This window comes from Elephas maximus, chromosome 1, assembly GCF_024166365.1.
Source record: "Elephas maximus indicus isolate mEleMax1 chromosome 1, mEleMax1 primary haplotype, whole genome shotgun sequence".
Taxonomy (NCBI): Eukaryota; Metazoa; Chordata; class Mammalia; order Proboscidea; family Elephantidae; genus Elephas; species Elephas maximus.
Genome location: NC_064819.1, coordinates 43,576,937 through 43,694,922, shown reverse-complemented (window position 1 = coordinate 43,694,922; position 117,986 = coordinate 43,576,937). Strand labels below are relative to the sequence as shown.

General features: G+C 40.5%; 1 protein-coding gene across 7 annotated transcripts; it reads right to left on the bottom strand.

The window, feature by feature from the left end:
• Positions 1–835: 835 nt before the first annotated feature.
• Positions 836–70,541, bottom strand: RIPK1 (receptor interacting serine/threonine kinase 1). Of its 7 annotated transcripts, XM_049873903.1 has the most exons (13): positions 70,261–70,541; positions 69,479–69,672; positions 68,964–69,039; positions 68,139–68,272; positions 63,072–63,178; positions 51,181–51,318; positions 45,136–45,364; positions 43,222–43,371; positions 19,704–19,780; positions 9,814–9,904; positions 7,818–8,390; positions 5,712–5,864; positions 836–3,321 (listed from the first exon to the last, which is right to left on the bottom strand). In XM_049873903.1, exons 6-13 carry the CDS (start codon positions 51,262–51,264, stop codon positions 3,035–3,037), a joined length of 1,644 nt encoding a protein of 547 aa, XP_049729860.1. In that variant the 5' UTR covers positions 51,265–51,318; positions 63,072–63,178; positions 68,139–68,272; positions 68,964–69,039; positions 69,479–69,672; positions 70,261–70,541; the 3' UTR covers positions 836–3,034. The 7 variants fall into 7 exon arrangements, with proteins under 7 accessions (XP_049729860.1, XP_049730013.1, XP_049729937.1 ...); XM_049874056.1 differs by lacking the exons at positions 68,964–69,039; positions 69,479–69,672; XM_049873980.1 differs by lacking the exons at positions 68,139–68,272; positions 70,261–70,541 and having other exon boundaries at positions 69,479–70,250.
• Positions 70,542–117,986: the final 47,445 nt, after the last annotated feature.

The window sequence follows — 117,986 nt, the reverse complement described above, 5'->3', positions numbered from 1 at the left end:
CTTCTTCCTTACTTTCTAGCCTATGCCTTCTTGCTGCATTGGTTTCTGCCCAAAAATAGTTTTTTTTTTTTTTTTTGTGGTGCTTGGGCCACATATTCAAAGTCCTTGGAGACAGATCTGGCTTTCTTTAGCCAGTGTTCAGAGAGTAGGGGGAGGAAAGATATCTGAGCCATGTCTGAAGAACAGCAGTGCTAGAGCCTCTTGGGCAGCAAGTGGTCATCCTGAGGGCCAAAGTGCGCCTGTCTGGGAGCTTCTCTCTTCTCCGTCAGCTTCCACTCTTCTCACAGTAGCAGTGGGGTGAAAGGGGATTTTGTACAGGAAATGCCAGCGTAAGCAGTAGAGTCACCGGAGGAGAATCCCAAACTATTTCATTTATACAAACATACACGTTTCAGTGACCCCCAACAAGATGAACTGACATAGTGGCTGTAACAGTGGGCTCAAACATAGCCATGATTTTGAGGACAGTGCAGGACTGGGCAGTGTTTCACTCTGTTGTACACAGGGCCACTATGAGTCGGAACCGACCTGACAGCACCTAACAGCATGTTTGAGGAATAACATTTTATTTTAAAAAGTCCATTAAAAATCCTTTCATTTTTGCTACTTAACATTCATCTTTCAACCTCTTTGGAATTTAGAGAATTTAGAAAACCAGTAGGATGGAGGTACCAAGGATACATTTAGGGAAACAATCCAGGCCCTTGCAGCAAAGCCTGAGACCCTTCCCCCTTCAGTTTTCCTTTTGGCAAACATGATCTAATAATGTATGGCTGCTAAGAAGTGAGACTGGGTTTTGTGTGTTGAGTCGATTCCGACTTAAAGCCACATATAGAACAGAACAGAACTGCCCCGCAGGGTTTTCGAGGCTGAAATCTTCATAGCGGCAGATCACCAGGTCTTTTCTCCACAGAGTGGCTGGTGGGTTCAGGTAGCAGCTCAGCTCTTAATCACTGCACCTTCCCCCAAGGTCTTGTGTGGACAAGAGAAACAAGGCTTCACAGCAGTGTTCTCAACCTGAGCGACTGTGCCCTCCCAGGGAACATTCTGCATATTTGCAGAAACATTTTTGGAGCCCTGGTGGTACAGTGGTTAAGTGCTCGGCTGCTAATCAAAAGGTTGGCAGTTCGAATCCACCAGCCACTCCTTGGAAACCCTATGGGGCAGTTCTACTCTGTCCTATAAGGTTGCAGTCACTATGTGTCAGAGTCGACTCGATGGCATCAGGTATGTTTTTTTTTTTGAGACATTTTTATCCCAAGGGGGAAGGGGGATGGGAGGCCTACTGGCACCTGGTGGGTAGAGACCAGGAATGCTTCTAAAAGTCCTACAGTGCACAGGACTTCCCCCTCCCCCCTCCCCCCTCAGAATCATCTAGCCCCAAATGTCAGTAGTGCTGAGGCTCAGCAGCCCTGCTCTACAGCCACACCGAAGAGGTGTGTGTGCACTTGTCTGCTGAGCTGGAGGGGCTGCAGAATCAGAAGCACTAACAACACTGTTATCAACCCATGGCACACCGGATCCTTTCTGACAGACGGCAGGGCTTAGCATGACTGCACACCACTCTTGTTTAACCAAGTGCCAGCAGTGAGGCCGGAAGGCCGGTCGGATTCTGTGTTCTAGTGCCTCCATTCCCTCCAAGACTTCATGCGGGTTTTGAAAAGCTGCGTGCCAGAAGCACAATTTCCAGGCTCTGAAACTGTCCTCTTTTACGTCAGGGCACACAGGGAAAGTGAAAATCTTTCTCCAGTACACTGGGGTCAACTGAGGAGGCTGCTCCACAGTGACCAGCATGAGGCTCTAGTCCTACCCTGGAGCTAAGAGGCCAGTATTCCCTGCACACCTGTCCCCTCTTCAGGGCACACAGGCTGGGAAGCTGCACAAAGTACCAGAATGCTAGGGAAGAACTTAAAAAACGAATCAAGAGTTTTTGTAGTAGTTACAGTGAGTAATGGTTCCTCACAATTATCTGCGGACATTCTGATGCCTTTTTTTTTCTTTTGCCCCCCTTTTTTTTCCTCCTTCCTACTCCTTAAAATCCCCTTAATTTAAGGAGTGATTTGCATATAATTCTTGAAGCCTGTAGTCACAGATACTGGATTTACTTGATACTGAAGTTAACTATGTTTTTAAGATAAACTGGTTCTGATACAAAAAACCTACTTGGAGAGAACATAGAATTTCACTGTACTTTGGTTATGGCAAGAGCCTACGTGGAGAACAGAAAATAAGAAAGTTGATTTATTTTATATTCTCTGAATTTTTTTCTTGCTCAAACCAAACTCCAGGGAATGGAATGAATCGCATAATTGAAGGTTATGGCATAAACTAAAGGAAAATGATCTTCCTCAATTATCTGTTCTCTCCATTTCAAATTCCAATAAGGCTCCTTTTGTGATTGGTCTTACAGCATTAATTGGTCTTCCCGCTTACATTTTCCTGAAGGTAGGTTGTTTGCTACAGATTTCTTTTCCAATTCTCCAGGTATGAAATGCAGGAAATGAATTTTTACAGACCTAGAACCCATGTCAGTGAGGAAGGAATTCAGAACTCTCTGAGGCAGCATACTTTCCACTGGGTTATTCACCAAGTGTCTTAGGTTGGGTATTCTAAAGGAGCAAAATCAAGTGAAGCATATATATACATATAGCATATATGTATTTCGAGGAAATGGCTCACACAGTTATGGAGGCTGGCAAGTCCCAAATTCGTGGGTCAGGCATCAGGCTGGAGGCTTCTTCTGACTCGTGGGGCTCGGGGAGCTGGTGAATCCTAAAATCTGAAGGTCAGGCAGCAGGCTGCTTGCTCACTTCCCAAGAACTGGAGGTCAGAGGATGACAAATTGGATGCAGGCCACACGCCCAAGAAACTCCCATTACAACTGATGGGCTGCTCACATCAGGTCACAAAATGGAGAATGATTACATAGTATCTGCCAAACCACAGAGAATCGTGGCTTAGCCAGGTTGACACATAACCTTAACCATCACACCAAGTGAGGAGCTTGACTTTATGCTGTCAAACCCCCTTAGGGTTAGTTCTGGCTGACACGTATCAAATAGTTCAGAAGATCTGTTCGTGAACACTGGTAGAGTGCATATGCCAGCTTTCCCACTGTGGCCCCTTTACTGCCTTCCCTCATCAGCCACTTTTGGAGCATCTGGTAAACCTTCTCTTTTAGTCCATCTCGTTCATAGTCATGGTCAATTTCATCAATCTGGGGTTCAGTGAAGCCCAGCTTACGTGCACATTTTTTCCAGTGCCTTCCCAGATTTTCCCTTACTGGGTCCAGGTGTTTATCAGTCAGACTGGTGATATTATCTGCCAAATGGAAAAGAGAAGGCGTCAAACTATAACCCATCTGAAAATTCTAGCTTCTGGAACTGGTGAAAAAACTAAGCACAGTGAAGAGTAGCAGACAGTGAAAAAGATAACTTCTTAGTTATACAGTTGTTTGTTTATTCACTGGATTTGTTACTTCACATGCCTGCTAGCCCACATAGACCCTTTGTGTGAACTAGAACAGAGTGTTCCTTCCTCCCAGCAGATGCAGCCCTAAGCCACTGCTGATGGCACTGTGAACAAAGCCCCTACTCGGCTACTAGTTTGGGTGTTCTACACAACTTGAACCAGCAGCCCTGTTCCCTGTTTATGTTAGACTTCCCTGGATGTAAAGGAGAAATGTACTGTTTTTGTTCCTTTTGGGCATTTTCCACTTACATCTGACCAGAGTCAAAGCCACCCAAGTCCTGATCCCTTTACTTTCCTATGATTTAGTCAAGGAAATTCAGAGCATCACGATGCGTGTTTCCTTATGTTAATGACTCGCTGGGTAGCTATTAAGGTACTAGAATTGATAAATAAAGGTATATAAGGTTCTCTTGCAAGAAAACTGGTTATGACTTAATCCAAGTGTTTTAACAATTGGGGCTGTTAAATCTGACCATACATCATAGAATGTGGCTTTTTCAAGGGTGAAGTCTTAATGACAGTGTAACTTACAGATTCCTATAAAAAAAGGTAAACATGGCAGCTACAGAGTATACTATGTGCATTTATAACAGCTGTTTTATATACTGTAGTGTCAACATGAAAATTAAATGTTTTATTCTGTCAATTATAGTGCCCTTCTCTTGTCTTTCTCTGTACTCTTCAAGGTCTGTTTTGGGACACCCTCCACTTCCCACAACTGCTGTCCCTTCTTTCGCCTATAATCGTAACCTCTTTTTCTACTGGTCTCTTCCCCATAGCCTTTCATAAACATAACTAATAAAAAGAAACAAATAAAAGTATAAAAACAACCGCCACAAATAAACCATAGTCTTTGATCCTGATCCTACCTCAGTAAGCTGAATATAAAAAAAAGACTTTTTTTTTTTTTGCAACTCCCATCCTTTCATTTTCTGTCCCCGCCATTGGATGTCAGTGTTTAAAGAACCTGTTGGAATATTTGCCAAATTTTGTCAATACCTCTCTAAGAAAGGGACCCTGTGTTTCATCAGATTCTCAAAGGTGCCCTTGTCTCCTGCAAAGTTAGGAACCTCTGCACTAGGTATTTTAAATGCTACCCATAAAATGTGTTAGAATAGGGTTCGGCAAACTATGGCTGTGGCCAAATCTGCCTGTTTTTGTAAATAAAGCTTTACTGAAATACAACCATGCCTATTCATTTATATACTACTTTTGAGTAGTTGTGACAGAAACCTTAGGGCTCCCAAAGCCTAAAATATTTACTATCTGGCCCTTTACAGAAAATTTTGCCAATCCCTGGGTTAATCAGAAACCTGGGTTCTTAGAATTTCAAACTCTCATGTACTCCACACTTTCTAGTGCCTTGGAGGCTGATGAACCCCTGAAACTACTGCCCTGAGTTAATCTTTAAATCTTAAGCCAAAAATATCCCCTGAAGTCTTCTTAAAAAAAACCCAAACAATAGTTTAGCTTAACTAGTAAAGAATGTCTACCTTGAGCACTGTGCTCTTTCAAGATCAAACTAAATGGGATCAAGCTGACAGCAAATTAAAAGATAGGAGCCTTAGGGGACAGCGAGTTTATGTTAATGGGGGAGGAACAACTCAGCAAAGGAGGGTGAGAATGGTTGCACAACTCTAAGTATGTAATCAGTGTCACTGAATTGTAGATGTAGAAACAGCTGAATTGAGGTATGTTCTCCTGTGTATATTCTCAACAACAAAAAATTATTAAAAAACAGCCGGGTTCTTGAATCATACTGTTTTTGGACTCATGATTGCTTTTTGTAGGTTGTGCTTTGGTGTGAATGCTGTTGGCTTGTATAGTGGGACCCTATGGGAGACAGCCCTCTTGTTTTTATTACAGAGATGCTGTTGAAGGGATAGTCTTCTACTGCAGAATCCCCTGTGATGGGGATGTAAGGAAGCTACTTCTCCCAGATCTGAGTAGTAATATTGATGATGATAATAGTTTAATATTTTATAGAACTTACTATGTACCAGGCAGTGTTCTAAGCACTCTGTACATATTGACTCACTTAATTTTCACAACAAATGTATGAATCAGATACTGCTATCATCCTCATGGTAAATAAGGAAATTACAGAGATTTTTACAGAAGAAACATGGGACAACTATGTTTGGGAATAACCAGAGAAATCTGACAATTCCATGATAACCCCACTAATAAGTAAGACAGTTCAGGGTTGCTATACCATGGGTCTTTAAAGGGCATCTTACCAAAGATCTCTTGGTATTTCCACGCTGGCTCTTCTTTGAGGTTCGTGTTTGTGCTGTCCAGTGGTGGTACACTCATCCTGCCAACCTCCATGTAATTGTAGTTTCCAATCTGAATGCCAGTGCTATTGTAAATGCTGCATCTGAAAGACTCATCTAAGTAGAGAGAAACACAAGTGAGCACATCTAGATTGAAAACAAGAGAAAATACCACAGTAAAGGGCTTAAGGTAGATGCTGAAGTTAAATGATTTATCCTATACTACCCCTTGAAATGTTCTTTAAAATACGGCTGCTGCCAAGTCATTGATGAAGAAGACAACTAGGCTCAGCCACGCTTCCCATCAGGATCCCCTACTCAAATGTGTGGTTAGTGTCCTCCTTCACACAGTAAATCCAAGCTCTCACTTCACTACTCAAAGCTGGCCAGTTTTACCCAAATCTCTCTTTGACCTTTCTTTCACTATCTGCTTACTTTCTCCAATCTAGGCAGTTCCATCACACCAGGCTTCCCATTGACTCATTAGTCCCACTGACTCATTAATACAATGATCCTGTCTTTGCTCAAGCTGTTCCCTCCGCCTGGGCTGCCTTTCTCCCTATACCTACCTAGCTCAAATTCTGCCCTCTTCGAGCAGCCTCCGCTGTAATCGGAGATCTAGCACTCTGCCACATGCTGCCCTGGATCAGTTTGTACAGTTTACTTCTCTACCTGCGTATGAGTTCTCAAAGGACAGACACCATGTTCATTCATGTGTATACTCCTGACGGTCTTCTACAGCATAGGACTTGGTATATGGCACGTGTTCAATGATATGCATGCTAAATTGAAGTTGTCCAAGTTTACTCTTATTAAGAACATTTAGCAGGTCTTTGTATTAGAGAAGGTAGAACCCAGGTCTGAGGAGAGTGGTAAATGAAATTTAGCTCTAGGCTTCTCAGTCAGCGCCTAAACTGTTGCTATTGAGTCAATTCCAACTCACGGCTTGTCCTTAAAATAGGAAGTCCAGTTGGATCTGACAGTATGCACACTTCATTGCATTTTTTTCTAATGAGGCTATGGTAACTCTGGACTCTCTTTACAAAAAAATGTGAGAAATACACATGTGCACACACACAAGTATAAGGATTTAAGTTCCATGCGGGGATGGACTTGGGCTGTTTGTTCATTGTTGTATCGCCAGTGCCTAGAAAACTGCCTGGCATACAGAGCAAGTGCTTTAAACATTTTTATTGAATTAATCATGAATGAATAAAATATGGTAACATTAATGAAAAGTTTTATTCCCAGATACATCATAAATAGGACATTTCACTCCTATGATTATGTATGACTCAGATTCTGTTTGATGCCTAATTTAATATTTTGCATTCAATAGATCTTACAGTAAAATCTGTGGAAAAATATTCCAGAATGCTTCCATAGAAAGTTTTGGGGGAAATTGGCCTTTTAAAAGAAATGTGACTCAGCTCTGTGCTTTTATCTCTAACTAAGCTGTTTTCTGAATTGCCAGCACACAGTAAGGTCTCCCTGGCAGATGTCATTCTTGTAGTCAGGTGGTATTGGGAGGTATTATTTAATAACAATACTGGGTATTAACATCACTTCCACTGTCGTCAGTAACTACTATCAACTAACATTTACTTTTATCCTAGAGATAAGGGAATTGTAAGAAAAATTTTCATCACAAGCGGTAGTCTTTGGCCTATATAAGAAATAATATCCAAGACTTATTTTTCTACTTTCAGAACACAGCAAGCAAGACAAAAGAGTATAAGCAAATATCTTCCCATTCATCAGAGACTGGGCCCTGATGGAACTAGTGTGTTATTCTGGTTATAGTGGAAGACACCTACCAATTAAAGGATATATAACCCAATACTTGCCAGCAATTATGATGAATCCTAGACCCAAACTGAAATATGCCCAGGCCGGGTGGTCTGATGAAAAGCATTCCATGGGAACAAACCATTCCATGGCAGTAAGCTGCATCTGGCAGCTGAAGACTCTGAAAAACTTGCCATTTGTCCCCATCATATCAGCTAATGGCTGCTCTATCTTCAGAAAATAAAAAAAAAGTATGATTGTGACTGTTAAAGGCCTGTTTACCTATTGATGGGAAGCTGAATGGAATGGTTGGTGTGTTTCCCAGTAGGTTGGTCTCAGGCACCGGAGTCTTATGCAGGTTAGGCATATGACTAGGATTTGGCCCATACCAAGGTCTTGGACCTGCTATTCCTGGATCCAGGGTTCTTGCTCCCGAACCATGTGGACTGCTGCTATATAACCCACTGTTCCAGTATGGTAGTTGGGGTTGGCTGGTTAGCCCTGGTAGTTGTTGAAATACATCAACGTGACTGGTTGCACTGGGATAAGCAATGCCTTTTACTCCTGGGTTCTGAGTATTCTCATAAGGTCTCTGCTGTGCAAAGGGGTCATGGGAGACCCTTCGTTTCCTTTCCTCCTCTCTGTTATAAGCCACATTCTGTCTGGGTTGCCATTTTTCCTTCCTGTCCATACGGCTGCCAAAAAGATGGTAGTTGGCTTCGTCCTGGAGCTTACTCTGCAGGCTTGGCTGATTCTCCTCTTGCTGGTGCTCTGAGGAGGGACCAAACCAGGACTCTTCTACAGGACCCATTCTGAGCCCCTGTGAACTGTGCAATGAACTGGGCTGCTCTGTGGCTGGGAAAAAACGGTCAACACTGGAATGAGCTTCATGAAACATTAAAATGTAAAATAAAATCTGAACATCAGGAATCTGTACCTCAGAGCAATATACTGATAACCTTGAGAACAAAAAAAAGTGTTTACTAGATGGTCTTCTTCCTATGGGTTATACAGGTGATCAGTTAGAGCCCCCACCTGGCAGTGAGCGAGCACTGGGGAAATTACAACAAGCAACAGAAAAGCCGATGCTGTAGGGGTGACCAAGGAAGAAAGGCATTTATGTTGGATCAGAGAAGGTGCTTACCTCCTTGGTATGATTTGGGTTAGAAAAAATAAACAGCACTTTCCATGGGTTCTTTATTCTTTAAAAACCCCATAATGAGAACGTAAAACAGTGTGGCCGTGTAGAAAACATTTTGGTAGTTTCTCAAAAAGTTAAATATAAAATTACGATTATGACTCAGCCAATTCCACTCCAAAAGAATTGAAAGTAGGGACTCAAACAGAGACTTGTACACCAATGTTCACTGCAGCATTACCCACGATACCCAAAAGGTGGAAACAACCCAAGTGTCCACTAACAGATGAATGGATAAAAAACAAAACGTGCTACATACATACATTGGGATATTATTCAGCCATAAAGAGAAATGAAGTCCTGATATATGCCACAACATGCATGAATCTTAAAACATTATGTTGAGTGAGCTAAGTCAGACACAAAAGGAAATACTGTGTGATCCCACTTATATGAAATGTCTAGAATAGGCAGATTCATAGAGACCAAAGTTTATTAGTGGTCACAGGGGCTGCAAGAGGGGAAAACGGGGAATTACTGCTTAAGGGGTATTGAGTTTCTGGTTGGGTTAAGGACAAACTTATGGAAATGAACAGTAGTGATGGCTGTACAACGTAGTGAATATAATTCATGTCACTGAATTGTACACTTAAAAATGGTTAAAGTGGCAAACTTTTTGTTATATATATTTTACCACAATAAAATTTATTAAAAAAAAAAAAAAACCCTATGAGTGGGTTCCAGTTATTATCACTAATTGATGGATGAGGTTAATAAGAGGTCAAGTAGTTTGCCCTGGGTCAAACGGTGGCCTCAATATCCCTCTCTACTTGTACCCTGGAACCCGTCACCCCTGACCTCCTCAAGGTCTTTGCTCCCACATATGTCCCCTTCTTCCCCACCAGACTTTCTACCACTTTCTCCCCACCAGATACTTCAGGCCCCTTATGTCCAGGACACTCTGGATTTTAGTGAGCACAGTGTGACTTAGTATAAAATCCTCTAAGACAGGTGTTTGGAAACCCTGTTAAGTTTTATAGTTTTTTCCTTCCAATATGGTCTTGAATAGTATTTTAGAGAGTAAATGAATGAGCAAATGAATAGATGAATACACATATCTTAGATCACAGTGTAAGTTACCCGAGTTTGACCTGCTTGGAGGTACTGCTACACAGTCCGTTTGGAGAGACTGCATCTTCTTGATGATTACATTTTGGTCCAGATACTCATCCTATAATTAAGAGCACAAATACACACTTTAATAAACAGCAGAAAATAGTTTCAGAAAATGTTAAGAGAGGAATGAATCCTTTCAGAAGGTAGAATTTTAACACAGATGTTGTTGGGTGCTGTAGAGTCATGTAACAGAGTAGAACTGTCCCACAGGGTCTTCTAGGCTCTAATCTTTACAGGGGCAGATTGCCAGGTCTTTTTCCCATGGAGCCGCTGGGTGGGTTCAAACCACCAACCTTTCAGTTGGCAGCCAAGTGCTTAACCATTGCATCACCAGGGCTCCTACATAAATCTTACAAATAGTAAATATTTTTTAAAAATTAATATTTTGCTTTTTCTTATAAAATATTACTCATTATGGAAAATACAGCGAATAACTTTTAAAAACTCTACCCATAGTGCCTTCACCCAAAGATAAAATGTTAACATTTCTGTTTTTCTTTCTCCTAGTTAAATGTATTTGGTTCTTCACAGAGTGCCTGCTACATAGGTAAGTGGTCAAAAACATCTGCTGAATACAGTAATGACTGGGGAGAATGACAGGATATTAATTACGGTCATACTCTGCAGCATTCTCTATACTAAACATGGTATTTTCGTTAATTTTATAAAAGCAACTGTTTTCTGTTTTATTACACAACATAAGTAAATACAAATTCCTTTTAAAAGATTTTTAAAAAATGCAGAAATATACAGAGCAACACTCGACTGTTCCTTCCAACCCCATGCTCCTCCATTTCCCAGAACATACTGTGCATCATTTTTATTCTTTCTCTAGGCATTACATACATAATTCTGGGAATATACAAATACATGCTTTTTAACATGAAAAGGATCACACTCCAAATATTGTTTGGTGACTTCTATTTTCACTAACTAGTCTTGAAGATCTTTCTACATCATTTCATATTAGTCTACCTCTTTCTTTTAAATGGCTCTATAGTAGTCCCTGGGTGGTGCAAATGGTTAACACACTTGGCTGCTAACCCAAAGATTGGTGGTCCAGGTCTACCCACAGGTGCCTCAGAAGAAAGGCTTGCTGATTTACTTTAAAAAAATCAGCCACTGAAAACCCTATGGAGCACACTTTTACTCTGACACACACGGGGTCACCATGAGTTGGAATCGACTCAATGGGTTTTTTGGCTCGATGGCAACTGGTTTTTTAAATTTGGCCTGACATGGGATGACCCTGATGGGCAGCATTTGCTCTGAGCTCCCCTCCTACTGGGTTGCCAAAGCTCTTTGTCAGGCGTGACTGCAGTTTGACTTCCTCTCTGCTCAGTCCTGGTTCCTTGTACCTCAATCTCAACCTTGGTTTCTTCTTCTGGAGAGGCCAGCCTGTGGAAGACTGCACTTTTCTATCCGTTCATTTGATTACCCTTGCTCTAATGCTACATGACTTTCATCTCCTTCTTCAAAGTATTATTGACTACGGCAGCACAGTGAATTACTTAATATGGCCCTTCTAGCCATTATCTTTTTAGCTCCCACCAAATGACTGGTTAGGACTATGCAAATGAGGTGCTTGTGGCCCACCAAGGGGACTGGACAGCTGCTAATAATGTAAATAAGGTACACAGTGCCCCTGTGCAGGTGGGACCATGCAAATAATGTGTATGGAACCCTACCTAATAAGAGGACTGGTCAGAATTGCCATCCCACTAGGCTTAAAACAGCAGACAATCCCAGAGCAGAGGGGAACCTACTACCACCAAGAGCTAGGAGTGGAGCAGGTCCACTGGACCAAGGATCCCTGCACCAAGACCTCCTAGACCCATGAGACAGAGAGAGAAAGAGGCAGAGCTGTAACACAGAAGACAGGCGCAGCAGAGGTGGCAGAACCAGGGCAGAGAGGGAGAGGTATAACACGAGATTGCAAGGCATGGTAGCAGAGAAATGGTGACAGCTGATGGAGCAAGACAGCTGAGTGCCTTGGGGCCAACGCTTGCTGGTGGAGTGGAGTGGGGTGCCTCCAGGCACTTACTGGCAGAGCTAAAAGAGCTTTGTAACACTTGCCTGAGTAGGACAGAGGCCAGGCCAAAGTGCTGAGAAGCCAAGAGCCAGGAAGAGGCCTGGTGTAGCACAGCTGGGAAGAAGTTGTCCTGATCAAAGAACTGTATCCTGAGTGTTCCTGAGCCTGAACTGTAACCTATCACTTCCCTAATAAATCCCGTAATTTAGAGTATGGTCTGTGAGTTCTCTGTGGTCTGTGCAAAGAGCTGTCGAACCCAGCAGAAAAGGAAACAGTGCCACGGGAGGGACGGGTGGTGTCAGAATTGGTAAAAGGTTTGGAGGGTGGAAGCGTGTCTGATCTCAACCTCAAAGGAATCAGCCTTGGGCTGTTCCTGTCAATGGTGATTCTCTTTCCCTCGTGAAGTTAGAGGAGGTCAGACACTGTCCCCACACCATTTTTACAACTACTATGTATATTCTTTCTTTCACATAAACTTAGAAATCAGCTTGGTGAGTTCCATAAAGAATTGGGTTGGGATTTTAATTCTGATTGCATTCCATCTGTAAATTATATTGGGGAGAACCGGCAGCTTTGTGATATCAAGTCTTTCCATCCGCAAACATGTTTCACCATTTATTTAGAATTCTTTTCTGTCCTTCAGTATATATTCACCATGTTTGCCCATCCAGAAGATAGCTAGTATCTGACTGTGGTCTTCATTTGCATTTTCCTAGTTACTAATAAGTTCTGTACCTTTTTGTTTGTTTACTGGCCATTTGAATACTCTCTTTTATGAGTGCCCATTCAAATATTTCACTCATTTTTAACTGGACTGTCTTTTTCTTTTTGATTTGTAAGATTTCTCTAGAAGGTATGCACTCAAGCCCTCTATCAGCTACACGTGTGACAATTATGGTCTCCATTCTGTGGTTTATCTTTTTATTCTCTAAATGATTACTTTTGATGAACAAAAGTTCTTTGATTAATCAAACCTGTCAATTTTTACCATTACAATTAATACTTCTATGTCTTGTTTGAGAAACCATTCCCCACCCTGAGGTATCTTCCAATTGCTTTATACTTTGGTCTTTCACATTTATGTCAGTGATCAACCTGGAGTTTTCTTTTTATCCCCATATGGATACCCACTTGTCTTAGCAGCATTAATTGAAAAGACAATCATTTATTCACTGCTCTGCATTACCACCTCCGCCAAAATCAAGTTTCTATATAAGTGTGGGTCTGCTCAGGACTCTCAGTTCCAACCCAGTGGTCTCTGTCTGCCCTACACCAACACCTCTCTGTCCTACTTCATTCAGCTTTATAATAAGCCCTTCCTCGCCACTAGTTTTGTTCCAGAGTATCTCGTTTTCTTCTTTATCTTTCCATATGAATTTCAGAATGAGTTTGTCAAGTTCCAGTCCTCCACCCACTTGCCACAAAAAATAATTAACAGTTATGATTTCGGTTGTGATTCCACAGATTCTGTGTATCAATTTGGGAATGACTGACATCTTTACAAAATGTTGTTAGGTGATGTTGAGTCGATTCCGACTCATAGCGACCCTATGCACAGCAGAACAAAACACTGCCCGGTCCTGCGCCATCCTTACAATTGTTGTTATGCTTGAGCTCATTGCTGCAGCCACTGTCAATCCACCTCGTTGAGGGTCTTCCTCTTTTCCACTGACCCTGTACTTTGCCAAGCATGATGTCCTTCTCCAGGGACTGTACGTACATATGTAAGACACAGTGTCGCCATCCTTCCTTGTAAGGAATATTCTGGTTGTACTTCTTCTAAGACAGATTTTTTCGTTCTTTTGGCAGTCCATGGTATATTCAATATTCTTCGACAACACCACAATTCAAAGGCATCAATTCTTCGTAGGTCTTCCTTATTCACTGTCCAGCTTTCACATGCATATGATGCGACTGAAAATACCATAGCCTGAGTCAAGAGCACCTTACTCTTCAAGGTGACATCTTTGCTCTTCAATACTTTAAAGAGGCCTTTTGCAGCAGATTTACCCAATGCAATGCGTCTCCTGATTTCTTGACTGCTGCCTCCATGGCTGTTGATTGTGGATCCAAGTAAAATGAAATCCTTGAAAACTTCAATCTTTTCTCCATTTATCATGTTGTTGTTCACTGGTCCAGTTGTGAGGACTTTTGTTTTATGTTGAGGTGCAATCCATACTGAAGGCTCTGGTCTTTCACCTTCATTACTAAGTGCTTCAAGTCCTTTTCACTTTCAGCAAGCAAGGTTGTGTCACCTGCATAAAGCAGGTTCTTAATGAGTCTTCCTCCAATCTTGATGCCCTGTTCTTCTTCATATAGTCAGCTTCTTGGATTATTTGCTCAGCATATAGATTGAATAGGCATGGTGAAAGAATACAACCCTGACACACACCTTTCCTGACATTAAACCAATCTGTATCCCCTTGTTCTGTCTGAACAACTGCCTCTTGATCTATGTAAAGGTTCTTCCTGAGCACTTAATTGTGTTCTGGAATTCCCATTCTTCGAAATCTTATCCATAATTTGTTATGATCCATACAGTAGAATGCCTTTGCATACTCGATAAGCACAAGTAAACATCCTTCTGGTATTCTCTGCTTTCAGCCAGGATCCATCTGACATCAGCAATCCCTGGTTCCATGTCCTCTTCTGAAACCGGCCTGAATTTCTGGCAGTTCCCTGTCGATATACTGCTGCAGCCATTTTTGAATGATCTTCAGCAAAATTTTGCTTGCGAGTGATATTAATGATATTGTTTGATAATTTCCACATCCGGTTGGATCACCTATCTTGGGAATAGGCATAAGTATGGATCTCTCCCAGTCAGTTGGCCAGGAAGGTGTCTTGGCATAGACGAGTGAGCACCTCCAGCACTGCATCTGTTTGTTGAAACATCTCAATTGATATTCCATCAATTCCTGGAGCCTTGTTTTTCGCCAATGCCTTCAGAGCAGCTTGGACTTCTTCCTTCAGTACTATCGGTTCCTGATCATATGCCACCTCTTCAAATGGTTGAACATCGACTAATTCTTTTTGGTATAATGAATCTGTGTATTCCTTCCATCTTCTTTTGATGCCTCCTGCGTTGTTTAATATTTTCCCCGTAGAATCTTTCACTACTGCAACTCGAGGCTTGAATTTTTCCTTCATTTCTTTCAGCTTGAGAAATGCCGAGCGTCTTCTTCTCTTTTGGTTTTCCATCTCCAGCTCTTTGCACATGTCATTATAATACTTTACTTTGTCTTCTCGAGCCACCCTTTGAAATCTTCTATTCAGTTCTTTAACTTCATTAATTCTTCCTTTTGCTTTAGCTGCTTGACATTCTAGAGCAAGTTTCTGAGTCTCCTCTGACATCCATCTTGGTCTTTTCTTTCTTTCCTGTCTTTTCAATGACCTCTTGCTTTCTTCACGGTTGATGTCCTTAATGTCATTCCACAACTCGTCTGGTCTTCAGTCACTAGTGTTCAATGTGTCAAATACATTCTTCAGATGGTCTCTAAATTCAGGTGGGATATACTCAAGGTCATATTTTGGCTCTCGTGGACTTGCTCTGATTTTCTCCAGTTTCAGCGTGAACTTGCATATAAGCGATTGTTAGTCTGTTCCACAGTCAGCCCCTGGCCTTGTTCTGACTGATGATATTGAGCTTTTCCATCGTCTCTTTCCACAGATGTAGTCAATTTGATTTCTGCGTGTTTCATCTGGTGAGGTCCATGTGTATAGTCGCCGTTTATGTTGATTAAAGAAGGTATTTGCAATGAAGAAGTCGTTGGTCTTCCGAAATTCTATCATTTGGTCTCCGGCATTCTATCTGTCACCAAGGCCATATTTTCCAACTACTGATCCTTCTTCTTTGTTTCCACCTTTCACATTCCAATCACCAGTAATTATCACTGCATCTTGACTGCATGTTCGATCAATTTCAGACTGCAGCAGCTGATAAAAATCTTTTATTTCTTCATCTTTGGCCTTAGTGGTTGGTGGGTAAATATGAATAATAGTCGTATGAACTGGTCTTCCTTGTAGGAGTATGGATATTATCCTATCACTGACAGCATTTTACTTCAGGATAGATCTTGAAATGTTCTTTTTGATGATGAATACGGCACCATTCCTCCTCAAGTTGTCATTCCCAGCATAGTAGACTATATACCAGTCCATTTCAGCTCACTAATGCCTAGGATATCGATGTGTATGCATTCCATTTCATTTTTGACGATTTCCAGTTTTCCTAGATTCATACTTCATACATTCCAGGCTCCAATTATTAATGGATGTTTGCAGCTGTTTCTTCTCATTTTGAGTTGTGCCATATCAGCGAATGAAGGTCCCGACAGCTTTACTCCACCCACGTCATTAAGGTCGACTCTACTTTGAGGAGGCAGCTCTTCCCTAGTCACCTTTTGAATGCCTTCCAACCTGGTGGGCTCATCTTCCAGCACTGTATCAGACAATGTTCTGCTGCTATTCATAAGGTTTTCACTGGCTAATACTTTTCAAAAGTAGACTGTCAGGACCTTCCTCCTAGTCTGTCTTAGTCTGGAAGCTCAGCTGAAACCTGTCCTCCATGGGTGACCCTGCTGGTATCTGAATACCGGTGGCATAGCTTTCTGCATCACAGCAACACCCGAGCCCCCAAAGTACGACAAAGTGACAGACACATGGGAGTCTTTACAAAATTTTGTAAATTTTTTCTTTACAAAATAGTGACTACCAAACCATTTATTTCGTATGGTTTGTTCATTTAAGTCTTGTTTTATGTCTATCAATAAAGTTTTATTCTTTTCTCACAGTTACTATACATCTTTTGTTAGATTTATTCCTAGTAATTCATTTTTTTTTATGTTATTGTAAATGGTATCTTTTTAGAAAACTTATTTTCTAACTTTCTGGCAGATGCATAGAGATATAATTTTTTGTATATTGATTTTATAACCACTTAAACTCTATTATTGATTTAAAATACTCTTTTGAATTTTCTACATACATATCTTATCATTTATGAATGACGGTTCTGTTTCTTCCTTTCCAATCCTGTATTTCCTTCTTTCTCTTGCTCCACTGCAATAGCTAGGGCTTCCGGTACCATGCTGACCAGAAAGAGTGATGGTGAGCATCCTTGTCTTGTACCTTATCTCAAAGAGAAGCTGTTAACATTTCATCACTAAGTATGGTATCTGTTGTGGTTATTTTAAGAGATCTTTTAATCAGTTAAGGAAGTTCCCTCTATTCCTAGTTTGCCAGTATTTTTATCGTGAATAAGTGTGACATTTTATCAGCTGCTTTTCTGCGTCTATTGAAGATTATAGGATTTTTTCCCCTTTTTTAGGATAATGTAGTGAATTATGGTGACAGGTTTTCCTAAGATTTAAGTACCCTTGAATTCTTGGAATAAACTCAGCAGGGTCATGATGTGTTAACCTTTTTGTTCACTGATGAATTCAGTTTGTTTTTATATTATTTGGGATTTTCCAGCTGTATTATTGAGATTGGCCTATAATTTTCCTTCTTGTACCTTCTTTTTTAGGTTTGAGAATCAAGGTAATGTTAGTATTATAAAATGAGCTGGGAGAGTTCCTACTTCTCTGTTCTCTGAAAAAACTGTCTAAGATTGAGATGATTTATTCATTGGCTATTTGGTATAAATCACTGATGAAGCCATCTGGCTCTGGGATTTTTGATCACTGATTCAATCTCTAATAGTTACAGGAATATTCAGGTTTTCTATTTGAGTCCATTTTCGTAAATTTTACTTTTTTCTAGAAATTGGTCTATTTTATCTCATTTTAAAAATTAATTAGCAAAAAATTGTTCATAATATCCTCTTAATACCATTTTGATGTCTGCAGGAGCTGTAGTAATGCTTCCTCTCTCTTTTTCTTATCAGTCTTAATTAGTGAATCTTATTAGCCTTTTCAAAGAACCAACATTTGGCTTTTTTGATCCGGAATTAGTTTTCTCTATGTCACTAATTTATGCTCTTTTCCTTACTATTCACTTCTTTATATTTTCTCTAGGTTTATTTTGCTATTTTCTTAACATGAACACCTTGTTAATTGTTTTCAGCCTTTCTTCTTTTCTAATGTATACATTTAAGACTACACTACTAAGTACTCCTTTGCAAAGTGTATTCTAGAAGTTTTAATATGCAGTATTTTTGTTAGCATTCAATTAAAAATATATTCTAAATTCCATCATGTTTACTTTTTGATTCAAGGGGTTTTTAAAAGTAATTTCTTAACATCTAATCATATGGGGATTTTCTGGTTATCTTTTTGTTATTCTTTTCTAGCATATTTGAAATACAGTCAGAGATCATTCTCTCATTACAGAGAACATTTATGATTACAATCCTTTTAAACTGGTTGGGACATTTTATTTCTTAGTACATGGTCTATTTTTTAAAATAATCTGTGTGTTCTTAAAGAACATTTACAGGTAGGTATTCTGTAGTTATTAGGTGCAGTGTTTTATATATTTTCATTAGTTTCAATGTGTTAATCATGTTCTTCAAATTTTCTATATCCTTACTGATTTTTTGCCTGTTCTATCAATTTAAGAGAAACCTGCATTAAAATCTCCACCTCTTGTTGTGGATTTGTCTTTTTCTCCTTTAAAAAAAAATTTTCTTTTAATTAAAAAAGAAATTAGCATGGTAAAATATATATGTAACAAAAAGTTTTAACCTTTTTTAAGTGTATAATTAAGTGATATTAATTACAATAACCATGTTATACTATCATCACTATTATCTACTTTTTAAAGTTTTACATTATCCCAGCCAGAAAGTCTATACCCCTTCAATGTAACCAAGTTCTGTCAATTTTTGCTTTGTATATTTTAAGACCATGTTATCAAGTGCATATATATACTCAAAGTTGTTACTACCTTCTGTGAACTGACATGTTTTATCATTATAGAGTAATCCTGATTGTAGTAATGCTTTTTCCCTGATGTCTGTCTTGCCTCATGTCCCTTTGATTGTTTCCTTGCTTTGCATTGGGCACCTCTCTTTTATAGTATAGGATTTCCTCGAAAGTCTGATTTTAGTTGTTTTGTTTTTGTATTTTAAAAGCTCTGTGTGCCTGCCTGTTTTATTTACCTTAGTTTCCCTTTCGTGACTGTGTTGGCAGAAGAGTTATGGGCAGTACCTTACTTCCTGAGTGTGGATATGGGGAAGTCTGTTCCTCCAGGGGTTAGGTGGTACCCAGGATTTGACATACCTATCTGACACCAGATACCAAGCTTGCTGCTGCAGTCCGAGACAGATGTTGCTGCCATGTGTTGCTCAGGACAGGGCACTAGAGGCAGAAGCCAACCTTTCTAGCTGGCATAAATGTGGCTCCCACATGCCTCTCCCTGTCCGTGTTCCAGGTGACTATGCTGTTTCTTTCACACAAGAATACACTGACCCAAGACTTGCTCTCCTGGTTATTTTTTCCTTAGCATTATGTTTTGGGTTAATTTTTTTTTTTTTCTTTCTGTTATATGTCTTAGCAGATATAATTCTGTTGGCTTTCTATCTTTCAAGAATTTTCCCAAAATGGCTGATCCACCTGTGGTACTCTCCATTCTTTTCCTGTGATATTGTTCCTTTACTTTCACATTGCTTTATGTGTTTTCTTTCATTTCATAAGTTTTGATGGAGGAAAGGGTCCAGCATGCCAACTTGATATTTTCACAAAAATGCTAATTTTGTTTTATTTGTTTACCAGGCTAGCTCGCCTCAAAACTCAGTAACAAATTATGTTCCTTTGGTTTTCATGATTGATAATATATGTTTTGACACGTTAATATTTTCAGCATCTGCTATATTACCTACCTTTAAACTTTTCACATCCTCTTCCACATTTTTTTCTAATTGTTTTAAATAAAATGGCTTATAATTTTCTTCAATGCCTGTATTAAAAAAAAAATAGTACTTTGAGTTTTTTAAGTATTTCCTAAAATAAAATTAAAATATTAGTAAACTATTGTTCATGAATTTCTTACCTTATCTGGGTAAAGCAGTAAAACAAAAATTTCAACTCCAAATCACTGACTGTGATAAAGAAACTAACAAATCTAATAACTAGATAGAACAAGGGATAGATAATGCTGGAAACCAGCAACTCCTCCCAAATAGCACAGTTCCTCTGGCTGGTTCAGGACTATCTGATATGAGTTAATCTCTAAGTGAACAAGGATGGGTAGATTCAATTTATGATAGAATGGGTTACTCAGAATAAGGACCCAGTGTAAAGGGTTAGAGTTATTGGCATTAAAAGGAAAAAGCAACTTCTACTTCCAATAAGATGGAACAGATCTACTTTTTCTTATTATTCCCACAAATTACAACAAAACCCTAGATATCATATATTAAACAAACGTAAGAAAACTCTAAAAGATGGAGAGAAGAAGGTAGATTGGCCAGGGACTCAAGGACCTGGGGAAAAACATAGCAGCATGTTCTCTCGGGTTTTCTTTTTGCTTCATATATCCTAGACTTGAAGCTGAAGAAACGGGCAACACAGAAACACCAATCAAAAAAAAAAAAAAAAAAACTCACTGCTATCTAGTCGATTCTGACCATACCAAACCACAGAACTGCTCTGCAGGGTTTCCAAGAAGTGGCTGGTGGGTTTGAACTATGGATCTTTTGGTTAGCAGCCACGCTCTTAACCACTGTGCCATCAGGGCTCCAGGAACACCAATAGGCAGAGATAAAAAAAGAAACGAGAGAAAAAGAAAAAGCCCCAACAAAAGCCTGCTCTCTCTAGCCAAAGGACTAAGCCAGTGGCAGCCTATAAAGACAGAAAACCTTTAGACATTAATTACTCTACTCCAGCCAAACCACAGAAGAAACTGACTCCACCCTACCCACACCAGCAAAGGCTGCATAAATAGTAATGAGGTACCCCAAAACCCCCACTGGGGTGATGTCAAAGAAGGCCAAATAGGAAGCCAGGACTTTCATCTCTGCTAGCTGATAATGAGCCTCTTCACTCCTGCAGGGTCAGCAGTGACCATCATTAAGGGTAGCCTGGACTTTGTACCCCCTCACCTGGTAGTAATGAGGTATCCCTTCCCTTCCTCACTGGGAAGTTGTCAGTGGAGGCCTAATGGATAGTTAGTACTTTCACGATCATCCAGTGGTAATGAGGCCACTCCCATCAGTATCAGTGGAGCTCCACTGGAATGCCCACCCGCAGCCAGCAGTAAAGAGGAGCCCTCCATCGCAGGTGTTAAAGGAGTCAAGTGGGGAACCTGGATTTCTTCCTCTGCTGGCACAGTGTCAGAAAACACCAGCTAAAATAAAAGGTTTCCATAAGATCCAGTCTCATAACATAATAAGAAAATGCACTAGTTTTTATAGACGACCTCACGTTATACCAAGAACCAGTAAGATCTCAAATTGAATGAAAAAACACAATGGATAAGTGCCAACACTAAGATGACAGAGATGTTAGATTATCTGTAAAAGATTTTAAAGCAATCATGATAAAAACGTTTCAGTGAGCAATTATAAATGTGTTTGAAACAAATGAAAAAATAGAAAGCTTCAGAAGAGAAATAGAAAGTCCCAACAAAGAAAGAGAAGACATAAAGAAAACTGAATGGAAACCTTAAAACCGAAAAATACAATAACCAAAATAAAAGATTCAGAAGATGACAGCCTTCACCAGACTGAGTCCAGCACAATGAGATGGTGCCAGACTACCACCACTGACTGCTCTCACAGGGATCACAATACAGGGTCCTGGACAGAGCTGGAGAAAAATGTAGAACAAAATTCTAACTCACAAAAGAAGATGAGACTTACTGGTATGACAGAGACTGGAAAAACCCTGACAGTATAGAGAAACAAAACTAGATGAAATGCGCACACCAGTCCAGGGGCAAGGACGAGAGGGCAGGAGGGGACAGTAAAGCGGGTTAATAGGGAACCCAAGGTCTAGAAGGGGAGAGTGTTGGCATATCGTAGGATTGGCAACCAATGGCACAAAACATTATGTTGGGACTATAGCAACAGATTTAGCATTTATGTCATCAGTATCCCAAAGGGAGGAGAAACAGAAAGCGCGGCTGAAACAGTATTCAAATACATAAAAAACCCATTGCCATCAAGTCGATTCCAACAGTGACCATACAGGACAGAGTAGAACTGCCCCATAGAGTTTCCAAGGAGTGCCCGGTGGATTTGAACAGCCGACCTTTTGGTTAGCAGATGTAGCTTTTAACCACTACACCACCAGGGTTTCCACACATATAAATAAATGGCTGAAAACTCCCCGTATGTGGCAAAATATCTAAACCTACAGATTCAAGAAGCAAAACCCAGACAGAATAAACATAAAGAAATTTCGTACCAAGACACATCATAATTAAACCTCTGAAAAATAAAGACAAAGTCTTGAAAGTAGCCAGACAAAAAATGATGACAGTGGATTTCTCAGAAAAAGTAATGGAAGCCGGAAGGCAGTGGCACGATATTTTTCAACTGCTGACAGGAAAGGCTGTGAGCCTAGGATCCCACATACAACAAAAATATTCTTCAGGAATGATGGGGAAATCAAGACATTCTCAGATGACGGAAAACTAAGAAAACTGGTCATCAGCAGACTCACCTTAAAAGAATGGCTAAAGAACATTCTCTAAAAATAAAGAAAAGAAACAAAGGATATACCTTGAACAACCCAGATGGAAGAACACAATAAGCAAAAACATGGGTAAATACAGTAAGCTTTCCTTCTCCTCTTGAGTTTTCTCAACTGTGTTTGATGGCTGAAGCAAAAACTGTTTAACACTGTCTGATGTGTTCAAGAGGTATGTCAAGAAAATATCTAAGACAATTACATATAGGAGAACGTAAAGAAAAGCAAAGGGAGGTAAGGTTTCTATACTTCACTTGAACTGGTGAAATGATATCAGTACACTGTGATAAATCATGTGTAGACAATGTAATATATCTGGAGCATCCACTAAAAAAGCTATATAAAGAACTAAACATTATAAAAAGTATGTTTAAGAACCAAAAAGAAAACAGGGCAATGAAAAACAGAGAAAATAAACAGAAATCAAAAAAATACGACAGACTTGAGCCCTAACATCAGTAATTACATTCAATGTAAATGGTCTAAATACACCAATTACAAGACAGAGACTGGCAGAGTAGATAAAAAATATGTGATCCAACTATATGCTGTCTACAAGAAGTTCATCCTAAATATAACAATTTAGATAGTTTAAAGTAAAATGATAGAAAAAGATAATGCAAACATTAACCAAAAGAAAGCAGGGGGAATATATTAATAAATATGTGATAAAGTAGACTTCAGAGCAAAGAAAATTACCAGAGACAGAAAGAGACATTATATATAACAAAAGGAGCAATCCACCAAGAAGACAAAGCCATCCTAAAAGAATATGCACCAAACAAGAGGGCTGCAAAATATGTAAAGCAAAAACTGATATAAGTTAAAGGAGAAATGGACAAATTCACAATTAGAGTTAAGAGACTTGAACACCTCTCCCTCAACAACTGAAAGAACAACTAGAAAGAAAATCAGCAAAGATACAGAATGCAACAACGCCAGGAACCAACAGGATCTAATCAACATTTATAAAATATTCTAACCAGCAACGACAGAATACACATTCTTTTTAAGTGCCCAAAGAACATATGCCAAGATAGAGCCTATTCTACGCCATAAAACAAACCTTGAAAAATTTGAAATAGGTGAAATCAATACAGAATGTGTTCTCTGACCACAATGGAATCAAACAGAATCAGTAACAGAAAGATAGCCGGAAAATCTCCAAGCCCTTGGAAACCAAATAATGGACTTAGAAATAATCCATAGGTCAAAGAGGAAGCTCCAAGGGAAGTAAAAAAATATGCTGAAGTGAATGAAAATAAAAACAAAACATATCAAAACTTGTGAGGCACAACTAGAATGCTGAGAAGGAAATTTATAGCACTAAATGCACACATTAGAAAAGAACAAAGGTCTCGAAATAATAATCTAAGTTCCCACCTCATGAACCTAGAAAAAGAAATGCAAAATAGGCCCAAAGGAAACAATAGAGTAGAATTCAATGAAATAGAAAACAAAAAGTTATAGAGCAAATCAGAGGATCAAAGACATGATTCTTTAAAAAAATCAATAAAACTGACAAACCCCTAGCAAGACTGGCAGAAGAAAAAAAAAAAAAAAAGAAACAATGCAAATTACCAGTATCAGCAATGAAACAGGATAGTACTACAGGTCTTGTAGGTATCAGACAGATAATAAGGAAATGCTGTAAACAACACTCCACACATAAATTTGACAACTTAGAAGAAATGGACCCCTTCCTCAAAAAACACAAACTACTACAAGTCACCCAGTATGAAACAGATAATCTGAATAGCTCTAAAACTGTTAAGGAAATTAACTTCATAATTTAAAAAATCCCAAAAAAGAAATCTCCAGGTCCAGGTGGTGTCTTGGCAGAATTCTACAAATGTTTAAAGAATTAACACCTACTCTATGCAATATCTTCCAGAAAACAGAAGAAGGAGCACTTCCCAATTCATTTCATGAAGCTAGTATTACCCTTATACCAAAACCAGACAAAGACAGTACAAAAAAGGAAAACTACAGACCAATATCACTTATGATTATAGACACAAGAATCCTGGTATCACCAATATATAAAAAGAATTATATATCATGACCAAGTAGGGTTTATTCCATGGATGCAAGGTTGGTTCAGTATTAAAAACTCAATCAACGTAGTCCATCATATCAATAGGTTAAATAAGAAAAATCACATCATATTCATTGATGCAGAAAAACCATTTGACAAAATTCAATACCCATTCATGATAAAAACTCTCAGAAAAATAGGAACCTCCACAACATGATAAAGAGTACAGAGTACCTACAGTCTGAATGCTTTCCACTAGGATCAAGAACAAGGCAAGGATGTCCACTGTTACCACTCTTATTCAAGATAGTGCTGAAAGTTCTGCCAGTACCATAAAGCAAAAAAAGAAATAAAAGGCATACAGATCAGGAAAGAAGAAATAAAAGTGTCCCTATTTGCAGATGACACTTTTTTTTTTTAATATATATAGAAAAGGTCAAAGATTCTCCAAAAACACTCCTACAATTAGTGAGTTCAGCAAGGTTGCATAATACAAAATTAATATACAAAAATCAACTTTATTTCTAAATACTTGGACAGCAAAATTAAAAGTATAATATTACTTACAATTGCCCAAAAGAGAAAAACAAGACCTGTCTGCTGAAAACTATACAATCTGATTAAAAAAAAAAAAATTAAAGAACACCTAAGCAGACATGTTACAATCATGGAATAGAAGACTCAACATAGTAAAGATGCCAATTTTCCCCAAATTAATATATAGATTGAATGCAATTCCTAGAAAACTCTCAGAAAGATTTTTTTGTAGACACAGACAAAAGATTTTTCTAAATTTTATATGGAAAGGCAAAGGAACTAGAGAGATAAAACAATTTTAAAAAAGAAAAACAAAGGGGGAGGAATCCATCTACCCAATTTTAAGATTTATTATATCTCTACAGTAATCACTGTGGGTACTGGTGGAGGGACAGATACATATATCAATGGAACTGAGCAGAGAACCCAGAAATAGACCCTACATAAATATTCGCGATTAATTTCTGACAAAGGAAAAAAAAGTAATTCAATGGAGGAAAGATAGCCTTTCAACAAAATGGTGCTGAAGTAATCGTACGTTCATAGGCAAAAAAAAAAAAAAGAACCTCAACCTAAGTCTCACACCTTATACACTAACTCTGAATGGGTCATGACAAAATACAAATTCCATCACAGACAAGAACACACACCCGTTGCCGAAAAGTTGATTCTGACTCATAAAGACCCTATAGTTGGCAAGAAAGATCCATCATTGGCAAGAAACACAACAAACTATTTAGTTCTGTGTTAGTGTTAGCAATAAAGAATTTGCCATGACTCTCACGTGGCACGCGGGGGGCGGGGGGGGGGGGAGGGTGGGATCTGGATTTAAACATAAATTTTTAAGATTTTAAAACAAAACCAAAAAATCAAACTTGTTGCTGTTGAGTAGATTCCGACTCATAGCGACACCATAGAACAGAATAGAACTGTCCCGTAGGGTTTCCAAGGAGCCACTGGTGGATTCAAACTGCTGACCCTTCTGTTCGTAGCCAAGCTCTTAACCACTGCACCACCAGGGGCTCCTTTTGAAAACATAGGGGAAAATCTGGGATCTAACCCTAACAAAGTGTTCTTAGACTTGATATCAAAAGCATGATCCATCACAGGAAAAATTAAGCTGGGATTCATCAAAATGAAAAACTTTTACTCTGGGAAAGACCCTCTTAAGAGAATGAAAAAGCAAGCTACAGACTGGAAGAAATATTTGCAAATTACAATAGAATATATGAAGAACACTCAAAACTCAACAGTAGGGAGCGAACATGGCACTATAAACAGAAGCATCATGCCGCCCCTCTGCAGCAAAGACACAAAAAACTAAGCAAAACAGATAACAAACATCAATCCTGGAACCCTAAGCATCAAATGAAGGGAAAAAGAATTCAGTCAACCACCAAATGGAATAAGAAACAGAGACAGAACAGAGGACGAGGAGAATTACGGCATGGAAGTCCCCTACCAGCTAAAGCAGTATGGATTCGCCATCTTGGACTACAGCCACCATGGAACACAGACAGGGAGCACAGGAAGGCAATTTCACGGAGCTCCCAACAAGAGACAGAGTACCCAGTAACCACGGATACAAGCTTTCCCACCCCTCACCCTTCTTCCCTCTACATGGCCTCTGCTGCTTTCCAACAAGCCACGGTCCCTCCACCAGAGACACACCAGCTCACTGCCGCATAGGTCCGCCCTGCAACCAACAGCCGGCACCTTCAGCGCCATTTGTTTTGTCACTGTTCTTTTGGCTTTTTTTGTTTCTTCTCTGTCTTCCTTCTTTTCCCTTCTCCCACCCAGCTAGCAACATGTGCTATCCCCTCACTTTCTTGATGAGCTGCACCATACCGCTTGGCTAGAGAAAAACTGGCACAAGCCTCCCAGGGTCTGTTGCTGCCACCACTGGTAGGCTCCCTCAGCACCATGTTTTGTTTTTTTTTTCAATGTCTTCCTTCCTTCCTTTCTTTACTCCCTGCCCACCTAGCCTTGTGAGATGCCCCCACCCATTCTTGATGAGCAGTGTTGCACTGCTTGGCCAGAGAGAACATGGCACATGCCCTTCCTGAGTCCGTGGCGCCCCCACCAGCCAGCTCCTTCAGTGCTATATTTGTTTGTTTTTTCTCTATTTCCTTCCTTTCTTCCATCCACCTAGTCCCATGTGCCATCCTCGCTCCTTCTCAATGGGCTGTGTTGCACTGCTTGGCTAGAAAGCCACTGGAATATGACCTCCCTGGGTCCAAGCAGCCCCCACTGGCTGGCTCTCTCAGCATCATATTTCATTTTTTGGTTTCTTCTCTCTCTCCCTTCCTTCCTTTTTGGTCTCCTGCCTACCTCGCCCCATCTGCTGTTCCTGCTCTTTCTCGAAGGGCCTTACCGCACCACTCAGCTACAGGACCACCAGCACAAGACCTCCTCGGGTCTGTGCTTGCCCCACCAGTCAGGTCCCTCAGCACCATATTTTTTTAATTTGCTTTGTTCCTTTTTTTTTCTTGTTTCTTCTTTCTCTCTCTCTCTCTTCCTTCCATTCCTTTGGCTCACCCACCTAGCCCAGTGCACCGCCCTTGCCCTTCTCAAAGGGCTGTGCTGCAACACTTGGCCAGAAAGTCACTGGTACACAGCCTCCCCAGGGTTACATCGCTGTCAGGGATAGCTCCCTAAGCACCATTTTTTTCTTTTTCTTTTTTTGTTGTTGCTGTTTCTTCCCTCTCTCCCTTCCTTCCTTTCTTTTCTCCCACACACCCAGCTCCGTGAGCTGCACCCTCCTTCTCAAAAGGCTGTACTGTAATGCTTGGTTAGAGAGCCTATGGGACATGGCCTCCCCAGGCCCCCAAAGCCTGGCTCCTCAGTGCCATGTTTTTTATTTTTCTTTATCTTCCCCCTTCTCCCTCCCACCTAAGCCCTGCACTGCCTCTGCCCCTTCCTGAGAGGATGCAAATAACTCAAATAAGAAATGAAATGGGGAACATTACAACAGACCAAACTGAAATAAAAGAAGATCATAACAGGGTACTATGAAAAACTATACTCCAACAAATTTGAAAACCTAGAGGAAATGGAAAAATTAATAGAAACACACTACCTACGTAAACTAACACAAACTGAGGTTGAAAATCTGAACAGAACAATAACAAGAGAAGAAACTGTACAGGTAATTTAAAAAACTCCCAACCAAAAAAAGCCCTGGCCCAGATGGCGTCACTGGAGAATTCTACCAAACATTCAGAGAAGAACTTGAACCAGTATTACGTAATCTATTTCAGAACACAGAAAAGGATACTTCTGAATTCATTCTACAAAACTAGCATAACCCTGATACCAAAACCAAGCAAAGACGCCACAAAAAAGAAAATTATAGACCAAAATCTCTCATGAATACACACGTAAAAATTCTCAACAAAATCCTAGCCAATAGAATTCAGTATCGTATAAAAAAATACCACCCTGACCAAATGAGACTCATACCAGGTATGTAAGGAGAGTTCAACATTAGAAAATCAATCAACGTAATCCACTGCATAAATAAAACAAAAGAATCACGTGATCATCTCAATCAATGCAGAAAAGGCATTTGATAAAGTCCAATGCCCCTTCCTAATAAGAATTCTCAATAAAATAGGTGTAGAAGGGAAATTCCTCAACATAATAAAGGGCATCTACGCAAAACCAACAGCCAACATCATTCTCAATAGAGAGAAGCTGAAAACATTTTCCCTGAGAACAGGAACAAGGATGCCCTTTATCATCACTCATTCTGAAAATGTCAATTCTACCCAAAAACCAAGCCCGTTGCCGTTGAGTCAATTCCAAATCATATCAACCCTAAAGCGATCTACAAATACAATGCAATCCCGATCCAAAGCCCAACAGCATTCCTTAATGAGGTGGAAAAATTAATCATTAACTTTATATGCAAAGGAAAGAGGTCCTGGATAAGTAAAGCACAACTGAAGAAGAAAAATAAAGTAGGAGGACTCACACTACCTGACCTCAGAACCTATTATACGGCTATGGTGGTCAAAACAGCCTGGTACTGGTACAACGACAGATACATTGACCGACGGAACAGAATTGAGAATCCAGGTGTAAATCCATCCACCTATGGTCACCTGATCTTCCACAAGGGCGCAAAGACCATCAAATGCAGAAAAGACTGTTTTTGTTAACAAGTGATGCTGGCAAAACTGGATGTCCATCTGCAAAAAAACGGAACAAGACCCATACCTCAGACCATACACAAAAAACTAACTAAAAATGGATCAGTGACCTAAACATAAATCAATAACTATAAAGATCATAGAAGAAAAAACAGAGTCAACGCTAGAGGCCCTAATACAAGGCGTAAATAGGATACAACCCATGAATAACGATACACAAACGCCAGAAGATAAGCTAGATAATTGAGGTCTTCTAAAAATTAAATACTACGCTCATCAAAAGACTTCCCCAAAAGAGTAAAAGGAGAACCTACAGACTGGGAAAAAAAATTTGGCTATTACTAATCTCTAAAATCTATAGAGAAATCCAAGACCTCTACAACAAAAAGACAATAATTCAATTAAAAAATGAGCAAAGGATAAGAACAGACACTTCACCAAAGAAGGCATTCAGGCAGCTGACAGACACAAAGAGGACATTCTAGTAATCACTAACCATTGTTGTGGGTGTTAGGTACCATCAAGTTGGTTCTGAATCATAGCAACCCTATGCACAACAGAATGAAACACTGCCTGCTCCTGCGCCATCGTCACAATTGTTGCTATGCTTGTGCCCACTGTTGCAGCCACTGTGTCAATCCATCTCATTGAGGGTCTTCCTCTTTTTCGCTGACCCAAGCATGATGTCTTTCTCCAGTGACTGATCCCTTCTGACAACGTGTCCAAAGTATGTGACACATAGTCTTGCCATCCTTGTTTCTAAGGAGCATACTGGTCATACTTCCTCCAAGACAGATTTGTTTTTTCTTTTGGCAGTCCATGGTATATTCAATATTCTTCTCCAATACCACAATTCAAATGCATCAATTCTTCTTCGGTCTTCCTTATTTATTGTCCACCTTTCGCATGCATATAAGGAGATTGAAAACACCATGGCTTGGGTCAGGCGCACCTTAGTCCTCAAGGTGACCTCTTTGCTTTCCAACACTTTAAAGAGGTCTTTTGCAGCCAACTTGCCCAATGCGATGCGTCTTTTGATTTCTTGACTGCTGCTTCCGTTGAGTGTTTATCACGGATCTAAGTAAAATGGCACTGGTTTTTTTTTTCTAAGTAAAATGAAATCCCTGACAACTTCAACCTTTTCTCCTTTCATCATGATGTTGCTTGTTGGTTCAGTGGTGAAGATTTTTGTTTTCTTTATGTTGAGGTGCAATCCATACTGAAGGCTGTGGTCTTTGATCTTCATCAGTAAGTGTTTCAAGGCCTCTTCACTTTCAGCAAGTAAGGCTGCGTCATCTGCATAACGCAGGTTGTTAATGAGTTTTCCTTCAATCCTGATGCCCCATTCTTCATACAGTCCAGCTTCTCAGATTATTTGCTCAGCATACAGACTAAGTATGGTGAAAGCATACAACCCTGATCCACACCTTTCCTGACTTTAAACCATGCAGTATCCCCTTGTTCTGTTCGAATGAATGCCTCTTAACCAACGTACAGATTCCTCATGAGCACAATTAAGTGTTTCAGAATTCTCATTCTCTGCAATGTAATCCATAATTTGTTATGATCTACACTGTCGAATGCCTTCGCATAGTCAATAAAATACAGGTAAACGTCCTTCCGGTATTCTCTGCTTTCAGCCAGGATCCATCTGACATCAGCAATGATATCCCTGGTTCCGTGTTCTCTTCTAAATCCGGCTTGAATTTCTGGGAGTTCCCTGTCAGTATACTGCTGCAGCCACTTAATGATCTTCAGCAAAATTTTGCTTCCATGTGATAGCAATGAAATTGTTTGATAATTTCTGCATTTGGTTGGATCCCCTTTCTTGGGAATAGGCATAAATATGGATCTCTTCCAGTTGGTTGGCCAGGTAGCTGTCTTCCAAATTTTGTGGCATAGACGAGTGAGCACTTCCAGTGCTGCATCTGATTATTGAAACATCTCAATTGGTATTCTGTCAATTCCCGGAGACTTGTTTTTTGCCAATTCTTTAGTGCAGCTTGGACTTCTTGGGTCAGTAACCTTGGTTCCTGATCATATATTACCTCCTGAAATGGCTGAACATCAACCAATTCTTTTTGGAATAGTGACTCTGTGTATTCCTCCATCTTCTTTTGATGCTTCCTGCGTCGTTTAATTTTTTTCCCCATAGAATTCTTCATTATTGCAACTTGAGGCTTGAGGTTTTTTCTTCAGTTCTTTCAGCTTGAAAAACACTGAGCGTGCCCTTCCCTTTTGGTTTTCTATCTCCAGCTTTTTGCACGTCATCATAATACTTACCTTGTCCTTTTGAGCCTCCCTTTGATATCTTCTGTTTAGGTCTTTTACTTCATCATTTTTTTCTTTTGTTTTAGCTACTCAACACTCAAGAGCAAGTTTCAGAGTCTCTGCAGACATCCGTTTAGGTCTTTTCTTTCTCTTTTGTCTTCTTAATGACCTCTTGCTTTCTTCGTGTATGACGTCCTTGTTTCATTCCACAACTCGTCTAGTCTTCAGTCATTAGTGTTCAACATGTCAAATCTATTCCTGAGATGGTCTCTAAATTCAGGTGAGGTATACTGAAGGTTGTACTTTGGCTCTCGTCAACTTGTTCTAATTTTCTTCAGTTTCAACTTGAACTTGCATACGAGTAACTGATGGTCTGATACACAGTCAGCCCCTGGCCTTGTTCTGACTCATGATACTGAGCTTTTCCATTGTCTCTTTCCACAGATGTAATCGACTTGATTCCTGTGTATTCCATACGGTGAGGTCCATGTGTATAGTCGCCACTTATCTGGTGAAAAAAGGTATTTGCAATGAAGAAATGGTTGGTCTTGCAAAATTCTATCATGCGATCTCTGGCACCGTTTCTATCACCAAGGCCACATTTTCCAACTACCGACCCCCTTCTTCTTTGTTTCCAACTTTCCCATTCCAATCACCAGTAATTATCAGTGCATCCTGATTGCACGTTTGATCAATTTTAGACTGCAGAAGGTGGTAGAATCTTCAGTTTCTTCATCTTTGGCCTTAGTGGTTGGTGCGTAAATTTGAATAATAGCGGTATTAACTGGTCTTCCTTGTAGGTGTATACATATTATCCTATCACTGACAGCATTCTACTTCAGGACAGATCTTGAAGTGTTCTTTTTGACTATGAAAGCAATGCCATTCCTCTTCAAGCTGTCATTCCTGGCATAGTAGACCATATAACTGTCAGATTAAAAATGGCCAATACCAGTCCATTTCAGCTCACTAATGCCTAGAATATCAATGTTTATGCATTCCATTTAATTCTGGCGATTCCCAATTTTCCTAGGTTCATACTTCATACATTCCATGTTCCAATTATTAATGGATGTTTAAAGCTGTTTTTTCTCATTTTGAGTTGTGCCACATCAGTAAATGAAGGTCCCAAAAGCTTGACTCCATCCACATCACTAAGGTTGACTCTACTTTGAGGTGGAAGCTCTTCCCCAGTTGCATTCTGAATGCCTTCCAACCTGAGGGGCTCATCTCCCAGCACTATATCAGACAATGTCCCACTGCTATTCTTTTCAGAAGTAGACCACCAGGTGCTTCTTCCTGGTCTGTCTTAGTCTGGAAGCTCAGCTGAAACCTGTCCACCATGGGTGACCCTGCTAGTATCTGAATACTGATGGCATAGCTTCCAGCATCACAGCCAACACACAGGCCCCTACAGTGACAAACTGACAGATGTGTGGAGGCAACAGCCATTAGAGAAATATAAAACAAAAATACAATGAGATACCATCTCACCCCAACATTACTGGCAGGAATCAAAACCACAGAAAACAACAAATGTTGGAGAGGCTGCGGGGAGACTGGAATTCTTATGCACTGTTGGTGGGAATGTAAAATGGTATAACCACTGTGGAAAACAATGTGGCACCTTCTTAAAAAGCTAGAAATAGAAATACCATATGATCCGCAATCCCACTCCTAGGAATATATACTAAAGAAATAAGAGGCATCACACGAACAGACATGTACACCCATGTTCACTGCAGCATTGTTCACAATGGCAAAAAGATGGAAACAACCTAGATGCCCATCAACAGATGGATGGATAAACAAACTATGGTACATACACACAATGGAATACTACACAACAATAAAGAACAATGATGAATCTGCAAAACATCTCACAACATGGATGAATCTGGAAGGCATTACTGTGAGTGAAATAAGTCAATCACAAAAGGACAAATACTGTACGAGACAACTACTTGAAAAACGAAAAGGTTTACACACAGAAAGAAACAATCTTTGATGGTTATGAGGGAGAGGAAGGGGGGATGGAAAAACACTAAACAGACTACAGATAAGTGGTAACGGTCGTGAAGGGTAAGACAGTACACAACACTTGGAAAGTTCGCACAACTTGATCAAGGCAAGGTCTTGGAAGCTTCATAGATACATCCAAACTCCCTGAGGGACTGAACTACTGGGCTGAGGGCTAGGGGCCCATGGCCTTGAGGGACATCTAGCTCATCTGACATAACACAGTTTAAAAAGAAAATGTTCTATGCCCGACATTGGTAAGTGGTGTCTAGGGTCTTAAAAGCTTGTGAGCAGCCATCTAAGATATTCCACTGGTCCCACCTGTCATGGATTGAACTGTGTCCCCCCAGAATATCTGTCAACTTGGTTAGGCCATGATTCCGGGTATTGTATAATTCTCTACCATTTTGTCATCTGATGTGATCTCCCTATGTGTTGTAAATTCTATCACTATGATGTGATGAGATGGATTAGTGGCAGTTATACTGATGAGATATACAAGATAAGATAGTGTCTTAAGCCGATCTCTTTTGAGATATAAAAGAGAAAAGCAAGCAGAGAGACATGGGGACCTCATACCATCAAGAAAGCAGCACCGCGGTACACCGGAGGGAGAAATCCCCGGGAGGAAGTGATTGGTCTTGGAGCGGGGAGAGCAGCGTCCCAGCCGGGGAGCTGTCCCACTGGGACCTTGGCGAGAGCAGGCGGGGTGTGAGCGCATTCCCCTGAATAGACCCCGGGGGCGGCCCGGCTGTTCATGAGGGCCACGCCCACTCAGTTAGCGCGAGCGGTGCAGCGCACCGGATAGAGAAATCCCCGGGAGGAAGTGACTGATCTTGGAGCGGGGAGAGTAGCGTCCCAGCCGGGGAGCCGTCCTACCAGGATTCTGGCGGACGGGGGCGGAGCGTGAACACGGGGATCAGCTCTATATTCTGTGGTGCTACACACCTAGCTCTCTGATCCCTCCCCCACCCTCCGCAAGTGGCTCCATTAACATCCGAATACCCTGAGCCAGAAGGAGAATTCTGATAGGGATCTGACTGCATTTTTTTTTAGCTGATTACCTGGAAAATCTAGATTCCCAGTGATGGCTCGGAGACAGCAGTCCATATTAAACCACATAAAGAAACAGACCATGACAGCCTCTCCAACCCCCCAAACAAATGAATCAAAATCTTTCCCAAATGAAGATACAATCTTGGAATTATCAGATACAGAATACAAAAAACTAATTTACAGAATGCTTAAAGATATCACAAATGAAATTAGGATAACTGCAGAAAAAGCCAAGGAACACACTGATAAAACTGTTGAAGAACTCAAAAAGGTTATTCAAGAACATAGTGGAAAAATTAATAAGTTGCAAGAATCCATAGAGAGACAGCATGTAGAAATCCAAAAGATTAAAAATAAAATTACAGAATTAGACAACGCAATAGGAAGTCAGAGGAGCAGACTCGAGCAATTAGAACGTAGATTGGGACTTCTGGAGGACCAGGGAATCAACTCCAACATAGCTGAAAAAAAATCAGATAAAAGAATTAAAAAAAAATGAAGAAACCCTAAGAATCATGTGGGACTCTATCAAGAAGGATAACTTGCAAGTGATTGGAGTCCCAGAACAGGGAGGGGGGACAGAAAACACAGAGAAAATAGTTGAAGAACTCCTGACACAAAACTTCCCTGACATCATGAAAGACGAAAGGATATCTATCCAAGATGCTCATCGAACCCCATTTAAGATTGATCCAAAAAGAAAAACACCAAGACATATTATCATCAAAGCTGCCAAAACCAAAGATAAACAGAAAATTTTAAAAGCAGCCAGGGAGAAAAGAAAGGTTTCCTTCAAGGGAGAATCAATAAGAATAAGTTCAGACTACTCAGCAGAAACCATGCAATCAAGAAGGGAATGGGACGACGTATACAGAGCACTGAAGGAGAAAAACTGCCAACCAAGGATCATATATCCAGCAAAACTCTCTCTGAAATATGAAGGAGAAATTAAGATATTTACAGATAAACACAAGTTTAGAGAATTTGCAAAAACTAAACCAAGACTGCAAGAAATGCTTAAGGAGATTGTTTGGCCTGATGACCAATAATATCAGGTACCAGCACAATACAAGGTCACAAAACAGAACGTCCTGATATCAACGCAACTCAAATAGGGAAAGCACAAAAACAAACAAAGTAAGATTAATTCTAAAAAATAAATAAATAAATAATACACATAACAGGAAATCATGGAAATCAATAGATAAACGATCACAATAATCAAAAAGAGGGACTAAATATAGGAGGCATTGAACTGCCAGATGGATAGTGATACAAGGTGATATAGAACGATACAAGTTAGGTTTTTACTTAGAAAAATAGGGGTAAATAATAAGGTAACCACAAAAAGGAATATCAATTCCATAACTCAAGAAAAACGTAACGACTCAACAAACATAAAGTTAAACATTATGAAAATGAGGATCTCACAATCTACTAAGAAAAACGTCTTAGCACAAAAAAGTATGTGGAAAAATGAAAAGGCCAACAACACACATGAAAAGGCATCAAAATGACAGCACTAAAAACTTATTTATCTATAATTACGCTGAATGTAAATGGACTAAATGCACCAATAAAGAGACAGAGAGTCATGGACTGGATAAAGAAACACGATCCATCTATATGCTGCCTACAAGAGACACACCTTAGACTTAGAGACACAAACTAACTAAAACTCAAAGGATGGAAAAAAATATATCAAGCAAATAATAAGCAAAAAAGAAGAGGAGTAGCAATATTAATTTCTGACAAAATAGACATTAGACTTAAATCCGCCACAAAGGATAAAGAAGGACACTATATAATGATAAAAGGGACAATTGATCCAGGAAGACATAACCATATTAAATATTTACGCACCCAATGACAGGGCTGCAAGATACATAAATCAAATTTTAACAGAATTGAAAAGCGAGATAGACACCTCCACATTTACAGTAGGGGACTTCAACACACCACTTTCGGAGAAGGACAGGACATCCAGTAAGAAGCTCAATAGAGACACGGAAGACCTACTTACAACAATCAACCAACTTGACCTCATAGACTTATACAGAACTCTCCACCCAACTGCTGCAAAATATACTTCTTTTTCTAGTGCGCATGGAACATTCTCTAGAATAGACCACATATTAGGTCACAAAACAAATCTTGGTAGAATCCAAAACATTGAAATATTACAAAGCATCTTCTCAGACCACAAGGCAATGAAGCTAGAAATCAATAACAGAAAAACTAGGGAAAAGAAATCAAATACTTGGAAAATGGACAATACCCTCCTGAAAAAAGACTGGGTTATAGAAGACATCAAGGAGGGAATAAGGAAATTCTTAGAAAGCAACAAGAATGAAAATACTTCCTATCAAAACCTCTGGGACACAGCAAAAGCAGGGCTCAGAGGCCAATTTATATCGATAAATGCACACGTACAAAAAGAAGAAAGAGACAAAATCAGAGAACTGTCCCTACAACTTGAACAAATAGAAAGTGAGCAACAAAAGAACCCATCAGGCACCAGAAGAAAACAAATAATAAAAATTAGAGCTGAACTAAATGAATTAGAGACCAGAAAAACAATTGAAAAAATTAACAAAGCCAAAAGCTGGTTCTTTGAAAAAATTAACAAAATTGATAAACCATTGGCTAGACTGACTAAAGAAAAACAGGAAAGGAAACAAATAACCCGAATGAGAAACAAGAAGGACCACATCACAACAGAGCCAAATGATTACTACGTAAAATTGTACTCTAACAAATTTGAAAACCTAGAAGAAATGGATAAATTCTTAGAAAAATACTACCTACCTAAACTAACACATTCAGAAGTAGAACAACTAAATAGACCCGTAACAAAAAAAGAGATTGAAACAGTAATCAAAAAGCTTCCAACAAAAAAAAGTCCTGGCCCAGACGGCTTCACTGCCGAGTTCTACCAAACCTTCAGAGAAGACTTAACACCACTACTACTGAAGGTATTTCAAAGCATAGAACAAGACGGAATACTACCCAACTCATTCCATGAAGCTACCATCTCCCTGATACCAAAACCAGGTAAAGACATTACAAAAAAAGAAAATTTTAGACCTATATACCTCATGAACATAGATGCAAAAATCCTCAACAAAATTCTAGCCAATAGAATCCAACAACACATCAAAAAAATAATTCACCCTGATCAAGTGGGATTTATACCAGGTATGCAAGGCTGGTTTAATATCAGAAAAACCATTAACGTAATCCATCACATAAATAAAACAAAAGATAAAAACCACATGATCTTATCAACAGATGCAGAAAAGGCATTTGACAAAGTTCAACACCCATTTATGATAAAAACTCTTACCAAAATAGGAATTGAAGGAAAATTCCTCAACATAATAAAGGGCATCTACGCAAAGCCAACAGCCAATATCACTCTAAATGGACAGAACATGAAAGCATTTCCCCTGAGAACAGGAACCAGACAAGGATGCCCTTTATCACCACTCTTATTCAACATCCTACTTGAAGTCCTAGCCAGGGCAATTAGTCTAGACAAAGAAATAAAGGGTATCCAGATTGGCAAGGAGGAAGTAAAGCTATCACTATTTGTAGATGACATGATCGTATACATGGAAAACCCTAAGGAATCCTCCAGAAAACTACTGAAACTAATAGAAGAGTTTGGAAGAGTCTCAGGTTATAAACATACAAATATCACTTGGATTCCTCTACATCAACAAAAAGAACACCAAAGAGGAAATAACCAAATCAATACCATTCACAGTAGCCCCCAAGAAGATAAAATACTTAGGAATAAATCTTACCAAGGATGTAAAAGACCTATACAAAGAAAACTATAAAACTCTGCTACAAGAAATTCAAAAGGACATACTTAAGTGGAAGAACATACCCTGCTCATGGATAGGAAGACTTAACATAGTAAAAATGTCTATTCTACCAAAAGCCATCTATACATATAACGCACTTCCAATCCAAATACCAATGTCATATTTTAAGGGGATAGAGAAACAAATCACTAATTTCATATGGAAGGGAAAGAAGCCCCGGAGAAGCAAAGCATTACTGAAAAAGAAGAAGAAAGTGGGAGGCCTCATTCTACCTGATTTCAGAACCTATTATACAGCTACAGTAGTCGAAACAGCCTGGTACTGGTACAACAACAGGCACATAGACCAATGGAACAGAATTGAGAACCCAGATATAAATCCATCCATGTATGAGCAGCTGATATTTGACAAAGGACCAGTGTCAGTCAATTGGGGAAATGATAGTCTTTTTAACAAATGGTGCTGGCATAACTGGATATCCATTTGCGAAAGAATGAAACAGGACCCATATCTCACACCATGCACAGAAACTAACTCCAAGTGGATCAAAGACCTAAACATAAAGACTAAAACGATAAAGATCATGGAAGAAAAAATAGGGACAACCCTAGGAGCCCTAATACAGGGCATAAACAGAATACAAAACATTACCAAAAATGATGAAGAGAAACCCAATAACTGGGAGCTCCTAAAAATCAAACACCTATGCTCATCTAAAGACTTCACCAAAAGAGTAAAAAGACCACCTACAGACTGGGAAAGAATATTCAGCTATGACATCTCAGACCAGCGCCTGATCTCTAAAATCTACACGATTCTGTCAAAACTCAACCACAAAAAGAGAAGCAACCCAATCAACAAGTGGGCAAAGGATATGAACACACATTTCACTAAAGAAGATATTCAGGCAGCCAACAGATACATGAGAAAATGCTCCCGATCATTAGCCATTAGAGAAATGCAAATTAAAACTATGATGAGATTCCATCTCACACCAACTAGACTGGCATTAATCCAAAAAACACAAAATAATAAATGTTGGAGAGGCTGTGGAGAGATTGGAACTCTCATACACTGCTGGTGGGATTGTAAAATGGTACAACCACTTTGGAAATCCATCTGGCGTTATCTTCAACAGTTAGAAATAGAACTACCATACAACCCAGAAATCCCACTCCTCGGAATATACCCTAGAGATACAAGAGCCTTCACACAAACAGACATATGCACACCCATGTTTATTGCAGCTCTGTTTACAACAGGAAAAAGCTGGAAGCAACCAAGATGTAAGTCAACAGATGAATGGGTAAATAAATTGTGGTATATTCACACAATGGAATACTACGCATCGATAAAGAACAGTGACGAATCTCTGAAACATTTCATAACATGGAGGAACCTGGAAGACATTATGCTGAGCGAAATGAGTCAGAGGCAAAAGGACAAATATTGTATAAGACCACTATTATAAGATCTTGAGAAATAGAAAAAAACGGAGAAGAACACATACTTTTGTGGTTACAAAGCGGGAGGGAGGGAGGGAGGGAGAGGGTTTTTTATTGATCAATCAGTAGATAAGAACTGCTTTGGGTGAAGGGAAAGACAACACACAATACAAGGAAGGTCAGCCTAATTGGACTGGACTAAAAGCAAAGAGGTTTCCAGGATAAAATGAAAGCTTCAAAGGTCAGCGGAGCAGGGGCTGGGGTCTGGGGAACATGGTTTGAGGAGACTTCTAAGTCAACGGGCAAAATAATTCTATTATGAAAACATTCTGCATCCCACTTTGAATTGTGGCGCCTGGGGTCCTAAATGCCAACAAGCGGCCATCTAAGATACATCAATTGGTCTCAACCCACCTGGAGCAAAGGCAAAGGAAGAACACCAAGGCCACACGACAACTAAGAACCCAAGAGACAGAAAGGGCCACATGAACCAGAGACCTACATTATCCTGAGACCAGAAGAACTAGTTGGTGCCCGGCCACAATCGATGCCTGCCCTGCTAGGGAGCACAACAGACAACTCCTGAGGGAGCAGGAGGCCAGTGGGATACAGACCCCAAATTCTCATAAAAAGACCACACCTAATGATATGAATGCAACTAGAGGAATCCCAGAGATAATGCTCCCCAGAACTTCTGATGGCACAGGACAGGAACCATCCCCGAAAACAACTCATCAGGCATGAAAAGGACTGGTCAGCGCGGGGGAGAGAGATGCTGATGAAGAGTGAGCCAATTAAATTAGGTGGACACTGGAGAGTGTGTTGGCAACTCTGGACTGGAGGGGGGATGGGAAGATAGAGAGAGAGGGAAGATGGCAAAATTGGCACGAAACGAGAGACTGAAAGGGCTGACTCAAAAGGGGGAGAGCAAGTGGGAGAAGGGAGTATGATGTATGTAAACCTACATGTGACAGACTGATTGGAATGGTAAATGTTCACTTGAAGCTTAATAAAAATTAATTAAAAAAAAAGAAAGCAGCACCGGAAGCAGAGCACATCCTTTGGACCTGAGGTTTCTGTGCAGAGAAAGTCCTAGACTGGGGGAAGATTGATGAGAAGGACCTTCCTCCAGAGCCAACACAGAAAGCCTTCCCCTGGTACTAACATGCTGCGTTTGGACTTCTAGCCTACTAGACTGTGAGAAAAAAAATTTCTCTTTGATAAGCCCATCCACTTGTGGTATTTCTGTTATAACAGCACTAAACGACCAAGACACACCCCATGTGGAACAAGTGAGAATGAAGAAAACCAAAGGCACAAGGGGAAGGGTCAGTTCAGAGGACTAATGGACCACAACTACCACAGCCTCCACCAGACTGACTCCAGCACAACTAGATGGTGCCCAGCTACCACCACTGACTGCTCTGACAGGGATCACAGTAAAGGGCCCTGGACTAAGCTGGAGAAAAATGTAGAACAAAATTCTAACTCACAAAAAAAAAGACCAGACTTACTGGTCTGACAGAGAGTGGAACAACCCCTAGAGCATGGCCCCAGGACACCCTTTCAACTCAGTACTGAAGTTACTTCTGAGGTTCACCCTTCAGCCAAAGATTAGACAGGCCCATTAAAAAAAAAAAAAAAAACAAGAGTAAATGAGCACACCAGCTCAGGGCCAAGGACTAGAAGCAGGAGGGAATAGGAAAGTTGGTAATACAGAACCCAGTGTCGAAAAGGATAGAGTGTGGACACATTGTGTGGTTAGCAACCAATGTCACAAAACAATGTGTATTAATTGTTTAATGAGAAACTAATCTGCTCAATAAACTTGCATAATAACAATAAAAACAAAACTCAACAGTAAAAAAACTCAATCCAATTAGAAACGGACAAAAGACATGAAGTAGCATTTCACCAAAGAAGGTGAAATAAGTATATCAAGAAATTCAACATCATTAGCAATTAAAGAAAAATTCAAACCACAGTGAGGTATCACTACATACCTATCAGAATGGCTAAAATAAAAATAGTGACAACACCATATGCTGGCAAGGATGCAGAGAAAACTAACCACTCCCACACTGCTGGTGGGAATGTAATTAGTACAGCCACTCTGGAAAACAGTTTGGCAGTTAAAAAAAAAAAAAAACTGTATACATAACTATCATACGACCTAGTCACTGTACTCCTGGGCATTTATCTCAGAGACATGAAGACTTCCATTCCCACAAAAAACTGTACATGAATATTTATAGTAGCTTTATTCATAACAGCCAAAAACTAGATACCAAGATGTCCTTCAATGGGTGAATGGTTAAATTGTGGTACATCCACATCATGGAATGCTATTCAGCAATAATAAGAAACAAACTATGGATACACGCAAGAATCTAGATGAGCTTGCAGAGAAGTACGTTGAGTGAAAAAAAAAGCCAACGCCAAATGGTTATATACTGGATAAATCCATTTATATAACATTCTTGAAATGACAAAACTACAGAGATGGAGAACAGACTGGTGACTGCCAGGAGTCAAGGAGAGGGTGAGGGGAAGGAGGTGGGTACAGCTACAAAAAGGTTACATGAGAGATTCCTCTGTATCTGACTGTATCCTTGTCAATACCCTAGTTGTGATATTGTACTACAGTTTAATAAGACGTTATCACTGGGGGATACTGGGTAAAGAGTACATGGGATCTCTCTACATTACTTCTTACAACTGTATGTTGAATCTACGATTATCTCAAAAGAGAACTTTAATTAAAAAAATGAAAAAGGCGTTATAAAAGAGAAAAAAAAAAAAAACAGAAGATTAAGGCTAAGTGCATAAAGAAAACAGGTAACTAAATCAAAGTATCCCTGGAATTCTTTGGTGCTTTTATTCTATTTTCTCAGAGCAGAAATTACAGGGGCAAAGTGCCGTAGTGCCTTCCAACTGTTTCTCTTTTCCTCAACTGATTTTCTTCTTCTTTCCTCTGCAGCTCCCTCGGGGTCCTAGGTAGCATGTGACAGTGGATAAGAAGTGCGTGGACTTGGCAAAGATCACGTCCCTTTCTTTCTCCCTCTACTGCGCGTCCAATCTAAATGGCCAAATACACTTACAAAGATGCCAAATATACAAAGGAAGGGAAAGGCAGTAACAGAAGGTAAAAACCAAGAGGGACCATCCAAGAAGAATGTATAGAAAAATGGCCATTTGTTTAGGTTTCATGCTTTGGGGAGGTACGGCATGTTTTCATTGCGCAAAATATTTGAAACCATGAGTAAAGCGGGACTCAGCTCTTCGAAGACTCAAACCAAGTTACTGAAATCACCACCTAGGAGGCATCTTACAGTCATAATAGATGCTCTTACCAGCAAACGTTGGCCGAACTTCCGGGCTTGCCTCCCAGCAGTGCTTCATGAGGCTAATAATCTCCTCTGGGCAGTGCTCAATGATGTCTTCCACATTTGGCCTGTTCCCAGATTTAATGCATAATATCAACTGCTGCTCACAGATGGCATCTATAAGGCAAAGAGGAGCTTCAGCTGAGACTCTCTTTCAGGTCTTACTCCTCTCTCCAGCAGGAAGGTAACAGAACGTGGACAATGTTGCTGCCTCACTCAGCAGGGACAGAATGAACTTGGGACAAGAAGCTCACATATTCCTTTGCAGAGATGATCAAACAACATTCTTATTTCTGCACATGAAAGAATTAGCCACAAAGCTGCCTCCTGGTAGAATAAATGGAGTATGTGGGTAAGCCCAGGGACATAATCCAGATTTTAATATAAAGAAGAATACAGTACAGCCCTTGCCTTTAAGGAGCTCAGCTCAATGAGAGTGACATGAAATACTGAGTGCTAACTGCTGTGAAAGAAGGAAGTACCAGGGGTTCTGATAACACAATCAGGACTAGAAGGTCAGAAAAGGCTGTGTTGAGTCCAGAAAAGTAAGTCAGATTTATCCAGGGAAAGAATGGGGAAGGAGGACTTGGAGGAGGATTGCAGGCTAGGGAAGTGGGAGATGAACAGATTGGAAGTTACAGAAATCATGATGTGTCCCTGAAATACAAGCAAAACTAGGCATTCTGACAAAGGCGGGAATGGGAAGGGATAAAGCTAGAGAGAAGAAAAAGGCCAAACCATAAAGGGCCTTGTATTCCATGCTGAGAAACTGAAGACCCTGGGATTCTCTGAAGGATTTTAACTAGGTGAGTGAGCTTGTCATTTTGGGATGATAGTTCCGGCTGCAGGGCAAATGGTGGGCTGGATGAGGATAAAGTGAGACAGACAAGGAGTCTGCCGCAGAACTAGGGAAGGCCTGAACTAAAAAAAGGCCAGTGGGGACAGACAGAAGTGGGTGGATTCATGACAGACTTTGGATCATATATACAGAATTCACAGTTTTAACATCTGGTTGGATGCAGGAAAAGAAGGGCAAGGCTCAGTCTGGGATAATCCTAAATTTTCTGGTTGGGCAACCTAGGTAGGTGGATGCTGATGTCGTTTTCTGACCATAAGAGGAGCAGCAAAGATGGGTGAGCTACGGGAGAACAGTCAGGAGATGGGTTTCTGGGAGGAATGTTGCTTTGGAGGCTCTTCGAGTACAAGTAATGGATCTGACTAAGAGATAACTGGATATCCAGGCCAGGGTTAGAGACAGAGATTTGAGAACCATCAGCAAAGAGATGGTCATTCAACCATGGTAGCTGATGGTACCTAAAGTACCAATAGTTAAGGCACTTAGAAAATTAAAGAATGGTTATTTATCTATCTGTTCTCCTGCATGAATCATGTCTCATTCATCTTTATGGTCCTAGTACCTATCACAGTGCCCAGACAAGTATGGGAAAAAAAAACTTGAATGAATGAAAGTATGTTAATGCCTTGTAGCACAGAAGGGCAAGTTCATATAAGCAGGAGTAAGCAAGCTTTCCTGTCTGGGGAGAATCCTGGAACTTTACAGCGCCTCCCCAGGTTAGACATACTATCAAGGCTCCTATTGGTCCTATGAGCCCCAATTCCTAAATCGGTATTATTCATTCAACAAAAAAGTACTAAGCACCTACTATGCTCCAGGCACTGCGTATGTAGGTGCCGGGGAAACAGTGGTGAGTAAGTGAGACCAGGTCCCAGCCCTCACGGAGCTTATAGTGGGTATAAAAAAGTATGGCACACATTAAATGAACAAACAATTCTAAATCTTAACTGAGTTCACTGAAGGCCATTATTTCATGTAGCAATCTTGATTAGCACCCAAATTCCGCTTCTCTACAAATGTCTTACTTTCATATGGCTCCTTATTAGCAAAAATTGCCCAAAGTACTATGGCAAAGCTGTATACATCTGATTTTTCTGTGGGCTTTGCGTTGACATCATTCAGATGCTCAGGGGCCATGTAGTAGAGGGTGCCACCATTTCTCTTGGAGGTACAATTCACCTTCCTCTGCTCATTATGTTCCTCTTTAGTCAGCTTACTCCACGTCTTAAGGGAAGCAACACCAAGATCCGCTATCTGCAAAAGAGAGCAAACCAATGGGATTGTCCTGTGAAGGCTATAACCAAATCAGATTTAGCTTTAAAATTGGGGACTTATCCAATAGATGGGAGGTACAGTGAATTTCCCCAGAAATGGCTGCACTGGACAGGCTTAAAACAGCTACTTCTGTTTTAAATGTAAGGTGATTGCCAGTCACAGACTCATTGAAATTTGGAGTTTTCTAAGCCATCTGGAAATGCCTCCCTCCTCCTGAAATGTCCACGTGAAATTCTGGTATCTAAATTCTCAGGCTATAAGAGCAGGGGATTTGCTGGGGTAGGGGAGGAGAAAAGCAGAAGATATTTCTGATATGAACAACAGCAATAAAATACATTTATTCTAATTCCCCAAGTCCTCTGCCTGTGTTATCCGACTACTGCAGGGGCTAGGGAAAAATGAGCATTTTCTCCTCAGCAGACTCCTATTTGTGCTGCAGTTGGTGACTGGGTACTACACCTTCTATTTTCCCAAATGATGTCCAGAAGCCCAGGGATGTGTTTCCAAGGATTTCCAAGACACATTGAGGATAAGGCTGTGGTCCTATTTGTTCTGAGCTGATAGCCTGAGCCTAAGAGAAGACAGGATAGGGAGGAGGAAAAAACATAAAAACACAGAGGGAAACACCAAGGTTATTCACAAAACAAAGACAGAGGTGGTAGGGCAAGATGACAGAACAACACAGGTAAGAAGATATCAGAGGTGACAGTTCCACCTGTGCCTCTAGGGATCCAAGCAAGCATTTGGGGATGAATTGTGGCAAGTGATCATCTAAGACCCCCAGTGGGGCTATCTGACCTTAATTCATCCCAGAACATAAAAGTTATTCATGTAAACAAAGAACCTCCCTTTAGAGACACAGGAATAAAAACCCCTGAGACTGGAACAAAGTTCGATGCAGAACCTTCCTATGCAAACAGCTCCTGAGTCCTTCTTGATTCAGATTCCTTCTTTTTTTACTGAACTTTAGATGAAGGTTTACAGAACAAACTACTTTCTCATCAAACACTTAGTACACACATTGTTGTATGACACTGGTTAACAACCCCACAAGTCAACACTCCCCCTTCTTGACCCTGGGTTCCCTATTACTAGCTTTCCTATTCCCTCCTGCCTTCCAGTCCCTGCCCCAGGGCTGAAGCGCCCCTTTAGTCTTGTTTTGTTCCATGGGCCTGTTCAATATTTGGCTGAAGGGAGAACCTCAGGAGTGACCTCAATACTGAGCCAAAAGTGTGCCCTGGGGCCATACTCTCAGCGTTTCTCCAGTCTCTGTCAGGCCAGCAAGTCTGGTCTTTCTTCTTGAGTTAGAATTTTGTTCTACATTTTTCTCCAGCTCTGTCCAGGACCCCCTACTGTGATCCGTCAGAGCAGTCAGTGGTGGTAGCCGGGCACCTTCTAGTTGTACTGGACCCAGTCTGGTGGAGGCCATGGTAGATGTGGTCCATTCGTCCTTGGGACTAATCTTTCCCTTTTGTCTTTGGTTTTCTTCATTCTTCCTTGCTCCCAAAGGGATGAGACCAGTGGAGTATCCTAGATGGCCACTCACAGGGCTTTTAAGACCTCAGATGCTACTCACCAGAGTAGAATGTAAAACATATTCTTTATAAACTCTGTTAGGCCAAATGAACTAGGTATTCCCTGAGACCATTGTCTCCACAGCCCTCAGCCCAGAAATTCGGTTCCTCAGGGAGTTTGGATATGTCTATGGAGCTACCATGGCCTTGCCTTGTACAGGTTGTGCTGGCTTCCCCAGTATTGCGTACTGTCTTACCCTTCACCAAAGTTACCACTTATCTATTAAGCATTTTTTCCATCCCCACCCCCTCCTCGTAACCATCAAAATTGTTTCTTTTTGTATGTAAATCTTTTCATGAGTTTTTACAGTCGTGGTCTCATACAGTATTTGTCCTTTTGTGATTGACTTATTTCAATCAACATGACGTCCTCCAGATGAGTTCCTTTTGTTTATGGATTTTTTTCTTTTCTTTTTGTAGATTTTGTTTTTAGTGAGACTTTATGTTTTTCTTCTTTATTTTGATGAGTACGTTTGTTAACTTTCTTTGTGGTTACCTTGAAATTTATCCTTATCTTCCTAGGTCTGAACCAGTCTATTATTACTTGGTATCACCTTGCCTTCCTCTCCATTAGAAGGTTCTATACCTATACCATTTATTCCCTCTTTTATTGTTCTGACGTTACAATTTACAGATTAACCTTTCTGGTGCCCTGCTGCAATTCTTTTGGTTTTGGATAGTCCTTGAGAATTCATTTCCTAGGTTGGTATCTGGCTGGTACAACCTTGCATCCTAGATTCAGGCTATGGTCTGATGTTGATTGTTCTCAGACCAAAGGACTCCCTTTAATAATTCTTGTAGGTTTGGTTTGGTTTTCACATATTCCTTTAATTTCTGCTTATCTGGAAATACCCTAATTTCACCATCATATTTGAATGAAAGTTTTGCAGAATATATTATTCTTGGTTGGCGGTTTTTTTCTTTCAAGGTTTTATACATGTCATCCCATTGCCTTCTTGCCTACATGGTTTCTGCTGAGTAATCAGAGCTTAATCTCATTGTTTCTCCCCTGTACGTGACTTTTTGTTTTGCTCGAGCTGCGTGCAGGATTTTTGTCTTTGGTTTTAGCAAGTGTGATTTAGATATGCCTTTGTGTTTTTCTTTTGGGGTCCATCCTATATGGCGTTCACTGAGCTTCTTGGATGGTCAGCTTTTCATCATTCATGATATTAGGGATGTTTTCTATCAGCAATTCTTCAATGATCCTCTCTGTGTTTTCCGTTTTCTCTCCCTGTTCTGGAATTCCAATCACTCACAAATTTTTGCTTTTGATTGTATCCCACATAATTCTCAGGATTTCTTGATTTTTCTTCATTCTTTTTTCTGATTTTTCCTCAGAGTTGTAGCCAAGTGTTTGTCTTCAATTTGGCTGATTCTGTCTTCCATCATTTCAAACCTGCTCCTCAGCCCTTCTATGACACTGTCCATTTCTGAAATCTTGTTGTTTATCTTTTGGATTTGTAATTGTTCTTTTTGAATGGTTTCTAGTTGTGAATTTATTTTGGCATTTTGTTCCTGTATTATTTTCCTGAATTGTTTCATTTTTTTTTTGTCTGTATATTCCATGAATTTGTCTTCCTTTTCCATAAATTTGTCTATTTTTTCCTCATTTCTGTCTGCTTTTTGCTTCAACTCTTGGATTGCTCTGAATAGTAGAGACTTGAATTCCCTGTCAGGTAGTTCTAGTGTCTTTTCTTCTACTGGAAAGTCATACGCTGTTTTATTTTGCACACCTACTGAAACCATACTGTCCTGTTTTTTTTTTAATATGTTTTGATATTGTCTGCTGTCTTCAGGACATTCAATAATTACTTTCTTCGCTTCTTGATTGTAGATTTGTTTGTTTCATCCCGCTTTTTTGTTTTATTTGGTTTAACTGAGCAGGCAGGCTGTGCATTCTTTGTTGTTTGCTTGTCTACAGTCACGATCATTTTCACCTCCTTGTCCAGTGGGCTGTGGTGCAGCAGGGCAGGCCCAGCTGAAGGGGAGGGGATACGATGGATTGTTTGTGGCACATAGTAGGGCCAACATGGCGGGCCAGAAATTAGTGCTGGGCAGGTTCCAGTAGGCCGTGCCTGTGCTGCTATGGGCTGTGATGCTCAGAGCATGGTGCAGGTAGGCATGAAAGAGGAGGGAGGTTGTGATGAGTGGAGCTAATAGGGGTATGGGAAAGAGGAGAGAGAGGAAAGAGAAACAAGAGCCAAAAACAAACAAGCAAAGGAAAAAAAAATGCTAAGGCAGCTTGCTATTGGAGTGGATAGATAAGAAACTGAGAAATGAAGAAAAGCAAAGGGAAAAAGAAAAAAAAACTAGATAAAAATTTGGAAAAGAAAAGCCCCCAGGAGTCCTAGAGTCCCACCGGTGGGGCTGTTAAGACAGGGGAAATGGCTCCCAGGCTGCACAGTATAGTCTGGCTAGAGGGGGGTACAGATGTTACACAGCACCAGGTATTGAGAAGACAGGAAAAGACGGTATGTGTAAAGAGACAAAACTGAGAAATGAAGACAGAAAGGGAAAAAGAAAGAGAAAAAAAGAAGAAAGGAAACGTCCCCGGGGATCTCACCTACACGACTGTGCAGATCAGGTGAGTAGCTCCTAAGCTGTGCAATGCAGCCTGGCTAGAAGGGGCTCCCAAGTTGCGAAAAGAAAAAGAAAACAAACAAACAAACAAAACAGAACAAAGCAAAATAAGGGGAAAAAAGCTCCAGGGATCCCACCAGTGTGGTGTCACGGACCGGGATGAGCATGGCTTCACAGCCTTTCGAGAAGAAGCAAAGATGGCACATGGAGCCAGGTGTTCCACAGAAAGGAGGGGGAGGTGGCAGGAGGTACAGAAGAAACCAAAAGAGACAGAAAGAACCAACACCAGCTCAGAGGGCCCAGCCAGTGTGAGCAGGGCGAATCCAAGTAGTCTCAGGCCAAAGCAGTTGCCTCCCAGACAACAGACTGCAGCTGGCAAGAAGCAGAGGAAGCTGAAGGGGGATGGGAAAGGGGTTGGTGGGCGTTAGGAAAGCATATATCACTCATTACCGGGTTCTCCGTCTCCTCCTGTGAACTTCGTGAAGTTGCTTTCCCATACTCCCTGTCTGCCGACCTTCAACGTGGGTGGGGAGAATCCAGGCAGCAGGGATGCTGCACTTCCCGACTGGCTGAGCCACCGGTAGAGCAGCAGGGAGAGAATGGGGGGTGGGAAAGCGTACATCACTGGTTACCGGGTGCTTCTGTCTCTTGCTGGGAGTTCCAGGAAGCTGCTTTCCTGTGCTGTCTGCCGATCCCCAACAGGAGTCCAAGATGGTGGGTCTGTGCTGCATTAGCAATGAGGCCTTTAGCATGTATCTCTCCTCACTCTCTGTCCTCCGTCAGTTTCTTATTCCATTTGGGGCTTGGCAGAGTTCTTTATCTCTTCATTTGACGCTTCAGGTTCCCGGAATGACATTTTTCTCAGTTTTACTTAGTTTTTCGGGTCTTTGCTGTGGAGGGACAGTGTGGTGCTTCTGTTTATGGCACCACGTTGGCTGGAACTCTCCCTTTTCAAATTCTTGAGTCTGATTCCTGTGGCCAACCCCAAGTGAATATGATACTCTCTCCAGTTAAATCCTGTCCTTGAGTGAACAAAAGAAAAATCCCCTTTCCTTGTTCTCTTTACTGTAACAGAAAGAGTTGAAGAGTTGAGTTTTCAAAAGGACATTGATAAAAAATACACATGGAAGTATACAAATAAAAAATATAAATGCAGCCAAATTTCAAAGCAGAAGTTTTTTTTTTATGCCAAATAGCCAGCTGGCTGCTACTCTGACTCTCAGGCCATCTTTGAATACTTAGGATTTTCCATACACGCCCTCATGCTCCCCTCACTTTCCCAGTCACACATATTTCCTGGGGAGATGATGAGGGAAATAACCCATTCCAGGGTGAACAAGGCAACCCCTGAATACTCCTATCTCCAAGTCTCTAATAGAAGAGAAAAAAAAAAATCTAGGAAACATTCGATTCCACTCCTCCCAAAAAGACGTAAGAATTATATCCTTACAAGTTACTTCCCAACTCCATCAAGTCTGTATCTTTCTTTCCAAGCCTTGTTAAGAAGAGCCTTTCAGCATCACCACCACCAGTTATAAACTGCGACAGATCTTCCTTTATCATCTGCCATCTACAAAATGGATTTACAGTGAAGAATTAAAATTACCCCAATCTTCTAGAAGCTTACAGACTGTGGTTTACCTTAATGTGAAAGTCGTCGTCAACGAGGATATTTTCAGGTTTCAGGTCCTTGTGTATCAGACCTTCTCCATGTAAGTAGCACATTCCTTCAATGGTCTCCAAAATTATCCTTCCTTTTACAGAAAGGGGGATGCTGACCTAAAACAAGTGACATTAACTCTATGAAATGGAAAAGTAATCAAGCAGGCCAAAATAACTGTTCCACTAAAGAGCAGTGGGGTCTGAACCTGAGGCTACACCTGCCAGATGCCTTCCTACCATTGCACTGCTGTCAGTGCAGAACAAGCCACTTGTTGAAGACAGATTTCATTCCAGGGCCTCGGGTATTTACGCTGTATCTTCTCAGTGTAAAAATTAATATTCTGTGCCATTCTGGCAACATATAAAAATGCTATAAAATTAAGCTCCTTGGGAGTAAAACCATATATTAGTATTACTATTTAGGACTACTTCCTTAGTACACCATGTGGTGCCTGGAACAATGGATGCTTGTTGAATGAATGGATAACTATAGACACAAACATTCTTCATGGTATATTAAAATGATGTGATATTATATGTATATTAAATATGAGAACAATGTCATAGAAATGTGTATATGAATATTAAGAAAAAAAAGAATACGAAAGAAAGTATTCACACTGATTATCTAACCAAAAAAAAACTCTTGTCATCGAGTCGATTCCAACACCATGTAAAAATTAATCTACGAGATAACATGATGTTAAAACTATGCTGAACGAGGACCTCAGCAAATAGTTTTGGTTCAAAGTTTAAAGACTGTCTCATGGCAATAGTTCATCCAGGAGTTCATCCAGCCTCTGTGGCTCCAGAAAATATGGATTCCATCAAGAATCTGGAATTCTGTTCCACATTTTTTCCCTTCTGATGAGGATTCTTCTATAGAATCTTTGATAAAAACTTCAGTAATGGTTTAGCTTAAGTAGTAAAGTATGTTTGTCTTAAGCATTGGGCTCTTTTAAAGATTTACGTGAAAACAAAGTAAGAACAGCAACTCAAAAGGTTAGATGAGAAGGTTAGGGAGGCAGTAAGTTTAAGTTAATGGTGGTGGAATAATCTGGAAAAGGATAGTGAGAATGGTTGCACAACTTAAAAGAATGTAATCAATGTCACTGATTTGCACATGCAGAAATTGTTGAAATGGTGTATCTTTTGCTGCATGTATTTTTACCCCCTCCCCCCCACAAAAACAACAAAACCAAAAACCCTATGCTGAAGATAATTTATTATCTATTTGGTAATTTGGTATCAGATCCTTTAGGTCTTTGTATAGTCTCAGGTCACCCTTACTTACCATGTATTCCAGTTATACGAACATCAGTGTTAGGAGACAATTCTAGTTTCTATTTTAGTGAGTAAACAAAACATTAGTTATATATGTAGTCCTGGTGGTGCAGTGGTTAAGAGCTTGCCTGCTAAGCAAAAAGTCGGCAGTTCAAATCCACCAGCTGCTCCCTGGAAGCCCTATGGGGAAGTTCTGCTTCATCCTATAGGGTTGCTATGAGTCAGAATTGACTTGATAGTGACAGGTTTTTGGTCTTTTTGGAACACACACATGCACATTCACACACACATAGCCCCCAGTTTATAAACAGACTGCTTGCTAAAAATTTATGTATATGCTGGTTGTCTATAAACAGGAAAAATTTAAATGATGGAAGCCAAATTGCCATGTCAACCCCCAAACCAAATGTGACTCCTAATGTAGCTGAACTACAGTATTAAAAGCCTCATCACCACCACCCAAAATGGCAGAAGAGATGCCTTCCCCTCTTCCTTGGTATACGCTTAGATTCAGGAAAAAATTCTAAGCAAGCAAAGTTGGTCTGCCTCCCACCCTCTTTCTGCCTCTCTCTTTCATTTCATCCTTCTGACTTTCTTCCTGAGCCCCACTGGTGTTCCTTAAAATAAAAAAAAAAAAAGTTCCTTAGGTTGGCCTAATCCTGTAGGATGCTTCATGTCCCAAGTGACTTCCCTTCCAATCACGATGGCTACTTACTACATGCAGCTAGTCCTGTCTAGTCTTGGGGAGGAGGGCAATCTGATCAAATTACAGTACGCTGTGTATAAGTGGTCATCTTTTATCCTTCCTCCGAGTGTTTGCATTTCTGAGAAATGTCTGTTGACATAAAAGAATTGATATAGCCTCGGGCAGTTGTAGAAGCTCTGGTGGCGCAGTGGTTAAAGCACTTGGCTGCCAACCAAAAGGTGGGTGGATCCAACCCTCCAGCCACCCTGTGGGAGAAAAATGTGGCAGTCTGCTTCTGTAAAGATTTATAAACTTGGAAACACTATGGGGCAGTTCTACTCCATAGCAATGGGTTCAGTTTTTTTTTTTTTTTTTGGTTTACAGGGCAACTGTGCGGTAAGGGATGGGGGGAGAAGATGGAAAAAAAGGGACTATTTGACATAAAAGCAGTCATATCCCACCACTCCTCACAGGCAATCTAGGTTCTGGGCAAACCCAGTTATTTGCAGTTTGCAAAATCTGGCAACTCATTCCTTTGGATAGGCCATTTTCTGCCTGGAATACTTCTCTCTCGATTCTCTCCTTCAAGACTTCTCCTGGTCCTTCAAACCTCACACTTACTCCTCCTGGAGGCCTTTCCTATCTGCCCCAGGCTGGATAGGCCCCTCCTCCCTGCTCCCACAGCATCCTGTGAGCTATCTACGGAAACACCCTCTTACCGCACCTCTATTTACCTGCCTGCCTCCTGTTACCTGTTGCTGTCGTATTTGCTACTGATTCCTGAGCAACTAGCACAAGGCCTTGTTCTTCATGGCTGCATGAACTTGAAAAAATGTTTTAAAATTATTTGGTTTTGATAAACGATTTTATTTACCTGTGTTTAATCACATCCAGTGCTGCTGCCTGTAGTTTTCTATATTTAACTTGAAAAAATTGTACCTTACATGGTATCAGCATGTAATCACTAAGGTTCCTTCTTCTCTTACAGTGGTATAATTATAGCATGCATGCTTTAACCAATCTACATGTAACTGTGAACCATACCAGAACATGTACTTCATGAAGACAGGGCCTATCTCTGAACTGTGGACCCCAGAGTGGATGAAAGGATTGCAAAAAGCCAACTCCAACACTAAGACATAGAGGTGACCTTCCAAGTCAGTGATACAGTTTTCTGCAGGAATTGATATAGGAGAGACCACCTCTAGGCAGGGCAAGTCAAGGAAGATTTAACATGGGACTGACTTCAGAAAATCCGAAGTATCTAGCAATTTACAAATGCAAAGCTACAAAAGACTACCACACTGATGACCATATCAACAACCACGTCAGCATCTATGAAGTGTGCATCAGAGTTCTCTACCTCCCCTTTCAGCACTTGCATCAGGTTTCCCTTCTCCATGTACTCCATCACGAGAGAGTAGTTGCCATCCTCAATGATGACGCCCAAAAGCTTCACCACTCGATTATGGTTCAGTCTGTGCATCATCTTCCCCTCCTCAAGAAGGGACTCATTGTATCTGTGGGAAGGAAAGGTGCTGGGTAAACATGGGCAGAGGCAGCCCCTTCTCCCTCAGCACCCCCCCATCAAAACTCTGTATACGCCTCCAACCCATCACGTCTCACATGTTTTGTAATTACTTATGTATGAATTAATCTCTTCCAGGCACAGCCTACAAGCTTTAGAAGGCGGGGCAATTTCTCTTTCATCTTTGTATTCCCAGTTTCCAATGAGTATTCAATAAACGTTAAATCAACGAGCAAATGAATGAAAAGTAAATATGTAGCAGCAATGTAGCATGAAAAAAAAATTACACTGGACAGTATAGTAAAAAAAAAAAATTCAGCCACTCTCCCAACCACTTTGGCAAGAAGAAGGAGAACTAAAATTATGTCACCAATTGCTTTCAAAGCAAAGGTTCTTTGAACCTCTAACTAAAGAATCACCTTTATTTTCATACTTAGGGTTAGTCCTCACCAAAAATGTGAAACAAGCAAATAAAGCCTATTTTCAACGATCCCTCCTATTTTACTTTCATTGCCTCCCTCTTCACCCTGTATCTCTTTCTTTCTTTTCCCTTCATTTTTCTTCTGTTATTTACTGGCTGTGAGCTTTCACTAGCCACCAGCCTCAGAGTCCCCCTGTGTGACACAGGGTTAATAATAATAACCACCTTGTGGTGCTATTCTTCCACCTGACATTAAGGCCACATACTGAGGTCTAAACCACATCTGTCTCATTCTCAAGCCTGCACTGCCCTTACCCACTACACTGTCCTGCACCTCCACAATGATTACTCTCTGGGGCAAGTCCTCAGTTTGTTCTACCCCACCTTTGCTCCCAACTCACTCTGTGCACTTGGGCCCGGTGTACACATTTTTCAGTATCACAAGTCCATGGATTCTGTGATGGCATAGAGACACCTTTCCGAAGCCCCCACTGTCCAGGTGCGTCGTTTGCAGGAAGTCAGTAGATTTCATCTTAATGTCATCCAAGGACATGTCTGGTTGCCTTCTGAATGCTAAGAATACCCAAAACTATAGCACTTTCCCCCCCTCAGAGCAGTGCCCTGTAAAGAAAACAGAGAAGATATCTCAGTGCAAAATACCATCATTCAAAAAACTCTTTGAGAAGTTCTACCCTGTGCCTGTTGTGCCTTTATTGTTGGAAGACAGACCTACAGTCTCTAAGATGAGCTATTTTTCATATTCCTAAGAATTACAAAAGATCATAATTTTTATCCTTCGAAGGAGGATATGACTTTCGTTTCTGGCAACATGGAGGACTAAAAAACCAAAAAAACTTCCTGCTACAAAACACCTATTATGTTGGATAAAATATTACAAACATTCTTTCAAATACATAGTTGAACTCACTGGAAAGCAAAAGAAATCCAAAAACCATAAACAAACGAGGGCATGCACTGGAAGTGGGGCAGAAGTCCCTATGATAGCCATGTAGGGCACTGCCAATATCATCATCCACACAGTGGATTGTAAGGCCGTATCAAGGACAGAGCCTGAGATTCAGGGCATGCAAGAAAAGAGGGTTGGAATTAAACTCCTTATCTTCTTAACATAATACTCCTCAATGTGCTTACTTTCTAAACTAAAGAATGGACTAGAGAAAAGTAAAGTAGCCCTCTAGCAAAGAAAATTGTTTGTTTTGTATATAGTGGAATTGAGAAAGTCACACACATGCTCAAGGAAAAATACATGCAAGAAAATACCTAAGAAGACCCTACACTTTCACCCCAGGCTGATCTGTAAGTGCACTGCAAGCCAGTCTAAATGCTGAAGGAGAGCCCAAGCACAAGCAAATTGGCAAGACTGGGAGAAGTGGGTTCTCCCCTCCCTGTAGTACAAGGTAATCTCTTTCAAAACACCAGCCAGGCAAGGGTGTTTTGAGTCCTCAGTGTTCAAACAAGTCCAGGAGGGTAGTGAATGCAAAAATAGTTAAGGGAGGTCACTAAGCAGCCAGACTATTAGGGCATTTATCAATTAAAAAAAAAAAAAAATCCAAACTACTGGGGGAAAGGGAAAATCTAAGTTTCAGAACTAACATATTCAAATATCCTGATTTTAACAAAAAAATCACAAGGCATACAAAGAATCAGGAAAGGACAGCATGTTCAAAAGAACAAAACGAAATGACAAGCCATCTCTGTAGAAGCCCAGATAACGAACAGACTAGAAGACTTTAAAACATCAGCATTAAATATCCTTAAACACTAAAGAGAAACACAGGCAATGAACCAAAGGCAATCAGGAAAGGAATACATCAGCAAAACAAGAATATCAATAAAGAGATAAGACACTAAAAAAAGGAACCCAACGGAATTACTGGAGCTGAAAAATACAATAATTGAAATGAAAAATTCACTGGAAGTGTTCAACAGCAGATTTGAGGTGGCAGAAGAATCAGCCAACAAGAAGACAGAACAAATGAAATTATTTAGTCTAAGGAGCAAAACAGAATGAAGAAAAGTGAACAGAGCCTAAGGGTCTCGTGAAACATCATCAAACGAACCAACATATGCACTAGGGGAGTCCCAGACGGAGATGAGACAGAGAGGGACAGAGAGGATATTTGAAGAAACAATGGCAGAAAACTTCCCAAATTTGATAAAGGACATTAATCTACACATTCTAAAAGCTCAAGGAACTCCAAGTAGAATAAACTCAAAGACACAAAGACTGAGAAACATTAAAATCAAACTTTCAGAAAGCAAAGATAAAAATCCTGAAAGCAGCAAGATGGAAGTGAATTACCACATACAAGGGATCCTCAGTAAGATTAAACGATGGCTTCTCCTCAGAAACCATTGAGACCATGAAGCAGTGGGATGAAATTCTTAACGTGCTGAAAAAAAGAACTGTCAGCCAAGAATTCTACATCCAGTAAAAATGTCCTTCAAAAACAAGGCCAAAATCAAAGACATTCCCAGATAAACAAAAGGCAAGGGAGCTTGTTATGGCTAGAACGGCCCTGCAAAAAATGCTAAAAGGAGTCCTCCAGAATGAAATTAAAGACAATGACTCACAGCCACATAAAGAAAAAAAGATTTCCAGTAAAGGCAATTTCGTGGACAAATGTAAGAGCAAGTTTTTGGTTTGTAATTCTAGCTGTTACATCCAACATGATTTAAAATGAAAAATGCATAAAATAATAATAAATTTATGTTATTGGGCACATAATATATAAAGATGTAATTTTTGATAACAACATAGATAAGGAAGCAGTATAGGAATAAAAAATGATTTAAAATGAAAAATGCATAAAATAATAAATTTATGTTATTGAGCACATAATATATAAAGATGTAATTTTTGATAACAACATAGACAAGGAAGCAGTATAGGAATAGAGTCATTATATGTTACCGAAATTAAGTTGGTATCTATTTAAACTAGATTGTTATAAATTTAGGGAAAGTGTAAAACCCATGGTAACAACAAAGAAAATGTCAAAAAAAAGGAAAAGAAGGAGGCACTCAAGAGGGCTCACTACAAAAAATCAACTAAACACAAAAGAAGGAAATGAAGGCCAAAAAAGGTATAAGACTCAAAAGAAACAAAGAGCAAAATGGCAGAAATCCTTCCTTATCAGTAATTACTTTAAATGTAAATGCATTAAACTCTTCAATCAAAAGGCAGAGGTTGGCAGAATGATTAAAAAAAACATAATTCATTTACATGCCATCTACAAGAGACATACCATAGGTCCAATGACACAAACAGGTTGAAAGAAAGGATGAAAAAAATTCCATGCACAAAGTAACCAAAATAGAGCTGGAGTGGCTATATTAATGCCAGAAAAAATAGACTTTAAATCAAAATTTGTTACAAAAGTCAAAGAAGAGCATTATATAAAGATAAAAGGTCAATTCATCAAGAGATATAACAATCATAAATATATATGCACCTAACATCACATCCCCCAAAAGACATAAAGCAAACACTGGCAAAATTGAAGGGAGAGATACACCTACTCCTCACTTACTATCTTGTTATCCGCCATTTTGCATTTACGTCAGTAGCAAAAAACTTACTATCTGACTATTCTGCATGTGTCTGGCAGGAACGAACACCTAGGTACAAGGACAGAGTAACTCTGGCTATGATGGTTAAGATTATGTGTCAACTTGACTGGGCAATGATCTCAGTGGTTTGGTGGTTATGTAACGATGTATTCATCCTCCATTTTGTAATCTGCTATAGTCATTGTACATTTTTGCACAACGCTGATTTTCATAGAACGACCTCGTCTTTGGAACCTAACTATATCGATAAGTGAGGAGTGGGTATAGACAGTTCTACAACAATAGTTGAAAATATCAATAAATTACTCTCAATAAAGGATAAAACATCTAGATAGAAGATCAATAAAGAAATGGAGGATGTGAACAACACTATAAACCAACTAGACCTAACAGGCATGTATAGAACACTCCACCCCAAAACAACACAATACATATATTCTTCTCCAATGCACATGGATCATTTCAGGATAGACTATATTCTGGGTCACAAAACAAGTCTCATAAATTTAAAAAGAATGAGATCATACAAAGTTATCTTCTCTGACTACAATGGAACTAGAAATCCATAACAAAAGTAAAACTAGAAATTACACAAATTTGAGGAAATTAAACAACACACCATTAAACAACCAATGCGTAAAGGAAGAAATCAAAAAGAAAACTAAAAAATATTTAGTGATGAATGAAAGCACAACATACCAAAACTTACGGAATACAACAAAGGCAGTGCTCAGAGGGAAATTTATAGCAGCAAACACCTACACTGAAAAAGAAGAAAGATACCAAATTAACAGCCTAAGTTTACAACTTGAGGAACTATAAAAACAAGAGCAAACTAAGCCGAAAGGTACCAGAGGGAAGGAAATAATAAAGATGAGAAAAAAAAAAAAAAAAAAGATGAGAGCAGACATAAATAGAGAACAGAAAAACAATAGAAAGTATCTACAAAACCAGAAGCTGTTTTTTGTTTTTAAGATCAACATATGTTTAGCTAGACTGTGTTCCCTGGGTAGTACAAATGGTTTGCTCTTGGCTACTAACCTAAAGGATGGTGGCTGAGCGCATCTGGCAGTGCTGCAAAAGAAAGGCTTAGAGATCGTCTTCCATAGGGTTACAACCAACAAAACCCTAGGGAGCAGTTCCACTCTGTAATACATGAGGTCACAAGATGGAATCAAATTGAAGGCAACGTTTTTGGTTTCTTGTTTTAGCTAGACTAACAAAGAAAAAGAGAGAAGATGCGAATAACTAAGAAATGAAATTGGAGACATTACAACTGACCCTATAGAAATATAAGGATCATAACAGAGCACTAAGAACTGTACACCAACAAATTAGATAACCTTGAAACACACGAACTATCTACATTGACTCAAGAAGAAATGGAAAATCTCAATAGGCCCATAACAAGTGAAGAGATTGAATCAGTAATCAATAACTCACCCCCCTCAAAGAAGTTCTGGACCAGACGGTTACGCTGGGAAATTCTACCATACATTTAAAGAAAAACACCAATTCTTCTCAAACTCTTCCAAAAAAGAGAGGAGAGAGAACACTTCCCAGATCATTTTATGAGGTGAGTATTACCCTGACACCAAAACCAAAGCCACCAGAAGAAAACTACACATCAATATACCTTATGGGCACAAACGCAAACTTCTCAACAACATACTAGCAAAGTGAATCCAACAGCATATTAAGGGGATTATACATCATGCCCAAGTAGAATTTATCCCAGAAATTCAAGGATGGTTCAACATAAGAAAATGAATCAATACATTACATTGGCAGAACAAAGGAAAAGAACCACATGACCAACTCAATTTGTGCAAAAAAAAAAAAAAAAAATGCATTTGACAAAATCCAACACTTTTTCATGATAAAACACTCACCAAACTAGGTATAGAGAAGGAATTCCTCAACAGAATAAAATCACTTATGAAAGTCCCACAGCAAACATCACACTCAATGGAGAAAAACTGAAGGCTTTCGCCCTAAAAACTGGAACAAGACAGTGATGCATACTTCCAGTACTCCTATTTAACATTATACTGGAAGTTCTAGTTAGAGCAATCAGGCAAGAAAAATAAATTCAAATTAAAGAAAAATTAAAGGTATGCCACATCTTTCTCCCATGGAACCACTGGTGGTTTTAAACTGCCAACCTTTTGGTTAGCAGTTGATTAACCATTGTGCCACCAGGGTTCCAAAATTTAAAAGGAAGAAGTAAAATTATATCTATTCACAAACGATGTGACTCTATATATAATAAATCTCAAATAATCTATAAGAGCTAATGAATAAATTTAGCAAAGTCACAGGGTACAGGTTAAGCACATAAAAATCAGTTGTATTTCTAATACCAGCAATGAACAATACGAAAAAGAAATTCAGAAAACAATTTCATTTACTAAAGCATCTGAAATAAAATACCTAGGAATAAATATAACCAGGGAGGTGAAAGACTTATACATTTAAAAACTATAAAACATTGCTGAAATTAAAGAAGACTTAAATAAATGAAAGGATACCCTATGTTTAAGAATTGGGAGACTTAAAATTGTTAAGATGTCAATACCACTCAAAGCCTTATTCAACACAATCCTTATCAAAATTCCAACAGTCTTTACTGAAGAAATGAAAAAACTGATCCTCAAATATGGAATTGTAAAGTGCCGCAAATAGCTAACAAATCTTAAAAAAAAAAAAAGAGCAAAGAAGACTCACATGTCCTGATTTCAAAACATACTATAAACCTACAATGATAAAACAGTGTAGTACTGGTATGTCTTAGGCTGAGTTCTCTAGAGAAACAAAGACAGTGAAGTGTATACCGAGAGAGAGAGATTTGTATCAAGGAAATGGTTCCCAAGGTTGTAGAGGGTGGAAAGTCCAAAGTTCGTGGGTCTTTGCACTAGCTGCAGGGGCTAGTGAACTCCTGATTGGCAGGTCACAGCAGGGCTCTGGCTCACTGGCTGTGGAGGCCAACAAATGCCAGGATCAGCAAGTAAGAACCACAGACCACTGGCTCACAGGCTGCGGAGGCTGACAAATCCCAAGATCAGCTGGTAAGCTGCTACCTCAAGTCCCAAGAACCAGAGGGAGTCAGCTACAGCATCCAGAGAGAGCAAAAGCCAGCAACTTTTGCCAGAAAGTCCACCTATATTGTATGCAGGCTACACCCCGAAGGAAACTCCCTTTCACCTGATTGGTTGCTCATAACAGATCTAATCATGGAGGTGACTGTATTATTACTTAGCTGCTAAGCTACATCATAACTGCCGAACCACTGACAATCATGGCCCAGCCAAGTTGACGCACATCACATGGTATAACGATACATATGGATTAATAGGATACAGTTGACAATCCAGAAATAAACCCATATACCTATGGCCAAGTAATTTTCAACAGGGGTGTCAAATCGATTCAAGGGGGAAAGAATAGTTTACTTGATAACTGGTGCTGGGATCTTCACATGCAAAAGAATGAAGCTGGGCCCATACCTAACACCAGATTAAAAAATTACCTCAAAATGTATTAAAGACCTAAATATAAGTCTAAAACCATAAAACTCTTAGAAGAAAACATAAGGGTAAAGCTTTGGGACCTAGTTTTTAGGAATGTATTCTTTGATATGATACCAAAAGCACGATCAACAAAAGGCAAAATAGATCAATTGGACTTCATCAAAATTAAAAACTTTTGCGCATCAAAGGATTTTATCAACAAGGTGGAGAGACAATGCACGGGCTTATCTCCTCTGAGTTTGGGCTCTAGCTCTGTAATTTATTAGCTCTGTGACCTCACCTACAAAAGGAAACAATAGGGGCTGTCTCACAGAGCTATGGGTAAGGATTATATGAGGGAAAAAAAATATGAAAACATTTTTGTTGCTTGCTTCATGGCTCTGTCTGTGATTGGCCCTGCATCCTCCCAATCCCCATTTATCCATGCTCTGATTTTGAGAGCTGGGCCTTGAGACTCAGCGCTGCAGTTCTCTAGTGATCAATTCTTGTGAGAATGAGAGGGACAGACAGAACACTGCACTGTTGTTGTTAGGTGCTGTCAGTTCTGACTCACAGCAACCCCACGTGACAGAGTAGAGCGGCCTCACAGTTTCTTGGCTGTAACCTTTACAGGAGCAGATCGCCAGGTCTTCTTCTGCAGAGCCCTGCGTAGTTTCAAATTGCCAATCTTTCAGTGAGCAGCCAAGCACTTAACTGTTGCACCACCAGGGCTCCTTTTCACTTACTATAGATCCTTTGGAGTACGAAGAACTGCCAAGTCTTCCCCACCTCAAGAAGGTAATATGTCCCCACCCTGCCCCACAACCCTCGGCCACATTCTTCTCTTGCCTGGCTAAATGTTCCTCATCCTTCAGGTCTCAGCAAAATGTCATTTCCTTGAGGAAGTCATCCTTGAGACTCCCATTAGATATTTTCATAGCGCCTGTACTTCTTCCCTGAAACAGTTAAGACAGCAGTCATTTGGTAGTTATTTCTAATGAGCTCACAGACAGCATGAAACATATCAGTCTTGCGCACACTGTCACTATTTAATTGTCAAAAAGTTCAATGAATTCTAGAACATCCGTAAGATAGAATATTATATTAAAAAAAAAAAAAAACCCACTGCCATCAGCTGATTCCAACTCATAGTGACCCCACAGGACAGAGGAGAACTGCCCTATAGGGTTTCCAAGGCTGTAAATCTTTACAGAAGCAAATAGCCACATCTTTCTCCTGAAGAGTGGCAGGTGGGTTTGAACCACCAACCTTTCGATTAACAGCTGAGTGCTTTAACCACTGTGTCACCATTCAGAACTTTTTTCACCATTCAGAATTGTTTTCAAAGAAAAAGTCTGTAAATATAAAAAAAAAAACACACATATATATATATATACATACAAATATGTAGAAAAAAAAGCATAAAGAAAAACACCCAAACGGTAAAAAGGATTATATATGCATGGTACGGTGGTACAATAACTTTCTTCTTTACACTTTTACTACATTTTCCAAAATTTTCTACAATAAACACAAACTACATTTATAATTTAAAAAGTATTTTTTAAAAGGATACTTCCTTGACTCAGTAGTTCTTTATTCTGAGGAATCAGATAAGATAAAGCTTAGGTACAAGGAAGTTCCCAGTAACATTACACAGAAGAGCAAAAGCATGTCAGACAGTTGGCATATTCAGGGAGAGATGATGCAGTACATTACGGTCCATCCACACTCTGAAACATACCTAGTGGTATTAAAAAATGATGTTTTATCAGCCTACTCAGTTCACAGAGTAAAGAAAGAGAAAGGAACTGTGTCATGCCCAGAAACATGCTCATTTGGGGTTAAGATTTCAAGTTTATGAGGAGCTTCATTTGGGGTGTATACTTCAAAGGAGAGTTGGCCTTAATGACATGGATAGAGTAAAGCTTTTGGGACCTTCATTTGCTGATGTGGCACAACTCAAAAGGAAAAGCAACAGCTGCAAACATCCATTCATAATCAGAACATGGAACGTATGAAGTATGAATCCAAGAAAATCAGAAGTCATCAAAAACAAAATGGAATACGTAAAGAGCGCTATCCTAGGCATTAGTAGGCTCAAATGGATTGGTATTCGGCCATTCTGACTCAGACAATCATATGGTCTACTATACTAAGAATGACAACTTGAAGAGGAATGGTGTCGCATTCACCATCAAAAAGAACATTTCAAGATCTATCCTGAAGCACGATGCTGTCAGTGTAGGATAATATCCACACGCCTACAAGTAAGACCAGTTAATATGACTATTATCCAAATTTATGCACCAACCACTAATGCCAAAGGTGAGGAAATTGAAGGTTTTTACCAACTTCTGCACTCTGAAATTGATCAAACATGCAATCAAAATGCATTGATAATTACCGGTGACTGGAATGCGAAAGTTGGAAATGAAGAATTTTTAGTTGGAAAATATGGCTTTGGTGCCGGAGATCGCATGTTAGAATTTTCCATGACCAGCTACTTGTTCATTGCAAATACGTTTTCTGACAAAGCAAACAGCTACTATACATGTGGACCTCACTGGACAGAAAACACAGGAATCAAATTGGCTACGTCTGTGGAAAGAGATGGCAGAGCAGCTCAATATCATCACTCAGAACTAGGCCAGGGCCGAATGCCAAACAGACCATTGATTGTTCATAGGCAAGTTCAAGTTGAAGCTGAAGAAAATCAAAACAAGCCCACAAGAACCAAAATATGACCTTAAGTATATCCCACCTGAATTTGGAGACCATCTCAAGAACAGATTTGACGCACTGAACACTAATGACCAAAGACCAGACAAGTTGTGGGATGACATCAAGGACACCATACATGAAGAAAGCAAAAACAACAAAAAACCTGTTGCCATCAAGTTGATTCCAACTCATAGTGACGCTACAGGACAGAGTAGAACTGCCCTGCAGAGTTTCCAAAGAGCAGCTGGAAGAAAGCAAAAGGTCATTAAAAAGAAAAGAAAGACCAAAATGGATGTCGGAAGAGACTCTGAGAGTTTTCTTCAACACAGAGTAACTAAAGTAAAAAGAAGACATGATGAAGTGAAAAAATGGAACAGAAGATTTCAAAGAGTGGCTCGAGAAGACAAAGTAAAGTATTATCATTAAATATGTGAAGACCTGGCGCTAGAAAGCCAAAATGGAAGAATACATTCAGCATTTCTTAAGTTGAAAGAACTGAAGAAAAAAATTCAAGCCTTGAGCTGCAATATGAAGGATTCTATGACCTAAATATTAAATGACGCAGGAAGCATCAAAGGACGATGGAAGGAATACACGGAGTCACTGTACCAGAAAAAACTGGTCAATGTTCAACCATTTCAGGAGGCAGCATATGATGAAGTATTGATGGTATTGAGGGAAGAGGTCCAAGCTGCACTGAAGGCGCTGGCAAAAAACAAGGCTCCAGGGATCGACGGTATACCAGTTGAGATGTTTCAACAAACAGACGCAGCGCTGGAGGTGCTCACTGGTCTATGACAGGAAATTTGGAAGACAATTACCTGGCCAACTGACTGCAAGAGATCCATATCTGTGCCCATTCCAAAGAAAAGAAATCCAGCAGAATGTAGAAATTATCATTAATACCACACACAAGTAAAATTTGGGTGAAGATAATTCAAAAACAGTTGCTGGATTCAGAATAGGACATGGAAGGAGGGATATCACTGCTGGTGTCAGCTAGGTCCTGGCTGGAAGCAGAGAATACCAGGAAGATGTTTACCTGTGCTTTACCGACTATGTAAACGTGGATTATAACAAACTATGGATAACACTGCAAACAATGGGAATTCCAGAACGCTTAACTGTGCTCATGCAGAGACCAAGAGGCAGTTGTTCAAACAGAACAAGGGGATACTGTGTGGTTTAAAATCAGGAAAGGTGTCCATCAGGGTTGTAGCCTTTCACCACACTTATTCTGAGCAAATAATCCAAGAAGCTGGACTACGTGAAGAAGAACGCGGCATCAGGGCTGCAGGAAGACTCTTTAACAACCTGTGATATGCAGATGACACAATCTTGCTTGCTCAAAGTGAAGAGGTCTTGAAGCATTTACTGATGAAGATCAAAGACTACAGCCTTTAGTATGGATTATACCTAACATAAAGAAAACAAAAGTCCTCACAACAGGACCAATAAGCAACATCATGATCAACAGAGAAAAGATTCAAGTTTTCGAGGATTTCATTTTACTCAGATCCACAGTCAACACCCATGGAAGCAGCAGTCAAGGTATCGAACAACATATTGCATTAGGCAAATCTCCTGCAAAAGACCCCTTTAAAGTGTTAAAAAGCAAAGATGTCACTTTAAGGACTAAGGTGTACCTGACCCAAGCCATGGTGTTTTCTATCACCTCATATGCAAGCAAAAGCTGGACAATGAATACGGAAGACCAAATTGTTGCCTCTGAATTATAGTGTTGGTAAAGAATACTGAATATACCATGGACTGCCAGAAGAAAAAACAACTCTGTCCTGGAAGAAATACAGCCAGAGTACTCCTTGGAAGCAAGGATGGTGAGACTTTGTCTCAAGAACTCTGGACATGTTATCAGGAGGGACCAGTTCCTGGAGACAGACATCCTGCTTGGTAACATAGAGTCTGCGAAAAAGAGGAAGATTCTCAACAAGGTGGACTGACAGAGTGGCTGCAACAATGGGCTCATACACAGCAACGACTGTGAGGATGGGGCAGGATGGGGCAGTGCTTTCTTCTGTTATATAGACTCACTATGAGTCAGAGGGACTCGATGGTGCCTAACAGCAACAACTTCAGCCCAGGCTGCATCTCCTCCAATCTGCCAAGACCAGCGGGGATTTCCAGTGCCCCCGGCACACATTGCTGAGCCAGGGGAAGGAGAGCCTCCAGCACTCCAATTCACTTTGTGAGGTGGGCTCCAGACCCAAGTCAGTTCCCCTTACACAGTCTTGTTGGTTGCTAGTTTAGTCTGATCTTAATCTCGTGTTTTTTTGCATGGTTTCCAATTATTTCTCTTGTTTGTACTCTGTTCTCCCCATTAATTACAGGCAGTTCCTGGATTACAAATGAGTTCCATTCCCAAGTCTGTCTTTAAGTCAAATTTGTACGTTAAGTCAGAAGAGTTAGGTACAGTTTGTATCTAACATCAGGCAAATGTCTTAGTATACAGTATGTAGTGGACGTCTATATTTAAAAAACATTAACGAAACACTTTCAGATACACTAAAACATCCTTCACATAATAATACAGTAGTAATAATAATAATGTTTTGATGCGGGTCACAAAGTAGCGCCTGTTTGTTATTACAAACCACTGTATGTACCTCAAATTTTTAATATAATGGCTTTATATGATATTAAATATACACTTAATATAATATAAAATTCATAACTACATGTTGTACATAAGTTGATGTTCATAACCCAGGGGCTGCCTGTAGTCAATTTTGTAACCACTGAATATCTTAGGAAGACCTTGAGAGTAGTTTAATGAGGGATACCCAAGAGACACATAAACACTAACTGTAGGCATGCAAAGAACAGCATTATAAAGAATAGTTAATGACGGCACACTAGCTTGTGAAAACATGTTATGATAACCGATTTCAACTAATGATGTAACTGGGTCCATTTCAATGGAATCTGTTAGTGTTTCTGCACAATGGCTGCTATGCAAATGACTGTTAATTCAAAAATGGCAGTTAAATTTTTTTCCCACTGAAGTTAATAAGAAATTTCACAGATTGCTTCCCAATGCAGGGGCAAGTCTGAATACCAAAAGATTCATATTTACCTTTTAGTGGTCAATTTTTTCACCTAATTTATTTTTTCTTTATTTTTCAACTATGACCCTACATAACAAGCGTGTGACAGACAATGCTGGTTGCCTACCTATCTGCCATTGCGCCCCCTCTTCTTATTAACAGAAGCTGATTTTACTCAGGTATCCAACACAACCAAAAGGCTTCTCTTTAAGGTTTCTTTATTTTAATCTTCTCATGCTTAACCCAAGACAAACAGGAATTCTAAGGAAGAGCCAAATGATCAGTAAGAGACAGTAGGATTGAAAACTTTATATCAATTATCCCATCATGACCCAGTGAAATAAGTTCTTTACCATCATTCTTAATTTACAAATGAAAAAACTAAGTTAAGTGATTCACCCAGAATGGCCAATCAGGAATCAAACCTTTGTCCCTTCACTCCAATTTCTATCATCCATTCTCTAGTTTCTCTGGATCGCAAACAGTGACTTGTCTTTGGAAAAATCCAGATGCAGAGACCCAACCTGACAGCCTTGCTCACCTGTATGAGTCTGCTATAGTCAGAAACACAGGGAATGCACAGGCTAAATTCTAAAAACATGAAAATACATAGCTCAAAACTCAGCATTATACAAGTTAAAATAACCAGTTGCCACGAAGCTGACTCTGACTCATGGTGACCCCATGTATGTCAGAGTAGGACCGTGTTTTCAATTGCTGATTTTTCACAAGAAGATCAGACCTTTCTTCCGGGCAGCTCGGGGTGGACCTTCAACCTTTTGGTTAGAAGCCAAGCTCATTAACCACTCAGGTTAATATACATAGTCAATCACTTTTGCCAGAATAAAATATCCAACCAAAGCATGGGAAGCTAGATTTGTTTTTCAAATTCCCAGATTATATCAGCAGTGTTAACATGTCATGGATTAATAAACCCAAAATAGTAGCTCACCTAGTTTGGAAGTTGATAGTTTGCCAATTTTACTCAATACTCATTAACATTCAAATTCCTGGAAGTACAACAGATCCTGGGGCTCAACATAGTTTCAGAAAGAAGAAGAAAAAAAATTAATCATTACTGCTGTTGTTTTCAGGAAGAATAATGATGATACACTCCAAATCTCATTCTAGGCAAGCTGAATCCTCCCTTTTTTGTATAGAAGAGCCACAGTCTTCCACATTTTTAAACCAACCACAAGTCTCTCCGACTCACGCACCTCTACGCTGGTTACAAAAAGTCCACTGAGTACTAAGTTACTCAGTATTTCAAAGTTCACTCCTTGCCTTGGTGACTTCAGGAGTAAATCAGGAAGAATTAATAGTGATCTAAAGACCAAAAAAAAAAAATTTTTTTTTTTTTTTTAAGACCCAAGGCTTGCTCCAGCGTTCTTTGATTATAATAGCCCCGTGCTCTGCCCAATATAAACAAGAGCTCTGAACACAGAAGAGCCAAAGAAATCAACAGACCCCGGAGCCTTGTGATTCTGTCAAATGCTTAGGAGAGGATGATGCAGCGTGTACTTTTCCGAACGCTGACGAGATTTTGGAGCACTTCACAAAACCCAAAGCCACGACGACAGAAGATTCCTTCTAGGGTTCTCACACTCGCTCTCTTGTTGCTGTGGCTGTTGACCGCTCCTTTCCCATCTGCCAGCTCACGTCTAAGATAAAGAGAAATGCTGACGTCTTTGCAGCCTGTTGAGGCTCCCTGTGCGACAGGCCCTTTCCAAGGGTAAGTGAGCAGTCCCAGCCAAAGACACCTAAGGAACCCTGTTATGGCAAGAGCACGCGCTACTCTTAATGATCCTGCAATAACACCCTGCATCGCTACCAACACAGCACAAGTAACAACCACAGCGTCTGTTCGCAGTCCCATCGAGATGGTCGCCCCAGACCAGGTCGCGGCCCTGATCCGGGACTCGAGCCCACACCAACACTTCCTCCTCTGAGGAAGGGGCGCGCAGCCCTGGCCGGCCGCGGACCCCAGGGCGCGTCTCGCACACCCGCCTTCCGGGAACGCGCGCCCCGCCCGCGCCCGCACGCTGGATTCGCTTTCGTTTTCGCCACCAACTTCCTCCGGCCCGAGTGGGGAGAGTTAGGGGTCGCTGACGCGGCGGCCTCTCCAGAGGGCAGCAGGGAAGGGAGCCCAAACCCCCAAAAGGGGCCGCCCTGATATAGGGCTCGGGGGACGGGACCGGCCCGAGGAATGACCGCCGTTCACTCAGCGCCGCCCCGCTAGGCACGCTCACCGTGCTCGGCTCCTCGCGGGCCCCAAGGCCTGGCCTTGACCACTGCGCACGGGCGCCGCGGGCTGCGGGCCGCCGTCTTCGATTTGCGCTTCGCAGGGTAGCCAGGTCCAGAGGCCGCTCCGTGCGTGTCGAGTGTCGGCCGCGCCCAGGGGTACTCAGGCGGGAGGCGTGGACCACTTGCAGCTCCTACGCTGCTCCGCTTAGTTCTCCTCCTGATCCTTTTCCACCTCTGGCCTCTCCTTCCTCAGCAACTCAACTTCCTTCTCCTGATCTTCCTCCTCCTCCTCCTCCTGCTCCTCCTCCTTCTCCGGCCCCTCCTCCTGCTCCAGCTCCTCCTCTTCCTACTCCAGCTCCTCCTTCTCCACCTCCTCCCCTTGATCCTTCTCTTGCTTCTCCTTCACCTACTCCTTTTCTCACTCTTCCTCCTCCTCCTCCTGCATCTCCTTCACCTGTTCCTCCTTGTCCTCCTGCTTCTCCTCCTGGTCTTGGTCCTCCTGATCCTCCTCCTGCTCCTCATCCTCCTCCACCTGCTCCTCATCCTCCTCCTGCTCCTCATCCTCCTCCTCTCCTCCTGATCCTCCTCCTGCTCCTCATCCTCCTCTCCCTCCTCCTGATCCTCCTCCTGCTCCTCATCCTCCTCCCCCTCCTCCTGATCCTGCTCCTCATCCTCCTCCCCCTGCTCCTGGTCCTCCTTTTGCTGTTGGTCCTCCTCCTGCTCCTGATCCTCCTTCTGCTCCTGGTCTTCCTCCACCTGCTGTAGGCCTCCTCCTGCTCCTAGTCCTCCTCCTGCTCATGATCCTCCTCCTACTTATGGTCCTCCTTCTACTCATGATCCTCCTTGACCTTCTCCTCTTCCTTCTCCCCATTTTCTTCCTCCTGCTCCTGGTCATCCGACCTGCGCGGGAAGGAGGGAAGTGGACTCTGGCCCTACTAGCAGCCAGTGGGACAGGAGGAGATCTTGAGGGAGGAGGGGGGTGATACCCCTCATACATTCCCAAATGTCTTTTCACCACCACTCTGAGATTGTGCCCCCAGATTGAAAATCCCAGAGCACTGTCTCTCTTTACTTTTAGAGATCCCCTGTCAGCTAAAGGATGGCGATTTTAGTTCATGTTAAGGAGAGTTGAAGGGCCAAAGAAAAAGTTACCAACTCATAGAAGCCTCTGTGACATTGAAGAGGCGCTTGGCATAGCTGGAGCACTGGGTGGGTGGAGATGGTCACTGCCAGGTGCAATTTGAGTTCTAGAACCTCAGGCCAATTTTCTCACTGAACTGCCTTCATTTGTAAAGTGAGGCTAATAAAATCCACTCTGCAGGGCTGCCCGGGAATGAATCAGATATTTATTGTGCAGCCCTTTACAATGGCAATTTGAAGACTGAAGCAAAATGAGAAATATATGCTATAATGTTATCTTAAGGAGCAAGCTATAACATTGTATACACACCTTGATTAGGTGTGGTGAAAAGAGATAGGCATATGGAAAAAGATGGTAGGGGCATTATCCACTCAGCAACATTTCTGACCATCTGCTGTGTGCCAATTAGACGCTAGATACAGTAGTTTCTGGTGGTAGATACAAGTGATACAAAAAAGCACTCATTCATACAATAAGAATTTCATACATAAATATTTACTGAGCACCTGTTGTAGGCACTGGAGATTATCCTGTGAACAAATGAGACAAAAATCTCTACCGAGAACAAGATGGGACCCAGCTACCACCACCAACTGCTCTGACCCAGAAACTGCTCTGGCAGACGTCACAAAAGAGAATCCCAGAGAGATCGCAAGAAAAATGTAGAATACAATTCGAATTCACAAAAAAAGACCAGACTTGTTGGTCTGACAGACACTGGAGGAAACCCCACGAGTATGGCCCCTGGGCACTCTGCTAAATCAGAACAGAAACCACTCCCGAAGCCTACTTTTCAGATAAAGATTAGGCAGGCCTATAAAATAAAAATAACACATGTGAGGAACATGCTGCTTAGTTCAATCAAATATATGAGACCAAATGGGCGACTCCTGTCCAAAAGCAAGACTAGAAGTCAGGAAGGGACAGAAACTGGATGAATGGACACAGGGAACCCAGGGTGAAAAGGGGGAGTGTGCTGTCACATTGTGGAGGTTGCCACAAGTGTCACAAAACGATATGTGTATAAATTTTTGAATGAGAAATTAACTAGAGACGTAAACGTTCACCTAAAGCACAATAAAATCAAAAAGAGAAAAAAAAAAAAAACCCTACCCTCATGGAGCTTACTTTCTAGTGGGGAAGACAAAAAAGAACCACAATAAGTAAATTTTGTCACACGTTAGCAATGAGTGCTAAGGAAGAAAAGAGAGCACCAGAGCTGGATAGGAAGCATGCATGGAATTATGAGGGTGTGTCACAGAGTTAGACGGGGTGGCCAGGAAAGACCCCTGTGAGAAGGCAACGTTTGAGCAAAAATCTAGAAGGAAGCTGGGTAGGGAGCCGTGAGGATATCTTGGGGTCAAGCACATTGGGAAGAGACGGAGAACAGTAAGGGAAAAGCCTGTGAGGTGGGAGCACGGCACGTGGGTGCACAGCAAGGAGGTCCTTTTGAAATGAACAAGATGTAAAGTAGTGACAGAAGGTGAGGTCAGAAAGGTGGGATTGGCAGGGAGGGGCAGATCGTGTGAGACCCCATAGGCCATTGTAAGGAGTTTGCCTTTACTCTGAGTAAATTGAGGGTTTGGTGCAGAGGAGAAGCTTGACGTAAATTACCTTACAATAGAATCATTCTGGCTACTGAGTTGAAAATAGGTTGAAAGGGGCAAGAGCAAAGCAGGAAGACAAGTTAGGGGGCTATTGCAACAAGGCAGACAGGATGAGGACAGCTTGGGCTAGAGCGATAGCAATGGAGGTATAGAGAAGTCGTCAGATTTTTGATAAAATTTGCAGGTAGAGCTGACAGGATTTGCTTAGAGATCAGAAACAGGATGTGAGAAATGAAGAGTATTCAAGCATAACTGGAAGGTTTTTGTCCTGAGCAGATTGAGGTATAGAGTTGCTGTATATACAAAGATGGGAAAAATAGTGAGAAAGCAAGTTTGGGGCATGTTATGAATTGAGCTGTGTCTCCCCCAAAATAAGTGTGTGTATCCTAACGTAAGTGTTGTAATCCCGCTTGGGAATGGGTTTTCTTTGTTATGTTAATAAGACAGTATTAGTGTAGCTCGTGTCTTAAGTCAATCTCTTTTGAGATGTAAAAGAGATTAAACAAGCAAGCAAGAGGGCAGAGATGGGAGAAGAAAAAGGCCAAGCCACATGAAGATCACCTAGGAGCAGAAGCTCAAAAGAGAGAGGACCTTCCTCCAGAGTGTGAGCCGGCACCCTGAGTTTGGACCTCTAGTACCCTGAACTGTGAGAAAATAAATTTCTCTTTATTAAAGACACCCATTTGTGGTATTTCTGTTATAGTAGCACTAGATAACTAAGGCCAGGCAATATCAAGAGTTCCATTTGAACACGTTCATTTGAGACGCTTACAGACATCCAAGTGGAGATGTCGAGTAGGTAGGGAGGTATATGAGTATAGGGTTCAGGAAAGAAATCCAGGTTGGAAAGTCATCAGCATGCGGATGGTATTTAAAGCTATGAGGCAAGATAATCGAGGGAAGGAATATGGATAGAAAAGAGAAAAGGTCCGAGGAATGAACCCTGAGGTTCTCCAATGTTTAGAGGTTGACGAGATGAAGAGGAGCCACCAGAGAGGTAGGGAGGAAGCCAGGGCCGTGTGGGCTCCTGAAAAGTTAACAGTTGTGGCAGATGCTGCAAACGTGTCAAGTAAGATGTAGACTGAAGATCCATCATTGGATTTGGTAAGATGGAAGTTGTCAGTGACCAGGTTAATGTGAGGTTTAGTGGTATGGTGAGAGCAAAAGCATGTTTGGAGTAGGTTCAGTAAATGTTGGAGGAGAGGGGGAGACAGTTTAGAGACAGTGACTATAGTCAAATCTTTAAAGAAATTTTGCAGAAAAAGGAATGAGATTGATAAGGCAATAGATAGGTAGAGTCAAAAACGAGCAATACCCATATTTAGTCTAAGGCACTTTACAGCTCAATGGAGAGGCATCTTTCAATAAAAATGGAAATGTTATATAACAAGGGCTATGATAGAGGCAAGTACCAGATACTATAACAACCACAAAAAATATTGGTCTGACAACAATGAAATTAAACTAGATATCATCAGTAATGTCAAGATAACTAGAAAATCTTCCAATATTAAAAATTAAGCATAACAATTCTAAATAACCAATGGACCAAGAAAAAATTATATTAGAAAATATTTTGAACTGAAATGATAATTAAAAATATGTATGACGTATATATAAATAAATGTATGTATGACATATAGTATGTCATATGTATTTTTGTGGGATGCAGCCAGAGCAATGCTCAGAGGGATATTTCTGGCTTTAAGTTCATACATTAGGAAATAACAATGGTTGAAAATCAATGCTATTAGTTTTCTCAAAAAGGTGGAAAAGAGAACAGCAAATCAGGCTCAAAGAAAATGCAGTGAAGATCCAATAAAGATAAAAGCAGATATAATTGAAATAGAAAACAAACATACAATAGAGCAAATCGAGAAGAACAAAAGTAGATTCTTTGAAAAGGCTGAAACTGACACCCGCACCAAAATTAACCCAGTTTAAAAAAAAAAAAAGAGAGGGAGAGAGCACTGATATCAGGAATGAAAAAGAAGACATCAATACAGAATTTACAAACATTAAAAAATTTAAAATAAAAAAATCCAATATTGGATTTCTGAAATAAAAATTACTTTGCCATGACCTTTTAATGTATCACTGGATTCAATTTGCTAAGATCTAATTTAGGATCTTTTTGTTTGTTTTTAATTTAGGATTAGGATTATTTACATCAGTGTTCATAAAATATATTGGTCTGTAATTTTTCTTTGTTGTACTCTCCTTGTCAAATTTTGGTATCCATGTTAGATGGCCAAATTAAAAAATAATTTGGAGATTCTCTCTTTTTCTAGTCTCTAGAAGAATATGTACATGATTTGCATTGTTTCATCTCCAAATCACTGGAAAAATCGAAGCCCTTTGGGTGTTGAGTTTTCCTCGTGGAAAGGTTTTAATAATGGACTCAATTTCTTCAACAGCTATGGGACTATTCAGAGGTTCCATTTCTTCTGTGTCCATTTCATTTAAATTGTTAAATAAACGGCATAGAGTTGTTCATAATAACCGCTTTTAAATTTTTTAGGGTACTAGAAGTCCAAATTCAGGGTGCTGGCTATAGGAGAAGGCTCTCACTCTCTGTCAGCTCTGGAGGAAGGTCCTCTCTCTTTTGAGCTTCTGCTCCTAGGTGATCTTCATGTGGCTTGGCCTTTTTCTTCTCCCATCTCTGCCCTCTTGCTTGCTTGTTTAATCTCTTTTACATCTCAAAAGAGATTGACTTAAGACACGAGCTACACTAATACTGTCTTATTAACATAACAAAGAAAACCCATTCCCAAGCGGGATTACAACACTTACGTTAGGATACACACACTTATTTTGGGGGAGACACAGCTCAATTCATAACATGCCCCAAACTTGCTTTCTCACTATTTTTCCCATCTTTGTATATACAGCAACTCTATACCTCAATCTGCTCAGGACAAAAACCTTCCAGTTATGCTTGAATACTCTTCATTTCTCACATCCTGTTTCTGATCTCTAAGCAAATCCTGTCAGCTCTACCTGCAAATTTTATCAAAAATCTGACGACTTCTCTATACCTCCATTGCTATCGCTCTAGCCCAAGCTGTCCTCATCCTGTCTGCCTTGTTGCAATAGCCCCCTAACTTGTCTTCCTGCTTTGCTCTTGCCCCTTTCAACCTATTTTCAACTCAGTAGCCAGAATGATTCTATTGTAAGGTAATTTACGTCAAGCTTCTCCTCTGCACCAAACCCTCAATTTACTCAGAGTAAAGGCAAACTCCTTACAATGGCCTATGGGGTCTCACACGATCTGCCCCTCCCTGCCAATCCCACCTTTCTGACCTCACCTTCTGTCACTACTTTACATCTTGTTCATTTCAAAAGGACCTCCTTGCTGTGCACCCACGTGCCGTGCTCCCACCTCACAGGCTTTTCCCTTACTGTTCTCCGTCTCTTCCCAATGTGCTTGACCCCAAGATATCCTCACGGCTCCCTACCCAGCTTCCTTCTAGATTTTTGCTCAAACGTTGCCTTCTCACAGGGGTCTTTCCTGGCCACCCCGTCTAACTCTGTGACACACCCTCATAATTCCATGCATGCTTCCTATCCAGCTCTGGTGCTCTCTTTTCTTCCTTAGCACTCATTGCTAACGTGTGACAAAATTTACTTATTGTGGTTCTTTTTTGTCTTCCCCACTAGAAAGTAAGCTCCATGAGGGTAGGGTTTTTTTTTTTTTCTCTTTTTGATTTTATTGTGCTTTAGGTGAACGTTTACGTCTCTAGTTAATTTCTCATTCAAAAATTTATACACATATCGTTTTGTGACACTTGTGGCAACCTCCACAATGTGACAGCACACTCCCCCTTTTCACCCTGGGTTCCCTGTGTCCATTCATCCAGTTTCTGTCCCTTCCTGACTTCTAGTCTTGCTTTTGGACAGGAGTCGCCCATTTGGTCTCATATATTTGATTGAACTAAGCAGCATGTTCCTCACATGTGTTATTTTTATTTTATAGGCCTGCCTAATCTTTATCTGAAAAGTAGGCTTCGGGAGTGGTTTCTGTTCTGATTTAGCAGAGTGCCCAGGGGCCATACTCTTGGGGGTGGCCCTTAAGCACTACACTGCCCAGGTTTCCAAATAATTTATTGTATTAATAATTAATTAATAATCACTAATTTTTTTTTTTTAATTATTGGAAACCCTGGTGGCGTAGTGGTTAAGTGCTACAGCTGCTAACCAAAGGGTCGGCAGTTCGAATCTGCCAGGAGCTCCTTGGAAACTCTATGGGGCAGTTCTACTCTGTCCTATAGGGTCGCTATGAGTCGGAATCAACTCGATGACACTGGGTTTTCTGGGTAATTAATTATTTGGAGCCCTGGTGGTGCAGTGGTTAAGGGCTCAGGCTGCTAACCAAAAGGTCAGCAGTTCAAATCCACCAGCTGCTCCTTGGAAACCCTACGGGCCAGTTCTACTCTGTCCTATAGGGGCACTATGAGTTGGAATCGACTCAATGGCAACGGATTTCGATTTTTCTTTTCTTTTTTTTTTTGGTAGGCGGTTTGCTTTCTTCATGTGTGAAGTCTTTGATGTCTTTCTATAACTCATCTGGTCTTCAGTCATTAGTGTTCAATGTGTCAAATCTATTTCTGAGATGATATCTAAATTGAGGTGGCATATGCTCAAGGTTGTACTTTGCCTCTTGTGGACTTTTTCTAATTTTCTTCAATTTCAACTTGAACTTGCATATGAGAAATTGATTGTCTGTTTCCACAGCTGGCCCCTGGCCTTATGCTGACTGATGATATTGGGATTTTTCAATCATCTTTTTTTCAGAATCGACTCAATGGAAAAGGGTTGGTTTTGTTGTTGTTGTTTTGTCTTATTTAAGTAATTAATCGCTAACTAATTGTGTCTAATGCTATCTTATTTCTATTTTATCTGCTTAATTTACTTACTAGTCTAGCCCACTTATACAAATGTTTCAGATTCTAAATACATGAAAGTTTACTCCCACTTTAAAAAGAAGCAGGAATTGAACAATAATGTTACCTGAGTTTGATGTAGTCTTTTTAATTATTTGATTTAAATCTGTCCTAGGGGACACACTGTCTCTTGCCTTCTTTTGTACACACTTTTTTTCCAATGTTCTAATCAGATAGGTCATATTTCTTTAATACCCTTATTTCTGACAGAATTGAATTTAATCAAGGGGAAAACAGGTATGTACTAACTTATTGTCATGTTATTGTTGTTAGGTGCCACCGAATCAATTCCTACTCATGGTGATCCTACGTACCACAGAATGAAACACTGCCCAGCCCTGTTCCATTCTCACAATTGTGGTTATGGTTGAGCCCATTGTTGCAAACACTGTGTCAATCCATCTCATTGAGGGTCTTCCTCTTTTTCACTGACCCTCTGTTTTATTAAGCATGAAGTCCTTCTCCAGGGACTGATCCCTCCCGATAACATGTCCAAAGTAAGTAAGACAAAGTCTCACCATTCTTGCTTCTAATGAGCATCTGGCTATACTTCTTCTGAGACAGATTTGTTCATTCTTCTGACAGTCCGTGGTATATTCAATATTCTTCACCAACACCATGAGTCAATGACATCAATTCTTCTTCAGTCTTCCGTATTCACTGTCCAGCTTTCACATGCATATGAGGTGAATGAAAACACCATGGCTTGAGTCAGGCACACCTTAGTTCTTCCTAACACTTTAAAGAGGTCTTTTGCAGCAGATTTGCCCAATGCAATGCATCGTTTCATTTCTTGACTGCTGCTTCCATGAGCATTGATTGTGGATCCAAGTAAAACGAAATCCTTGAAAACATCAATCTTTTCTCTGTTTACCATGATGTTGCTTATTGGTCCAGTTGTGAGGATTTTTATTTTGCTTTTGTGGAGGTATAATCCATACTGAAGGCTGTAGTCTTTGATCTTCATCAGTAAGTGCTTCAAGCCCTCTTCACTTTCTGCAAGCAAGGCTGTCATTTGCATATCACAGATTGTTAATAAGTATTCTTCCAATTCTGAAACCAAGTTTTTCTTCATATAGTCCAGCTTCTCGAATTATTTATTCATCATACAGATTGAATAAGTATGGTGAAAGGATACAACCCTGATGCACACCTTTCCTGATTTTAAACCACAAGTATCCCCTTGTTCTGTTGGAACAACTGTCTCTTGGTCTAAGTACAGGTTCCTCATGAGCACCATTAAGTATTCCAGAGTTCCTATTTTTTGCAATGCTATCCATAATTTGTTATGATCAACACAGTGCAAAGCCTTTGCATAGTCAATAAAACCCAGGTAACATCTTCCTGGTAGTCTCTGCTTTCAGCCATGATCCATCTAACATCAGCAATAATATCCCCTGTTCTACATCCTCTTCTGAATCTGGCTTGAATTTCTGGCTGTTCTCTGTCAATGTACTGCTGTAAAACTGGTTTTGAATGATCTTCAGTAAAATTTTACTTGTATGTGATATTAATGATATTGTGCGATAATTTCCAAATTCTGTCGGATCACCTTTCTTTGGAATGGGTACAGCTATGAATCTCTTCCAGTTGGCTGGCTAGGTAGCTGTCTTCCAAATTTCTTGGCATAGACAAGTGAGCATTTCCAGTGGTGACTCTCTGTCGAAACATCTCAGTTGGTATTCTGTCAATTCCTGGAGTCCTGTTTTTCACTAATGCCTTCAGTGCAGCTTATACCTCTTCCTCCAGTACCATCAGTTCTTAATCATATGCTACCCCCTGAAATGGCTGAATATCAACCAATCCTTTTCTGCACAGTGACTCTGAGTATTCCTTCCATCTTCTTTTGAGGCTTCCTGCCTCATTTAATATTTTCCTTATAGAATTCTTCAGTATTGCAACTTGAATCTGAATTTTTCCTTCAGTTCTTTCCGCTCAAGAAATGCTGAACCTGTTCTTCCCTTTTGGTTTTCTATCCCCAGGTCTTTGCATATTTCATTATAATACTTTACTTTGTCTTCTCGAGCCATCCTTTGAAACCTGTTCAGCTCTTTCAAGTCATCATTTTTTTTTTTTCTTTCGCTTTTGCTACTCTACATTCAAGAGAAATTTTCAGAGTATCTTCTGACATCCATTTTGGTCTTTTCTTTCTTTCCAGTCTCTTTAATGGCCCTTTGCTTTCTTCACATATGATGCCCTTGATGTCATTCCACAACTGCTCTGGTCATCAGTCATTAAAGTTCAATGTGTCAAATCTATCCTTGAGATGGCCTCTAAATTCAGGTGGGATATACTCAAGGTCATACTTTGGCTCTTGTGGGCTTTTTCTAATTTTCTTCAACTTTGACTTGAACTTGCATAGCACAACTGATGGTCTGTTCCACAGTCGGCAGCTGGCCTGGTTCTGACTGATGATATTTAGCTTTTCCATTGTCTCTTTCTACAGATGTAGTCGATTTGACTCCTATGTATTCCATCTGGCAAGTTCCATGTGTATAGTCACCATTTATGCTGTTGAAAAAAGGTATTCCAATGAAGAAGTCATTGGTCTTACAAAATTCTATTATGCTATCTCCAGCATCATTTCTAACATGAAGGCCATATTTTTCAACTACCTTCTTCATTGTTTCCAACATTCACATTCCAATCTATAGTAATTACCAATGCATCTTGATTGCATGTTCGATCAATTTCAGATTGCAGAAGTTGGTGAAAATCTTCAATTTCTTCATCTTTGGTCTTAGCGGTTGCTACAAAAATTTGAATAATAGTCATATTAACTGGTCTTCCTTGGAGGTATATGGATATTATCCTACCAGTGACAGAGTTCTGCTTCAGGATAGATCTTGATATGTTCTTTTTGACTACGAATGCAACGCCATTCCTCTTCAATTTGTCATTCCTGGTATAGTAGACCACATGATTATCTGATTCAAAATGGCCAATTCCAGTCCATTTTAGCTCACTAATGCCTAGGATATCGATGCTTATTTGTTCCATGTCATTTTTGACAATTTCTAATTTTCCTAGATTCATACTTCATACATTCCAAGTTCTAATTATGAATGGAGGTTTGCAGCTATTTCTCCTCATTTTGAATCATGCCACATCAGCAAATGAAGGTCCCAAAAGCTTGACTCCAGCCACGTCATTAAGGTCAACTCTCCTTGGGGGTTTTTTCTCCTTTGAGGAGGCAGCTCTTCCCCAGTTGTATTTTGAATGCCTTCCAACCTGAGGGGCTCATCTTCTGGTGCTATATCAGACAATGTTCCACTGCTGTGCATAAGATTTTCACTGGCAAGTTTTTTCAGAAGTAGACTGCCAGGCCCTACTCCTTAGTCTGTCTTAGCCTGGAAGCTCAGCTGAAACCTGCCTGCTATGAGTGACCCTGCTGATATCTGAATACCAGTGCCATAGCTTCCAGCATCACAGCAACACACAAACCCCCACAAAGACTGAATGATAGAATTTTGCAAGACCAACGATTTCTTCATTGCAAATACCTCTTTTCACTAACATTAACAGTGACTAAACACATGGATCTGGCCAGATGGAATGCACAGGGATCAAATCCACTACATCTGTGGAAAGAGATGATGGCAAAGTTCAATATCCAGAACAAGGCCAGGGGCCGACTGTGGAACAGACCATCAGTTGCTCATTTGCTAGTTCAAGTTGAAACTGGAGAAAATCAGAGCAAGTCCACGAGAGCCAAAGTACAACCTTGAGTATATCCCCCCTGAATTTAGGGACCAAGTGAAGAATAGATTTGACATGTTGAACACTAATGACCGAAGACAAGACGAGTTGTAGAATGACATCAAGGACATCATACATGAGGAAAGCAAGAGGTCATTAAAAAGATGGGAAAGAAAGAAAGGACCAAGATAGATGTCAGAGGAGACTCTGAAACTTGCTCTCGAATGTCAAGCAGCTAAAGCAAAAGGAAGAAATGATGAAGTAAAAGAACTGAACAGAAGATTTCAAATGGTGGCTCGAGAAGAAAAAGTATTATAACGACCTGTGCAAAGAGCTGGAGATAGAAAACTAAAAGGGAAGAACATGCTTGGAGTTTCTCAAGCTGAAAGAACTGAAGAAAAAATTCAAGCCTCGAGCAGTAATAGTGAAGGATTTCATGGGGAAAATATTAAACAATACAAGAAGCATCAAAAGAAGATGGAAGGAATACACAGAGTCATTATACCAAAAAGAATTAGTTGACATTCAACCATTTCAAGAGGTAGCATATGATCAGGAACCAACGGCACTGAAGGGAGAGATTCAAGCTGCACTGAAGGCATTGGTGAAAAACAAGGTTCCAGGAATTGATAGAATATCAATTGAAATGTTTCAACAAACCAGTGCAGCACTGGAAGTACTCACTCGTCTATGCCAAGAAATTTAGAAGACAGCTACCTGGCCAACTGACTGGAAGAGGTCTATCTTTATGCCTGTTCCCAAGAAAGGTGATCCAACCAAATGTGGAAATTATAGAACAATATCATTAATATCACACGCAAGCAAAATTTTGCTGAAGATCATTCAAAAGCGGCTGCAGCAGTATGTGGCCAGGGATCTGCCAGAAATTCAGGCCAGATTCAGAAGAGGACGTGGACCAGGGATATCATTGCTAATGGATCCTGGCTGAAAGCAGAGAATAAGGATGTTTACCTATGTTTTATTGACTATGCAAAGGCATTCAACTGTGTGGATCATAACAAATTATGGATAATATTGTGAAGAATGGGAATTCCAGAATATTTAATTGTGTTCACAAGGAACCTGTACATAGATCAAGAGGCAGTTGTTTGGACAGAACAAGGGGATACTGAATGGTTTAAAGTCAGTAAAGGTGTCTGTCAGGGTTGTATCCTTTCACTATATCTATTCAATTCGTATGCTGAGCAAATAATCCGAGAAGCCAGACTATATGAAGAAGATTGGAGGAAGACTCAGTAACAACCTGCGTTATGAAGATGACACAACTTTGCTTGCTGAAAGTGAAGAAGACTTGAAGCACTTGCTAATGAACATCAAAGACCATAGCCTTCAGTATGGATTACACCTTAATGTGAAGAAAACAAAAATCCTCACAACTGGACCAATAAATCACATCATGATAAACAGGGAAAAGATTGAAGTTGTCAAGGATTTCATTTTACTTGGATCCACAATCAACACCCATCGAAACAGCAGTCAAGAAATCAAAAGATGCATTGCATTGGGCAAATCTGCTGCAAAGGACCTCTTTAAAGTGTGGAAAAGCAAAGATGTCACCTTGAAGACTAAGGTGCGCCTGACCCAAGCCATGGTATTTTCAATAGTATCATATGCATGTGAACGCTGGAGAATGAATAAGGAAGACGGAAGAATTGATGCCTTTGAATTCTGCTGTTGGTGAAGAATATTGAATATACCATGGACTGCCAAAGGAATGAACAAATCTGTCTTGGAAAAAGTACGACCAGAATGCTCCTTAGAAGCAAGGATGGCAAGACTTACATGACCTGGACATGTGGTTAGGAGGGATCAGTCCCTGGAGAAGGATATCATGCTTAGTAATGTACGGGGTGAGCAGAAAAGAGGAAAACCCTCAATGAGATGGATTGATACAGTGGCTGCAACAGTGGGCTCAAGCATAACAATGATTGTAAGGATGGTGCAGGACTGGAGTGTGTTTTGTTCTGTGGCACATAGGGTCACTATGGTCGGAACTGGCTCGAAGGCACCTAACAACAACAGCAATCAGAGAATTTCCCAGACCTGAACAGATGACCAAGTTTGCAAATACAGGAAGCTACATGAACCCCAATCAGAAAAGGCACAAAAAGGTCAACTCCACACCATATTCTAATAAAATTCTTGAAAACCAAAGACAAGGAGAGAATTCTGAAAGTAACAGGGAAAAATGTGACATGGCATACCAAAGGTCTTTCATAAGAATCAGTGCAGATTTCTCCCCAGAAACTCTAGAGGCCAGAAAATGACGGAACGACATACATAAAATGCTGAACAAAACCGACTGCCAACCAAGAACTCTTTACCCAGTGTCATGGATTGAATTGTGTTCCCTAAAAATATCTGTCAACTTGGGTAGGCCATGATTCCCAGTAGTGCATGATTATCCACCATTTTGTCATCTGATGTGATTTCCCTATGTTTTGTAAATCCTATCTTTATGATGCAATGAGATGGGATTAGCAGCAGTTATGTTAATGAGGCAGGACTCTCTTTTGAGATATAAAAGAGAGAAGTAAGCAGAGAGACATGAGGAACTCATACCACCAAGAAACAAGAGCCAAGAGAATAGCACATCCTTTGGACCCAGGGTCACTGTGCTAAGAAGCTCTTAGACCAGGAGAAGATCGATGACAACGACCTTCTCCCACAGCTGACAGAGAAAGCCTTTCTTTGGAGCTGGCACCCTGAATTTGGACTTCTAGCCTCCTAGACTGTGAGAGAATAAATTTCTCTTTGTTAAATTCATCCACTTGTGGTATTTCTGTTATAACATCACTAGATAACCAAGACAGCCAGCAAAGCTGTCATTCAAAAAAGGGAGAAATCAAGGCATCTCCGAACAAACAGAAAACCAAAACTAAAAACCAAACCCATTGCCATTGAGTCGATTCCGGCTCATAGCAACCCTATAGGACAGAGTAGAACTGTCCCATAGGGTTTCCAAGGAGTGCCTGGTGGATTTGAACTGCCAACCTTTTGGTTAGCAGCTGTGGCTTTTAACCACTACGCCACCAGGGTTTCCAAACAAACAGAAGCTCTGGGAATTTGTCACTACCAGATCAGCTTTGCAAGTGTTACTCCAGGGATTACTCCAAAAAGTGCAAGACAAGAGCATTAAATAAGTACTCATATCTATATACAGAAAATAAATAGTGTCAGGGATTGAATTGTATCCCCCCAAAATATATGTATCAATTTGGCTAGGTCATGAGTGTCTACCACCTTGTCATCTGATGTGATTTGCCTGTGTTGTAAATCCTATCATGATGATGTTAATGAGATGAATTAACTGAAGTTATATTGATGAGATCTACAAGAGTAGATTGTGTCTTAATCCAATCTCTTTTCAGATATTAAAGAGAAAAGCAAGCAGAAAGACAGGGGGACCTCATACCACCAAGAAATAAGAACCAGGAGATTAGTGCATACTTTGGACCTGGGATCCCTGCACTGAGAAGCTCCTCAGTCAGTGGATGATTGCTGACAAGGACCTTCCTCCAGAGCCAACAGAGAGGGAAAGCCTTTCCTTGGGGCTGACGCCCTGAATTTGGACTTCTAGCCTACTAGACTGTGAGAAAATAAATTTCTCTTTGTTAAAGCCATTCACTTGTGGTATTTCTGTTATAGAAGCACTAGATAACCAAGATAGATACTTAGGTAGGTAGATAGATATATAGATAATGAGAGACAGAAGTCTCCACAAATAGATAGATACATAGGTAGATACATAGATGAATAAGAGAAAGAGAGATGCCCCCAAAATGTAACAACACATGCTAGCATAAGGACCAAGTATATGATATTTTCAGGGAATAAACTCAATAATTAAAACCCACAAACAATGCAACATCAAGTTTGTAAGAAATAAGCACAAAGTAAGTTTACTGAAAATAGGTTGTATATTGATGTTAACGGACACACACCAACAGAAATGGGGGATGGAGAAACATATCAGGACTAGTTTATTATGTTAAAATTGTAAGTTAACTGTTGTTCATGTTAAACATTGTTGCAACTGTAAGTTGTATAATATATGTGGTAACTACTAAGAAACCACCAAGAAAGAACATTCAGAAGAAAGGAAGGATAACAAAAAGGCTCATCATAAGAAAGCATCCAAATACAAACAAAAACAGAAAAATCAGAATAAAAAAGCAAAGAAAATACAAAATAATTTTTAAAAAAGCAAATGAGTGATGTGGACAATTCGTTTTCAGTAATAACTTTAAATATAAATCACCTAAAAATTCCATCCAAAAGGCAGAGAGTGGCAGAGTGGATTAAAGAAAAAAAAAAAAGATCCATCTTTTTGCTGCCTACAAAAAGTCACAAACAGACTGAAAATAAAAGGATGGAGAAAAATATTCCACGCAGCCAGTAAACAAAAAAGAGCAGGGGTGTCCATACTGATATCTGATGAAATAGACATTAAATAAAAGCCTATTATAAGAGATAAAGATGGACATTACATAATAATAAAAGGGCCAATCCAACAAGAAGATGTAACAATTATAAACACATATGCACCCAACAGCAATGCACCAAAATACATGAAACAAATACTGACTAATATGAAAGGAGAAATAGACAACTCCACAATAATTGCAGGGACTTCAACATACCCCTTTCAACTACAGACAGAATATCTAAAAAGAAGAATACAAAGGACATTGAGAGCTTAAATAAAATCATAAGCCAACTGGACCTAACGAATATGTATAGAATACTCTACCCAGAATCAGAGCAATACACATTCTTCTCCAGTGCACATGGATCATTTTCCAGAATAGAACATATGCTGGGACACAAAACAAGCCTCAAAAAATTTAAAAAGACTGAAATCATGCAAAGCATCATCTCTGACCATAATGATATGAAACTAGAAATCAAGACCAGGAAAAATAAGGGAAAAAATACTTGGAAACTAATACGCTACTAAACAACTATTGGGTCATAGAAGAAATCAAGATTGAAATTTAAAAAATTCCTAGAATCAAATGAAAATGAAACCACAACATATCAAAACTTTTGGGACACAGAAGAATCAGTACTCAGAGAGAAATTCATAGCAATAAATGCCTACCTTAAAAAAGAAAAATCCAAAATCATTAACTTAAATCAACAACTTGAACAAATAGAAAAGGAAGAGCAAAAGAAACCAAAATCTACTGGAGAAAAGGGAATAATAAAGATCAGGGCAGAAATAAATGAAACAGAGAAACAATAGAAAGGATCAACAAAACTAGAAGTTGGCTCCTTGGAAGTATAAATAAAATAGACAAACCACTGGCTAGATTGAAAAAGAAAAAAAAAAAAACCAGAAGAGGCCAATAACCAGATTAAGAAACGAAATTTGTGACATTACAGCCAATCGACAGAGATAAAAAAGATCATAACTGATTACTATGAAAAATTGTACTCCAACAAATTCGAAAAACTAGATGAAACGTGCAAATTTCTGGAAACACACTACCTACTCAAACTAACATAAACAGAGGAAGCACACTTAAACAGACCCATTACAAAATAAGAGATTGAAGATGTCGTCAAAAAACTGCCAACAGCTGGGGGGCCGGCCTGGCCCACGGCCTCGGGCTCGCGCCTCTGGGTTCCCCGACGAAGTCACACACCCTCGCACCCAGCCGCCGGCCGCCGTGGGCCCCGAAAACCCTAGGACGGGAGGGGAGGAGGCCTTGAACCTACACGTGGCAGGCCGAACCGTCGGGCCCACCGTCGCGGAGGAAACCCGGGAAGAAGGCGACCAGGAAGGGACCTGAGAGATATAAAAAAGAGAAGCAAGGAGAGAGTTGGGGGATCTCATGTCACCAAGAAAGCAGCACCAGGAGCAGAGCACGTTCTTGGACCTGGGGTCCCTGTGTGGAGAAGCTCCTAGTCCAGGGGGAGATTGAGGACAAGGACCTTACTCCAGAGCTGACAGAGAGAGAAAGGCTTCCCCTGGTGCCAATGCCCCGAATTTGGACTTCTAGCCTACTAGACTGAGAAAATGAACTTCTCTTTGTTAGAGGCATCCACTTGTGGTATTTCTGTTACAGCAACAGTAGATGACTAAGACAATCAGATATCATGGCAATCAGAAGGTAGTGTGGTGATAAATTAAAAAAAAAAAACCTCGAACTTGCAAACAAAAATTCTATATCTGACAAAACAGTTTTTCAAAAATAAGGGCTAGGAGGCGGAGCCAAGATGGCGGACTAGGCAGACGCTACCTCGGATCCCTCTTACAACAAAGACACGGAAAAACAAGCAAATCGATCACATACATAACAATCTACGAACCCTGAACAACAAACACAGATTTAGAGACGGAGAACGAACTAATACGGGGAAGCAGCGACTGTTTCCAGAGCCTGGAGCCAGCGTACCAGTCAGGTACGGCACAAGCACAGAGAGCTGCTCCACCCCCCTGAACTAACCCCGGGTGGGGTACCAGCCGGTTCCACGGGCGGCGTGGGACACAGCCGGTAGGAGAAGTCCCCGGGAGGCAGTGACTGGTCTTGGAGCAGGAAGACCAGCGTCCCAGTCGGAGAACTGTCCCGCCGGGATTTGGACTGGACGCAGGTACGGCATAAACACGGAGAACTGCTCCACCCCCCTGAACTAACCCCGGGAAGGGGCCCAGCCGGGTCGCGCGGGCGGCGCGTGGGACGCAGCCGGTAGGAAAAGTCCCCGGGAGGCAGCGACTGGTATTGGAGCAGGGAGAACAGCGTCCCAGCCAGGACACTCGGTCACGGCACAAGCACGGGGAGCTGCTCCACCCATCTGAACTAACCCCGGGAGGCAGCCCAACTGGTTCTCAGGGGCGGCACAGCCACGCGGCTAGAGGGACGAGAAGTCCCCGGGAGGCAGCGACTGATTTTGGAGTCGAGAGTGCACCGTCCCAGTAGGGGAGCCTTGACACTGGGCGTAGGGCTGGAAGCGGAGGATCTGACCGTGACTCCAGTGGGCCAGACCCCCCGGGGGCAATCTCCATACAGCCAGCACACATAGGCGACACGCCCGCGGGAATCTCAGATATAATAGTCATTCCAAGCAAGACAAGCAACTCTGGCTATATTCTGAGGTGCTACTCTCCTATCTCTCTGTTCCCTCCCCCACCCTCCCCAGGCGGCTTCATTAACATCTGAATAGCCTGAGCCAGAGGGAGAACTCTGATAGGGATCGGACTGCATTTTTTTTTTAGCGGATTTTCTGGAAAAACTAGTTTCCCAGTGATGGCTCAGAGACAACAATCCATATCAAACCACTTAAAGAAGCAGACCATGACAGCTTCTCCAACCCCCCAAACAAAAGAATCAAAATCTTTCCCAAATGAAGATACAATCCTGGAATTATCAGATACAGAATATAAAAAACTAATTTACAGAATGCTAATATCTGTAATTTACTAATATCACAAATGAAATTAGGATAACTGCAGAAAAAGCCAAGGAACACACCGATAAAACTGTTGAAGAACTCAAAAAAATTATTCAAGAACATAGTGGAAAAATTAATAAGTTGCAAGAATCCATAGAGAGACAACATGTAGAAATCCAAAAGATTAACAATAAAATTACAGAATTAGACAACGCAATAGGAAGTCAGAGGAGCAGACTCGAGCAATTAGAATGCAGACTGGGACATCTGGAGGACCAGGGAATCAACACCAACATAGCTGAAAAAAAATCAGATAAAAGAATTAAAAAAAATGAAGAAACCCTAAGAATTATGTGGGACTCTATCAAGAAGGATAACCTGCGGGTGATTGGAGTCCCAGAACAGGGAGGGGAGACAGAAAACACAGAGAAAATAGTTGAAGAACTCCTGACAGAAAACTTCCCTGACATCATGAAAAATGAAAGGATATCTATCCAAGATGCTCATCGAACCCCATTTAAGATTGATCCAAAAAGAAAAACACCAAGACATACTGTCATCAAACTCACCAAAACCAAAGATAAACAGAAAACTTTAAAAGCAGCCAGGGAGAAAAGAAAGGTTTCCTTCAAGGGAGAATCAATAAGAATAAGTTCAGACTACTCAGCAGAAACCATGCAGGCAAGAAGGGAATGGGACGATGTATACAGAACACTGAAGGAGAAAAACTGCCAGCCAAGGATCATGTATCCAGCAAAACTCTCTCTGAAATATGAAGGCGAAATTAAGATATTTACAGATAAACACAAGTTTAGAGAATTTACAAAAACCAAACCAAAGCTACAAGAAATACTAAAGGATATTGTTTGGTCAGAGAACCAATAATATCAGATATCAGCACAACACGAGGTCACAAAACAGAACGTCCTGATATCAACTCAAATAGGGAAATCACAAAAACAAACAAATTAAGATTAATTAAAAAAAAAAAAAACACACAACAGGGAATCATGGAAGTCAAAAGGTAAAAGATCACAATAATCAAAAAGAGGGACTAAATACAGGAGGCATTGAACTGCCATATGGAGAGTGATACAAGGCGATATAGAACAATACAAGTTAGGTTTTTACTTAGAAAAATAGGGGTAAATAATAAGGTAACCACAAAAAGGTATAACAACTCTATAACTCAAGATAAAAGCCAAGAAAAACGTAACGACTCAACTAACATAAAGTCAAACACTATGAAAATGAGGATCTCACAATTTACTAAGAAAAACGTCTCAGCACAAAAAAGTATGTGGAAAAATGAAATTGTCAACAACACACATAAAAAGGCATCAAAATGACAGCACTAAAAACTCATTTATCTATAATTACCCTGAATGTAAATGGACTAAATGCACCAATAAAGAGACAGAGAGTCACAGACTGGATAAAGAAACACGATCCATCTATATGCTGCCTACAAGAGACACACCTTAGACTTAGAGACACAAACAAACTAAAACTCAAAGGATGGAAAAAAGTATATCAAGCAAACGATAAGCAAAAAAGAAGAGGAGTAGCAATATTAATTTCTGACAAAATAGACTTTAGACTTAAATCCACCACAAAGGATAAAGAAGGACACTATACAATGATAAAAGGGACAATTGATCCAGGAAGACATAACCATATTAAATATATATGTACCCAATGACAGGGCTGCAAGATACATAAATCAAATTTTAACAGAATTAAAGAGTGAGATAGATACCTCCACAATTATAGTAGGAGACTTCAACACACCACTTTCGGAGAAGGACAGGACATCCAGTAAGAAGCTCAATAGAGACACGGAAGATCTAATTACAACAATCAACCAACTTGACCTCATTGACTTATACAGAACTCTCCACCCAACTGCTGCAAAATATACTTTTTTTTCTAGCGCACATGGAACATTCTCTAGAATAGACCACATATTAGGTCATAAAACAAACCTTTGCAGAGTCCAAAACATCGAAATATTACAAAGCATCTTCTCAGACCACAAGGCAATAAAACTAGAGATCAATAACAGAAAAGCTAGGGAAAAGAAATCAAATACTTGGAAAATGAACAATACCCTCCTGAAAAAAGACTGGGTCATAGAAGACATCAAGGAGGGAATAAGGAAATTCATAGAAAGCAACGAGAATGAAAATACTTCCTATCAAAACCTCTGGGACACAGCAAAAGCAGTGCTCAGAGGCCAATTTATATCGATAAATGCACACATACAAAAAGAAGAAAAGAGCCAAAATCAGAGAACTGTCCCTACAACTTGAACAAATAGAAATTGAGCAACAAAGAATCCATCAGGCTCCAGAAGAAAACAAATAATAAAAATTAGAGCTGAACTAAATGAATTAGAGAACAGAAAAACAATTGAAAGAATTAACAAAGCCAAAAGCTGGTTCTTTGAAAAAATTAACAAAATTGATAAACCATTGGCTAGACTGACTAAAGAAATACAGGAAAGGAAACAAATCACCCGAATAAGAAACGAGAAGGACCACATCACAACAGAACCAAATGAAATTAAAAGAATCATTTCAGATTATTATGAAAAATTGTACTCTAACAAATTTGAAAACCTAGAAGAAATGGATGAATTCCTGGAAAACCACTACCTACCTAAACTAACACATTCAGAAGTAGAACAACTAAATAGACCCATAACAAAAAAAGAGATTGAAACGGTAATCAAAAAACTCCCAACAAAAAAAAAGCCCTAGCCCGGACGGCTTCACAGCAGAGTTCCACCAAACTTTCAGAAAAGAGTTAACACCACTACTTCTGAAGGTATTCCAAAGCATAGAAAATGACGGAATACTACCCAACTCATTCTATGAAGCCACCATCTCCCTGATACCAAAACCAGGTAAAGACATTACAAAAAAAGAAAATTATAGACCTATATCCCTCATGAACATTGATGCAAAAATCCTCAACAAAATTCTAGCCAATAGAATCCAACAACACATCAAAAAAATAATTCACCCTGATCAAGTGGGATTTATACCAGGTATGCAAGGCTGGTTTAATATCAGAAAAACCATTAATGTAATCCATCACATAAATAAAACAAAAGACAAAAACCACATGATCTTATCAATTGATGCAGAAAAGGCATTTGACAAAGTCCAACACCCATTTATGATAAAAACTCTTACCAAAATAGGAATTGAAGGAAAATTCCTCAACATAATAAAGGGCATCTATGCAAAGCCAACAGCCAATATCACTCTAAATGGAGAGAACCTGAAAGCATTTCCCTTGAGAACGGGAACCAGACAAGGATGCCTTTTATCACCGCTCTTATTCAACATTGTGCTGGAAGTCCTAGCCAGGGCAATTAGGCTAGACAAAGAAATAAAAGGTATCCGGATTGGCAAGGAAGAAGTAAAGCTATCACCATTTGCAGATGACATGATTATATATGCAGAAAACCCTAAGGAATCCTCCAGAAAACTACTGAAACTAATAGAAGAGTTTGGCAGAGTCTCAGGTTATAAAATAAACATACAAAAATCACTTGGATTCCTCTACATCAACAAAAAGAACACCGAAGAGGAAATAACCAAATCAATACCATTCACAGTAGCCACCAAGAAGATAAGATACTTAGGAATAAATCTTACCAAGGATGTAAAAGACCTATACAAAGAAAACTACAAAGCTCTCCTACAAGAAATTCAAAAGGACATACTTAAGTGGAAAAACATACCCTGCTCATGGATAGGAAGACTTAACATAGTAAAAATGTCTATTCTACCAAAAGCCATCTATACATTTAACGCACTTTCGATCCAAATTCCAATGTCATATTTTAAGGGGATAGAGAAACAAATCACCAATTTCATATGGAAGGGAAAGAAGCCCCGGATAAGCAAAGCACTACTGAAAAAGAAGAAGAAAGTAGGAGGGCTCACTTTACCTGACTTCAGAACCTATTATACAGCCACAGTAGTCAAAACAGCCTGGTACTGGTACAACAACAGGCACATAGACCAATGGAACAGAATTGAGAACCCAGACATAGATCCATCCACGTATGAGCAGCTGATATTTGACAAAGGACAAGTGTCAATTAATTGGGGAAAAGATAGCCTTTTTAACAAATGGTGCTGGCATAACTGGATATCCATTTGCAAAAAAATGAAACAGGACCCATACCTCACTCCATGCACAAAAACTAACTCCAAGTGGATCAAAGACCTAAACATAAAGACTAAAATGATAAAGATCATGGAAGAAAAAATTGGGACAACCCTAGGAGCCCTAATACAAGGTATAAACAGAATACAAAACATTACCAAAAATGATGAAGAGAAACCCGATAACTGGGAGCTCCTAAAAATCGAACACCTATGCTCATCTAAAGACTTCTCCAAAAGAGTAAAAAGACCACCTACAGATTGGGAAAGAGTTTTCAGCTATGACATCTCAGACCAGCGCCTGATCTCTAAAATCTACATGATTCTGTCAAAACTCAACCACAAAAAGACAAACAACCCAATCAAGAAGTGGGCAAAGGATATGAACACACATTTCACTAAAGAAGATATTCAGGCAGCCAACAGATACATGAGAAAATGCTCTCGATCATTAGCCATTAGAGAAATGCAAATTAAAACTACGATGAGATTTCATCTCACACCAGCAAGGCTGGCATTAATCCAAAAAACACAAAATAATAAATGTTGGAGAGGCTGCGGAGAGATTGGAACTCTTATACACTGCTGGTGGGAATGTAAAATGGTACAACCACTTTGGAAATCTATCTGGCATTATCTTAAACAGTTAGAAATAGAACTACCACACAACCCAGAAATCCCACTCCTGGGAATATACCCTAGAGATACAAGAGCCTTCATACAAACAGATATATGCACACCCATGTTTATTGCAGCTCTGTTTACAATAGCAAAAAGTTGGAAGCAACCAAGGTGTCCATCAACGGATGAATGGGTAAATAAATTGTGGTATATTCACACAATGGAATACTACGCATCGATAAAGAACAGTGACGAATCTCTGAAACATTTCATAACATGGAGGAACCTGGAAGGCATTATGCTGAGCGAAATTAGTCAGAGGCAAAAGGACAAATATTGTATAAGACCACTATTATAAAATCTTGAGAAATAGTAAACCTGAGAAGAACACATACTTTTGTGGTTACGAGGCGGGGAGGGAGGGAGGGTGGGAGAGGGTTTTTTATTGATTAATCAGTAGATAAGAACTGCTTTAGGTGAAGGGAAAGACAACACTCAATACATGGAAGGTCAGCTCAATTGGACTGGACCAAAAGCAAAGAAGTTTCCGGGATAAAATGAAGGCTCCAAAGGTCAGCGGAGCAAGTGCGGGGGTCTGGGCAACATGGTTTGCGGGGACTTCTAAGTCAATTGGAAAATAATTCTATTATGAAATCATTCTGCATCCCACTTTGAAATGTGGCGTCTGGGGTCTTAAATGCTAACAAGCGGCCATCTAAGATGCATCAATTGGTCTCAACCCACCTGGAGCAAAGGAAAATGAAGAACACCAAGGCCACACGACAACTAAGAGCCCAAGAGACAGAAAGGGCCACATGATCCAGAGACCTACATCATCCTGAGACCAGAAGAACTAGTTGGTGCCCGGCCATAATCGATGACTGCCCTGACAGGGAGCACGGCAGAGGACCCCTGAGGGAGCAGGAGATCAGTGGGATGCAGACCCCAAATTCTCATAAAAAGACCAAACTTAATGGTCTGACTGAGACTAGAGGAATCCCGGCGGCCATGCTCCCCAGACCTTCTGTTGGCACAGGACAGGAACCATCCCCGAAGACAACTCATCAGACATGAAAGGGACTGGTCAGCGGGTGGGAGAGAGAGACGCTGATGAAGAGTGAGCTAATTATATCAGGTGGACACTTGAGATTGTGTTGGCAACTCTTGTCTGGAGGAGGGATGGGAGGATAGAGAGAGAGGGAAGCTGGCAAAATTGTCACGAAAGGAGAGACTGAAAGGGCTGACTAAAGAGGGGGAGAGCAAGTGGGAGTAGGGAGTGAGATGTATGTAAACTTATATGTGACAGACTGATTGGATTTGTAAACGTTCACTTGAAGCTTAATAAAAGTCATAAAAAAAAATAAGGGCTAAATTAAAGCATTCACAGATAAGATACTAGTACTACACAAAGTGATCTATAGATTCAGTGCAACCCCTATAAAAATTCCAACACCCTTCTTTGCAGAAAAAGAAAAGCCAATCCACAAATTTATGTGGAATTGTAAAGACCCCAGAATAGTAAAAACAGCCTTGAAAAAAAATAAGAAAGTAGGAGGAATCACACTTAACACTTGGAAAACATATAAAGCTGCAATAATCAAAACAGTCTATTATTGGTGTAATAATAGACACATAAATCAGTGGAATAGAATTGAGAACACAGAAATAAATCCATGTATCTATGGTCAACTGATTTTTGACACGGATGCTATGTGCATTCAATGGGGAAGGAGCTGTCTCTTTAAGAGATGGTGCTAGCAAAATTGGATTTCCACATTCAGAAAAATGAAGCAAGATCCATACACAAAAACAAATTCAAAATGGATCAAGGACCAAAATATTAAATCTAAAACCATAAAGTTGTTGGAAGAAAATATAGGGGTGAAGCTGTGGGACCCATTTTTTTTAAATAATAGGTTATCAAACAGAATAATGAATGCATGAGCAGCAGAAGACAAAATAGATAATTGGGAACTCATAATAATTAAATACTTTTGTTCATCTAAAAAAAAAAAAAAAACTGCCAACAACGACAACAAAAAAGCCCAGGACCAGATGGCTACACTGGAGAATTCTACCAAACATTCAGCAAAGATCTGACACCAATCCTACTCAATCTCTTCAAAAACATAGAAGAGCAAAGAACACTACCAAACTCTTTCTATGAAGCCAGCATAAGTATGATACCTAAACCAGGCAAAGACATCAAAAACAAGTAAATAAATAAAATTACAGACAAATATTCCTTATGAATATAGATGCAAAAAACTTCAACAAAATTCTAGCCAACAGACTTTAGCAGTGTATCCAAAAAATCATACACCATCATCAAATGGGATTCATATCAGGATTACAAGGGTAGTTCAACATTAGAAAATGAATCTATGTAACCAACCACATAGACACCAAAACAAAAACCAAACCCACTGCCATTGAGTCAATTCTGACTCATAGCGACCCTATAGGACAGAGTAGACCTGCCCCATAGTTTCCAAGGAGCACCTGTGGATTTGAACCACCAACCTTTTGGTTAGCAGCTGCAGCACTTAATCACTACGCCACCAGGGTTTCCACCACATAGATAAAACAAAGGAAAAGAACCATATGACCATATCAATTGATGTAAAAAGGGCATTTGATAAAATTCAACGTCCATTCTGATAAAAATTCTCAGCAAAATAGGAATAGAAGGGAAATTTCCCAATATAATTAAGGGCAGATATGCAAAACTGACAGCCAACATTATACTCAGTGGAGAAAGGCAGAGGCTTCCCTTTGAGAAGGGAATGAGACAAAGACGCCCATTATCACCAGTTTTATTTAACATTGTACTGAAAGTCCTCGCCAGAGGATTAAGTCAAGAAAGAGAAATAAAAGACATCCAAATAGGACAGGAAAAAGCAGACTAACTCAAATCACCAGAATAGAGAGTCACGGCCCCTCAATCAATTCTCAGAAGAGCAAGTTTATAAACTCACAAACCCTTGATTGAATGGGGGGCTGGGTCCCCTTGAGGAAGGATCCCATTACACTGGCAAAAATTTTTACTGTTAATCATACTATCAGCCTTCCTGAAAGGAAGGAGAGAGTGAGAGAGATTTATCACGAGGAAATGGCTCAGGAAGTTGTAGAGGCTAGTAAATCCCATGCCTGCAGGTCAGGCATCAGGCTGGAGGCTGCTCCTAACTCATGTAGCTGGAGGGGCTGACTTACAGGCCATGGAGGCTGACGAATCGCAAGATCAGTAGGCGATATGGCAGGCTGCTGGCTGAAGTTCCAAGAAACAAATTTCAGATGATGACAAGCTGGATGCAGGATCCAGAGCAAGCAGTAGCCAGAGAGCTTTGCCAGAACATTCATATAGATTGGATGCAGGTCACACCCCTGAGAAAATTCCCATTACAACTGATTGGCTGATCACATCAGATCACATCATGGAGATGATTACATTATATCAAAAATAGAGGATAAGTACATCATTACATAACTGCAAAACTACTGAAACTCATGAAGTAGCCAATTGACACACGACTTAACTATCACAGTCCCCCCCTTAGCGAGCCAGCACATGTACACACCTTAAACCACACACAATCTGTAAATAAAGACAAAGTCATACTTGTATGTAACATGATACAATTAACACTTGTACAGTCACAAACATACTAGACCCCTTTGCATCTTATATTCTATAAGTGAAGAAAACAAAAATATTTGATGCACACATATAATGAATACTCATAACAGCAGCTCCTCACTTCTGCAACTGGTCATGTGGCTGTAACTGGTATTTAGAACTACCTTCTTCCACCACCCATTCCTTATTCCCTCTGCCCCCAGCAAGCACCTCAGCTGGTTATGGTTCTTTGCCTGGTGAGGTGCCCCAAACCTTAATTCCTGAAGGATCTGGGTCATTAGTAGTCATGTGGGAATTGGGTTGCTGTATTTTTCCATTGTCTTTAATTATAGGGCATGGTAGTACTAAGAGATGTCCTAAGGGATCCCCTGTATTCCAGACACACTCTTCACCTCCATTATGTAATATCTATCCAGTTTCCTCTTGGTAATCAGAATCAGTTACACCACCAACACAGTAACTCCCTTCTTTGTCTGTTGATCCAGAGGCATGAGGAGCCCAAAGTGGCCAGGTGGCATTTTTAACTTCCAGTTCAATCAGTGTTGTGCCTTTTGGTGGGAACATTCCTCCCTTTGGAACTAAGACCTCTAGGCCCCCTGATCATACAGTTGCTCAAAAATTTTGTGAGTGGCCTCAACAGGGTAATAGTGAGTGGTGCCACTCCCATTTTCACCCCTTCATTCCTGGACACCCATTTCTTCCCAACCGATGTCCTCACTTTAACTTTGGACACCACTCAAGTTTGGGTATTCAGTTGGCATTGTAATTCAACCATTTTTATGATAAAAGTCTGGATTTGGTTTTCAGCAATATCAGCTCTGTTACTACAAGAAATGAGGCTTTCTTTCAGGCACAAGTGGAAACTTTGAGGTCGTTTATGCAGTGCTTGAGCTTTGACTCTGAAGTCCTGAGCTCATTTCTTTTGTTCACCACTTTGTCTAGTGAAAGTAGGACCAACTAACTAGCTTCCTTACATTTCTCATTATGACAAAATTATATAAAGGTATCAAACCTGATTACTCAGAGCCTCGCCTCTCAAATACTTGATCTACTGGTGGTGACATTTGGTGTATTTGTATTGCCACCTCATGCCATGGATTAGCAGTGCCCTCTTTACTACTGGAAGCAGAATCAACAGTGTCTTTAAGAGTAACCAGACTTGAGAACCAATTTAGAAAACTCATCCTTACAATGTTGTTTCTCCAGAACCACTCTCGGTACCAAATGTCTTATGCTGGGTTCTATCTAGAAGTAAAACCAGTCACGTGTTTATGTATATATATATAGAGAGAGAGAGAGAGAGATTTATATGTATAGAATTATATTAAAGAAATGGCTCCCATAGTTACAGAGGCTGGAAAGTCTCAAGTGTGCAGATAAGGCTGGAGGCTTCTCCTGACTCATGTAGCTGCAGGGGCTGGTGAATCCAAGACTGGCAGTTAAGCTGTCAGACCACTGGATCACACGCTGGGGAGGCTGATAAATCCAAAGATCAGCAGGTAAGCTGCTAGCTCAAGTCTAAAGAAGGGAAGGTCAGATGAACAGGAGCCAGTTGCAGGATCTAGGGTGAGCAAAACCCAGGAGCCTTGCCATAAAATCCACCTATGTTGGATGCAGGCCACAACCCCAAGGAAACTCCCTTTTAAACGATTGGCTGCTCACAGCATATCGCATCATGGAGATGATCTCATTATATCAGATCTCATCATGGTGGTGATTATATAATATATGACTACCAAACTATATCATAACTGTCAAACTACTCAGAATCATGGCCCAGCCAAGTCAACACGCAACCTTAACCATAATAGATAGGAAATCTACTAAATATTTACTTGACCTCTGTCATGGATTGAATTATGTCCCCCCAAAAATGTGTGTATCAATTTGGCTGGACAATGAGTCCCAGGATTGTGTCGGTTGGCCTCCATTTTGTGATTGTAATTTTATGTTAAAGAGGATTAGAGTGGGATTTTGACACTCTTACTAAAGGTCACATCCCTGATGCAATGTAAAGGGAGTTTCCCTGGGGTGTGGCCTGCACCACCTTTTATCTTGCAAGGCATAAAAGGAAAGAGAAGCAAGCAGAGAGTTGGGGACCTCATACCACCAAGAAAGAAGCATTGGGAGCAGATCACATCCTTTGGACCCGGTGTTTCTGCACAGAGAAGCTCCTAGTCCAGGGGAAGCTTGACGAGAAGAACCTTCCTCCAGAGCCAACAGAGAGAAAAAGCCTTTCCCTGGAGCTGATGCCCTGACTTTGGACTTCTCACCTACTAGATGTGAGAAAATAAATTTCTCTTTGTTAAAGCCATCCACTTGTGGTATTTCTATTATAGCAGCACTGGTTGGCTAAGACAACCTGTACTAGCAGAATAACTCTAGGTCAAGTGAACAGCAGTCTAACTCAATTTGCCAGAATGGAGAGTCACAGCCCCTCAATCAATTCCCAGACTTCAGTGAGTTTACAGACCCATAACCCCTTGGATGAAGAGGAAGCCAGGTCCCCTTCAAGAAGGACCCCACTACACCGCCAAAAATTTATACTCTTAATCTTTCTCCCAGCCTCCCCCAAAGGGACAAACGGCCTTTTACAAGAGTGACTGTTCACTGGGGAAAAGGAAATAATCAGACTTTTCAGGGATTAGTGGATACTGGCTCTGAACCAACACTAATTCCAGGAAACCCAAAGCATCGCTGTGGCCTACCAGCCAGAATGGGGGCATATGGAGGTCAGGTTATTAGTGGAGTCTTAGCTCATGTCCGTTTCACAATAGGTCCAGTGGATCTCTGAACCCATCTTGTAGTGATTTCCCCAATTCCAGAATGCATAATTGGAATAGATACACTTAGCAACCAGCAGGATCCCCACACTGGATCTCTGACAAGTGGAGTAAGGGGTGTTATGGTAGGAAAAGCTAAGTGGAAGCCATTAGAAATGTCTCTACCTAGGAAAATAGTAAACCAAGAGCAATACCACATTCTTGGAGGGATTGCAGAGATTACTGCCACCATCAAGGACTTGAAGGATGTACAGGTGGTGATTTCCATCACATCCCCATTCAACTTGTCTGTTTGGCCAAAAACAGATGCGTCTTGGAGAATGACAGCAGATTATCAAAAAGTTAACCATGTGGTGACTACAATTGCAGCTGCTATTCCAGGTGTAGTTTCCACTCAAAACTAGCAGATTTTCAAGTCACTTGATGAATAGGCCTCAGTAGGCCTGAGTAGCACACCCAAATAAGAGAGATGTTGTCTCTAAAATCCAAAGAGACCCATGAAATGTTGTGTCTCCTTTTTAGTTGTGGGAGGGGCCAGATGTAACAATTATCCTTCACTATAGAAGGACTATCTCAACATGTCTCACACCACTGAATCCCCAGAAATTTCACTGAGGTGGAAGGCACCTGAATTCTGTGTTAACTTTGCTGGGGCATGATTCTCAGTGGTTTGGCAATTACGTTGTAGATTAGCAATTGTATAATGATGTCGTCACTTCTGTCTTAGGCTGGGTTCTCTAGAGAAGACAAACCAGTAAAAAAAACAGTAAAGCATAAAAACATATATAGACATTTACATCAAGGGAACAGCTCACTTAATTGTAGAGGCTGGAACATCCAAGTCTGGGAATCAGGATGGAGGCTTCTCCTGATTCACATAGCTGCAGGGGCTGGCAAACCCAAGATCAGCAGGTCGGAGAGCTCACAGGCTGTGAATATCAATGAATTCCAAGATCAGCAGGCAAGACTGCAAGGCTTCTCCTAACTCACGTAGCTGCAGGGGCTGGCAAACCCAAGATCTGCAGGTTGGAGAGCAGAACTCTTGCTCACAGGCTGTGAAGATTGACGAATCCCAAGATCTGCAGGTAAGCTGCTAGCTCAAGTCCCAGGAACTGGAGGTCAGATGAACAGGAGGCAGCTGCAGGATCCAGAGAGGGCAAAAGCCAAAATGTCCACTTACATTTGGATACAGGCTACAAGCCCAAGGAAACTCCCTTTGAACTGATGGGCTACTTACAGCAGATTCCTTCATGGGGGTGATCACATATAAACACTCAGAATCATGGCCCAGCCAGGTTGACACACAATCTTAACCATCACAGTCTACCCCTTGTCATCTTGGCACCTGTACAAATCTCCCCGAACCATACATAATCTCTGAATAAAGACAATTACAGAGTAAAACTTGTGCCTAACATAATACAACTAACACATGTACAACCATAAACGCACTAGCCCCATTTACATCTTATACTTTATAAGCAAAGAAAACAAAAATATTTGATGCACACATGCAAAGCAGAAACCCTCATAACAACTACAGTGCTCATTTCTGCAACCGGTCAAGTGGCCGTAACTGGCATTTAGAACTACCTTCTTCTACCACCCATTTCATATTCCCTCTGCCCTCAGCAAGCACCTCAGCTGGTTATGGTTCTCTGCCTGGTAGCATGACCCAAACTTTCATTCCTGAAGGGTCTGGGCCATTAGTAGTCATGTCGGAATTAGTTTGCTGTAGATTTCCACTGACTTAAATCACAGGGCATGGTAGAACTAAGACACCCTAAGGGATCTCCTGCATTCTAGACATACTCTTCTTTGCCTCCAGTATGTAATATCAATCTGATTTCCTCCTGATAGTCAGAACCAATCACACCAGCCAGTATCGTAACTCCCTTCTTTGCCTGTTGATCCAAAGGTATAATGAGTCCAAAGTGGCCAGGTGGCATTCTTAGTTTCCAGTTCAATGGAATCAGTGATGTGTCTCCCAGTGGGAGCATCCTCCCTTTGGAACTAAGACCTCTAGACCTGTGGAGCATGAGGTAGTGGGGACAGGAGCAAAAGTCTTAGGAGTGGGTCATTAGGGGTAATAGTGAGTGGTGCCACTCCCATTTCCAGCCCTTGACTCCTGGACCCATGAATCCTGGCTATGGAAGAAACAACAGCGTATATTGGACATTGGTTTAGAGCATGTATAGCCTCCTGGATAACATTGTCCCAACCCTGCAAGTTATTGCCACATAGCTGGTGCTGTAATTGTGTCTTTAGGAGGCCATTCTATTGTTCTATCAGGCCAGCTGCTTCAGGATGATGGGAAACATGGTAAAACCAGTGAATTCCATGAGCATTGGCCATTCCCACACTCCATTTGGTGTGAAGTGAGTCTCTTGATCAGAGGTAATGCTGTGTGGGATACCATGACGGTGAATAAGACATTCTGTAAGTCCATGAATGGTAGTTTTGGCAGAAGCATTGTGTGCAGGGAAGACAAATCCATATACAGAGTAAGAGTCTATTCCAGTAAGTACAAACCACTGCCCTTTCCATGATGAAAGTGGTCCAATGTAATCAACTTCCACCAGGTTGCTGGCTGACCACCTCGAGGGATGGTGCCATATTTGGGACTAAGTGTTGGTCTCTGCTGCTGGCAGATTGGGCAATGGCTGTAGCCACGTCAGCCTTGGTGAGTCGAAGTCCACATTGTTGGGCACATGCATAATCTCCATCTGTGACACCATGGCCACTTTGTTCATGAGCCCATTGAGCAACAACGAGAGTAGCTGGGGAAAGTGGATGACTGATTTCCACAGAACACATCATCCTATTGACTTGATTGTTAAAATCCTCCTCTGCCGAGGTCACCCTTTGGTGGGCATTCAAATGACATACAAATATCTTCACTTCGTTGGCCCATTCAGAAAGGTTTAGCCACATACCTCTTCCCCATGAATCCTTGTCTCCAATTTTCCAGTCATGTTCCTTCCAAGTCCCAGACCATCCAGCCAAACCATAAGCCACAGCCCACAAATCAGTATACAATTGCACATCTAGCTATTTCTCCTTCCAAGCAAAGTGAACAACCAGGTGCACTGCTTGAAGTTCTGCCCATTGGGAGGGTTCCCCTTCACCATTGTCCTTCAGGGAGGTCCCAGAAAGGGGCTGTAGTGCTGCCACTGTCCACTTTCGAGTGGTGCCTGAATATCGCACAGAACCATCTGTAAACCAGGCACGAGTTTTCTCTCATCAGTCAACCAATCATAATGGACTCCCCATGAGGCCATAGGTGCAGACTGGGAGATGGGAGATAATGCGAAAGGAGTGGAAACCATGGCCATTTGGATCACTTCCTCATGCAACTTACTTGTGCCTTCAGGTCCTCCTTGGGCCTGATCTCGTATATACCACTTCCATTTAATGATGGAGTGCTGCTGTGCACGTCCAACTTTATGATTCTGTGGGTTAGACAACACCCAGTTCATGATGGGTATCTCAGGCCGAATGGTGACTCGGCGTCCCGTGGTTAAGCGTTCAGTCTCTACTAAGGCCCAATAACAAGTGAAAAGCTGTTTCTCAAAAGCAGAGTAGTTATTTGCAGATGATGGCAGGGCTTTGCTCCAAAATCCAAGGGTCTGCGCTATGATTCACCAATGGGGACCTGCCAAAGACTCCAAACTGCATCTCTATCTGCCACGGACACTTCAAGCATCATTGGATCAGCTGCATTATATGGCCCACGTGGCAGAGTGGCTTGCACGACAGACTGAACCTGTTGCAGAGCCTTCACTTATTCTGGGGCCCACTAAAAACTAGTAGCTTTTGTATTCGCTTCATAAATAGGCCAGAACAGCACACCCAAATGAGGAATGTGTTGACTCCAATATCCAAAGAGGCCCACTAGGCATTGTGCCTCCTTTTTAGTTGTGGGAGCAGCCAGATCCAATAGTTTATCCTTTACTTTAGGCGGAATATCTCAACATACCCCACACCATTGGATTCTTAGAAATTTCAGTGAGGTGGAAGATGCCTGAATTTTTGTGGAAATTCTAGCACGCAAATGTTTTACCAGTAAGTCCAGAGTCATTTACACTTCTTCCTTACTAGGTCCAATCAGCATAATGTCATCAATGTAATGTACCAGTATGATGTCTTGTGGGAGGGAAAGCTGACCAAGACCCCTGCAGACTAAATTATAACACAGGGCTGGAGAGTTGATGTAACCCTGAGGTAGGCAAGTGAAGCTTTATTTCTGGCCTTGCCAGCTGAAGGCAAATTCCTTCTGATGGTCCTTTGAAACAGGCATGGAGAAAAAGGCATTAGCCAGATCAGTAGCTGCATACCACGTACCAGGGGATGCATTAATTTGCTCGAGCAATGAAACTACACCTGGAACAGCAGCTGCAATTGGAGTCACCACTGGTTAAGTTCTCGGTAACCTACTGTCATTCTCCAAGATCCATCTGTTTTTTGCACAGGCCAAATAGGAAAGTTGAGTGGGGACGTGGTGGGGATCACCACCCCTGCATCCTTCAAGTCCTTGATGATGGCAGTAATCTCTGCAATCCCTCTAGGAATGCAGTATTTCTTTTGGTTTACTATTTTCCCAGGTAAGGGCAGTTCTAATGGCTTCCACTTGGCTTTTCCTACCATAATAGCCCTTATTCTATGTGTCAAAGATCCAAGGTGGGGGTTCTGCCAGTTGCTGAGTATATCTATTCCAATTATGCATTCTGGAACTTGAGAAATCACTACAAGATGGGTTCAGGGACCCACTGGACCTACTGTGAGACAGACATGAGCCAAGACTCCGTTAATAACCTGACCTCCATATGCCCCTATTCTGACTGGTAAGCCACAATGATGTTTTGGGTCTCCTGGAATTAGTGTCAGCTCAGAGCCAGTACCCAGTGATCCCAGAAAAGCTTGGTTATTTCCGTTTCCCCAATGAACAATCACTCTCATAAAAGGTCATAGATCCCTTTGGGCAGGCTGGGAGAAAGATTCAAAGTGAAAATTTTTGGCAGTGTATTGGAGTCTTTCCTCAAGGGGACCTGGCCTCCCTTTCATTCAAGTGGTTGTGGGTCTTTAAACTCACTCAAATCTGGCAATTATCAGGGACCGTGACTCTCTATTCTGGCGATTCGAGTTTGACTGCTGTTCACCTGACCTAAAATTCATCCGTTTGTACAGATCAAGTAAATATTTAGTAGATTTCCTATCTATTTCACTCCTATCAGGGACACCATGACTAAGTAGCCAATGCCATAAGTCCATACAAGTTAGATTATTCTGATTACTGCTTTGACTCTGCTGTCTATTACTGTATCCATGCCCACCTTGTCTTTGTCAACTGAATGCAGCCACTAGGCCCCTAGTACCACGGGGTCCAATCGGCCCCATTGTAGTTAGGTTTCTTAATTCAGGTATGGCAGTTCCCACTGTCAAATCTGATTTACATAAAACAGCAATCACAGCAGTCTTCAAGGATCCTGGAGCTCCCTTCACAAATTTGTTCCTCACAGTTTGGGTAAAAGGTGTGTTCTATGGGTACTCCATGTGGGTCTGTGGGTCTAAACTGATAAATCCTCTCTAGCATGCCAATTTACTTAAGTATTTGGATACCTTCTATAATATGCCAAGGCAGGCCTGGTACTTCAACTTGATTTACTGTAGTCCACTTCATAATCAATGCTTCAGCAACCCAACCAAATAAAGTATTAGATTCTTTCCTAACTTCTCAAGCTGAAACATTGAATAAATAATTTGTGCTTGTTGTTGCTGTTGTTAGGTGCTGTCGAGTCAGTTCTGACTCATAGTGACCCTGTGCACAACAGAACGAAACACTGCCTGGTCCTGAGCCATCCTCACAATCGTTGCTATGCTTGAGCTCATTGTTGCAGCCATTGTGTCAATCCACCTTGTTGAGGGTCTTCCTCTTTTCCACTGACCCAGTACTCTGCCAAGCGTGATGTCCTTCTCCAGGGACTGATTCCTCCTGACCACATGTCCAAAGTATGTAAGACACAGTCTTGCCATCCTTTCTTCTAAGGAGCATTCTGGTTGTACTTCTTCTAAGACAGATTTGTTCATTCTTTTGGCAGTTCCTGGTATAATCAATATTCTTCGCCAACACCACAATTCAAAGGTGTCCATTCTTCTTTGGTCTTCCTTATTTACTGTCTAGCTTTCACATGCATATGATGTGACTGAAAATACCATGGCTTGGTTCAGGAGCACCTTCGTCTTCGAGGTGACATCTTTGCTCTTCAACACTTTAAAGAGGTCCTTTTTTTGCAGCAGATTTACCCAATGCAACGCATCTTTTGATTTCTTGACTACTGCTTTGATGGGTGTTGATTGTGGTTTCAAGTAAAATGAATCCTTGACAACTTCAATGTTTTCTCCATTTGTCATGATGTTGCTCATTGGTTGGTCCAGTTGTGAGGATTTTTGTTTTCTTTATGTTGAGGTGCAATCCATACTGAAGGCTCTGGTCTTTCACCTTCATTACTAAGTGCTTTAAGTCCTCTTCACTTTCAGCAAGCAAGGTTGTGTTAACTGCATAACACAGGTTGTTAATGAGTCTTCCTCCAATCCTGATGCCCTGTTCTTCATATAGGCAGCTTCTCGGATTATTTGCTCAGCATACAGATTGAATAGGCATGGTGAAAGAATACAACCCTGACACACACCTTTCCTGACTTTAAACCAATCAGTATTCCCTTGTTCTGTCCAAACAACTGCCTCTTGATCTATGTAAAGGTTCTTCCTGAGCACTTAATTGTGTTCTGGAATTCCCATTCTTCGAAATCTTATCCATAATTTGTTATGATCCATACAGTCGAATGCCTTTGCATACTCGATAAGCACAGGTAAACATCCTTCTGGTATTCTCTGCTTTCAGCCAGGATCCATCTGACATCAGCAATCCCTGGTTCCATGTCCTCCTCTGAAACCGGCCTGAATTTCTGGCAGTTCCCTGTCGATATACTACCACAGTCATTTTTGAATGATCTTCAGCAAAATTTTGCTTGTGTGTGACATTAATGATATTGTTCAATAATTTCCACATCCAGTTGGATCACCTATCTTGGGAATAGGCATAAATATGGATCTCTTCCAGTCATTTGGCCAGGAAGGTGTCTTGGCATAGATGAGTGAGCACCTCCAGCACTGCATCTGTTTGTTGAAACATCTCAATTAATATTCCATCAATTCCTGGAGCCTTGTTTTTTGCCAGTGCCTTCAGAGCAGCTTGGACTTCTTCCTTCAGTACCATCGGTTCCTGATCATATGCCACCTCTTCAAATGGTTGAACATCGACTAATTCTTTTTGGTATAATGACTCTGTTTATTCCTTGCATCTTTGTTTGCTGCTTCTGAGTCATTTAATATTTTCGAGGCTTGAATTTTTTCTTCAGTTCTTTCAGCTTGAGAAACGCCAAGCTTGTTCTTCCCTTTTGGTTTTCCATCTCCAGCTCTTTGCACGTCATTATAATACTTTACGTTGTCTTCTTGAGCCACCCTTTGAAATCTTCTGTTCAGTTCTTTTATTTCATCAATTCTTCCTTTTGCTTAAGCTGCTCGATGTTCGAGAGCAAGTTTCAGAGTCTCCTCTTGACATCCATCTTGGTCTTTTCTTTCTTTCCTGTTTTTTCAATGGCCTCTTGCTTTCTTCATGCTGTCATTCCACAACTTGTCTGATCTTCAGTCACTAGTGTTCAATGCATCAAATCTATTCTTCAGATGGTCTCTAAATTCAGGTGGGATGTACTCAAGGTTATATTTTGGCTCTTGTGCACTTGTTCTGATTTTCTCCAGTTTCTACTTGAACTAGCATATGAGTAATTGATAGTCTGTTCCACAGTCGGCCCCTGGCCTTTTTCTGACTGATGATATTGAGCTTTTCCATCATCTCTTTCCACAGATGTAGTCAATTTGATTTCTGTGTGTTCCATCTGGTGAGGTCCATGAGTATTTGAGTATAGTCGCTGTTTATGTTGGTGAAAGAAGGTATTTGCAATGAAGATCTCGTTGGTCTTGCAAAATTCTATCATTCTATCTCCAGTGTTGTTTCTATCACCTAGGCCATATTTTCCAAACTGCTGATCCTTTTTATTTGTTTTCAACTTTTGCATTCCAATCGCAAGTAATTATCAATGCATCTTGATTGCATGTTTGAGCAATTTCAGACTACAGCAGCTGATAAAAATCTTCTATTTCTTCATCTTTGGCCCTAGTGCTTTGTGCATAAATTTGAATAATGGTCCAATTAACTGGTCTTCCTTGTAGGCATATGGATATTCTCCTATCACTGACAGCGTTGTACTTCAGGATACATCTTGAAACGTTCTTTTTGATGGTGAATGCAACACCATTCCTCCTCAAGTTATCATTCCCAGCATAGTAGACTATATGACTGTCTGATTCAAAATGGCCAATACCAGTCCATTTCAGCTCACTAATGCCTAGGATATCGATGTTTATGTGTTCTATTTCATTTTTGATGATTTCCAATTTTCCTTGATTCATACTTCATACATTCCAGGTTCCGATTACTAAAGGATGTTTGCAGCTGTTCTTCTCATTTTGAGTCATGCCACATCAGCGAATGAAGGTCCCGAAAGCTTTACTCCATCCACGTCATTAAGGTCGACCCTACTTTGAGGAGGCAACTCTTCCCCAGTCATATTTTGAGTGCCTTCCAACCTGGGGGGCTCATCTTCCAGCACTATATCAGACTGTGTTCTGCTGGTATTCATAAGGTTTTCACTGGTTAATGCTTTTCAGAAGTAGATTGCTGGGTCCTTCTTCCTAGTCTGTCTTAGTCTGGAAGCTCAGCTGAAACCTGTCCTCCATGGGTGACCCTGCTGGTATCTGAATACCAGCATCACAGCTTCCAGCATCACAGCAACACGTGAGCCCTCACAGTATGACAAACTGACAGATGATTTGTGCTTAGTGGGACCCATATCAATAAACTCAGACTCACCCACCTTTATGTTCCTTCCACTATTATCCTACACCCTTAAAAGCCATTCCCACACATATTCCTCAGGTTTCTATTTGACCATATTAGAAAAATCAGGCAGTTTTTTTGGAATGCAGCATACCTCCTTCCGGATCACACTTTGTACTTCAGCTTTTGGGACTTGCTGGGACTTAAGTCTAGTTTTAGGTCCAGAAGCCAGAATTGGTATTGTGGAATTGTTTTGAGAACACTCAGCATTGTTGTATAAAGCATCTGCCTCAGGCAATGCCCCAGACAATGACTCAGGTGAGGGCTCTTTAAAGGCAGCTTGGCTAGGGCTAATCTCATTAGATAGGAGTACAGGGACTAAAGGTTCTTCTGAGCAGGGTGGTATAGCAGACAAACATGAAGCAATGCCTTCATGTGGGAGTGGTTCTATTGGCAAGAGTGATTCAACAGAATTTAGAGGCTCAGTGTCTCCAGCTTCCTGATTTATCTGCCCATATGTCCCCATTCCAAGTTTCAGGATCCCATTTTGTCCTGATCAATGCTCACTTTAGCTTCAGAGACCTCTTGAGGTTGGCAACTGAGCTGGTGTCGTAATTCAGCAACTCCTACAATAAGTTTCTGGGTTTTGTTTTCTGCAATATCAGCTCTGTTACTACAAGAAATAAGTCTTTCTTTCAAAGCACAAGTGGAAATTTTGGAGTCATTTATGTGGCACTTGAACTTTGACTCTGAAACCCTGACCACATCTCTTTCTTGCACCAGTTTTTCTAGCAAAAGTAAGATCAACCAAACAGCTTCCTTATACTTCTCATTATGACAAAATTGTAGAAAGGTAGCATAAACGCAATCACCCAGAGCCTCGTCTTTCATCAATACCTGATCTATTGATGGTGATTTTGCATTGTTTGAATTGCCACCTCATGCCATGGATTAGCAGTGCCCTCGTTACTACTGGAAGCAGAGTCATCAACATCTTTAAGACTAATCAGACTTGAGAAACAATTTAGAAAACTCATCCTTACAATTTTTTTTCTCTAGGACCACTCTCAGCACCAAATGTCTTAGGCTGGGTTCTCCAGAGAAGTAAAACCAGTAAGGCGTATAAATATATATATATATATACCACTGAAACAGCTTATGCTATTGTAGAGGCTGGAATATCCCAAGTCCGTGGGTCAAGACAGAATCTTCTCCTGATTCATGTATCTTCAGGGGCTTGCAAACCCAAGATCAGTAGGTCGGAGAGCAGGACTCTTGTTCACAGGCCATGAAGACTGACGAATCCCAAGACTGGCAGATAAGCTGCTAGCTAAAGTCCCAAGAGCCAGAGGTTGGATGTACAGGAGGCAGCTACATGATCCAGAGAAGGTAAAAACCAGAACATCTACTTATATTCAGATCAGGCTATAAGCTCGAGGAAACTCCCTTTCAAATGATTGGCTACTCACAGAAGATCCCATCCATCATGGAGGTTGTGATGGTGAAGATTGTGTATCAATGTGGCGAAGCCATGATTCTCAGTGTTTACATGTGGCCAATCCCATGATGGGATCTGCTATGAGTAGTCAAGCAGTTGAAAGGGAGTTTCCTTGGGGGTGTGGCCTATGTCCAACATAGGTGGACTTTCTGGCAAGGCTCATGGTCTTTCGCTTGCTCTGGATCCTCCAGCTGGCTCCTGCTTATCTGACCTCTGGCTCTTGGGACTTGACCTAGCAGCTTAGCTGCTGTCCTGCCTGCCGATCTTAGGATTCATTGGTCTTCGCATCCTGTGAGTCAGAGCCCTGCTGTCTGGCATGCCAATCTCGAGTTTGGCAGCCCCTGAGGCCTCCAGCCTGACCCACAGACTTGGAACATCCCAGCCTTTACAGCTGTGTAAGCCATTTTTATAATATAAATCTTTCTCACTATGTATTTATATGCTTTATTGGTTTTGGTTCTCTGGAGAACCCAGCCTAAGACAAAGTGTAAGAATAGTTGCACAATTTGAAGAATATAATGAATGTCACTGAATTGCACTTGCAGAAACTGTAGAATTGGTGTATGTATTGCTCTGTATATTCTCCACAAGAACAACAAAATAAATAAAATTTTAAAAAACAATAGAAAACAGTGCATGAGTGGATAAAATGGCAGGGCTATGATTGCTGTGGTAGTAGGCTGGTCTGAAGTGTCTCTGAGCAGGTATGTGAATGACCAACATGGAGCTGGCTGTCCAAAGACCTGGGGCACAGAGGCCCAGGCAGTGCGAGGGTCCTGAGGTGGGAGCTGGCCTGGGGAGGTAAAAAAAAAAAAAAAAAAAACAGCAAGTTCATGGCAAGATTATGGTTTAAAAAAGTTTGGTGGTTAGAGATGCAGTCAGAGAGAAGGTGGGGGTCCACCAAGCTGAGCTCGCAAGACAGGGGCAGGGGATTCGTTCTAGCCTTCCAGAAAGCCATTGAGGCATCTTCAGCAGGAGTGTCATGGCCTGTTTACCTTTAAAAGAGCACTGGTGTTGCTGCGGACTGGGGAGCACCTTATCCTGAAGTCCCAAAGTGAGTGCCCAAGGCCATCTTAGTTTGCACCAAACACTTTTGTTGTAATGCTTCAGGCACAGTGTGCATTCTTCAGCCTCCCAGGGCCCCCAGCCGCCACTGTCCCTTGAGCCCAGCTTACATGTGCATATCACCAGACTGACCACATGAGGCATTCCAATTGGAGACTCCCCATCTAGTCCTCTAGTTGCACAGAGTAAGAAACTGAGGCCCAGGACGTGAGACACCCAAAATATCAGAAAAGACTCAAGCCCAGGTGTCCTGACTCCTGGTCAGGGCTCTTCCTTTGTCCTCATCCTCCCTCCCTTAGCCCCCTTTTCCAAGGCTGACAGTTTTCCTCCTTTGCTAGAAACAAGGCACTTATCCACTTTTACAGGAGAAAGAACCACATGGTTATTAAACTACATTTGCTATCTTAAATCTGCTGATATTTCTGGTGCGTAGCTATTTCATCCTTTCAGCCTCCAGTGTTGGTTTACCATGTGTTCACCTTACTCGACATGCCCCCTCCCAGTGGATGCCCTGCTCATTTCTCTAAGCGCAGGATAACTCCCTGTGCTGCACCACTGTCTGCAAGTCCGCGGGCTGTTTCCCTCCCTGTTCCTGCACAAGCAGGGGAATTCCACCTTTTAAAACAGCATATATTGCACTGCTAGAAGCATATATTAATAAATACATTTTTCCTTCCATGTATTTATTTGGCTGATATTTCTCATGGTGATTAAAAGTTGAAGGAGCAGCTATTAATTGTTTCTACAAGTCAATCACAAAAGGATAAATATTGTATGGTCTCACTTACATACATAGAGACCAGTGGTCACAAGTGGTTACCATGGGTGGAAGGGGTAGGGAAAGGGGGAATCACTCTTTGGGAAGTAGTGAACTTTTGTCTATGGGGATGGAAAAATTGGCATCAACTAAGAGTAATGACTACACAACTCAACTAATGTAACTGTTATCACTAAGCTGTACACCAGGAAAAAAAAGGGGTGACCCAAGCAGCAAAGGCACAGCCTACCGGAACCTGCCAGACACTGACTCCTAGTCTGCCCTGTCAGCCCTAGTACATGTCACAAACAAGGCATCCCAGCATCCCCCCTTCAGCTGTACCAGCCCTGCTGCACCACAGCTGAGCCACTGGCCCTGCCCATTGGACAAGGGGGTGAAAAGTATCATGACCACAGATGAGTGAACAACATAGAACATACAGCCCACCTGCTCAGACATAACCAAATAAAACAAAAAAGCAGGATGAAACAAATAGATCTACAATCAATAAACGAGGAAAATAACTACTGAATGTCCCGAAGACAGCAGACAATAATAATAATAAAAAAAGACAGGATGGTTCCAGTAAGCATCCAAAATAAAACACCAGATGACTTTCCAGTAGAAAAAAAAGCACTAGAACTATCTGACACAAAATTCAAATCTCTAATATTCAGAGCTATCCAAGAGTTGAAGCAAAAAGCAGACAAAAATGAGGAAAAAATAGACAAATTCATGGAAAACACAGACAAAAAATGAAACAATTCAGGAAAATAATACAGAAACAAAATAACAAAATAAATTCACAACTAGAAATCATACAAAAACAACAATTAGAAATCCAAAAGATAAACAAGATTTCAGAAATAGGCAGTGTCATAGAACGGCTGAGGAGCAAGTTTGAAATGATGGAAGACAGGATCAGCAAATTGAAGACAAATACTTTGATACAACTCTGTTTGAAGAAAAATGAGAAAAAAGAATGAAGAAACTCTGAGAATTATATGGGATACAATCAAAAGCAAAAATTTGTGAGTGATTGGAGTCCAGAACAGAGGGAGAAAACAGAAAACACAGAAAGGATCATTGAAGAACTGCTGACAGAAAACTTCCCTAATATCATTAAAGATGAAAAGCTGACCATTCTTTTTCTTGCAAAAGAAAATCACCAAGGCATGTCATAATCACACTGGCCAAAACCAAAGTCAAAGAAAAAATCCCGAGAGCAGCTCGAGAAAAACAAAAAGTCACATACAGAGGAGAAAAAAATAAGACTAAGCTCTGATTACTCAGCAGAAAACATTCAGGCAAGAAGGCAATGGGATGACATATATAGAACCTTGAAAGAAAAAAGCTGCCAAACAAGAATAATATATCCTGCAAAACTTTCATTCGAATATGATGGTGAAATTAGGACATTTCCACATAAATAAAAATTAAGGGACTATGAAAAAACCAAATGAAACTTACAAGAATTATTAAAGGGATTCCTTCAGTCTGAGAACAAACAACTCAGACCACAGCCCTAATCTAGGACACAAGATTGTACCAGCCAGATACCAAACTAGGAAATGAACTCTCAAGGACTATCTAAAACCAAAAGAATTACAACAGGGAACCAGAGAGGTTAACCTGTAAATGACAATAACATCAGAACAATAAAAGGGAATAAACAGTGTAGGTATAGAATTTTCTAATGGAGAGGAAGGCAAGGCAATACCAAGTGATAATAGATTGGTTCAAACCTAGGAAGATAAGGGTAAACTTCAAGGTAACCACAAAGAAAGTTATCAAACCTACTCATCGAAATAAAAAACAAAAACATAAAGTCTCAATAAAAACAAAACCTACAAAAACAAAAGAAAGGAAAAAGAGATCCACAAACAAAATGAGTTCAGTACAGGAGAGTAAGAGGAACAAAGAAAATGTCAACACCACAAAAAAAAGCACTACAAAATGACAGCAATAAACACACATATAAAAAATTACACTGAATGTACATGGCCTAAATGCACCCATAAAGAGACAGAGAATAACAGGATGGATAAAATAACAGGATCCATCAATATGCTGTCTGCTAGAGACAAACCCTAGAAACAAAGACATAAATTTATTAAAAATAAAAGGATGGAACAAATATATATCAAGCAAATAACTACCAAAAAGAGCAGGAGTAGCAATAATAATCTCAGAAAAAAAAAGACTTTATAACAAAATCCACCATAAAAGATGAAGGGAATTATGTAATGATTAAAGGGATGATCCATCATGAAGACTTAACCATAGTAAACATCTATGCACCCAATGACATGGCTCTAAAATACATAAAACAAACTCTAACATCACTGGGAAGAGAAACTGACAGTTCCTCAATAATAGTAGCAGATTTCAACACCTCAATCTTGGTAAAGAACACACAAATAGAAAGAAACTCAGCAAAGATACAGAAGAGCTAAAGGACACATTCAGCCAACTTGACTTCATAGACATAAATAGCTGCAAAGTACACGTCCTTTTCTAGCACACATAGAACATTCTCCAGACTAGACCATATGTTAGGCCACAGAGCAACACTCAACAAAATCCAAAACACTGAAATAAAACAAAGTATCTTCTTTGACCACAACCCCATCAAAATAGAAATTAACAACAGGAAGAGCAAGGAAAAAAAATCAGTTACATGGAAACTGACTAGCGCCGTGCTTAAAAACCACTGGGTAACAGAAGAAATCAGAGTTGAAATTAAAAAAGAAAATTCCTAGAATCAAATGAGAATGAAAACACTTCATACCAAAACCTCTGGGACACAGCAAAGGCAGTGCCTCGAGGTCAATTTATAGCAATAGATGCACACATCAAAAGGGACAAAATCAAAACATTAGCTATAGAACTTGAACAAATAGAAAAAGAACAGCAAAAGAAGCCTGCAGCCACAGAAGAAAGAAAATAATAAAGATCAGAGCAGAAATAAAGGAAATTGAGAATAGAAAAACAATGGAATTAACAAAACCAAAAGTTGGTTCTTTGAAAGGACCAACAAAATCAACAAACCACTGGTGAAACTGACAAAAGAAAAACAAAAGATGATGCAAATAACCCAAATAAGAAATGAAATGGGGGACATTACAACAGACCCAACTGAAAGAAAAAGGATCATAACGGAGTATTATGAAAAACTATACTCCAACAAATTTGAAAACCTGGAAAAAACAAACAAATTTCTAGACACACACTATCCACCCAAACTAACACAAAATGATGTTGAAAAGTGAACAGACCCATAACAAGAGATTAAAAAGGTAATAAAAAACTTCCAACCAAAAAAAAAGCCCTGGCCCAGATGGCTTTACTGGAGAATTCTACCAAACATTCAGAGAAGAGCTTACCCCAGCACTACTCAAACTATTTCAGAACATAGAAAAGGAAGCGATACTTCTGAATTCCTTGTATGAAGCCAGCATAACCCTGATACCAAATCAGGTAAAGACACCACAAAAAAAGAAAATTACAGGTCAATATCTCTAATGAATATAGACGCAAAAATTCTCAACAAAATTTTAAGCAGTCGAATCAGCATCATATCAAAAGATATTACACCATGACCAAATAGGATCCATACCAGGTATGCAAGGATGGTTCAACATTAGAAAATCAATCAACGTAACCCCCCACATAAATAAAAGGAAAGAAAAGAATCATCTCAATTGATGCAGAAAAGGGATTCAACAAAGTCCAACAACCATTCCTGATAAAAACTCTCAATAAAATAGGTATAGAAGGGAAATTTCTCAACATAATAAAGGGCATCTTAAAAAAAAAAAAAAATTCTTTTTTTTAATGGAGAGAGCCTGAAAACATTCCTCTTGAGAACAGGAACAAGACAAGGATGCCCTTACCATCACTCGTGTTTAACACTGTGCAGGAAGTCCTAGCTAGAGCAATAAGGCAAGAAAAAGGAATAAAGGGCATCCAAACTGGTAATGAAGAAGTTAAACTGTCCCTGTTTGCAGATGATATGATACTATACATAGAAAACCCAAAAGACTCCATGAGAAAACTACTGGAACTAATAAAAAGGTTCAGCAGATTAGCAGAATACAAGATAAACATACAAAAACAGTTGGATTCCTATACACCAATAAGGAGAATGATGAAAAGGAAATCACAAAATCAATACCATTTATAATAGTACCTAAAACAAAAAACTTAGGAATAAATCTAACCAGGGATGTAAAGGACCCATACAAAGAAAACCACAAAACACTACTGCAAGAAACCAAAAGAGATCTTCCTAAATGGAAAAACATACCATACTCATGGATAAGTAGACTTAACATTGTGAAAATGACAATTCTACCCAAAGCGATTTACAAACACAATGCAACACTGATCCAAATTCCAACATTCTTTAAAGAGATGGAAAAACTTATCATTAACTTTATATGGAAAGGGAAGAAGCCCCGGATAAGTAAAGCACTATTGAAGAAGAAGAAGAAAGTAGGAGGACTTGCACTACCTGACCTCAGAGCCTACTATACAGTCGAAACAGCCTGGTACTGGTACAATGACAGATACATTGACCAATGGAACAGAATTGAGAACCCAGATGTAAATCCAACCACCTATGGTCACGTTATCTCCTACAAAGGCCCAAAGTCCCTCAAATGGGGAAAAGACAGTCTTTATAACAAATGGTACTGGCAAAACTGAATGTCCATCTGTAAAGAAATGAAAAAGAGCCTATACCTCACAACATATACAAAAACTAATTCGAAACGGATCAAAGACCTAAGTATAAAGCCAAAAACTGTGAAGTGCGTAGAAGAAAAAATAGGATCAACGCTAGAGGCTCTAATACACAGCATTAACAGGATACAAACCACAACCAATAACACACAAACTCCAGAAGATAAGTTAGGTAACTGAGATCTTCTAAAAATTAAACACTTATGCTCATCAAAAGACTTCACCAAGAGAATAAAAAGAGAACCTACAGACTGGGAAAAAAAATTTGGCTATTACAAATTAGACAAAGGTCTTATCTCTAAAATCTACAAGAAAATCCAACAGCTCTGCAACAAAAAGACAAATTATCCAATAAAAAATGGGCACAGGAAATGAACAGACACTTCACCAAAGAAGACATTCAAGCAGCCAACAGACACATGAGGACATGCTGGTGATCACTAGCCATTAGAGAAATGCAGATCAAAACTACAAGAGATACGATCTCACCCCAACATTACTGCCACAGATTGAAAAAAAAAAACAGAAAATAACAAATGTTGGAGAGGTTCCTGGGAGATCGGAACTCTTATGTACTGCTAGTGGGAATTCAAAATTTATACAACCATTTTGGAAAACGACATGGTGTTTCCTTAGAAAGCTAGAAATAGAAATACCATTAAAAAAAAAAAAAAA

Coding starts and splice junctions, on each gene's coding strand:
- RIPK1 (XM_049873903.1), bottom strand. CDS start 51,264: ATGTGCTACTTACATGGAGAAGGTCTGATACACAAGGACCTGAAACCT. Junction 8,391..9,813: donor TCCAAGCAGGTCAAACTCGG/GTAACTTACACT, acceptor GTTTTTTCCCAG/CCACAGAGCAGCCCAGTTCA. Junction 3,322..5,711: donor GAAATACCAAGAGATCTTTG/GTAAGATGCCCT, acceptor TCCATTTGGCAG/ATAATATCACCAGTCTGACT.